Consider the following 144179-nt stretch of genomic DNA (forward strand, 5'->3'; position numbering starts at 1 on the left):
AGACTAGTCTCTGCCGCTTCTATGCTGGCTTTTAACACGGATGTGAACAGACGCGCGGTTTGTGTTTATAGTCAGTCTTGTGTGATTTTTGTGCATATGTTCGTTGTGTCGCCTACGTGAGTGAGCCACAAACTGAACACCTTATAGAATTTTTATTAAAAACACCTTTTTCTACATTAACGTACGAAGAAAAGTACGAATTGAAGGACAAACGACCTACTCCTAGAGTCAGTGTAGTTTTAAGTGAAGCCAAACAAAAAAGCACTTTTCAGACAGCCTGGTGCGAAAAGTATGCATGGCTGACTGCGAATGCAGTTAATAACAGATTATATTGTTAAATATGTTTTCTGTTCGGTGGTGAAAAGGAATGATGCAATGAGGGCACTTGTACAATAAAGAACTTTGAGAGGAAAGCACAAAAGCATCGGATATCAAAACGTCATCTGCAGAAGAAAGAATCATTTCAGTTATTGGGCAAAAGTAGAATTGAGCACGCCCTTTCTGAAGCCGCTCGTCTGACAGCAATAAAATAGAACAAACAAGTTGCATCCACCAGGAGAGTATTGGCTCGTCTTATTCAGCAAATTGTATTTCTTTGTAAACAAGAACTAGCCTTTCGCGGCCATCGAGAAGACGAATCCTCCAGCAACAAAGGTAACTATCTGGAATTGTTGGATTTACTAGCTCAAGGGGAGCAATTAATCCGAGACCATATGTCATCATCTTCAATCTTTAAAGGAACTTCTCCAGATATACAGAATGATGTAATAGAAATGATAACTCTGGTAGTTAATGAGAAAATAAAATCTGAAATTCAGAACTGCAATTTCATTTCGATTCAGGCTGATGAAACATTAGACGTGTCATGCAAGAGTCAAATGAGTATAATATTCAGGTACTGTATTGTAGACAAAATTAAGGAAAGATTCGTTGGATTTTATGATGTTTCTGGAGATAAAACTGCTGAAGGTTTGTCAAACATTATTCATGCAGTATTGAAAGAATGGAGTGTGGAAGGAAAAGTGGTTAATCAGACATATGATGGTGCTTCAGTAATGGCGGGCAGAGAAAGAGGACTACAACAATTGGTGAAGCAGTTCTGTCCCTATCCGCTGTTTATTCATTGTTACGCACACCAACTGAATTTGGTACTGTTAGACGCCTCCAAAATCATACGACAAGTACGCATGTTTGTAAGTGATCTTACTGCATTCCATTCGTTTTTCATCAAATCATCAAAACGAACTGTATTGCTAACTGGGAAAGTATTTAAACTGCCACATGCAAGCAACACTAGCTGGAACTTTCCTTCCAGCGCAGTTTCAAGAACATCTGGTCATTTCTAAGGGCTATAGAGTGTTTTTATTTATATATTTGATGATACAGACACTTAGTGGGATACAGAATCTTTGAGCTGTGCTGTGGGAATGAAACGACGGGTGGATGATCCTACGTTGTCTACTTGCTATGCTTCTTCCGAGGGTGCTTTGATCATCTCTTTAATGTTCTTCAGTCAAAATCTGTCAGTATAACTGCTTGCCACGACGAAATAAGAACTTTTTTGAGAAACTTACGACAATTAAGAACGGAAACATTCGTTGATGAATGCATTAAATGCAGCTTGTGTTTCAATGTCAACTTATCATTCTGTGACAGTCAGAAGATACTGGATTTGCAAATTGTTCACATGGAAAGAAGGTTTCAAGACTTTCCCCAAATTCAGTTTGTTGAACTTTTGAACGAAAACCGTTTCCCGAACTATCAAAAAGAATTCCCAAAGCTGAAACTGCTTCAATTATTAGAACAGTACCCTTTCTTCAAACAAGAACAACCTGAAAATGAACTGTGTAACATAAACACTGATGAGAAAATACACTTATCTCCAAGAATGCTCTTAAAGTACATTGACAACAATGATTTGGACTCCGTTTATGAAGAAACAACGAAGTTCCTGCGTTTGGTTTTGACCCTAACCGCAACTACAGCAAGCAGTGAACGAAGCATGAGTGCTCTTAAACGAGTGAAGAGTTATTTAAGGAATTCAATGTCCAACATCTGGCTGTCGTGTTTGAGCACGTTGGCAATAGAAAAGACACTACTTTGAGAGCTATCCAGTGATCAGATCTTTGTAGACCTAGTTACAGACTTATTCGTGCAAAGAAAAGACAGGTGCATTGCACTTGTGTACAAGAAAATATAAGTACTTCTTCTCTTGCTGCTGGAATTCTACAGATTTGTCAACGTTTCTTGAACAAGTTTATTATTATTATTATTATCATCAGTGGCGGTGGTATTGGTAATAGTAGCTGTTGTTGTTGTTGTTGTTGTTTTATTTGATGAATTTTGTTTCATTTGTTTAAATTATTGTTTATTGTACTATTTTATCTCCCTATAATAACTGCAGAGTCTCCCCAACCTTTACAACCACGCTACGCCACTGGTTCACAGTCCCTGACAGCAGCGTGGTGAAATTGTGCTGCAGCGTCACAGACTCACCCATCGGCCGCCAGAGTTTACGATTTTGCGTTGTCCATCGATACCTAAATAAATATCAGTTTGTGACCAATTTCCGTAATTCCGTATTCTACTTGTCTTGGAGTGCATTATTTACTGTGCGTATACAGGATAGTTGGAAACATACATTATTAAATTTGTAGGTGATTTGGAATTGTACAGGTACGACATTTAGTACACACAGCTGCCACTTCTGGTAGAAACAACGGCTTTAACACAGCTGAACACGGAATCGAACTGAGTTGCGATCGCGTATAAGGGTATTTCATTCCATACAGCTCCAATTCCATTTCAGAATCAGTTGTAGTGGCTGGCACGTCGTTGGGAGCCAATATCTCTGCCCGAGGCAGGAGGTGAGAGATGTAGAGAATGTGCCGCCCAGAGCAAGGTCTCCATACACTCTGTATTTAGGTAGGTCAGGAAAGAATGACCCACATGTAGTCTTGTGCTGTCTTCTCGAAAGACAACGTCACAGAGACCTCAAATATATGGCACAGCAACTGAATGTAGCATTTGCTGTCTTGATTACCTGTCACGCTAACCAGAGGCCATGGTGTTGTGCACCCAATGGAACACCAGGCCATCACACGAGCTGACGCCGGCGAATGCAATCCGGCAACGTTCGTTCACTTGGCGGCCTCCACACAACGTGGCGCTGTACACAGGAGAGGAACTTGCCTGAGATGGCGGCATGGCGACGCACCTGCGTCCAGTGTTGTCGTTGCGCGCACCATAGACGGCGGGTCCCTCCGTGTTGCCGAGTCAAGGGAAACCTCAACAATACTAGCCTTGCTAGCAGCCTGTGTTCCTCCAGAGGCCAGCGCGCTGTCCGTGTGTTACTTGTCTTACTGCAAACAACCAAATTGACTGATCTGAAGTACACGGCTATTCAAAAAGAAGGAACAGATTTCAAACATTTGTTGCTTCCAAACCATAAAAGATAGAAACACAATTCCAACGTTCCTGGGAAGAGAAAAGTTAAAATTTTTATGCATCCTGTATGTGATCACCATGTGTGTTACACGGCAAATGCCAAAGCGGTGGCTCATTTCCTGCGAAACAGCTGGTCTCTCGTTATCCAGTTCTTAGCTTTAACAGCAGAGTTTCAAGAGTGTCAGCATAGAGGTTGAAAGGTCTCTGTTGGATTCCTTTCATGTTAATTTCTTAAATATGTTGTCATTTACGGCATAAATTCCTCTTCTAATTTTACTGTGGTGTTTTTGACTATCTGGGAGGAGACTGAGCAGTGAAACGTGTTACTTCTACACATAAACAAGAACGATCTGTCACACCACTACACTTTAAAGCACAGTTTATATGTAATTCATGTCACACAGTCTCATACGGAACCTACATCCGCTTTCTTTTATATACTGTATACGATAAGATACTGCCATCCCCCTTCCCTTCTGTGTGAGAGGATGAATGAGGAAATGTATTTCTAGTTGCATGCCTGAGGGTAGCAGACAAGGCTGTCTGCTAGAGAACAGTAGGACCAACGTCGGAACAGGTAGCCACGCTTTCTAAAAGCAGAGAGGTTTCCATTCTTAGTATGGTCCTGTCCGTCCCTTGTCATGTTGGTATAGGAAGCTGCCCCTCTGGACACTTCCGTTTGTATTTGTGAACCACCCTCAGGAAGGGACCACGGCAGTCTGTCCGCGGCGAGCGTCTGAAGTGGTAAGATCTCCGGCTAAGCGCGTCTCTGCTAAGTCCGTAGGACAATGGATTTCTTAAGTTCAGCCTAACTGAAAATTTAATCACCTTTATTTCAGGTTTAGCTATAAAATATCTAATGTTATCTTAAATTGCAACGCAGTGTGATTCGAGTGTACAGTTCAGAATATTCCAGTAGTTGCTTTGTCACTACTTTGTGAGTAAAGTGGAACCACGTGTTGATCAGTAACTCTGACTAAGATCATCAATCTTAAATCCGAATGTGCGTGAGATTATAACGTCTCGTCTTGACAATATTTTTCAATATAGCAACTTTTCTTTATGTTCAACCCACGTGGGGTGTACTTTGTGAGACCAGTACCACGTGCTTATACAATTGTTTGACCCATCAGGGTAATAGTAAGACGATAGTAACCAGTTCGAGGTTTTTCTTTTGTAAATTGCTTTTCGATCTAATTTATTTTAATTATTGTGGAGTTACACTCTTTGTGTAAACCAAGTTGACCACGTGAAGCATGTGGTGTAATCATCAAAGTAGCCGTCAGCTATTCTTTTCGGGAAGATTTCACAGAGAGTTAGTATGAATTTAGTATACCAGTGTGTGGTAATTACATGACGGACAGGATTGTGGTTCAAATGGTTTAAATGGCTCTGAGCACTATGCGACTTAACTTCGAAGGCCATCAGTTGCCTAGAACTTAGAACTAATTAAACCTAACTAACCTAAGGACATCACACACATCCATGCCCGAGGCAGGATTCGAACCTGCGACCGTAGCGGTCGCTCGGTTCCAGACTGTAGCGCCTAGAGCCGCACGGCCACTCCGGCCGGCGGACAGGATTGTGCTACGAACTTAACTTCTTTGGGTGAAATTTGAATCGGTTGGTTGTGGTTAATTTCCTCTTGCATATGTTTCAACGTTCTTCGTGTGTTATTTTATGAATGCAGTGTTATATGCAGTCTCCCAATCTTGGCTCCACACTTGATGTGTTCCGTAAGATTACAATCTCCCATTTTCACAATCCTAAATAAGGCACCAGTTTAGTTATGAATCAAGTGTAATATGCTGAAATTTCAATGATCAATGTTAAAATAAATCTGCAAATATAAACTGACTTATTTCTTTTTACTTAAATTCTCTTTTATATATATCGCAGGTTATCGTATGAGTATTAAAAGATTATAATTAATGTTAGTCTGGTTGGGAATTTGGTAAGCTAGACTGGATACCTGGTGAAACAGTTGCGCAGTAATGCAAGGTTAACGTCCTTAGACAGCTCACAGCTTTTAACCCGCTTTTATTGTCTATCAGCACCGCTTACACCACAAATTAAACCAACAACGTTACAAGGTATAAAACCACGGTCGTTTACGTAATCCCACAGATAGAGGTTAGAAGGTGTCGGGTCTGCAGACCTGGGAGGCCACCGGCCATGAAATTCATCTTGTGCTCCTCTTCCAATCGAACTTCCTGGAATGGTAATGGTGTCATTCCCGTAACGCCGGACGTGCTCAGAAAAAGTCCACGTAGCGGAAAACTTTAGAGATCACTTCGAGTTGCCTTAAGGCACTTTCAACATTAAATAAACATAGCAAATCCTGCCGTGACAAATGATTAAACCATCAACTCTACTGCTGGAGGGCACGTACACACCGCAGCCAGTCCCAAAGCTGGCAATATGAGCTAGAACAAGTTAAAATTTGCATGAAAACGACTTAAGGCACACGCTCCACGGATAAACAGCAACGGAATGTGGAACATAAGTCTCCTTAAAAATAGCCACTGTGGAACCAAGTTAAGAACCATCTCCGACAGCTACACATGCCACAATAAGTTTCAACAATCTTCTTAGCTGAACACAGAATATAAGTCATACGTAACTTGGAGCGTGCAAATTACGTTCTAGGAAGCTGCTCAGCGTGAGACGACGAACCCCCACCACAAGTTTTGCACGTCAAGGCGGCCAATGACCGGCACCGTACATCCGGCGCGCTCCGAAAGACGAGGGGCGGCGGAGCACTGCGAGAGGCCCACCGTGCGCCACGGTCAGGGGCGCGGGCTTGTCTTCAACACGAGTTGGCTCGTTGCACGCCGACCGGAGGCTCACTCGTCGGCCGGCCGTTGTGGCCGAGCGGTTCTAGGCGCTTCAGTCCGGAACCGCGCTGCTGCTACGGTCGAAGGCTCGAATCCTGCCTCGGGCATGGGTGTGTGTGATGTCCTTAGGTTAGTTAGGTTTACGTAGTTTCTAAGTTCTAGGGGACTGATGACCTCAGATGTTAAGTCCCATTTGAACTCACTCGTCACACGTTCACCCGGAAAACCGCCGGGGGGGGGGGGGGGGGGGGGAGGGGGTCAGTCGATGCAAGTGGGGCACCCTAGCGCGAGCCGCTACGGCTCAGGTATCTTAGATAACGAATGCCTGCATCGTAATAAACTCTCTGCACCTGAGCAGTTAAAAAATGACATCAGTTCAAAACAGTCTCAAGTCACTTACGACTTTACGTCGAAACTTTGCAGTGGCTATCCCGTTTGATCGTTCGGACTTTGAAAGCCCAGTGGATGATAATTTGGCCCAAACCGGTTTCTGATGCGTCAGAGAGTTAAGCGTTAAACGGAAAAGCTGTTAATCAAGGAAACGAACTTGATTACGTTTGTTAAGTACGCATTCTTTTGGCGGAATCTGAAGTGATTAATTTTGGTATGGCCGACTGACACTGATAAACACTGAAGAACCAAAGAAACTAATTGTTGTTGTTGTGGTCTTCAGTCCTGAGACTGGTTTGACGCAGCTCTCCATGCTACTCTATCCTGCGCAAGCTTCTTCATCTCCCAGTACCTACTGCAACCTACATCCTTCTGAATCTGCTTAGTGTATTCATCTCTTGGTCTCCCTCTACGATTTTTACCCTCCACGCTGCCCTCCAATGCTAAATTTGTGATCCCTTGATGCCTCAAAACATGTCCTACCAACCGATCCCTTCTTCTAGTCAAGTTGTGCCAGAAACTTCTCTTCTCCCCAATCCTATTCAATACCTACTCATTAGTTACGTGATCTACCCACCTTATCTTCAGCACGCCTGCCTAATATCGTGTAGGACCCTAGCGAGCATGCAGAAGTGCCGCAACACGACGTGGCATGGACTCGACTAATGTCTGATGAAGTGCTGGAGGGAACTGACACCATGAATCCAGCAGGGATGTCCACAAATACGTAAGAGTACGACGGGTGGAGATCTCTTGTGAACAGTACGTTGCAAGGCATCCCAGATATGCTCAGTAATGTTCATATCTCGGCAGTTTAGTGGCCAGCGGAACTTTCAAACGCGGAAGAGTGTTTCTGGAGCCACTCTGTAGCAATTTTGGACGTGTGTGGTGTCCCATTGTCCTGCTGGAATTGCCCAAGTCCGTCGGAATGCACAGTGGACATGACTGGATGCAAGTGGTCAGACAGGATGCTTACGTATGTGCCACCTGTCAGAGTGGTATCTAGACGTACCAGTGGTCCCATATCACTGCACACGCCCCACACCATTACAGAGCCTCCGCCAGCTTGAACAGTGCAGACTCCATGGATTCGTGAGGTTGTCCAATGTCGGTGTTGACGGGCCCAGGCGAGGCGTAAAGTTTTGTGTCGTGCAGTCATCAAGGGTACACGTGTAGCCTTGGGCTCCGAAAGTCCATATCGATGATGTTTCGTTGAATGGTTCCCACGCTGACACTTGTTGATAGCTCAGCAATGAAATCTGCAGCAATTTGCGGAAGGTTGCACTTGTGTCACGTTGATTGTTCCTCTTCAGTCGTCGTTGGTCCCGTTCTTGTAGGATCTTCTGGCGGCCGCACCGATGTCGGAGATTTTACGTGTTACCGGATTATTGGTATTCAGTGTACACTCGTGAAACTGTCGTACGGGAAAATCCCCACCTCATCGCTGCCTCGCAGATGCTGAGTGCCATTGCTCGTGCGCCGACTATAAGACTACGTTCAACTCTTAAATCTAACAACTGCTCCAGAAACTTATTGTCCTTTATAGGCATTCTGCAGTATTCTGCCTGTTTATACGTATATCTCTGTATTTTAATACGCAAGCCTATACGATTTCCTTTGGCGCTTCAGTGTATTTCACTGCCTCCCCGTCGATTTTCACTGAGAATTCTGAGTAAATCGCAACGGACCAGTTTGAGGTTAAACGGAGACAGTGCTGTACCTTTCTTGTACTGGCCTCAGATCTAGGAATTCCTCTGATGTAGTCGTATATGTAAGAAATAGTGACAAATGTTGTCAGAGTTTCCATTTTTGAACCTTGTGTCGAGGCTCGAAGCTATGCTAGTAACCGATATCATAAAACTTTTCATCAACATAGTAGCCCAAAAGCCGATCTGTATCCGCCGATTATGATCGAACTTGTGATCTCTGTATTGAATTTCGTTAACTATAGTGTCATAACACAACAGAAAGCCAAGTTACAGACCAATCGCAAAGCGAGAGCACTTTCTCTGGTCAATAAAAAAATATATATTCATACAAGAAGAGCGGGTGCAATGCTCGTGTGATTCTCCATATTTTTGCCTTATGTTTGTCAAGGTGCATAGCGAAAGCGAAGTTATTACGAGATCAAGAGCTCAGCAATAAAGTAGGTTATATTTTGTATCACCCCGGTTTCCAGAACTCCTGAAGATAGACATTGACTGTGGATATTGTATCACAGACACAGCCCATCTGACTGTTCAGAGATGTCACTAAACCCGCACAAAGAGTAAACAACCACGCAGGAGCAGCGCCTATTAGACGGAGGGGATCCGACAACCCATCAGTTCCAGTCATTCCACCAGGAAGGAGGTACATGGCTCGTGTTGTGTGTAGTGCCTAGGCGGTCAATACCGTGGTTCGATCGTGGCGGCATTGTTACTTTGTAACAGGAAGGGTTCTGAACAGGGGAGAAGTGTCCAGGCGTCTCGGAGTGAACCAAAGCGATGTTTTTCGGACATGGGGAAGATACAGATAGACAGGAACTGTCGATGACGTGACTCTCTCAGGCCGCCCAAGGGCTACTACTGCAGTGGATGACCGCTGCCTACGGATTATGGCTCGGACGAACCCTCACAGCAAAGTGACCATGTTGAATTATGTTTTAGGTGCAGGAACAGGACGTTGTGTTACGACTCAAACTGTGCGCAATAGGCTGCGTGATGCGCAACTTCACTCCCGGCGTCCATTGCGAGGTCCTCCTTTGCAATCCCGACACCATGCAGCGCGGTACAGATGGGCCCAACAACATGCCGATTGGACCGCTTAGGATTGGCATCACGTTTTCTTCACCGATGAGTCGCATATGCCTTCAACCAGACAATCGTGTTTGGAGGCAATCCGGTCAGGCCGAACGCGTTAGACACACTGTCCAGCGAGTGCAGCAAGGTGGAGGTTCCCTGCTGTTTTGGGGTAGCATTAGGTGGTTCCGATGTACGCCGCTGGTAGTCATGGAAGGCGCCGTAACGGCTGTACGATACGTGAATGCCATCCTCCGACCGATAGTGCAACTATATCGGCAGCATATTGGTGAGCATTCGTGTCCATGTACTACAATCCGCGACACCATCCTGCACATATTGTGAATGACTCCCTTCAGGATAACGACATTGCTCGACTAGAGTGGCCAGCATGATCTCCAGACATGAACCCCATCGAACATGCCTGGGCTAGACCGAAAAGGGCTGTTTATGGACGACGTGACCCACCAAACACTGTGAGCGATCTACGCCGAATCGCCGTTGAGGAGTGGGACAATCTGGACCAACAGTGCCTTGATGAACTTGTGGATAGTATGCCACGACGAATACAGGCATGTATCAATGCAAGAGGACGTGCTACTTGGTATTAAAGGTACTGGTGTGTACAGCAGTCTGGACCACCACCTCTGAAGTTCTCGCAGTATGGTGGTAAAACATGAAATGTGTGGTTTCCAAGAGCAATAAAAAGGGCGGAAATTATGTTTATGTTGATCTCTATTCCAATTTTCTGTACAGTTCCCGGAACCCTCGGAACCGAGGTTGTGCAAAATATTTTTTTGATGTGTGTATTATCTTTGGGTCGCCTAACCGTGTAAAAGTTTGTAGGACGGTAGGGGATATTTAATTAACGCAAAAAATGTTCTCTGAAGGCTCAATCGGAAGTACAATACGAGGCCATCACTGCTGGGAGGAACCAAATTACGAAGACGTGCTGAAAGCAATGCCTCCGTAATTTTTATGTGAAACCTCTTAAACCTTGAAAGTTGGAAGTTCATGTACTTGTTTTGGAAACTTGACTCCTGATTCTTCTGTTGCGTGCATACACAAACTCTGAGTCTGTGATATTAATGTCGCGAGTGGTAGCGAGAGAACCGTTGTTGAGAGTGGCCGGACGCAACGTGCCGTGGAGAGGAATCGCGCTTCAGGAGGGGTCGCAGCCTGCGCTGGCCGTGCTAGTGGCGCCGGAGGAGAGTTTTGGATTAATCGAGGATTTCTGGGTAATTTACCTTTTTGCTGCACTAGTTGTTGGTTGCTTTTGCAATGGAGGGATTTGTCCGATTTGTGTATGCATACATTGAGAGAAATATTCGTATTTTTGTTGTGACCAGATACGTGATTTTTGGTTATAGACATTGTGGAATGACAAAAGTTTTTGGTAATCAAACCGTCCAAGGAAATGTCTGAGTAAAGTTTCTCAGTGCATGAATCGTTGCTTTCGGAACATAGTAAATTAAAAATTTTCATTAATTCCTTTCATTTTTTTTAACAGTGCTTACGGCTCTTTGACTAAGCCCTCCCTAATCGTTTCATTTCTATAAAAATAAAAAAAAAGGAATGGCTGCATCAGTAGCTGTGACCATGCATTGCACTCTGCATAAATCGCAGTATTTCCTTTGAATTATTTTAGCACGTTGCTGGATGTAATATATTTATGCAGTTGCAGCGGCAAGACGAGGAAAGTTACCTTTTGCGTGTAGGAGGATTGTCGTATAATTTTTAGGAGACGTTCGAGAACATTTTTAAACCTGCAGTCAGATACTAGAGAACGGATTTTTTTGCGATTTATAGGAAGATTGATGAATTTCTGTTTTTGTTGTCTTGACATGTCCGATAGTAGGAGGTTCTAAAAATGTTTTAACACTGACATGTCGAATTAAGAGTTCTCATGATACAAGTTGTACGGCTACATATAAGATTTCATGATAACGATACTAAAGTTTCACCAGACTGCCTTGCTACATTTTGAGAGAAGTGTAGGTGACGATAATATTGTCAGAGATAGAGCATTACGCATTTCCGTACATCTTTGACCAGGCTGATAATAATAGTAGCGAATTTGATGGTAAAGGATTTCAAGCTTTTTTTAAAAAAAAAAGCATTATGAATGCTCTACTTCTTTATTCTTCATGTCTTACATATTTATTGCTCAATATAGTCACCCTGGATCGAATACATTTCTCCCAACGACAGACCAGCTTTATTTTAATAAAGTCACTGTAGAATTTTTGACCATTTGGCGAACCACAACTTCACTTCGTCTTGCGCCGCTTCGTCATTACCAAAGTGAAGTCCTGGAAGGTCTTCTATAAGTTTTGGAAACACATGAAAATCAGATGGGGCAAAGTCGAAACCGTGTGGAGGCTGGTCGATGGCCACGGTTGGTGCAGGCGTCGCAGCTTTCGTGTATGGCCTGACATAGTCATGCTGAAGGAGATGGTGCTCCACGTGTGGGCGAGCTCTTTTAAATGGTGCTTTCAGTTTTCCGATGGTCTCACATACACCGACGTTATACACCACCATATTAAACGCTGCAGTACAAAACCCTCTTGCGGCAGAAGATTACCAGTTGCGTCATTGAAGTGGTAAAGTCTGTCGAGTAATATTAGTGACATGTAATACATCAATTGATGCTGAGAACAGAATAAAAAACGGAGGCATTTCGTTTCAGTACGACCTCTTATAGGAAGACTGTACAGAGAAAACACAAGATCTCATCATTTTTGCGAATTCATAGTTAACGAGGCAAAAGGAGGCCACAGATTACAACAAACTGAACAACAGAAGTTGCACTACCGTTTAGGATAGGGACAGCTAGTTTTGTGCGTTATTTGCAGCACGAGTTACAGCAAGATGCGGGCCGGAATGCAGTCAGCAGTTGCGAAGGCAAATGCCACAGGGGCGTAGAACTGCCGGAGAGGGCACACACAGCAGTTTCCATGGCGCAAGTCACAGGCAGAAGAGGGCCACTGGTCAGTGGGTGTTATGCATACGTGACACAAAGCTGTGTGCTTGGCAAAACAGTGGTGCACAGCCGAGTATAAACAGGTACCATTTTCTAACGAGATTAATACAAGTGTGGCAGCTCTCCTGGACGGCGGGGCGTGTCACACTGCCGGGCTACACACAGCAACAGATGGGGCGACAGCATCCCAGTCCACGGCGGGTCGTTGGTTCGACCCTCTGAGGCCGAAGGGCCAGCAGTGGGCCACTCTTCGGCTTGCTACTGCGGGCAGTCGTCTCGGCTCCTGACACACGCCGGAGACTTTCGAGGTGAGAGCCGCATATTCGCACGCCAGATAGTGGGTGGTCGTTGCGACAGCACTGCATTGCACAGGCCGCTGGGGTGCCTCCTCAGCATTGCGGGGCCCTGGGACATAGACCGAGGTGAATGGAGCACTGTAGTGGAAACAAATAAACCATTTAGAAAGTTCTCGCCGAGTTTTAATACGGTATCTGTTGGCAGTCACCCACTACATTTGGCGTCTTCCCGCTACATTTGTGGTCATCCTGATACATTCGGTGGTAGAAGCCGCCACAACAGTAAGTAGCGAGCTGCTGAGAATATATGTCACACAAGCACAATTACGACACCCACATTCCACCAAAAATCATCTAGCGTGCACTGGTCAGCACCAGATAGAAACTGGGAGACAATTCGCTAGGAATCTTAGTCAAAACGAAACTCAAATGCTCGCTTAAAAAAAGAAAAAAATCCTCTCAGAGAAGGGGACGACTCAATGCTGTTACCAATTTAATGAACGATATTATCGCTTATTTTACTAAGAAACAAGGGAAATCAACAGAAACTTCTCATTCTTCGTGTACAAATGCACATTAAGAAACACAAGGTTGGTACTTCCCCGGTGCATTGTCCATTCTATTGTTCAGCCTTTACATGCCAACCACAATGGCGGGGCCATCTCGTTTGACTGGATATACCAAACTTTTGGAGGAGAACCAGCTGGCATTGTCACACTGGTCGAGCGGCACCACGGCGTTGATGTACGCACAGAAAAGACAAAAATGTCATGCTGAATTATTCTCTGGGGACGTCAACGGTAGCATGGCTCCTGTTCCGAGAGCAAGGGCAGGTGCCGGCTCTTCCGACAAAAGCATGGAGCAGGCTGCAGCTCGATTTCCGCGAAAAGTGCCCAACTGCTTGGGGATGCTCGCCCCTCCTAAGGAGAATCACTGACCGTCTGCTGCCAACAAACAGGAACTGGGACCACACTGCGAGCGCACCATCCTTGCGAGGAAAACGCAAAGCTTTCTTCCCACACACCCACGTCCAGTACACTCAATAAAATAATAGTGAAATACTGGCAGGAAATGAAACAATACTGCATAGTAGTGTGAGTCAGTCACGTCACAACCTTCTCTGAAGGTTACCGAGACTGTGTGAGTAGTCTGGGCATAAGGATGGGTTAACCACTGTGCCGCAAACAACTCGACACTGTCTTGTTGAACAGTACATGGGCTGTTGCTTTCAGGTGGAATTGCGAATGTGGCTCCAGAGATGGATCAAGGTGGCCTGAAATCTTTGACGTGACTGTACCTTCCAGTGACCTTCGTCTGGTCAGCTCCTTTTCACCAGGACATCAATGTGTGGCTCACATGCCATCAAAGATCACTGGGCGAAAGACAAATTTATGTACCGACCGACAGCTGTCCCTACATGCATTACAACAGGTGTGAAGTATTGACTATTGGTCATGACTTAAGTCTGGAACTCCCTGCAAGGTACGGACTTAACACTAACAAGGGAACCTCCCCATCGCACCCCCCTCAGATTTAGTTATAAGTTGGCACAGTGGATAGGCCTTGAAAAACTGAACACAGAGCAATCGAGAAAACAAGAAGAAGTTGTATGGAACTATGAAAAAAGTAAGCAAAATATAGAAACTGAGTAGTCCATGTCAACGATAGGCAACATCAAAGACAGCTTCAGTTTAGGAGCGCCGTGGTCCCGTGGTTAGCGTGAGTTGCTGTGGAACTAGAGGTCCTTGGTTCAAGTCTTCGCTCGAGTGAAAATTTTACTTTCTTTATTTTCGCAAAGTTATGATTTGTCCGTTCGTTCACTGACGTCTCTGTTCACTGTAATAAGTTTAGTGCCTGTGTTTTGCGACCGCACCGCAAAACCGTGCGATTGTTATTGAAGTCGCGAGCTATATTTGCTGGATTCATATTGCCCACGGAATACATCTCACGTATTTAATGCACTCTCGTCCAAAATAGTGAACAGTAAACTGCCAGCCAGGGAGCCTAGTTTGCAGAAATACTCTCTCTTCCGTGCGCTGTAGTCGACTGACGTAGTGTGTTTCGATGTTTGTTTAGGTGTGGCGTCCCCATACTACGGCGCAGTTACCTCGCATCGGACTGACGGACGGACGGACAGATAATAATTGTCTGAAAACAAAAAATTAAAATTTCAGTCGATCGACGACTTGAACCAAGAACCTCTCGTTCCACAGCCGCTCACGCTAACCACGGGACCACAGCGCTCTTTTTTTTTTTTTTTTTTTTTTTTTTTTTTTTTTTTTTTTTTTTTTTTTTTTTTTTTGACCGTAGCGGTCTTGCGGTTCCAGACTGCAGCGCCTTTTTTTTTTTTTTCATCAAAATTTAGGCAGTGGCGGGGATCGAACCCGGGACCGAAGACATTTTGATTTTTTTTTTTTTTAAATACTGGTTTCTCCTTCCAGTAAACAAAAATGAGTCTCCTTCGTCTGGTTGGCGAAGAAGCAATCTTTTGGAACAAAAAAAAGTTTCTCAAAGCCAAAATCAAATTTCTTTTTCCTTTAAGAACAAACTATGAGGAAGAAATAAGGAAAGCTTTTTAAGTCGTCATGCGACTTGTAGTTAAAGTCTAGTTCTTACAGGAGCTCCTGAAGTGTATCCGCCTGCAGCATGCCAGCTCGTCCAAACGTGTCTTCTCATGGCGTAGGCGTGAGTTCTGGGTAGCAGATCTATTTAGTTCGGTTCGTTTTATACAGTTTTCAGCTTCTCAGGGCTTGGACGTTCCAGCTACTAGGTGGGTCATCGAAAGCGCTCCGTAAGAAATTAGAAAAATATTGTTTATAGCGTGGGTTGCGTATCAGGACGCAGTGTCGTTCGTTGAGATAAGTCCAATATCCTAGCGTAGACTTGTCGCCTGAAGTAAAAAGATAGCGGATCGTGTGGCCACAGATCCAATTCACAGAGTTAGTTTTGGCGGAGGGGTAGAAAGTCTTATCGGGGTACAAAAGCATGTGGACGTCGATCTGAGCCGGTGTCTGGCGAGTAAGAAACGCCAAAATTCGCCGCGCAAGTGTCCAGACGTCTAGCGCTGTGCCACAGTGGAACCGGTGGACATCCGTGTCATCCACGCCACAGTGGGTGCAGAGGGATGAATCGGCGAGATGGATGCGGTGCAGACGATCTCGGTTAACTTGTTTGCCATTCACGGTGATGTACCACGCTGATTGAACGTCTGATTCGAGAAAACGCGCATGGATCGCCTTCCATATGTGTCGCGACACGTACTGTGGATACTTACGTTCGATGGGGTTGGACGGGCGGCACTGTTGTAACAATTCGGAGACTGTTTTCGTGAGGTACAAACGTGGAAGTGGTAAGGACCGGTAGATATAACTGAACTCCAGGAAAAATCGTTGGATGTAATAAAAGGGGGTTGGAATGGTCGATATCAGTACTAGGGCGGACAAGGAGGCCGGTGCAAAGTTGTGAAGCAGGAGGCTAGTAAGGCTCTGCGGGCAACGATGCCAAAGTTTGAGTTGGGAGCTGACGTATAGTGCCTTGACACGAGTCGGCACGTGGATGAATTCCACCCCGCCACGATCTCGTGGCAGTGCAAGGGATTCATACTGCACTTTGAATAACATCCCCGAGCTGACGAAGGAGCCGAAAGCCATCAACAGTCGTCGCGCCAGGAGATTTGGGACTGGTAGTACTTGAGCCACGTGTGGTATACGGGAAGCATGATACATGTTCACGTATTGCGTGCGTTGGATAACGTCGAGAGCTCGTAGCCGGTGATCTGCGAGATTTGCTCTGATTGTCTGTAGCAAGCGTCTACCATTGATAGCCGCTGAGCGGCGCAGGTCTGCTGTGAAATCAAGTCCAAGACACCATATGGTGGCGGCGACACTAAGGGGGGCAGCGCATCTCTCCGGCAAGCCCTCACCAATGAGCAGGACCTTGGATTTTGACACGTTGAGGCAGCTCCCCGACGCTTCGCCGTAAGTCGCCACCCATGTCAGTGCTGCTCGTACTTCATCTTCACTGCGCAGATATAGTACTATGTCGTCTGCGTAGGCTGTACAACAAAAACGGTGGCCTTGCACAGCCATGCCTTCCAAACGTTGGCGCATGTCCTGGAGCAGGGGTTCCAAGGCGAAAGCATACAAAATCGTGGAAAGAGGGCATCCTTGCCGTACAGATCGTGCGATGACCAGGGACGGTGTAAGACGACCATTGTACATGATTTTAGAGGTTGCACTACTCAACAGGCGCATAACCACTGTTACAATACCGCCAGGAAAACCCATATGCTGAAGAACTGTCCGTAAATAGAAGTGGTCAACACGGTCGAAAGCCTGGCTAAAGTCCAGTGAAGCCAAGGCGCCAGGGAGACGCTGATGATGCGCTAATGCTATCATGTCTCTGTAACGGCAAAGGGCCGTACGGATGTTGTTGTCGCCTCCTAGGGAAGTCTGGTCGCAGGATGTGACGTAACGTGCGACCTTCTTGAGTCGCGATGCCAGTAGCCGTGTGAATATTTTCATGTCGCTGTTGAACAAAGTAATTGGTCGATAGTCTTGGACCCTCGATAACCCGCGCGGTTTATGTACGGGGATAATAATTCCTTCTAGAAAGGCGCTCGGGACCACTGTCCTCGGTGACATCAGCTCTTGTGCGATTGCCGTCCACGTGGAAGCCAACAAATACTGAAAACTTTTATAAAATTCGATGGGTATACCGTCAGGTCCAGGAGACCTGTTATCGGAACCCGCCTTGATAGCATCTACCACTTCATCTGTGGTTACGTCGTCTTGGAGGTCATGCACTGCATCCTCCGGAAGAGTGTTCGTAGTGAGCTGAGCGACTTCTGTGATCAGTGCTGCAGAATGCGGTACGGCTGCGTATAGCCCGGCAAAATGAGCATGGAGAGCACGACCGATGCTTTGTTGGGTGTCGTGCCGGCGCCCTTCCAGATCAGTGAGGACTTGGATCAGAGCTCGTCGTCGTCGTTGTCTTTCCTGAAGGAGGTGGTACATCGACGGACGTTCTTGAGGGATTCGATTAGAAGCTCGAGAACGGACTACAGTGCCTTCCAAGTTACGCCGCATGATCAAGGAGATCTGCGCCTTCGTGCGATGGACCATCGACTGCCGGGCTGGCGAGAAAGGCATCGTCGCACATTCACGTAGAATGGTGTAGTAGAAGTGCAGGGTATTAGTTTGCCACGCCTTTAAATCCTTCCCAAAACTCATCAGAGTCTTCCTGAGGGTCGGCTTTGCACAGGAGAGCCACCATGATAAGGTGGAGTCATAGGCTTTTCGACGATGGTGGCAGCGTGCCCACGCTTCTTCGACCATACGGCGACAGTCTGAGGAGGTCAGGTGAGCGACATTGAGTTTCCACAGACCACGACTGTGCCACACTTGCTGTCGGGCGAGAGTGAGGTCACAGAGGTATGCATCATGGTCTGAAAAGGCCAAGGGCCAGACTTCCGCATGACGTGTGCCATCAGCAAGGGAGCGGGTAACGTAGATGCGATCTATGCGGCTTGACGAGTGAGAGGTGTAGAATGTATAGCCCGGTTGAATTCCGTGGAGCGTCTTCCATGTGTCAACAAGTCGGAGACGGTCGATGACCACTGAGAGAGATGCACAAGGGGAATGTCGCGGGAGTTGGTCCGCGGGCTCTTGTGTCGAGTTAAAATCCCCAGCGAGTACCAAATCGTCCTGCGGACCGGTGAAGAGGGGTGTGACGCTTTCGGCAAAAAAAGTTTGTCGGTCATGACGGCGGCCAGTGCCGGACGGAGCGTAGATATTAATAATACGCACGCCGAACAGTGTGAGGGCCATACCTCGCGCAGTGGGGAGGTAGATGACGTCCTCTGCAGGGAGTCCGTCGCGTAGCAGGATGGCGACGCCGCTACCGGTATCGGATGCGGGGGAAACATGGGCGTTGTATCCGGTGGGAACTAGGAAGTCAGCCACAAACACCTCTTGTAAGAGTGCTATATCCACATCCGCAGAGTAAATAGTGTCTCTGAACATGGCCAGTTTATGGGGGGCACGAATGGTGGCAAGATTCATCGTGGCGATACGATATTGCTGTGTGCGGCCATCCTCAGTATTTGCAGAACGTGCGGTAGAAGTAGCCGGCAGGTGGAGACCCGCCGGTGGTCCCGCAGTGGTGATAATTACTGGCGGGGCGCCAGCCCCAGTGTCGCCGAGGTGGACTCCTGTGCAGACACGCTGGCAGTCTGTTCCGCTTCTTCTTCAACGTCATCGGCCCAGGAAGCTGACGACGTGGACATGTGACAGTCACGTCACGGAACGGGTGTTGTGGATTCCGCAACATGAGTGACAGGGGGACCGCCGTCATCATTCGTTGACAACGGCGAGGACACGTCCCTGGCTGGGAGAGTAGGCGTCACAGGAGGGGCTCCTGTTGCTGCCACATCGCGTGACTGGACGCAATGTGGGAGATCACCGTCAGACATCAGGTCGACATCTTCTGGGGCCGTCTGAGAAAGGGCGTCATCGGAAGGCGTTCGTCGTCGTTTCCTGTGTTTGCGAGGCGACCGCTGTTTTCTGATGTGGCCTTCTGAATCAGAATGTGGTCGCCCGTCGTCTGACGCCGAACCCGTCTGGACAAAGGCAGACGTCGGCACGACACCGAGGTCGACGTCCATGGTTCCAACAGGAACATCGGTTTCGGTCTGCAAACCGGACGGTCCTGAAGCGAGCACTGGAGGCGACGCCGTGCTTGTGTCCTCGGCGCGTTGTGCTGCGGCGGGTGGCGTTGACGATGCTGCTGGCGCAATCGAGATTGGTACGACGGGGTCCTGTGCAACCTTGGCGTAGGTGATGGGTAAGGACGTGACCGTCGAAGCCTGGGTCTCTTCACGTAACGGCGTCTGTATTAAACGGCGGTGTAAGCATTCGGAACGTACATGTCCCTCCTGGCCACATCCTGCGCACGTTCGTGGCTGTCCATCATACATGACGATGGCCCTCACACCGCCAATCAGCAGGTACGATGGGACATGTTTCGTCAGCTCAATTTTTATTTGCCTGACGCCATTTAATACGGGGTAGGTCGTAAATGTTTGCCACTTCTCCGCGACGTGACCCAAGACGGTGCCATATGGTTGGCAAGCGGCAATGACCACATCCTGAGGCACCTCGAACGGGAGTTCAAACACCCGCAATGTCCGGAGACCGAATCCAGCATGGGCGACTGTCACAGCACCCATATGTCCATCAGAGTGTTTAAATTTCAGTCCGGTGGCATGACGGTGAATTACGTCATTGCAAATTTCCTCCGTCGACATCTTGATGTAGACAACACTTCCAGTGATGGAAAAATGTATGCCGATTACGTCCTGGGGGTTCAAACGTAGATCCTCACGTATGAACTGTTCGACTTCGAAAGCTCTGGGTCGTGGATGTTCGGCCTGAAACGTTACTTTGATCGTTGCTCGGCGGTACGAGTGCGCCATGGTGTACGTTAGTACTGGACTCGATAGACACAAACACCGCGAAGCGGAAGTAAACACCGCCAAGAGCGGAGCGTCACACGGCGCGCGGAGCAGCTCCGCACGCTAGCACGGCTGCGAGCCGACTGCGCTCTAGAGCTCATAACGTCCTTGATGTTGCCTATGTTCCGCATTGACTACTCAGTTTGTATATTTTGCTTATTTTTTCATAGTTCCATACAACTTCTTCCTGTTTTCTCGATTGATCTGGATTCAGTTTTTCAAGGCCTATCCACTGTGCCAACTTATAATTAAATCTGAGGGGGGTGCGATGGGGAGGTGCCCTTGTAAGAAGCTATTGATCGTTACTGGCAGCTCCACTGTCGGTGTCTGGCAGTGGATCCCCTATCAGTCAAGTCACAAAGGGAAGCCGGAGTCGACTCGGACTGTTGTTCGAGATGTGGGGGTACGCCGCCGTTAAGTGGTCTGTGCATTTGTGACTGCAAGTGCTGGTTCATGTTGACTCCTAAGAAGCTTGCGTCTTGGATTAACGTCGTCCTTGGTTGCATTCGGTGGCTGGTTGAAACGATGAAGATGGCTAACTTCACGTGCAATGTGCAAGTACAGTTCGTGATTTCTAGCGTCGTCCCCAAGAGAGTTACGCAAATATCAACGTGAGGGCGATAAGTAGCTAGGTGTAGTATATAACAGATCCAAGAAAGGTCACTTTAAATAGTCATAAACGTGAATATCCATCCCTGCAACCAATAAGTGTAAACATAATGTTAAACAATTGTAGACGAGCTCAGGCTAAGGAAGTAATTTTACTCTCCCTGTTCTCTAATTAAAATTAGTTGGTATATGATTTTTCATGCCAGGCGTTTAGAAGGTGTTCCTGTAAGTACTGATTTCAGGCAGCTGTCATACCTCTCCTATCCCCAAAATATTTCTCACAAAACTGATGTAGAAAATCTTACATTCGTGTACAGTGTGTACCGGTGAACCAAAGCGTATTGACCACTGTCCACCGCGATACTAAAGGCCCCCAGTGGCACTGCGACCACGTCACGCAATAGCGGAAGTACGTAAGTGGGGCAGAGACGAACGAGGAATCGTCCTTGCGACGAAAGGAGCCGCATACGGGGAAATCCACAGACACAAGTGACTTTGACGAAGGGCAGATTCTTATGGCATGGTACCTGGCAACGAACATTTCGGAAATGGGAAACTAGTTAGCTTTTCACGTGCTACTGTTGTAAGTAGGCTGTTTAGGTTTTTATACTGGTAACGCCACGTAGCGCTCTGTATGAAAATCACTGGCTGTGCTGTGTGCAGCCTGTGGCTAGTTTGCATTGTTGTCTGCCATTGTAGTGTTAGGTAGCTGGATGCGAAAAGCGCGTAGCGTTGCGCAGTTGGAGGTGAGCCGCCAGCAGTGGTGGATGTGGGGAGAGAGATGGCGGAGTTTTGAAATTTGTCATGAACTGCTATATATATTATGACTATTAAGGTAAATACATTGTTTGTTCTCTATTAATATCTTTCATTTGCTAACTATCCCTATCAGTAGTTAGTGCCTTCCGTAGTCTGAATCTTTTATTTAGCTGGCAGTAGTGGTGCTCGCTGTATTGCAGTAGTTCGAGTAACCAAGACTTTTGGGAGGTAAGTGATTTGTGAAACGTATAGGTTAATGTTAGTCAGGGCCATTATTTTGTAGGGATTTCTGAAAGTCAGATTGCGTTGCGCTAAAAATATTGTGTGTCAGGTTAAGCACAGTCCTGTACAATTTTTCAAAGGGGACGTTTCACTGTCGTGACCATCTATGGACAGTGAACGGCAGTGAAATCATGAGAAGACAACAACGTGTTGTACGGTCACAGAAAGTGGAGGTTTGGGGCTTGCACACTCTGTAACAAACGACAGACGTCGATCAGTGGCAGCTCTGACGGCAGAATACAATGCCGGCGCGGGCACAAGTACTTTGAAGCACACGAATCAGCACATTTTGTTCAACATGGGTCTCCACAGCACATGAACACTACGTGTACATACAGGAGATAGGCAAAATAATGTGAACGCTTGTAGTTACGATTGTACTGTCCTAGTTTCGATTGTACGATTGTTCTACTGACTGTACTATCCTGGCTGTGTAAATGGGTGCATTACCGTGCTGAAATATGGCATCATTGTTGGGGAATAACATGTGAATCATGCGGTGCACCAGACCACCTAAAATGTTCGGTAGTAACACAGTTTTGAGAGTAATGATGGGACCAGCAGAATACCATGATATGGCTGACCACACCATCACGCTCCCACCTCCATGCTTAAAAGTTGGAATCAAGCAGTCAGGACTGTAGGCTTCTTTTGGTATTCTCCAGACGTACACCCGGCGCTATGTTGGAAATAACGAAAACATTGACTCGCTGGACCATATGACGTGTTTCCACTGATCAGCCGTTCAGGATTTATGCTGCTGACACCATGTTTTACGCATCTTTGCATTGGTTGTCGTCACTAATGGTTTCGGTATAGCAACTCGTCCATGGATATTCGCCTTATTTTCTCGGCGGACAGGGTTGATAGACAGGGGGTCTCGAAGATGGCTATTGATCTCTGCAGTCGCCGGTCGGTGTGGCTGAGTGGTTCTAGGCGCTTCAGTCTGGAACCGCGTGACCGCTACGGTGGCAGGTTCGAATCCTGCCTCGGGCATGGATGTGTGTGATGTCCTTAGGTTTAAGTAGTTCTAATTTCTAGGGGACTGATGACCTCAGATGTTAAGTCCCATAGTGCTCAGAGCCATTTGAACCATTTTTTTTTATCTCTGCAGTCCTTTAGCCTCTGTAGTTTTGTGCTCTTTTTACACAATTCGTGTTAGCGGAGGACGATCTCTGTCATTTAGTTTTGATTTGCGCCCGCTGTTACCTTTACACGACGATGTCCTTCCATGTCATGTGTAAATTGTCATGACTGTTGAAACAGTCGCTCTTGTAACAGTCAATAAGTTGGCTGCCTTGGTTACTAATGCTCCAGCTAAACGGGCCCCCACAGTCTGCCCTCTTTGGAACTTTGTTCTTTAATTGCACGTCGACCTCGGCCTCTGAATGCAAGTACGAAGTGTGCACTGCTCGTAAACAACCTGCACTGATTCCTAGTCCGTACTGAACACGCACGGTCCAGCGCGACAGGTGCCTTACCTGCGTTGTTGACCGTCAAACACAACCATCCCATTACTACCACTGCTCACACCATTTTGCCTATCCCATGTATACTGACCAAATGGCATAGTCTGTTAGAGCTGCAATGTGCACGCAATTATCGAGAGTGGGCAATATATCAATGTAAACGAGATGTCCGGTCGGATGATTACGGTTTTAGTTAGACTAGGTCAGTTGTCGACTCCGGATACCCCAGCATCCAAGCCAACGGCTGCCGGAAACATGCACCTCATTATGGATGCAGGCCAGTGGGGGGAGGGGAGGTGGTAGTATTACGCTATTTGTCGCATTCATCTGGACTTCTATAGGACCAGCAGTAATCGAAGGCACCGTGATGGCGGTGGACCGGGTACTGACCACTTGCATCCCTTCAAGCAGTGGAATCGTCCAGCAGGATAACTTTCCGTGTCACAGCACCAGAGTCTTGCTACAGTGGGTTGAAGAGCATGACAACGAAGTAACGCTGGAGATTTGGCCACAAAATTCACCTGATCAGAACCCGATGAAACACTTCTGGGACTTTGTAGGGCGCCAGCTCCGTCCTCACCAGCTGCCGACCCGCAATTTACGGTAACTGCATGACCTGGTAAATCCACCAGGTCAGGCAGATTCCAACTGTTGTTTTGGCTCATGAGAGTAGATCTCTGTAGTGTTTCTACAAGCGTCAAAAATCTATTCTTAATTTTAGTTAGCGACAGAGTTCACGTTAATTGTTTTCAAAAGGTTGTAATATTCTCGTGTGCGGAAAAAGTTCTAATCTATCTCTCCTTATCCCAAAGACAACTGAACTCATTAAAAAAATTAATTTTTCGTTGATTACCAATTTACAGGTCACAACACTGTTGCAGAAACAATGAAAAAAAGCATGCCAAATTTAAAAGAACACAAAATCTTCAAGATGTTCTACTGGGGCTCGATATTTAGAGCTTGCGATATGCTTTTAATAGTTTCCACAACGAAACTTAAATTAAATAACCACTATTTCGACAGATGTCCTTATACCTGTTGGTACACTGTTCAGCTTTCTGCATGAAACTGTTAGCCTTCTATCTACGCTGCCATAACAGCTTTATAATACTGTTACTGACACACTGTGACTCTTCCCAGTCCCTAACTATCTTCGCCGGCCGGAGTGGCCTTGCGGTTCTAGGCGCTACAGTATGGAACCGAGCGACCGCTACGGTCGCAGGTTCGAATCCTGCCTCGGGCATGGATGTGTGCGATGTCCTTAGATTAGTTAGGTTTAATTAGTTCTAAGTTCTAGGCGACTGATGACCTCAGAAGTTAAGTCGAATAGTGCTCAGAGCCACTTGAACCTAACTATCTTCAACAACACAGACTCTTCTGGGACGTGGGCGACAGTACATCTAAATCCGTGCCTTACATCGCTCCCATTCTCCTTCTCAAAGCTTAGTGTTTGATGTTGACCAGCAGGGTAGTTTCTAATAATTCTCTTGTCCATTGTTCGAGACAATGTCCCCAGGAGGACTTCAAGACAAAAACAGAAGACAAAGCCGTACTTCCAGCAATGGTGGAAATCATGTGGACAACTAACGAAGCTTACTGCAAGCGTTTATCACTAACAACCATCACATGGTCCAGAACAGACGCACGAAATCAATATGAAGACGTTACCACGGCCAGGAATGATGTGGCCACTCACAAACGCGTTGACGTCGAGATCACTGACGTTCTGCACAAACTGTGCAAAAATATTTAATTTTCTCAATCTGACAAGGGGAGGCCGCCAATTGTGAAATTCAGATTCGATTCATACGGCGCATAATAAAAGCTCATGGCCAGAGGTGTAATGTGGCAAAGCACCAAGATGCACTTCTCAGCCATTGTCGAGAAAATCGACAGTTAAAAGAAACCGTTGCGGTGAAATATCGCTACGATTAATAATTTTCAACAGTGTCGTGGCGCAGCGGTAAGCGCTCGGGTTCGTAATCCGAAGGTCGCCGGATCGAATCTCGCGCCATGCAATCATTTATTTTTTTTTTTGTAATTCAAATGTGTGTATACACACACACACACACACACACACACACACACACACACACACACATATATATATATATATATATATATATATATATATATATATATATATATATATATAAAATTCCCGGCAATCAGTTGAAACAATTATGCATATAATAAGTTGTTGAAAGTCGTTTGTCGTGGAAAAACTGGCGACTTCGAACATCATTATGTTTTCCGCAAACAAAGTTGTATTTCACAAATGTTATTAATTGTCTTCATAATGTTAACCACGTATAGTTAACGGAAGACGTGGAAACGATATTCCGAAACGAATACGTATAGCGTAAGTCAAACGTTCGAATTAGAATAGAAACCCCACGAACACAAATTTGTTGTGGCAGGTATGAAACTCCGTTACTCGCTCGTTACACTTGAAGGACAGATGTTGAATGGGCCGAAACGAGGCGCCGCATAACAGCGAAGTTGCCTGCTAACTTCGAAAGAAGGTAGATGCGGTCCCTAGCGCAACTTATAACATTGTCGAAAATCAGTGCGGACGGGAGAGCTTCGGTAGACCCTGTTAAACAAACGGAAAAATGGAGGCGGTACAATTGGACAGCGATCCGCCTTCACCAACATGCATAAGCAATTCATTCATAGTTTATATATATATATATATATATATATATATATATATATATATATATATATATATATATATATATATATAAATTACAAAAAACTAATAATAAAAAAAAATGTTCCATGGCGCGAGATTCGATCCGGCAACCTTTGTATTACAAACCAGAGCGCTGTAGAACATTATCAATCGTAGAGAGTATTTCACGGCAACGGTTCCTTTTAACTGTCGATTTTCTCGGCAACGGCTGAGAAGTGCATCTTGGTGCTTTGCCAAATTGCACCTCTGGCCATGAGCTTTTATTATGCGCAGTATGAATCGGGTCTGAATTTCACAATTGGCGGCCTCCCCTTGTGAGTGTTCATTGCCTTCCAAGTACAATGACGTCTTTCGAGCTGCTTCGTGGGAAATGCGCCGAAGTAACCTTTTTGCAGTACAACCAAAACTTCCGGCTGTAGGGAGAGCACGATCAAAACCCGCCCATCGTCGTTCTCTGTGTGCAACAGCAGAACACACGATCGAGCGGACAGCGCATGGCAATGCGAAAAGTAGCGACGGGCCACTGGACGGTAAATTTCTTCAAAGCTGCGTGGCCACCCAAGGCGCGCACGTACTGCAAAACAACCTGGAGAGCTGCTTCAAAAGAAGCTACTGCGGCAACGTACCAAAGGCCGAGATGGTGTTTTTGAAGACATTCAAAATTCTGACAAGGGAACCTCCCCATCGCACCCCCCTCAGATTTAGTTATAAGTTGGTACAGTGGATAGGCCTTGAAAAACTTAACACAGATCAATTGAGAAAACAGGAAGAAGTTGTGTGGAACTGAGAAAAAATAAGAAAAATATACAAACTGAGTAGTTCATGGGATGATAAGTCCCATCAAGAGGCTGGGAAAGCGGAAGCTCCGTGGTCTCATGGTAACGTGAGCAGCTGTGGAACGAAAGGTCCTTGGTTCAAATCTTCAATCGAGTCAAAATTTTAATTTTTTATTTCCAGTTTATGTGACAAACTCTTATGTTTTCATCACTTTTTTGGGAGTAATTATCACATCCACAAGAAAACCTAAATCGGGCAAGGTAGAAGAGTCTTTTTACCCATTCGCCAAGTGTACAAGTTAGGTCGGTCGACAACATATTCCTGTCATGTGACGCACATGCCGTCACCAGTGTCGTATAGAATATATCAGATGTGTTTTCCTGTGGAGGAATCGGTTGACCTATGACCTTGCGATCAAATGTTTTCCGTTCCCATTGGAGAGCCACGTCCTTTCGTCTACTAATCGCACGGTTTTGCGATGCGGTCGCAAAACACAGACACTAAACTTATTACAGTGAACAGAGACGCCAATGAACGAACAGACAGATAATAACTATGCAAAAATAAAGAAAGTAAAATTTTCAGTTGTGGGAAGACTTGAACCAAGGACCGCTGACCACTTCATATGCAGCTGCTCACGCTACCACGAGACCACGGCGCTCCTAAATCCACCAACTCCGTGATGTTGCATATCTGACCCATGGACTACTCAGTTTGTATATTTTGCTTATTTTTTCACAGTTCCACACAACTTCTTCCTGTTTTCTCAATTGATCAGTGTTCGGTTTATCAAGGCCTATCCACTGCGCCAAGTTATAACTAAATCTGAGGGGGGTGCGATGGGGAGGTTCCCTTGTGAGAACTGAGCTGAAAACAGAATTATTCATGTGATTCAAATGCTGTGTCGATACCGATCGGTAACGGAGACAACACGTCAGCGTTCGAATGTTGGACGCTGCGCCTGTACAACATCTCATACTGATAATTAGGCAATATCAGAGCGGATAGATTTTTGGGCTGTCCAAGACGGGACAGGCTTGGAAGTGTTGAAGAAGATGGCTATAGGCCGATGATCTGTAGTCAAATAGAAATTCCGACCGAAAAGTGTTGGTGCGGCTTCATAGTGCCACTGATAATGGCGAATGCCTCTTTTGCAAGCTGACTGCAATTACACTGCGCTTTGTTGAGAGTTTTCGACCCAAAAGCAATAGGTCTACCAGAAGAACCAGTTCTACAGGAGAACAGAGCTCCAGACCAGTAAGAAGATCCATCCTCAGCTAACACAACAGGCTTAGGTGGATCAAAATGAATCAAGCAGCAACTTAATAACACGTCCTTTAATTGTTGCAATGTGTCCTTAAATTCTTAGGACCACACAGAAGAAACATTTTACCTGCACAGCTGGTTGAGCGGTGTAGTAATTCGCTCAGCGTTACACACGAATTTGGTATGACTAACTGGAGGTCCTTAATGTTGCGGGGTGCCAGCTCTGAGTGAAGTGCGATGTAGTGGGATGTGTACACTTTGCATTAAGTGACCTAAGTAGTCCAGTTCTTTTTGGAAGAAGGAGCAGTTTTCTCTGTAGTACTTTAGGTCGGCTGCAGAAAGAACTTAAATGAAGCTAAATCTTCAGCAGGCATACGACCCATTACTACAGTATCGTCTAAATAGTTTGTCAAGAAGGTCCTTTTTCTATCAACTATTCCAGTAACTATAGCGAAATTTAGGAGCTGAAACAGTTCCAAACAATATTCTTTGAAACTGAGGCAAACCGAGGTGAGCGTTTATCAAACAGTGTAGCTTGGACTGTTCGTCCAGCGAAAATTGTTTGTCTGACTCACGCAAATCTATCTTTGAAAAATATTTCCCCTGTCCCAGTCTGTCCATCAACTCTTCTGGATGTGGAAAAGAATCCACTACAGTCTGTGAGTTTACTGTTGCTTTAAAATCAGCACACAGACGTAAACTAGCTGAAGGTTTCCTGAAAATGACCAAGGGTGATGCCCATTGGCTTCCATTAATTGGTTGGATAACCCCACTGCCTTTCCATCATTGCAGTTCCTGTACAACTTGTATTTTATTTCTTAATGGACTTTATTTCTGCTAGTATACATGACTTTTAAAAAAGCACTGAATAATCGGTAAGTACTGGTTGAGAACACTACTGAATGTCCTCGCTTTGCTGAAGGCAATACTACTGAAATGATACAACATGGCACACAAAAATGTTGCTCCCTTTTCTAATTAAGCTGAATTCTGCCTTCCAGCATCGTCATTACGTCAGACCGGCGAGAGCGTTGCTAGACCACATTGTTTGCGGGCCAATGACAGATCTGATTATTACGCGGTTCGCGTAATAACATTGCCCGGATTCTGAAGAAAACACATAAGTAAAATTGATCTCGGAGTCGTACGAATTATAATCCGATGGATTAAACTGCGAAGGAACACTAGCAGTGTTCTGCCGTGACCATTAAACAATGCGCCAGCAGCTTCTCTTCGATGCAGCTTGAAACTGGACTAAAAAACTGCATAATAAAATGACATATAACATGAATAGCAAGGAAATCGATCTTCAAATGAAACACAGCTAATTATCATCAAACTAACACAATTATTCAATAAAAGCGTACAACTGACACTTACATAGCTCATCTCGATAGCGAAGGACAAAAGAGAGAGAGAGAGAGAGAGAGAGAGAGAGAGAGAGAGAGAGAGAGAGAGAACAAGTCGAGTTCCGCTTTCTTATATTGCTAGACTAACGAAGTTATTTACTACGTTTTGTTTCACGCAGTATTCTTTACACATTTTAACTCATAGATTATGTAGTGGGACGCGAAATTGAAGCGTCACCCATCCACCAGTGTCAGCCCACTTTGCAGGTGAATATAAACTTAATTTAGTGTTTTGTTTATGTATTTTTGTAATCTTTGCAATTGTTGTGAATTATCTAAAGTTTTGTATTTATTTTTTTATGTTTCATGTACGGAGAGGGCGGCGCAACGAACGGAGACAGCATCTTCACTGCCGGGATCAGAGAGAAAATTGCTGGCCACTATACGTCGCGGGTCGACAGCCAAAGAGCAACGGAAGATCCTGAAACCGAGTTGTTGCGCCATGCTTCTAAAAACTGGCAAAATAAGAATTTGTAATGTTTCTACAACAATGATGTCATAGAAAGTTTAATCATGTTGTGAATGGTCTGTCCTATCTTGTCAAGGCTCAGGTTCACGTCTATGTGTAGGAAGATAATAAACTAGTGGATACTGCTAAAGTTCAAATACGTGTTCTGAGAATTTATTTATGAAGAATTATGTGAATGAATTGATTATTAATTTTGACAACGTTCATCACGAGTTTGAATCTGGAAAGTTTATTCAATGTGGTTCTAATATTTGTTGAATCAGATAACTTGCATTAATATAATTTCTGAGAAGAACCAAAACGACATCTAAATTGAAAAGGTTTGCACAAACAAATTGGACTGAGTGACGAAATTCTGCGCATAAGACTCAAATGATGATTTTTACAGTTTCGTTCAAGAACCATTCAGAGACAATTTAAAAAGAATTTAAATAATTTTGAAGTGTGTTGTAACTGACGTAGGTGACTCAGTCTGCACATGGTCATAGGTCAAAAGAAAATCATTTATACAAACTTACGTCGTTACACTACAATACTTCTTTTACAAAATAATTCATGAATAATTAAAAATACATCATCTTATTAGTACATCATTTCTTTCAGTCAATACAAATTTTTTATATATACATGTAAAAGTATTTATAATATTTTCAGGCGTTAATTAAAATTGCGGCTACTTTTTATTCATTTATAAAATAACATTTCAGTCTGTCATACTTCTCTTTATTACTCAGGGAAACAGACGCGCCAGTGCCCAGCTGAAACTTAATTATCTTTTGTTCCAGTCGTAAGTGAACAAAAAGTTTGTTCACCTGCCTACTTCGCCATAACGACGCATTTGCAGTGTGGCAACTGTTTGCCGTGCCAGAGATGCCACATAAACACAGTATTTCAATGTGACCTTGTCGTCTGCAGTGGTAGCATGTTGCATCACGACAAGGATACGGTTTTCGGTTATGGGTCAAAAAGCACCGCAGACAAAACCTACTCATAGAATTTTGTAGTACACGTCGTGTACCACGAGACTGAAAGTTTTTACTCGCATGCTTACCGTTTGTATGAGCTCTATTTTTAATCACAGTATCATGTACTTCAGGCTTAGCGTCTTCTGCACTACGAACGACAGAAATACAGCGAGCCTCAAAATCAACCTCTGTTGAGTCCACAGTACGTTGAGGTTCCACAATAGGCGGAACAGTTTTTAAATCATTATCTGGCAGTTTTAGAACTGCAGCGCTAATGCGTGCATCTAATACATTCTTTGTGACTGAATCACGTGACCTCACCACAACTGATAGCACAAGAACACTTAAACTTGCAGTGGTTTTTAAGACCTTAAAGTTTAGCTATCCACTGTTTTAGTGTTTGGACAGGCTGCTGCGTGAGAACAAAAAATTTAAACCTCCTGCTGTGACATGGAACAGACAATTACAACGTGCCTCGAGCAGTTTAACAGTTTTGTCGTGCTTGACTGATTTGGGACGCAACTTTAACCGGAACTGGTAAACGTCGGGTGCCACCGTCGACAAAGAATAAGCAATGCGCACCATATCCGTTATGTTGTAAGTCGCAAACTGGGCCTCCAGTTGCCCCTGATATTCCGACTATTCTTCTTATTGACTATGGAATGAGCTCAATTTATGTGCAGCAACCCATGGCGGTGCTGCTTGGCGATTGAGTAGTGGCGTCAGTTGCTGCACACTGAGCAGCGTGAGTCCAATCTGCTGCTGCGCTGGGTAGCCGCGCGGTCTGAGGTGCCTTGTCACGGTCTATGCGGCTCCCCTCTCGGAGGTCCTAGTCCTCCCTCGGGCGTGTGTGTGTGTGTTGTCTGTCCATAGCGTAAGTTAGCTTAAGTAGTGTGTAGGCTTAGGGACCGATGGCCTCAGCAGTTTGGTCCCATAAGACCTTACCACAAATTTTCAAATTTTTCGAATCTGCAGCGCCTGAAATTGAACAGTTTCGGTTAGAGACATTTCTTGTAGTGGCTCAGATATGGTGAAAGGCTAAATACGTCACAAAATTTAAATATAGCAAAAACCTAACAACATCAGGCAGTGAAAGGATGTGTACACCCGCACACGGAAACCTTGCTCCAGGCGAACAAGGCATTAATACTCCTGGGCAATTTGTTGTACCAGAGGAAAACATAATCGTCAGTAAATCCGTGGGTTCTTTTCTTGCTACAAGAGGAAAACGAGTGGAAACTAGAACACGTAACGTGTTAGTTCACTTTATTACAAGAATGATAATTGATTAACTGTATACAGTCCATCGCCACAGCGATGTGCCGAATATTTACAGTTGCCTTGGAATACTATGGCTCTGAGCACTATGGGACTTAACTTCTAAAGTCATCAGTCCCGTAGAATTCAGAACTACTTAAACATAACTAACCAAAGGACGTCACACACATCCATGCCCGAGGCAGGCTTGGAACCTGCGACCGTAGCGGTCGCACGGTTCCAGACTGTAGCGCCTAGAACCGCTCGTCCATCCTGGCCAGCTTGGAATACTAAAGCATGACTTTGATGCACACGTTTAGGAACTCTTCTGTTGAAGTGCAAGTTCAGAATGACATTTCAGTCTAAGACATGGATAGCTAGTTGGTGTCCGCTTGATCTGAGGTCACGAGCCGGGCTGAGTTTTGCTCTGTTCGGCTGTATCTCGGGTTCTCGCTGGGGTGGTGCTGCGAAGCTGAGAGAGAGAGTGTATGGCTGTCTGTGCCAGTGCCTCAAATTAGTTGGTGCAGCACGCAGCGAGACATCGATATCTTCTGCGGTATCGATGCGAGGTGTCGACTTTGTTACAACACAGCGAAATTTAGACGATACCGCTTTCTACATGTGGAGAATGCACGATGGAGAATACATAGTTGACATTACGCCTTCCATTTTCGAAACTCCGTGTAGCCTACAATAGATCAGAGGAGTAACCCTGTGGTTTCATACGTAACACCCGTCTAGCTACAGAAGCAGGTAGTCCATCAAGTGACATCATCTTGATTTGCGTCTAATGGTGAGCGTCTTTCATCTTCTGCATGCGTTTCTAACAATCTGTTCTTGTACAGTGTGAACATCAACGGTGAAGAGCTAATTAAGTAACGATTTGGTTACTTGGCAAGGAAAACCATCCAGCAACTTGTTCATCTGAGCTCGCTCAGAAGGGTTGGCATATTCAGGTTGTTCTGCCACCGGTGTTTGGAGCTGTACCGTTCGCGTATTTCAAATTTCAATATAGCTAACTAATATATTGGTCTTGTCTGTTGATATTTAAGATAATTCTCATTTATTTTTCCGTCTCAGTTGTACATTTTTATTTACGAGGGCGGTTCAGAAATTAACCTCCGATTGGGCACAGTGCGGGTTGTGGGGGGAGTAGCGACGCCATCTGTGCGTTCACGCACTCAACAGGTCAGTCGGCATCAAGCCGAGGTCGAGTGAACGTCGTACCTGCGCTAGTTTAGTTTTTGTGGCAGTTTGAAATGTGTGCTGCAATAGAAAACCCCGCCAAATGTGAAGTACGTGCTGTCATAAGGTTTTTTACAGCCAAAGGATATTCTGCAGCAGCTATTCATCGTGACCGTTGTGCCGTGTACGGACCAAGAGTTATGAGTGAAGGAGTTGTCCGTGAATGGGTACGTTTATTTAAAAGTGGACGAGAAAACGTTCATGATGAAGAGAGGAGTGGTAGACCATCAATGGTGACTGACGAACTCGTTCAGACAGTTGATGCAAAAGTTCGTGAAAATCGACGTTTCTCAATGTCGGAGTTGTCTACTGGTTTTCCACAGATTTCTAAGACTCTCTTGTACGAGATAGTGACAGCAAGATTGGGTTACCGTAAGTTCTGTGCACGATGGGTGCCCAAAATTCTTACCGACCACCACAAAACTCAAAGAATGGCCTCTGCATTAGACTTTCTGTCACGTTATGAGGACGAAGGAGAACCAGTGTTAAACAGAATCGTGACCGGTGACGAAACCTGGATTAAGTACGTGAACCCTGAGACAAAAGAACAATCAAAGATATGGGCACATTCAAATTCGCCTACCAAACCAAGAAAAGCCTCGCAAGATTTTTCTGCCAGAAAACTGATGGCAACGGTGTTTTGGGATGCCAAAGGGGTGTTGTTGGTTGAATTCATGGAACGTGGTACGACCATTAATCAAGACGTGTACTGTGAAACAATAAAAAAGTTACGACGGGCTATACAGAACGAACGCCGTGGTATGCTGACTTCCGGTATCGTTTTTCGCACGATAACGCCCGTCCTCACTCTGCTCGCGGAACAACGGCCCTTCTTGAGTCCTTCAAGTGGGACGTTATCAACCATCCACCTTACAGCCCAGACCTGGCGCCAAGTGATTATCACCTCTTCAAGCATTTGAAGAAATGGCTCGGGTCACAGCGGTTTGATGACGACGAAGAGCTCAAAGATGCGGTCACAGGCTGGCTCCAGGCACAAGCGGGTGATTTTTATGCAGAAGGAATTTCAAAGCTTGTGAAGAGATACGATAAGTGCCTCAATCGCTATGGAGACTATGTAGAAAAATAGTGCAAAGATGTAGTTGTAAGATGTATATATTAAAATATTTTTATTTAACTTGGTGTATTTTTTTAAATCAACCGGAGGTTACTTTCTGAACCTCGTAGATTACATGTTTCGATCATTCAGGATCATCTTCAGATCTAAGAAGCTGCATCAACTACCCGTCTTGTCTACTCAAAACCATTTCTGAGTGGACAAGACGGGTAGATGACTCAGCTGTGAAGATGACCTTGAGTGACCGAAACATCTATACAAATTAAAACAGTGCATCTGAGATTGAACAATGAATGAGAATTATGTTACGTATTTCACATTTGTCCTAATCCGCCAAAGCGTCCTGGGCCGTCAGACTTCGCCTGGCTAGTAGGCTGCCTGCAGAGCCTGCCCAGGCGACTGGCGTGCGAGCCGAAAAGCGTGGGGCCCCGACGGTGGGACTCGTGCTGTCCAGCCGGACAATGGATGGGCGGGCAGCGGCTGCGTTCCGCCAGCGGCATCCCAATGCGGCGGCCGCGACGTGGCAGCATGCTCCAGGCACAGCTCCAGGCGACGTGTCGAAAAAGAGGCGGAGAGAGCCGAACTGCAGTCATTCCCCTCTCTGTCTTACAAGTGTTGGCCACCAAAGCTGTCCGGCGCAGATACTTCCTGAATCGTTTCTGATGCGGTAATTCTGCTTTAGCTCAAATAAATTGTTAAAAACTCTTCACCATACTATGTTTACTGTGCAGCACTGTATTAATTACAGAGATACCAGTATTATATTCGCTATCTCAATTTGAACTGTAGTTCCTGTTGCTAGCGTCTTAGCTCTAAAACAGAAAAATTCAATGGCCTTTTATTCTTCGGAATCCGATTACTAGTTCCGGAGAATTCGAAATATTTAGAAGTCAGGATTTATGTGTTTTGGATATGGAACCGATTCCTGGCATATGCGGAACTCCGTGTTGTTATACGGAACTGCGCGTCACGCTGATGGGGCGCTCCAGCTTCGACATGGAGGACAGTGCAGGAAAGTTGTAAACTGAGCTGATACTCATCACACTAGGCTATATGTGCTTGCCATGACACATCAACTGGAAGAGCAATGGATGTGGTATCTAAGGATAGTTCATCAGGCAACTACACCACCAGTTCTGCTCTTGTTTTTTGCCAAAGCATTGAAAGAAAAGGTTCACTTCAAAAAGTATTGGGTTTGTAAAACAAGGAGCTGAGGTATACAGATTTTTAAATAATAATAACTTTGTGTCAAAACTTTAATAATACACATTCACATTGCAAAATTACACCAGAAACAACAAAAAAGATGGAGAAATAGAAAAGAAGGTGGCCATAAAAACTCCCTTAAAATTCCATTTATATCATCAAGTGTTCAAAAGAGCGCAGCGTCTAGTGCAATACCATCATGCAGTGGCTGGTGTACGGAGTCCTAATGACGACCGTCTCACAATTCATCTGGGTGTTCACAGCATTACGGCGTTTCCAACGGCTCCGGAAATATTTGAAGGGATCATCTTGTAGGTGAAACTACCACATAAATATATCTGTGAGGACTGCTACTGCCCCTCTAAGATATCTCTAAACAGTCCTGAAGAACTGTAAAGAAAGTGTACTCTGCCACTGAGATGTGAAATCTTTTGATCACACGACCTGCAGTTTGTCACAGTACTCAGTCACAACTGCTATATAAGACGTAAATATTCTCAGTGACTGTATGTGACACTACCACTTAAAGACTGCTGTGTTTTAAAGGTTGCTTCACAATTCCCATAACAGTCTCCCACGAGCTGTAGACGGGACCCAGTACATAAAGTTTTGTGAGAAAACCATGTCCATAAATGTACCCATTGGATATAACAAACCTGTCAAGATCTGATCACTTTGAAATCACCCGTTTCGCAGAACAGTAAATAATGCTACAACAGCACAATGCATGTATTGAGTACGTTTCCCAGACCGACTCAGTCCGTCACATGTAAGTCCAGCACATAGAAGTACACCTGTGGCAAGACCCATTGAATACCTTCCTTGAGTGATGTCAATGGTAATTTTACTGACGGCAGTGCCACTAAAGCAGAGTTACCAAACACGATTTCCCGAAAGTCCTTCGCCGGCCGCGGTGGCCGAGCGGTTCTAGGCGCTTCAGTCCGGAACCGCGCGACTGCTACGGTCGCAGGTTCGAAGAATGGTTCAAATGGTTCTGAGTGCTATGGGACTTAACATCTGAGGTCATCAGTCCCCTAGAACTTAGAGCTACTTAAACCTAAGGATATCACCACACACATCCAGGCCCGAGGCAGGATTCGAACCTGCGACCGTACCGGACACGCGGTTCCAGACTGAAACGCCTAGAACCGCACGGCCACACCGGCCGGCCGCAGGTTCGAATCCTGCCTCGGGCATGGATGTGTGTGATGTCCTTAGGTTGCTTAGGTTTAAGTAGTTATAAGATCTAGAGAACTGATGACCTCAGATGTTAAGTCCCATAGTGCTCACAGCCATTTTTTTCCGATAGTCCTTCACCAAAAGAGACGAAGTAAACATTCAAGAAGTCAAATCAAGAACAACTGCCAACATGAGTAACAGAGCCATAGATATCCTCGGTGTAGCCAAGCAGCTTACACCAATAAAGGTAAAGCCTCTGGTCCAGATTACATTACACTTAGGTTCCTTTCAGAGTAGGCTGATACAATAGCTCCGTAGTTAGCAATCACGTACAACCCAGCGCTGGTCGAACGATCCGTACCTAAGGACTGAGAAGTTGCACAAGTCAAAGCAATACACAAAAAGGAAATAGGAGTAATCCGTTGAAACGCAGACCCATATCACTAGCCTCGTTTTGCAGCAGGATTTTGGAGCATAAACTGTGTTCCAACGTTGTGAACAACCTGGAAGAAAACAGGTTATTGTCAAATAGCTAACACAGATTCAGAAAATATCGTTCTTGTGAAACCCAAATAGCTCTTCATTAGCTTGAAGTAATGAGTGTTATCGACAGGGGATCTCAAATTGAGTCCATATTTCTAAAATCCTAGAAGGCTTTTGACACCATTCCTCACAAGTGACCTGGGATCAAATTGTGTGCATATGGAGTATCGTGTAAGTTGCGCTATTGGATTCGTGATTTCCTACCAGAAACGTCGTAATTCGCCGCAATCGACAGAAAATAGTCGGGTAAAATGAAAGTAGTAAATAACATTAGCTCCCTTCACAAAAACACACACGTGCACACACACAGACACAAAGACATTTACACCACGCAAAAAGAGAATTTGTACTCACACACACACACACACACACACACACACACACAACGTGACCGAAAAAAAATGGATATTTCAACACACACACACACACTTTCTAGCTGGGAAATATACTCACAGAGCGATAGCAGACTCTGCCACCACCACCACCAAAACAAACAAAAGACGAACACATCACGCAATAGGAAGGCAAAACAGACAAAATATCGAGATGACAATAGTTCTTTTAAACACAGAAATGTGAATATTGAGCGCAGTCAAAGTCCTGTATGCTGTATACCCAAAACACACACGTGGAAGAACAATAAGCATGAAGGAAATAACAAAAAAAGTGAGTAACCATTAGAATTAAAACTGATTACAGTAGTAGATAAAGCAAGAGGACTGTTCATGATCCTATCAAATAAAATTGTAAGAGAAAAAGCCATATTGTTAAAGTGATCACTGAAGATGCGTTAGAATAAAGCAAGGTCTGATCTTAAGGAGAATTTCATTGCAGTTGCAGAAGACGGTATTTGACCTACAAAATTGGTACATCTACAAATGTGGAAAAAAGAGGCCGAAAAACAAAGAAAACAACATGGAAACTACACTCACGTTCAGAGAAACAGTAAATCTTCAGCGACTATAGACAGGACGTTCATATTCACGGGACATGAACATTAGTATGTTCTGCAGAAATGATTAGCATTTGAACCACGTCAGCCAGAAGGTTCAAGATCAACATCGATATCGCCGTGCAACACCACCTATCTGTAAAATGTGCCTAGGCTCTCAATATCGCTATAAACTGAAGGTAATAGATCGGTGTGAATTGAGCAGATGTTCAATGTGCCTCGCAGAGGTATGCGCGAATCTTACAGTCAAATCAGTGAGTTTGAAAGAAGGCGCATTATTGGCATGAGAGGGTCTGATACATCCACCCGGGAAATTACTGTTTGTCTGGGGCGAAGTGTTTTGGCAGTGCAACGTGTGTGTGTAAAGTGGTTCATGGAAGGTCCTTGAACACGAAGATATGGGTTAGGTCGCACAATACCCCGAAAATTTCGACACCTCACCCACATGGCATTGCAGTACAGACATGTGTCCTCCGCGGCTCTGGCGCAGCAGTCGGATAGTGTAACACATCGTACGCTATCAGGGATGATGGTCCGTCTCTTTTTATTGCGGCATGGGTTACGTGCGTGTCGTCCATTTCTCCACCTACCTTTGACGAATATGCAGAGACATGTTATACGGCAATGATGTATGGACCGACGTCACTGTGTACAAGAGAGGCAGCAGGTAGTGCTTTCAGATGCATCCAGGTTCTGTTTGTTCGAAAATGGTGGACGGATTTCGTTGCGCAGCAAAGAGGGGCAGCGGCATCACAGTGACTGCATTCGCACAAGACATGCAGTGCCAACTCTAGGCCTTATGGTGTGTGTCCAGGGGACTATGACCAGTGTGACTTGCCTGAATGACATCCTGAAACCCATAGCCATACCCTCTGCACAACAACAAAGACACCATTTTTCAGCAAGGCAGTGCACGACCATATGTTGCTACACGAACACGTGCCTTCCTGGTGTCACAGGATGTCAGCCCTTTGCCATGGCCAGCCTTTTCATTTGGCTTGCCACCAACTGAAAATGCGTGGGATATGGTGAAATGATGGGTGGAGTGCTGTGGCCCAATGCCTACCACCACAGATGAACTTTGGGGCCAGGTGAATGCAGCGTGTATGGCTATACCACAGGACGACATTCGCGCTTCATACGAGTCGATACCATCGCGCATGGAACAAGATATCAGGGCAAATGGCAGGCCCTGTGCTTACTAGGCAGTAGGGCACACTTCTGAACCGAGGTGACCGAAATGCTACTCCAGAACATACCATTGTACATGTCCTGTAAACATGAACGTCCTATCTGGATACGTTCTAGGTGCTCTGTTTTTTTCTGAACGTCAGTGTTCAAAAATGGTTCAAATGGCTCTGAGCATTATTGGACTCAACGTCTGTGGTCATCAGTCCCCTAGAACTTAGAACTACTTAAACCTAACTAACCTAAGGACATTACGCACATCCATGCCCGAGGCAGGATTCGAACCTGCGACCGTAGCGGTCACGCGGTTACAAACTGACGTGCCTAGAACCGCACGGCCTCACCGGCCGGCGAACATCAGTGTAATTACGTTGACAATTCAGTTCAAAATTAATACTTACAAGCACAGTATTCGTAGTCAGCAGACCTGACGAATACAACGATATGACTGTATATTTTATGCTGTTCAAGTTCACAAAATTATTACGCGAAATTTACAGGAACGTCTGTGCTACAATTTATAACTTGTTGCCTAAGCCGGTAGTGTAATAAGGCCAGTCAATAATGAAGACAAAAGGTTGAATCTGGGAAACAGTTCGCACAGTCACATATATTAATTAGCAGGCTTGCGGTGGTAGCCTGGAGTGCCATGAACAACGTACAAGAAATCCCGATCAATGGAGGATGAGTGTGAGTGTGGGGGACCGTCTGAAGGTCACTTTTCTTGGATACCTCGGAAACAGTGGCGTCCAGCGAAAAATGTGTCCCAGTACAAAATTTAACTACATTAAATTTCCTACAAAAAGGTAATGCTCATTTTTTAAATGTAGGACTAATAGTTTACACTTAGCGAGCGAGATAATATAAACATCTCGTGGGTGGTTTATGAAGGCCAGCTATAACATTGCACTGCGGGCTGCATAAGGTGTCAGCGGTAGGGGTGGGTCAATCACCCTGCACAATAATTCTCTTTGAAGTGTATTTCGTAATTGTCCCCAAACATCGATAGCCTAAAGAGTGTAATTAATTTAGGAAACTAGCTCTTAATACACAGTCAAATTATGTACACACTTTTTAACGTTAGGTCGAAAGAAAACAGTTCGATGCTATCTCGAGTTTTTCTGTTCCGATCATTGATGGAGGCGGGCAACCATCTTATCTATGCTTTTTTGTTCTTTCTTTTAAAGTACTAACATTATTACTTAACACCTTTCATTTCATTTAACTAAATTGCAGTTTATTTTACAATTTTTTTTTTTTTTTTTGTTGTTATTATTACATTGAGTTTTAGGGTTCCGTACCTGAATCAGGAAAAATGGAACTTTCAAAATGGCTCTGAGCACCATGGGACTCAACTGCTGAGGTCATTAGTCCCCTAGAACTTAGAACTAGTTAAACCTAACTAACCTAAGGACATCACAAACATCCGTGCCCGAGGCAGGATTCGAACCTGCGACCGTAGCGGTCTTGCGGTTCCAGACTGCGGCGCCTTTAACCGCACGACCACTTCGGCCGGCATGGAACTTTCATTGGATCGCTTGGTTGTTCGTGTATCTGACCATTTGTTATGACCCCTTTTGCTTAGGAACCGGCAGAGGTACCAAGTTTAAATTTATCTTAAACACTAACATCTACAGTTCTTTCATGGTGTGAAAATTTCAGCTCCTAAGGCCAAGTGATGAAAAGATACTGCCATTTATGTCACATACATTATTATTATAGTGAAACTTACACTGCTTGAAGGGCCTCCATGAAAAGCGAATGATCGTAGGACAATGAAATTTTGTGGGAACATTTGTAATTGCATGAGAAAGAAGAATAATGAATAAACCACTGAATGAAACGCATTTTAATTCCTACACGGAAGGGTACCTGTTGAGAACATTTTGTCGTGGATTGCCGCAATACCAGCACGCCACCACTCGCCAGCCACGACGTTTAATGAGCCGGGTATGAAGCTGAAGCATCTCTGTTCGATATTACAAAGGGTACTCTACGGCGATGGTCCCTTACCTAGCTCGCATTTATCGTGAATCTCTCGCCGAGGATTAACTACCAGGCGACTGGAAAAAAGCAGAAGTGACTCCAGTATATAAGAAGGGTAAACGAACGGACCCGCAAAATTACAGATCAAAATCTTTGGCTTCTGTTTGTTGGAGAAACCTTGAACATCGTCTCAGTTCGAAAAAAAACTTTCTTGAGATTGAGAGGCTTATGTCCACGAATCAGTATGGTTGCGCTCCCTCGTGCGAAATTCAGCTTGCCATCTTCCCACACAATACACTGCGAACCATGGATGAAGGGCAACAGGCAGATTCCGTGTTTCTAGATTTCCGGAAAGCTTTTGACACGGTGTCCCATTGTAAGCTGTTAACAGAGGTACGAGCATATGGAATAAGTTCAGAAACATGTGAGTGGCTCGAAGACTTCTTAAATAATATAACGCAGTATGTTGTCCTCGACAGCGAGTGTTCATCACGGACCAACGTATCGTCAGGAATGTCCTAAGAAAGTGTGATAGGACTGCTGTTGTTCACTATATACATAAATGATTTGGCGGACAGGGTGGTCAGAAATCTGCGGTTGTTTGCTGATGATGCTGTGGTGCACGGTAAGGTCTCGCGGTTGAGTGAGTGTGGGAAGATATAAGACGACTTAGACAAAATTTTCAGTTCGTATGATGAATGGCAGTGAGCCCTAAATGTGCAAAATGTAAGTCAATGCTGATGAATCGGAAGATGTAACCTGTAATGCTCGGATACAGTATGGCCATTGTTCTGCTTCACACACTCAAGTCGTTTAACTATCGAGGTGTAAAATTGCAAAGCGATGTGAGATGGAACGCGCACGTTAGAACTCCGGTAGGGAAGGCGAATGGTCGACTTCGGAATATTGAATTTTAGGAAAGAGTGGTTCACCAGTAAAGGTGACCACATATAGGACTCTGGTGCGACCTGTTCTTGAGTAGTGTTCGAGTGTTTGGGATCCGTACCACGACGAATTGAAGAAAGACATCGGAGCAATTCAGAGAAGGACTGCTAGATTTGTTACCGGTAGTTTCGAGCAATAAGTAAGCGTTACGGGGCTGGTCGGGAATTCAAATGGGAATCCCTAGAAGGAAGGCGACGCTCTTTTCAAGAAGCACTGTCGAGAAAATTTAGAGAACCGGCATTTGAAGCTGACTGCCGAACGATTCTACTGCCACCAACATACATTGCGCGTAAGGGTCACGAAGACAAGATATAGTCGTTTTTCCGTTGCTCTATTTGCGTGTGGTCTAGGGGTAGCGTCCTGATTCATAATCAAAACGTCCTTGGTCCCGGGTTCGAATCCTGCCACTGCTTAAATTTTGATTAATAATCAGCATTGGCGGCCGAAGACTTCCGGCATAAGAAGTCACCCTCACTCTGCCAACGGCCTTGTCAAAGAGGGCGGAGGAACGGACAGAGGTTCAGGGCCCTCTCTTGTCCTAGGGGTGGGAAATTGCCCCTAAAGGCGGAAGAATCAGCAATGATCAACGACATGAGGATGCAGAAGGCAATGGAAACCACTGCATTAAAGACACGTAACGTGTATCCACAGGACATGTGGCCTGTATTTGAAGAAGTGTCATGATGATCTCTCCATTGGCAAAAGATTCCGTAACAGTCCCCCATTCGGATCTCCGGGAGCGGACTGCCAAGGGGCAGGTTACCACGAGAAAAAGATTGGATAATTAACGAAAGGACAACATTCTACGAGAAGCTTGAAAGTGGCAGGGAAACCAGAAAATATGAAAAGGGAAGTGCAAAGGCTCAATCGATATGTAGGGGTCAGTGAAGTGAAGTGGAAAGAAGACAAGGATTTCTGGTCAGATGAGTATAGGGTAATATCAATACAAATGAGAGAGCGGATAGGTGAAATGAATACATTGAAAGCCTCTATGAGGGGGAAGGTTTGGCTGATGTGATAGAAGGAGAAACAAGAGTGGATTTAGAAGAGATAGGGGATTCACTATTAGAATCAGAATTTTAAATAGCTTTGGAGGGCTTAAGATAAGGCAGAAGGGATGGATAACATTCCATCAGAATTTCTAAAAACATTGGGGGAAGTAGCAAAATGGTATAACGGGAGTAGGACTCGTTATGAATAGGAAGGTAGGGCACAGATTGTGTTACTTTGAACAATTCAGTGATAGGGTTGTTCTTATCAGAACTGACAGCAAACCAACACCGACGGCGATAGTTCGGGTATACATGCTGATGTCACAAGCAGAAGATGAGACAGAGAAAGTGTATGAGGATATTGAAAGGGTAATACAGTATGTAAAGGGATATGAAAATCTAATAGTCATGGGAGACTGGAATGCAGTTGTGTGGGAACGAGCAGAAGAAAAGGTTACAGGGGAAGGACTGAGGGACAAGGAATGAGATAGGAGAAAGACTAATTGAGTTCTGTAATAAATTTCACATAGTAATAGCGAATACTCTGTTCAAGAAACACAAGAGGACGAGCTGTACTTTGAAAATGACGTGATACAGGAAGATATCAGTTAGATTTTATCATGGTCAGACAGCGATTCCGAAATCAGATACTGGATTGTAAGGCGTACCCAAGAGCAGATATAGACTCAGATCACAATACAGTAGTGATTAAGAGTAGGCAGAAGTTTAAGACATTAGTCAGGACGAATCAATACGCAAAGACATGGGATACGGAAGTACTAAGGAATGAAGTTCTCTAAGGCTATAGACACAGCAATAACGAATAGCTCAGTAGGCAGTTAAGTTGATGAGGAATGGACGTCTCTAAATAGGGCCATCACAAGTTGGGAAGGAAAACACAGGTACAAAGAAGGTAACTGCGAAGAAACCATGGGTAAGAGAAGAAATATTTCAGTCGATCGATGAAAGGATGTAGTAAAATAATGTTCCGGGAAACTCAGGAATGCAAAAATACAAGTCGGTGAGAAATGAATAAATAGTAAGTGCAGGGAAGCTAAGAAGAAATGGCTGCAGGAAAAATGTGAAGACATCGAAAAGAAATGATTGTCGGAAGAACAGACTCAGCATACAGGAAAGTCAAAACAACCTTCGGTGACATTAAAAGAAAGGGTGGTAACATTAAGAGTGCAACGGAGATACCACTGTTAAATGCAGAGGAGAGAGCGGATACGTGGAAAGAATACATTGAAAGCCTCTATGAGGGGGAAAATTTGTCTGATATGATAGAAGAAGAAAAAGGAGTCGATTTAGAAGAGATAGGGGATCCAGTATTAGAATCAGAATTTAAAAGAGCTTTGGAGGACTTACGGTCAAATAAGGCAGAAGGAATATCAGAATTTCTAAAAACTTTGGGGGAAGTGGCAACAAAACGACTATTCACGTTGGTGTGTAGAATGTATGTCTGGCGACATATTCTCTGTCGTTTGGAAAAGCATCATCCACACAAATCCGAAGACGGCAAGACCTGACAAGTGCGAGAATTATCGCACAATCAGCTTAATAGCTCATGCAACAAAGTTGTTTACAAGAATAATATACAGAAGAATGGAAAAGAAAATTGAGGATGCGCTAGGTGAAGATCAGTTTGGCTTTAGGAAAAGTAAAGGGACGAGAAAGGCAATTCTGACGTTACGGCCAATAATGGAAGCAAGACTAAAGAAACATCAAGACAAGTTCATAGGATTTTTCGACGTGGAAAAAGAGTTCGACAATGTAAAATGGTGCAAGATGTTCGAAATACTGAAAAAAGTAAGGGTAAGTTATAGGGAGAAACGAATCATATACAATATGTACAACGGCCTAGAGAGAATAATAAGACTTTACGACCACGAACGAAGTGCTCGTATTAAAAAGGGTGTAAGGCAAGGACGTAGCCTTTCACCCCTACCGTTCAATCCGTACATCGTGGAAGCAATGATGGAAATAAAGGAAAGGTTCAGGAGTGGAATTAAAGTTCAAAGTGAAAGGATATCAATGATATGATTGTCTGATGACATTGCTGTCATGAATGAATGTGAAGAAGAATTATATGATCTGCTGAACGGAATGAACAGTAATGAGTACACAGTATGGTTTGAGAGTAAATCGGAGAAAGACGAAGGTAATGAGAAGTAGTAGAAATGAGAACAGCGAGAAACTTAACATTAGGATTGATGGCCACGAAGTAGTGAAGTTAAGGAATTCTGCCACTATATATGAGGCAGTAAAATAACCAATGACTGACGGAGCAAGGAGGACATCAAAAGCAGACTGGCAATGGCAAAAAGGGCATTCCTGGCGAAGAGAAGTCTTCTAGTATTAAATATCGGCCTTAATTTGAGGAAGAAATTTCTGAGAATGTACGTATGGAAATTTTTGGATATTTGTGGTACAACCTTATGGGACCAAACTGCTGAGGTCATCGGTCCCTAAACTTACACACTACTTAATCTAACTTAAACTAACTTACACTAAGGACAACAGACACACCCATGCCCGAGGGAGAACTCGAAACTCTCACGGGTGGAGCCGAGCGAACCATGACAGTACACCCCTTAGACCGCGCGGCTACCCCGCGCGGCTACGTACTTCCGGAGTACAGCATTGTTTGCTACTGCAGCATTTCAGGTGTGGTGCTACAGACGAATGTTGAAAATTAGGGGCCGGCCGAAGTGGCCGAGCGGTTCGCAGGTTCGAATCCTGCCTCGGGCATGGATGTGTGTGATGTCCTTAGGTTAGTTAGGTTTAAATAGTTCTAAGTTCTAGGGTACTGATAACCACAGCAGTTAAGTCCCATAGTGCTCAGAGCCATTTGAACCATTTTTTTTTTAAATTAGGTGGACTGATAAGGTAAGGAATGAGGAGGTTCTGCACAGAATCGGAGAGGAAAGGAATATGTGGAAAACGCTGATAAGGAGAAGGGACAGGATGATAGGACATCTGTTGAGACAGGAGTGAATGACTTTCGTGGTTCTAGGGGGAGCTGTAGAGCGGAAGACAGAGATTGGAATACACCCAGCAAATAATTGAGGACGTAGGTTGGAAGTGCTACTCTGAGATGAAGAGGTTAGCGTAGGAGAGGAATTAATGGCGGACCGCATCAAACCAGTTAGAAGACTGATGACAAAAAAAGAAAAAAATTGTGAGTGGAACAAGAGAGAAAATGACAATAGTGCTATCGTGTACCCGCTGCCACGCACAATGGGTAATTTGCGGAGTATCCTTGTAGATGTAGTAGTAGGTGTGGATGAAGCAGCATGATGTGCCCGTATCTGCGATCCAGGCTCACTTCAATGAGGTGGCCAACTGGGATACACCCACTGATGTTGCCAGAGGTGGCAGTTCTCTGTACTAAAGTTTCACACCCTGTGTAGCCCAAAACCAAACTCAAATTTAATTATGTGTTCTTCATGCTATACTGTACACACATACGCAGTAAGTATAATTTGGTACTCTTCCTAGTGTTGCAATTTTAATGGCCAGCACTGTAGGTTAAGAAATGGTTCAAATGGCTCTGAGCACTATGGGACTTAACTTCTGTGGTGATCAGCCCCCTAGAACTTAGAACTACTTAAACCTAACCAACCTAAGGACATGACACACACCCGGGCTGTAGCGCCTAGAACCGGTCGGCCACTTCGGCCGGCATAGGTTAAGAACTGGATGTGACCCAGTTTCGATCCTTGCGGGAGTCTCTACATAATGTTCCTCCATTCTGAGGCTAGCCTCATGCTTGTGACACAATGTTGCTATTTCGTCTTAGTTCTCTACGTAAAATTTTTGTTCCAAACAGTCAACGGCTTTGGCATCATAGAAATACGAACAGAATACTTGATTTTACTTGTTTATTTTCTTAGCTCAGCCGGAACCTCTTTTGTAAACTGCATGGTTCTCTAGTGGCTGTGATGCCCTCATCAGCGCCAGTAAAATCACCAATGACGGACGGAGCAAGGAGGACATCAAAAGCAGACTATCAATGGCAATAAGGGCATTCCTGGCCAAGAGAAGTCTACTAGTCTCAGACTAGGAAGCGCCGATCAGATGGTGCGAGCGCGGCCCCGCGTGCCGTTGCCTCTTCCGAATCACGTGGAAAGCGTGTTCCCAGGCGTGAGTAACGGTCCCCCCCTATCAGAGGACACGGGGCGTCCATATCTGTTGACGTTCCCCGCGGCTTTCCAAAGCCCCGCCCGAGGCGCCGCCCGAATTATGGTCGCCAGGCTGCGTAACTCGCGCCGCTGACGAAGACGTCACTGGAGGCAGCCGGGGTCACAATGGCCCAATTACCGGCGCGGAGCGATAAGGCGGCCGGCCGGCCGGCCACCCACGCGGCTCGCAGAGCAGGTGGCGCGCGCACCTGCAGAGGACCGCACGGTGACGGACGCGCCGGCAGGGCGTTGTCTCTCTGAAGCATCTGCGGCCACCGGCACAGACGCCGGACCTCTCTGTGGCATGAGCCGCCTCTGATTATCCACCCGTTTTATCTTTATAAATGTTCGCTGTCGCAGCACAAATCTCTTCATGGCTGTACCTGTCATTCACTACTGTTAATCACTGCTTCATTCTCCAGCTGCAGAACAACACCAGCCTATATTACACATTACGTTACGTTAATCACTGGTTTGTTCTAGAGCTGTTGTTTAACAAGAACACCAGCAGAAAGTATACTAAACTTTGTGAAAAAATTGACAGTTTTTGGAGCCAATAAATGGAAAAATGAAACACACACACACACACAAAGATGGCATAGCCCCTATGTCCACCAATAAAGCGGAATGGAAACAACATAAACAGGAACGAGGAATTAAATCTTGGGGCCGGGATGGCCGAGCGGTTCTAGGCGTTTCAGTCTGGAACCGCGCGACCACTACGGTCGCAGGTTCGAATCCTGCCTCGGGCATGGATGTGTGTGATGTCCTTAGGTTAGTTAGGTTTAAGTAGTTCTAAGTTCTAGGGGACTGATGACCTTAGACGTTGAGTCCCATAGTGCTCAGAGCCATTTGAACCAAACCTTCGGGAAAACAAGAGCAATATTCCATGCTCTTTTCTTTAAATGTTCAGATATGCAAACCTCTGTGATTCACGAATCTCTTAAACTAACTAACCTGTGACTATAATATCTACGATACGCAGATTTAATCGGTCAATTTATATTAAAAACCTCTTGCAACACTTTGTTGGAACACTAATGGAATGGCCATATAGACTGAGTGATAGGTATGAAACTACCCCTTTGAACAATTATACATGACTGTGCTTAAACTGACACACAATATTTTGTTAGCGCAACGCAATCTGACTTTCAAAATTCCCTACAAAAGAATGGCCCTGACTAACATTAAACTATACCTTTCACGAATCACTTACCTCACAAAAATCTTCGCTGCTCAAGCTACTGCAATACAGCACGCGCCACTACTGCCAGCTAAATAAAAGATTCAAACTATGGAAGGCTCTAACTACTGATAGGGATAGTTAGCAAATGAAAGATATTAATAGAGAACAAACAATGTATTTACCTTGATATCATCATATATAAATATAGCAGTTCATGACAAATTTCAAAACTCCGCCATCTCTCTCCCTACATCCACCACTGCTGGCGGCTCACCTCCAACTGCGCAACGCTACGCGCTGTTCACAACCAGCTGCCTAACACTACAATGGCGAGTATTACAACAATGCAAAGCAGCCACAGACTGCACGATTTTCATATTGAGCGCTACGTAACGTTGCCAATAAGAAAACATAAACAGCCTACTTACATAGAGAAAACATAAACAGCCTACTTACATGAAAAACATAAACAGCCTACTTACATAGAGAAAACATAAACAGCCTACTTACATAGCCCCCATGCTCCCCACAAAAAATTTTACAAATTTTTTTTTGGGCAGTGGCCAATAATGATTTGATAAAATTTTTCATAATTACAATAACAAAGAAATCAAATGCACACACTTATTGATACAATGTTGGTCAAAAGCTAAAATTTTCTCACAGTCCATAAAGACAGTCCTGATTCATCACAGTAAAATTACAGTGTTTTTCTTTTTCTTTTTTTTTTTTTTTTTTTAAGTCTGAACAGTAAAAGAGAATGCACACAGAAGTAGTGGATTTCCATGCAGTCATGAAGAAGTAGTGGTGTCCTTCCAACGGAAAGACAGTGCTGACTCTTTACATGCTGACAGGTAATGGGCCACAACAAAGTAAACCCACAGCAGAGTCAGTCGACGTTTTGAAGAATATTGGTGGTTAGGTCATCACAGAGCAGACCCACTGTAGTCCTGGTAGAGATTACGGTACTGGTGGGCCACCAGAGGTGCAGACCCACTGCAGTCCTTGTAGAAATAATGGCATGGTGGGTCATCATAGATGCAGACCCACTGTAGTCCTTGTAGAGATAATGGTACTGGTGGGTCATCAAAGATGCAGACCCACTGTAGTCCTTGGAGAGATAGCCAGCAGCCATCTGTTGTGACTGTGCAGGTGCACAATCACCGTTGAAGAGTCTTGCGGATAATATAGCAAGTCCATAAACCACCACTTGTGCACTCACAAAGTTTTTGAAATTGTCCTTAGAACCAGCAATGCTGTTATCCAGTCCCTTGCTGAATCATTAACACACGTGCAAACACTATCAGTCCCTACTTCTCACATATTGTCCATATACTATGACCAACAGAAACGTGTGCAGTGAAATGTAACTAACAAGTTAATAATATCATGAACTGGTGACAATTACAATTTTATAACATAAGAATACAATAACAAAGGTACAAAATACATAATTAAAGAACATAACAATACAGATAACATTTGTAAAAAACAGGCGTTACAAAAGAATAGAAATAGACACATACGTCAGTGTTACAGGAATTATGACATGAGTACATACATAGAAGATCAGAATAACTTGCGAAACATCAACTTCACACATGAGCATTTAAACAGAATGAATAATGTCTAACATCTTTACAAAGTAAATAACATAGTATCAGAAAAATTCTACAATGTAACTCATATCCGCTAAACACATAAAGACAGGAAGAACATATATACACAAGGGTACCCAAACACATAGTGGGATAACACAAAAGGAAAGGACAGGGTTTGTTTCATTGCAGTATTTTGCAAACAAAACTTTCTTTGCTTCTTGGAGATCTCCCTTCATTCATCATTATTCCCAAAAGTCCTATCTAAGCCTGCATTCTGTATTTCGTTCACATCCTCTGTCAAAAATAGTTTTTCTCTCTGCTTTCTGTATTCTGTTCTCATCCTCTGTCAATAATAGTTTTTCTCCACTGTACAGTATCCTTTTTATTTTGCCAGACCATTTTCTGATAGCTTCTCAATGCATTTCTTATAAATTTATAATAGTTAGTTTCTTATATAGTCTCCTCTTAAGCTAACTTAAATCTACTGAGCTCAGATACTAAACTAAGGGACGAGGCAATGCAGCATCAGATAACAAATTATCACAAACAGCAATGACAAAAAAATGCCAATTTGCAAAGCAAGCAGCAGCAAATCTAAATTAACAGATAAAATGCAAAATTACAACTAATATGAGCCAATGTGCAGCAACAATAAAAATAAATCAATAGTAAAACTAGCTTAACAGAGTAATACAAAGTGAAATTTAGTAGCACTATGCCTGGCAAACAGCAGTAACTTATACCTAAACATGACATAGCTCAAGCAGAAAAAATATTACAGTAAAAACAACAATGCAGATAAGGGAAATGTATATTCACATCTTAATATCTATGTAATTAAAGTGGTGCACCACAACAACTGATTGTAAAAAGAAATATTACCATGTACTTGAAAAGAAAATTATGTGTTACTGTTACTAGTTCCTTCTTATTGTTCTTTCCTTTCCAAGTGCTCCTTTTTTAGAGAATGTGGATCATAAAATAATTATTTAATAGATCTGTTGACAGAAAGTGTTCACATTAGCAAATGCATTTCATTTTATAAAAGCAATGCTGCAACACAGCTGGAAACCAGACATCAAATGAAATAAGCAACTATGAAAAGCAAAGCATAAAAATATCATTCAGTAGTCATGCGACATTTCATAAGTTAGTAGAAATTCTCTCAACTCTCATAGAAAGACGCTTGTCGTAATCAGGTGTGCAGATGTAAAAATATTTCTCGTCATTTCATTAGGCATTTCAGTAAATATCATAAATTACGAGCTCCACAGTATGCTTTCAACAAGGAAATGTCAATAGCGAGTATAATGGAAGTAATGAGGGTGTCGCATTTGCAATATTTTCTCTAAAGGAATGTCAATGGCGAGGATAAAGGCCTGCCTTTTTTTTTCTACCTGTGCTTCCGGAAAGGCAAACCCTAATGGCTTGTTCTCCAGGTGTTTGACACAGCTGTGTGCCCACGACGCATTACATGCAGGTGGTCACTTAACTTTCTTACGGAAATATTTACGACAGCAGTTTCCGCTACAGTGACAGTCTCACATAAAAATATTTCACAGGTCAAGAATTAGCGTTGCAAATCTGTAGAAACAAAATCCTATAAATATAAGTGTCCAAAAAAATTTTCGCCGGCATTGTGATACAGTCACGCATTTACACACACATTTCATAACTCTTAAAGTACGATTCTCGGTTTCCAACATCCTTTTTCACAAGTCAGCGTCCCTAACCACTATTCATTACTCCTTACCTTATTCGTCGACACTTCTTCAATATTGCATCATAACAGATAAGTATCATAATCAAATAACTCATATAGCATCAGCCTATTAATCATAAACATACCTCAGCAGCATAATACACATCGTCGTCGTAAAAATAACATCATAACACCTCAGTCAAATCTCAAAATCGTCGTAGCTTCCTCCAATAATTAAAAAAAATTCTCTGCTCATGTCAAAAGTGTCATCTGCCTCAAACGTACTTTAAAAATCATGAATCCATACCAAATACATCATTCAAAGCTCTCATAGTATCACAATGATTCCGAAAAAATATGAACAGATCACACAGTACAGACAAAATACAGTTTCATAAGTGTGAAGTTATCCAACTGTGTAATTACGTAAACATCTCTCACTGATATAGTAAAATAAATGTTTGTCTCTCTCAGTTAAATGATCAGATAGCTGTGTAATTTGTGTGTTAGAGAAATATGGTACCGATGTGTAAAGTTGTATAAGCAAATACCATATTAGCTAGGGTTCCTTGTGGTTTCCACACACATGGTACACAAAGTAAGCGTGTACCCCCCTGAGGATTAATGTAATTATACCCTCAGGTGTTACAGATTACAGCAATGGAATGAAATGTATCACGGAAAACTTTCTTTGTAATTCAAAAATCTTTAAAAATAAATGTTTTAAGTACAAAATTAATCACTCAAATACGTGTACTGTAGCGCTAAATGTGCGTCTTGTTGCAACATAATCTGTGTGGAAGTGTCGTAGTTATCGTCCTCCGAAAGCTAAGTTCTGCATAAGTCAATGTACTTACCTCATAATACACAAAAGTGAAATGCTTTGCGTATAGATATCGTAGTTATTACGCTTATTGTTGTGATGAAGAAAGTACTGTACAGTAAAGTATTGTTATGCCACGAAAAAGGCTGTCTCATTGTTGCTATACTACAAAAGTTACTATTAAAACATGTTTTACTTTCCAGAAGAATTCAGAAAAACTGTGCAGATATAAAACAGATACACTGCAAAAGCAACAAGGTAAATTGTGTCACACATTAGTAGCGTCGTGATATAGTCGTGTAGCTGTCAAATAAACTAACCACTGTGTCACCTGGTATCTCTCAGAAAGCACCTTGAATCCATAACGTATCTGCAAGTACCCCAAAATGTTGCATTAAAATCTCATTAGCAGTGCAGGTATATGTTCTAAGTATGTGAGCCTTATAGTCGTTACGTAATCGTGCAACTAACAAGCAAGAATGTACACACACAATAACACTGTGACGTCTGTTCACTATAACAATGCATTCGTAATTTCTGTTTAAAAATGTTCCCTAGGTTCTAGACTGGATATTTAACTTCAAACATTGTTGCATGTTAACAGATTCTAAAGCATACTAGTAACGTGAAGTGAAACGTTTTATGGCAAAGACAAAGTTAAAAAGCAGATTATCTTTCAATAATCGGTTTTACATGTGAAATGTGGTACAATCTTTTACTCTTCAAAGTACTCAGAATTTCAGCTTGAACGCAATTATCATGCAGTATACGTCGGTAAAGAATACTGGAATTTTTCACAGGGTTAGCGTCAATGTTATTTTTCTCTGAGCCAGCCGGCGCACGTGGGTGCCTGCGGCGCGAGTCATTGTCTGTCTCTTTGTTGGCGCGCGTTGTTATTGGGATTAGGAGACCTAACTTCTACAAATTCGCCTTGCCGAGAGGGCCCAGCTCTGTTAGAGTCCCGCCAGTTCTGATGAAATTCACGTCTGTCGTTTTGTCGGTAGTTTACATAGTTTCTTGTTTGTCGGTCATGTGGTGGAGAATTTCTCCCTGAATCGTAACTCTGCGCCGAACTGTTGCGTCTGAAGTTATCCTGCCTCCCTTGATAATACTTGTTTTGGTTCCCATATTGTCTGTTTCTCTGATTGTCTCTGTGATAGTCATTACTACGGAAATGCGATCTTTCTCTGCAACTACACTCCTGGAAATTGAAATAAGAACACCGTGAATTCATTGTCCCAGGAAGGGGAAACTTTATTGACACATTCCTGGGGTCAGATACATCACATGATCACACTGACAGAACCACAGGCACATAGACACAGGCAACAGAGCATGCACAATGTCGGCACTAGTACAGTGTATATCCACCTTTCGCAGCAATGCAGGCTGCTATTCTCCCATGGAGACGATCGTAGAAATGCTGGATGTAGTCCTGTGGAACGGCTTGCCATGCCATTTCCACCTGGCGCCTCAGTTGGACCAGCGTTCGTGCTGGACGTGCAGACCGCGTGAGACGACGCTTCATCCAGTCCCAAACATGCTCAATGGGGGACAGATCCGGAGATCTTGCTGGCCAGGGTAGTTGACTTACACCTTCTAGAGCACGTTGGGTGGCACGGCATACATGCGGACGTGCATTGTCCTGTTGGAACAGCAAGTTCCCTTGCCGGTCTAGGAATGGTAGAACGATGGGTTCGATGACGGTTTGGATGTACCGTGCATTATTCAGTGTCCCCTCGACGATCACCAGTGGTGTACGGCCAGTGTAGGAGATCGCTCCCCACACCATGATGCCGGGTGTTGGCCCTGTGTGCCTCGGTCGTATGCAGTCCTGATTGTGGCGCTCACCTGCACGGCGCCAAACACGCATACGACCATCATTGGCACCAAGGCAGAAGCGACTCTCATCGCTGAAGACGACACGTCTCCATTCGTCCCTCCATTCACGCCTGTCACGTCACCACTGGAGGCGGGCTGCACGATGTTGGGGCGTGAGTGGAAGACGGCCTAACGGTGTGCGGGACCGTAGCCCAGCTTCATGGAGACGGTTGCGAATGGTCCTCGCCGATACCCCAGGAGCAACAGTGTCCCTAATTTGCTGGGAAGTGGCGGTGCGGTCCCCTACGGCACTGTGTAGGATCCTACGGTCTTGGCGTGCATCCGTGCGTCGCTGCGGTCCGGTCCCAGGTCGACGGGCACGTGCACCTTCCGCCGACCACTGGCGACAACATCGATGTACTGTGGAGACCTCACGCCCCACGTGTTGAGCAATTCGGCGGTACGTCCACCCGGCCTCCCGCATGCCCACTATACGCCCTCGCTCAAAGTCCGTCAACTGCACATACGGTTCACGTCCACGCTGTCGCGGCATGCTACCAGTGTTAAAGACTGCGATGGAGCTCCGTATGCCACGGCAAACTGGCTGACACTGACGGCGGCGGTGCACAAATGCTGCGCAGCTAGCGTCATTCGACGGCCAACACCGCGGTTCCTGGTGTGTCCGCTGTGCCGTGCGTGTGATCATTGCTTGTACAGCCCTCTCGTAGTGTCCGGAGCGAGTATGGTGGGTCTGACACACCGGTGTCAATGTGTTCTTTTTTCCATTTCCAGGAGTGTATTATTACTCTGCCAACGGTTGTCGTACGGGTGGTGTCTGTTTTGGTCACGATATGTGTTGTGAGAATAGCTTTGTCGTGTCCAGTTATTATTTCTTTCATCGCGGAATTGCGACGGATGTGATCTGTAATTGTTGTGCTCCTGCGTTCCGCGATTGTCAGTGTCAATTTCCAGTTCTTGTAACAGTCCCTGAAATGCTTCAATGTCGTCTTTGCAACGTCCTGCCAAAATAATGTGTCGTAAATGTTCAGGCAATTTGATTAAGCAAATGCGGATAAGTTCTGAGGGGCTGTATGGGTTTGACAGGTACTGATTCTTGTGCAACATGTCTTCAAAATATTTCATAAGACTGGAAAATTCAGATTGTTCGAAATGTGTCATCATTATGATGCCATGTTTTACGCGGTCTTGTGTGGCTTGAGACCAATATGCTGAGAGGAAGGCATGGTAAAACTCTCCTTCACTGTGGCAATCGTGAATGACCGATCGCATTCTTACAGCTGGTTCATTCTCCAAGTAGCCACACATAAATTCTAACCTGTGCTCCAATGACCAGTTGGGAGGAAAACAATGAGAGAATTGATGGAGCCACGCTTGTGGATGAATGTCGTTGGCAGAATTCCTAAACGTTTTGAATTTACGTGTAGTAATGAACAGCTTATAGTCAAAATCGTCATGTCGGCGAGTCGCATGTCGGTCATTGTTACTTCGTTTCGGCGGTTCCATCTCAAAATTCAATGCGCCTTGCCAATTTCTTTCATAATTTCCGAAGTGTCCTGTGTTATTATTTTGTGGTTGTTCCGTATTTCTATGTCCCTCTTCCCGTATTGGAGGGCGAGTGTCCTCTGAAATACGTAATTCTTGTATTACCTGTGTTAGCTGATCTTCTACTTCCCGGATTTCTCTTTGGTGTTGCGTATCGATTTGATTCAGATTTTGTTTCAGTTTCCTAATTTGTTCGCTCTCTTCTGTGTTATTAAAGACTACCGGTTTTGTGTCATTCAGATTATCATCTACCTTCGTAGATAAATTATTTAGCTGATCCGAAAGTTCAACTACTTTCTCTGATAATGAACTAATTTCCTCCATGTGTCTTTCTACTGTGTCCTTTAAGTTTTCCTGAGTTTTTGTAAGTTGCGTAACCGAATCGGTAGATGCAACTGAGTCAATTTTAGCTTGCAAGGTCTGATGATTTTCATGAACAATAATTTGCAGTTCTTTTATGGCTGCCGCGAAAAAATAGGTTGAAAATGCTCACAAATTTGTGTTTTTACGTCGTTACAGACTTTTTGACATTTCGATTCGATTTTATGTAACTCAGTAGTTAAATCTTCACGTGTTTGTTCAAGTGTGGTGTCTAACTTTTGAAGATTTTGTTCCATTGTGTCTAACTTTTGAAGCTTTTGTCCCATTTGTTTCTGATTTTGTTCAAGTGTTGTGTCTAACTTTTGTAGCTTTTGTCCCATTTGTTGCATTAACTGTAATAACAATGCACTGGTGTCTGAAACATGTTCCTCAGTGCTTTTCGGCAGTGAATTTGCACCGGCAACATTCACATTTTGACAAGCGGAAAACGTGTCTTGACTCATTTGGGAAAACGGTGAGGACGCAAAACCTGAATCTACAGTATTTGCAAAATTGTGTCCTGTCATTTCGGATTCCTGAGGCGAGCTGTTGCCGACCGATCGATCGATAATGCTTCCCTGTTCACTAATTGTTTCACTGTCCATGCCATTGTTTGCAGCCCGCTCCATTTCCCTATGCACAATTACCAAATTACTACTTTGAACATCAGTTAATTCATTACTCGGTGGCGCTAACACACTGCTTTCATTTTCACTGTCATTTCTCAGTTTACTTTGGAGCCTAGTATTACGTTTTTCACACGCCATTATTGTCACAATATTTCACACGATAACACAGAAAAGCACAATTTGAAGAGCAAAATAAAATAACATAGCAATGGAAATAATGTCTACTTAATTGCCAGGGCAGCTGCGAAATACTTAGTGCAAATCTACATGCATGCCACAACTGTTTTACTGTACAACAATGAAAGACTGCAACTACAAAGGAGATTTTCTCTACAATTACGCGCTAGCAATAAACAAAATCTACACTAATTACACAAACTACAACAAAAAATCAGAAGATTCCAGTGAGGTATCCTGGCAGGGTCGACATATGAAACGTCCCCTTTGAACAATTATACATGACTGTGCTTAAACTGACACACAATATTTTGTTAGCGCAACGCAATCTGACTTTCAAAATTCCCTACAAAAGAATGGCCCTGACTAACATTAAACTATACCTTTCACGAATCACTTACCTCACAAAAATCTTCGCTGCTCAAGCTACTGCAATACAGCACGCGCCACTACTGCCAGCTAAATAAAAGATTCAAACTATGGAAGGCTCTAACTACTGATAGGGATAGTTAGCAAATGAAAGATATTAATAGAGAACAAACAATGTATTTACCTTGATATCATCATATATAAATATAGCAGTTCATGACAAATTTCAAAACTCCGCCATCTCTCTCCCTACATCCACCACTGCTGGCGGCTCACCTCCAACTGCGCAACGCTACGCGCTGTTCACAACCAGCTGCCTAACACTACAATGGCGAGTATTACAACAATGCAAAGCAGCCACAGACTGCACGATTTTCATATTGAGCGCTACGTAACGTTGCCAATAAGAAAACATAAACAGCCTACTTACATAGAGAAAACATAAACAGCCTACTTACATGAAAAACATAAACAGCCTACTTACATAGAGAAAACATAAACAGCCTACTTAAAGGTAAAGCAGGTGATGGGCTTCCGTTCATAATAGTAAAATGCAGTCAGTCTACAAACGAGACACTCGTGGCACCCATTTCTGAATATTGTTCGAGGCACGTATACCAAATTGGACTAACAGGCGATATTGGAAGTATGCAGAAAATAGGGCAGCACGAGTAGTCACAGGGTAAACTATCCACTGAACGCCTATTTACTGAACTTCAAGAAACTGACTTTAAGTATTGAAACTAGGAATGTACTACAATCCCCTACCCGGCCGGTGTGGTCGTGCGGTTTTAGACGCTTCAGTCTGGAACTGCGTGACCGCTACGGTCGCAGGTTCGAATCCTGCCTCTGACATGGATGTGTGTGATGTCCTTAGGTTAGTTAGGTTTAAGTAGTTCTAAGTTGTAGCGGACTGATGACCACAGATGTTAAGTTCCATAGTGCTCAGAGCCAGCCACAATCTCCTACATATAGTTCTAGTAGGGACTGCGAAGACGAGGTTAGACTAGAATGAGATTTTCACTCTGCAGCGGAGTGTGCGCTGATATGAAACTTCCTGGCAGATTAAAACTGTGAGGACGGGGCGCAAGTCGTGCTTGGGTAGCTCAGTTGGTAGAACACTTGCCTGCAAGGCAAAGGTCCCGAGTTCGAGTCTAGGTCCGGCACACAGTTTTAATCTGCCAGGAAGTTTCAAGGTTAGACTAGTTACAGCGCGCATGGAGTCGTTTATCTCATCATTGTTCCCGCGCAATGTATGAGTGGAATGAGAGCAAACCCAAATCATAGCTGCACTGGGAAGTACCGTCTACCGTGCACTTTACAGTGGTTTACAGAGTATGGGGCTATAGATGTACATTTATACACTCCGTCACGAAAAAATGACGCTCTACGAAGGAATTATACGAATGGAACGGAAATCGATAGAAGTGATGTATGTTAACAAAAAAACATGTGATTACAGTTTTAGAAAAACAGGAAGATTTATTCAAGAGAAAGAACTTCACAAACTGAGAACGTGAATAATACGTTGGTCCACCTCTGGCCCTTATGAAAGCAGGCATTGATTGATGGAGTTGTTCGATATCCTCCAGAAAGATGTCTCACCAAATTCTGTCCAATTGGCGCTTCAGATCGTCCAAATACCGAGCTGGTTGGACGCCCCTGCCCATAATGCTCCAAACGTTCTCAGTTGGGTAGAGAAGCGGCGATGTTTCTGGCTAAGATAGGTTTTGACAGGCAAGGAGACAAGCAGTGGAAACTCTAGCCGTGCTCGGGCGAGCATTATCTTGCTGAAATGTAAGCCCAGGATGCCTTGTCGTGAAGGGCAACAAAATGGCGTGTATCATACCGTCGACATATCGCTATACTGGTAGGATACCGCGGATGACATCCAAATGGGTCCTGCTATGGAAAGAGATGTCCACGCGGACCATCGGTCGTGGGCGACGGGCCGTATGACGCGCGACAGACAGGCTGGTATCCGACCACTATCCAGGACGTCTCCAGACACATCTTCCCTGGTCATCGGGGGGGCAGTTCGAAGCGGGACTCATTACAGAAGACAATTCCACTCCTGTCAGTGAGATGGCCAGACAAGGACGTGTCTGGAGATCTCCCTGACAGCGGTGTGATACCAACTAGACTGTCACCCGTGGTACGCCACGAAAACCAGAAACGATGGTCTGCAGGACGACTTTGGTTGTCATCCGCGGTACCCTTACAGCACAGCGGTGTGTTGAGGATACTCTACGCCTCGTTTTGTTGCCCTTCGTGGCAAGCCATCATGGGCTTACATTTTTGTATGACAATGCATGCTCGTATTCGAAGACAACTTCTACTGTTTCCCTTCTTGTTTGCCAAACCCCACCTCGGTCACCATGGTCGCCGGGTCTCTGCCAAATTGACAACATTTGTAGCGTTATGGGCAGGGTTCTCCAACAGTCTCGAGATTGAGACGATATAACGCGCCAATCAGACAGAATGTGATACTATATCCCTTAGGAGGCCAACCAACTCTTCTGACAGTGGATGCCAAGCGGAAAAAAATTTTGCATAAGGGGCCGAGCTGGACCAACGGATTATTGATAGCTTAGTTTGTGAAGCTCTTTCTCTTGAATAAATCATCAAATTTTTCTAACATTTTAACCGTTTGTTTTTGTTGACTGGCGACTCCATGGAGTGCTGTGTGCGCAACGACCATGTAAGTTAAATTAAAAGGAAGGTCAGCGATGGTCGTAATAGTGATGTTTTATTAATAGCAGAATCGATTTTCGATCACATAGTGATCATCTTCGGTGCTGTACACATTAAACTCAGTCACTTTTTGTGTACATCTATATCAGATTCACCGATATCTGTTCCGTTCGGATAATTCCTTCGCGGTGCATCTTTTTTTAGAAAACCGCGGTGGCCGAGCTATTCTAGGCGCTTCAGCCCGGAACCGCGCGACTGCTACGGTCGCAGGTTCGAATCCAGCCTCGGGCATGGATGTGTGTAATGTCCTTACGTTAGTTAGGTTTAATTAGTTCTAAGTTCTAGGCGACTGATGACCTCAGAAGTTAAGTCGCATAGTGCTCACAGCCACTTGAACCATTTTTTGAATCTGCTGGCGCGCCTCCGTGCCGCCTAATCAGCGGAAGCTGCAGCAATGCGCCCATTGTTCACAGCCCGGATGTTGTCCCACGGCCGGTATGGAAACTTGTCTCGCTGCAGAACGGCCCGTTATTTGACTCAAAGCGTGTGGTGTGGCTGTACGACGCTGCTCGTCCGAGCGAACAACACGCGTGTCCTCTCGGGTGCTAGTTGCGTGGTGGTGCTGACATCCTGCATGGCGTTGACTAGCGATTTACTGAACGTATCGCTTCCGTATTAGCATGCCAGTCGCGGTACCTCGAGCAACGGAAACAGCAATATCGGGTCACGATCCTGACGCCGTGAAACAGCAACACGTTCCAGCAGATGTTTCCCATTCCTACTCGAGAGGTAACGGCATTTTCTTGAAGCCCCTGCCCTACGGTCGGACAAATTAGTGGAATGATGCTGAACAGCTGTTTGCATATGTCATTCGCCATATTTCTCTACAGTATTCCATTCAACAAAACCCATGTGGCCTTTTTTTACATGGAAATATCTTTAGATTTGAAACGAGACATTGCAAACTGATGAAGGTAAAGGATAGTGGGTACTACGAGGTGCATTCAAGTTCTGAGCCCTCCGATTATTTTTCTAATTAACTACTCACCCAAAATCGATGAAACTGGCATTACTTCTCGACGTAATCGCCCTGCAGACGTACACATTTTTCACAACGCTGACGCCATGATTCCATGGCAGCGGCGAAGTCTTCTTTAGGAGTCTGTTTTGACCACTCGAAAATTGCTGAGGCAATAGCAGCACGGCTGGTGAATGTGCGGCCACGGAGAGTGTCTTTCATTGTTGGAAAAAGCCAAAAGTCACTAGGAGCCAGGTCAGGTGAGTAGGGAGCATGAGGAATCACTTCAAACTTGTTATCACGAAGAAACTGTTGCGTAACGTTAGCTCGAAATGCGGGTGCGTTGTCTTGGTCAAACAGCACACACGCAGCCCTTCCCAGACGTTTTTGTTGCAGTGCAGGAAGGAATTTGCTCTTCAAAACATTTTCGTAGGATGCACCTGTTACCGTAGCGCCCTTTGGAACGCAATGGGTAAGTATTACGCCCTCGCTGTCGCAGAACATGGACACCGTCATTTTTTCAGCACTGGTGGTTACCCGAAATTTTTTTGGTGGCGGTGAATCTGTGTGCTTCCATTGAGCTGACTGGCGCTTTGTTTCTGGATTGAAAAATGGCATCCACGTCTCAACCATTGTCACAACCGATGAAAAGAAAGTCCCATTTGTGCTGTCATTGCGCGTCAGCATTGCTTGGCAACATGCCACACGGGCAGCCATGTGGTCGTCCGTCAGCATTCGTGGCACCCACCTGGATGACACTTTTCGCATTTTCAGGTCGTCATACACGACTGTGTGCACAGAACCCACAGAAATCCCAACTCTGGAGGCAATCTGTTCAACAGTCATTGGGCGATCCCCCAAAACAATTCTCTCCACTTTCTCGATCATGTCGTCAGACCGGCTTGTGCGAGCCCAAGGTTGTTTCGGTTTGTCGTCACACGATGTTCTGCCTTCATTAAACTGTCGCTCCCACGAACGCACTTTCGACACATCCATAACTCCATCACCACATGTCTCCTTCAGCTGTCGATGAATTTCAATTAGTTTCACACCACGCAAATTCAGAAAACGAATGATTGTACGCTGTTCAAGTAAGGAAAACGTCGCCATTTTAAGTATTTAAAACAGTTCTCAGTCTCCCCGCTGGCGGTAAAATTCCATCTTCCGTGCGGTGCTGCCATCTCTGGGACGTATTGACAATGAACGCGGCCTCATTTTAAAACAATGCTCATGTTTCTATCTCTTTCCAGTCCGGAGAAAAAAAATCGGTGGCCTTAGAACTTGAATGCACCTCGTAGTGAAGCATGAATTGCTCCCCAAATATTTAACGTCAAAATGTTAGTTTACGAAGAAAAAGGCTGCACCGATCTGCCCTCAGACGGGGCAATCGGGACCCCGTACCGCAGAGTCACTCTCGTCCAGTGCCGCCATTACGAGGTGGTGCAGAGCGGTATGCGATCAACACACCACTCTCCCGGCCGTTGTCGGTTCTGTGGGCGCCGTTGCTTCTCATTCAGTTGGCTCCACAAATCGCATCACGACACTCCGCTCCGGTCCTCAGCAACACTGGTTGGAACCGGGTCCGCCGTCTCGCGTTCAGGTGCGCTGACCACTGAGGGAGGCGGATTGACAGATGGAGGAGGGTTCTACACTCAGCCCTTTGCAGGGATGAACATTAGTCTTATGTTGACATAAACAAGTTATGTTACGGTAACAATTTACGCTCATAGTAAACTGTTCAGGGTGATGCTGAACTAGGTAGATACTTCCTAATTAATATTTATTTATTTATTTATGCATTTATTTTACCTGGCAAGATTAGGGCCTTCAGGCCCTCTCTTACACCTAACCAGGCATACTCAGATACAACAAATTTCAGTTTCTACAGAACATTAAGGACACATAACATGTTATACAGTATTAATGTTAAAGAAAAAAATAGAGATTATAAACGTAGTACAATGATAATTATAATATTAAAAAAATAATTGTAACAATCAAGAATATTAATAATAATAATAATAATAGTAATGACTATGTATATGAAAGTAAACATCTTTTATGAATGTCAGTCCTATTGCTAGTTGGAAATTTTCTCGTTATATTCTTGCAGCTTGTGAGTTATTCTCATCAAGCAGAGACATAAGACGATAGAATGGGGTGAAAGATATATAGAAGAGGTAGATAGGTTAGAGGAAGAGAAATAGAGTGGTAAAATTCGAAGCTATGATGGAGAGGAGAAAGAAAGAGATGAGAGGGGAACAACAATGGTGGCTATACCGTCCCTAATATGTAAGTCTTGAATTAATCTTCTCCAAAACAGTTCAACATGAAGTAAATTATACATCTGATGGTTATCCATGTTCGCAGCTGCGAATACAATTCACGTATTTAATAATGACTGTAATCACCGCCGGCCGGTGTGCCCTAGCGGTTCTAGGCACTTCAGTCTGGAGCTACGGTCGCAGGTTCGAATGCTGCCTCGGGCACGGATGTGTGTGATGTCCTTAGGTTAGTTAGGTTTAAGTAGTTCTAAGTTCTAGGGGACTGATGACCTCAGATGTTAAGTCCCATAGTTCTCAGAGCCATTTGAATCATTTTGTAATCACCACATGCCTGTTCCTTCCGACATGCATGCATGTCTGAAGGAGCTTTGCATCGTATATCTGAATAACACAGACACTGCACTATCGTATTTGTCCACCAACACCGCACAAGCTACTTTCAAGTAAAATGTCTCCCGTGTACGGGAATCTACATGCTGGATGTATGAGTATAGGTTGTACACACGTGACTGATGACGTATGGAAGTTTGGATCCGGCCATGAGTCGCCCTCGGACAGCCAAATGGTAATGCGAACGCTCGGGATAAGTGGAAAATACAGTTTCGCGTCTGGCCACATATTTTAATTGTGGTCATTCCATTATACAGCTGATGGTTGTCAATATTCGCAACTGTAAATACATTTCATTTATTTCATAACGGCCGTAGTCGCCACAGTGCATGATCCATCGGCACTGTAACATCGTACTCATCTATTAAAATTCCACTGTGCCGGCAGTTCTTTGTCCAGCACACTGACCAGCTCTCTTTTGCTTCGACAGCCCAGCTTCTTGCACATTTCCACCCAAGCCTGTAAACTGACTGCACTGAGGTTGTCACCTGTTGTGAAAGATCTCTACAAACATTCTTTCGGCTTACCTGGCGTTGCATCCAGCTGTGCCAAACATTTCAGCAATGCGTAAACCTCCATCTTCGACCACCAATCACGAACTGTAAACAGAAGTAGACAATGAAAAGTTTCTGTTGTTTCTTCAAAATGCGGTTTTACGTCATTGCTCAGAAAAATGTATTTCGCGGTATTTCTTGGCCAACGTTTTTTAAAAAACAATCTGCACTCAGCTGGTGCTGTCGGCGAGTCGTCGACGTCCGCGTCCCTAGTCCGTGATCCTCGAGCGTACAATCCAATAATTGGTGCCATATTGCTGGTCTCCTTGATCGTGGGCGTCTGTTGCGAATCTAACAGAAACGCTCGATATTTGTAGAATTAATACACTTTGCGTATCTGCATGCAACGACAAACACAGGACACGCTTCTTTCCATTAACGTGTGACGTACTCCGACGTCATAATGTACATTAGTCGTTATAGCCATAGTTTCCTCACCCAGGCTTAACTATTCGACCACGGTTCGGTATAGTTCACGGCATGCGCCAACACTACGAAAGTATATTAATTTGATTGTACAGTGAATCAAGAGTCCTCGGTTCATACGAAACAATCTGTCCCATGCACAATTGAAGGGCTTATTTCAATAGTGGTACAAGTCCATTTGTCTTCATTTTGAGATACAGAGTCCTAAAGTTAAATGAACGCTGAAAAATCTACAGTTAAGATACCAGAAATATTCAAGCACATGGCTTCTTGCTAGAGATGAACCTTTCTTTCTGTTTGTTTGGGTCATTAATTTCAGAAGCATTATAGGCAGAATAGTGGAGATAGACTTGAACCACTATTGAAATAAGCTCATCAATTGTCTCTGTAGCCACTCGACGCATTATAAGAAAAGAAAATGTGTTACCGTATATTCTGCATAATTTCACAGTCTGCGGTACGCACTAAACAATCTGTGCTGTTTGCGATCGAAAACGGTGTATTTACAACTTTGACGCAGCTTACCGGTCTGCATATCAGAGATTTGCGCGTAATGAGCCAAACTGCAGCTCCATGTAATGAGTAAAGTTGGTAATTCCTTACTCGAGGCACACACCGAAGTCACAAATGTACTACTGTTCAAACACCGATATTTTTCGCCGTCCACAGACTCAATACGGAGCAGTACACGCACGGCACGACGATCAGCCCTATTCTGTTTCTCTTGCTCGAGATTCCTTGTTGGTGGTTTTCCCTGTCGACCTTTGGGTATGTTTCGCAACCCCTCAAACCATATCGTTTCACATTACACTTTCAAAAATTCCAAATACGTCGATTTATATTTTCATTCAAAATTACGTCACATTACCCTGTTCATGGAGAACAGTTTAAGAAGAGGTTTACTATTTTTTGGTTAAAAAAAATATTTTTTAAAATTGCATTTTTGGATCCATAAAAGCCTTAAGAATCCACACCTGAAACAGTTTTGCCGAATACAGAACGGAAATGTTTGTTATTCGCGGTTGAATAAACAAATGCACCTGCCTGAAATCGGCCTTTTCCACAAACCAGTTTTTTTTTCGGGAATTTCGACTTTGTAGCAGCAAAAATTATTCTATGTGCTTGCCCAAGGATCAAGTGATCAAGGAGCTTACGGCGTACTACGACTCGGTAATCCGACAGCATTCCAATTCAGTGGGACAGATCAAGAAGGCAATTTGGGCAACATATTTCCACAGGTGTTCGACGGATGACCACCCACAACACCAAAATTGTCCGGCTAGGGAAACTAGTTGGAGCAAGTGGCGCATTGCAGAGGCTACCGGACACCTGGACGAATATCAACACGACCAGCCGCTCTCCAAAGAAGTTCAAAAAGTGGTTCATCCGATCTCCGAGGCCCTTTCGGAGGACGTTACTGTACCGGTGCTTGGGAGGAAACACACAAAATTCAAATAAAAGTTGGAACGCGTGTGTTCGGAAGTTAGCCATCAAGCATTTGCATTCTGGTGCGAAGACTGTGGAGACTGCGACTCTCCTGGCAGTGAGCAGCTTCAACGGAGGGTATTCAGCAATTCTGAAGACCATGACAACGATGGACGTCACCCTGGGACTCTCTTCGACGCAGCTCGCCAAGCATTCGGACGACACCGGATTCAAGCGGCCGAAAACCGCTTGTCACCGGGCGTACGAGCGGCTCTGGAGCAGCGCAGGATGGCCCAGATCGAGCAGAACGCCCTCTATGATGAAGAGGAAGGACTAGTTTATGGACCCGAAATAGCAGATTGAACGTAAGTTGAATAATATTGCATTTATATGTAATCAAAACTTAAAAAGCGTTTTTTCTCTAAATGACTTTTGTTTTATCGCGCGGTATGGTAACTTGAAATCTACTGAACCGATTGGCGTGGTTATTTGTTTCCGACGAAGCTAACTAAACTTTCTGGAGTTGTATCAGTTTTATTCCGACCCATCAACTATAAATATTTTTACTTGGCCGAAGAAGTCGAAATATCGATGAAAAAACCCTAATTTGTTTCAAATGGCCGCCATTTTGTTTCCTATGGTCCAAATAACTTAAGCGGAGTACAACTCCTAAAGAATCTTATATACTTCTCTAACGTCAACTCAGTTTTGGTTTCAGACGAGCCGGCTGACCTGTAACATACCGCGCGTGGAGGTCTACGTGGAAATTTTGTTTCGTTCCGACGGCACTTCCGCCTTTGTTCGTCAACATTTCCGGTCGAAAAAATTCCAGTTTCTACAAACTGTAATCAATAAACATTTTAAACAAATTTGGTATTGGTATCTATAACACATCCCGAGACAAAAAATTCTCGAAGAACATGCTTTTTTCGGGCCAAATATAGTAAACAGACGGCCGCGGTGGCCGAGCGGTTCTAGGCACTTCAGTCCGGAACCACGCGACTGTTACGGTCGCAGTTTCGAATCCTGCCTCGGGCATCGATGTGTGTGATGTCTTTAGGTTGGTTAGCTTTAAGTAGTTCTAAGTTCTAGGGAACTGATGACCTCAGATGTTAAGTCCCATAGAGCTCAGAGCCATTTGATAGTAAACCTCCCCTTAAACAACATGTTACTAAAGGAGGAAATGTACAGCACCAGGCAAAAATGAAATGCCGATTACATTCGTGCCAACTACCCTGACGTAAACAGAAACGTAGTGGTGCAAAGAAACAGCTCTACAAAACATATCCAGAAATAATTCTTTCAGTATATCACGAAAATAAATGAGAATACAAGTAAAAAATGTATAGGAGAAAAGGAAAAAACTATATCGTTCTGTAGTGTAATGTTCACCAGTTGCACATAAAGGAAGAAAGATAGACTTCTGCAACGGAAACTGCTGAACTCTGATACGAAACTGAGAGTTTTGGAAGAACTGAATCTCGGTCCAAGAAAAGAGAGGCGTTGTTATTCTAAGATAACAGCCAATAGGCTGTCTCCTATAAATTATGCGGCAGTATTACATAACACCTAAAGGAAGAAAGAGGAATTTGGAAAGTCAACTGCGCATTGGTATTATCAGAGAGAGGGAAGCGCTATAGCAAATGAAGTATATGAACACTGCAGGATAAGACGACTGTGCAGAACAAATCAGTCAACATACACAAATTTAGCTTTCGCTTTCATCTTAGTTCTCAGGTAATCCCGAAAGAGTGGCATAGATTTGTATACTTTTAGTTGTCGATTCCAACGAAAAATTTGTATGATCACACCACGTACAATTCTTTTGTTTCAACTAAACAAACATCTTTTTTAAAATACATTAACACTGCCATTGAAGCAACACTAATTCCGAGGCAAGCGTGCTTAAGATCCGGAATGTCATTCGCAGGGAAGATCTGGAGTCTTAAACAGCATATGGAGTAAGAATTTACGAGAAACTATTAACGGAAGTTATCTCTGGGAACACGAGCATAATGTCAACACATACAACGACTGCAATTTTCTGTGGAATTAACGTACTCGGGACACAAAATGGGTTCCACGCCACAAATCAGAGCGCTCGTATAACTCCTGTGACGACAAGTTGCACGCTCTCTCTGAAGATCACAGAACTCTCCAGCTGGTGACAACGTGCACGACACAGCGTCCACTCGCATATACTCGTATGTTTCATCCGCACAGACGCCATGTTCTCGTCAGTATACGACCCAACGTACATTCTGTCTGCGAGCACCGTTTGAGGCCATTTGATACGGGTCCTGCGTTGGCGAATTCTCAACTAGTGTTGCGAGTAAGTTTGCAATGTTGGTAAAGTCGTCCCACATTACCCATGAAGTCCTGAACGCGTGTGATCTAGGGATGTAACAACAGAGACAAAAAAGTTGGGCGCTTTCTTTCTGTTACTTTTTTTCACATTTTCCCGGTTTTATTATACTTCCTTACACAAAATATTTCTTATCCTCTGTAATTTGACAAATTTCTTAAAGCCAGGAAATAACTGCTGAGACAGGCATGTCTTCGGCTAAATTGATGGGAGGAAATTGAGGAGCCATTACATTTAGAGAGTATCTTTCGTTGACGCATAGCTAGATGTCCTGTCAGTTTACTGAGTATATCTTCCTTGTCTTTGCGCAACATCTGAGTTGTAAATAGTGGTATACATTTCAGTTCCTCGCCGATGGTGGACTATCGGATAATTAGAAAATGTGCTCCTCGTACTTGTTACATTATTAACCGAGGATCTGTGCAATATTCCCACGCTGATTAGAAGAACGACTGACACATCAGTTGGCATTTCTATGACTCGAGTGTCAATCAAATTTGATAGACATTTCAGGTGGACGAACAGACACTGTTTGATTGTAGTTGCAGAGCAACATCATTTACAAAGTACTTCATCTCGTCAGAATTTCACAATGAATCATAATCTTTAACTTAACAGCGCCACTGAAAGTTGAACGCTGTTGTTCCACCAAATTCATTTTCAACTAGTCACCGCCTAGAGTAGAACACACTCGTCGTTACCACAGAGGTCATTTCGATAAGATTTCGGCAACTATATCTTTCTGCTTGTGTACTGTCACTGCATTTGTTTACTGAGCAATTCGCCAAACCAGTCAAGTTTATTATTTCATATTTTTCTTTAAAAACATTATATTTGGCTGTCGCTTCATAATTCATCGCTGCCTTCGTACGAAGTAAGGTCTTACCCTCAGCAGGGTGTAGGGAAGCAGCCAACTCACGCCGTATAAAATTCACATCAGTCTTTCCATTGTGTGCCAGCCAGTCCGCTTTAACTAGCTCTGACGTCATAAATGTTGCGCAATACTTTAAAATCAAGTAAATAACCTGAAACGTTTCTAGCATGTCAGGAGTAATACTAAATCAATATGTGTTGAATATCAGTTCAATAACTTTAACCATTTTCGAAATTTGGATGTTTTTCTGTAAAAATCATTGGCGCAACAGAAAAGAGCTAGAAACTTAAAAATTTTTATTTAGATTCCTTTTTCATAATAATTTAGTAGAAACAGTATTCTGGATCTCACAAATTAAAATTTTAGTTGAAATTCATGATTTTCTGGTTTTTGTCTTAAAAATTAAGGAAGCAAGAGAGATTAAGTAGGCGAATAAATAAGGCTAGGATGTTTAAATTTAAGTAGAAGGGAGATCCGCTATAATCATAAAGATATGAGAAGTTTCAACCGAATAACTATAAAACTATAGCGATAGCGTATCACCAAGGGCAAGTTCAGAGCTCGTCTACTGCGTGTAGTGTAATTAAATTAATTCTCTCGCCTAAAATATTTGACTTAGCCACGTCAGATTTTTATTATGATTACTTACCTGTGTGCTGATTGCACATTTAAATTGAGAGCTTCATCGTCCATCAGCAAAGGAAGCAATGATTTATTCATTACTTGCCCAGCGGCTAGTCGGGAGAGCCGATTTGATCAGGCGTTCCCTTAGCCGTCCGCACCGCGGTTTTATATATAAGAACGCTGCGCAAGGAAAAAAGGCCCCAGTTCCCTCCAGACGCTGATTAGCGCACCATCTGTGCCGGGAGTCGCGTCGCATCGGTATCATTGCTATAAACAGCCTCGGATGCCGTAATAAGTTACTTGGGATACGTGTAACCATGAAATCGTTTTCGAGTGAAGTGTTAATTCTGGGATGACTTTAATGATCTATCTTCAGTTTGCGTATGTCGTATTTTCACGTGCCGCCGCGGGACAGACATTCTACCATTATTTAGCGTGGCGTTTGATGAACATTATCATCAAATTATGGCGAGCATTCACTTAAACATTTAATTTGAACAGTTATAGTTACATCAGCGCATTAGACTCTGAACTGCTCTGGTAGTTGGATTGTGTGAATTCTTTTTGGTCTGTGACTTTCAGAATATAGTGAACATTTTTATGAATCCCAGACAATCTCCAAATTCCTCAGAGCTATAAGCTGTAGCTATAAGTGTATTTCTCAGATGAAGTGGGCACTAGGAATTCTAATTAGAGGCTTCACGTTTTGGTAATCACTTTCTGGTTGCCAATATTGTAGTTAGAGAGCCAGTGTTGAGAATGGCAAACAACAGCGTTAAATAAATACAAAACATTTATTCTATTATTCCACCCGCCGCCCCACATATGTTGCTAACCGGACGGGAAAGACATCTTTTCTACATTACATTCTACATTTTATTCAACATTTATTCCACCCGCCGCCCCACAAGGGGTTGTTTGTTCCATTGAACTTGGTCGCTGTGCACAGCAAGTAGCGAGCGTCGCTGAGATATCCTCTACCGACTGATCATCACCGCCGAAGAGCTTTGCTCAAAAACCTCAACTTCTCTCTTGCACCGGCAACGAGCTAGCAAGACCGTGTTTCCATATCGGCCTTTTGTAATGTGCGGGCGTCACTCGGCACAATACAAAAGGGTGTTTTTACACAAAGGTCCAAGTTATAGTATCTCAGAAATTTTCCTAAGCTTCTCGGTAATATAATCGCAATATCTCGTCTTTTTAAAAGACAAAGTCGTTCAGTTGAGAGCTGCCGTTTTTGGCACATCGTATACTTGAAATAACAGGGTCTGGCGGAGTGGAAAGTATCATACATTCTTGCGTAGTATTCAGATGCGTGTCGGCATAGAAAGGTGTCATCGTCACCAAACGGCTCTTCGCGAGGGCTACCGTGTCCCATTACCGCATGTCTATCAGCAAATGACTATTTAACGTCGTATGTGGTAAGTATTAACACGCAGTTATCATACGCACAACTATCCTTAAGCTACCTGCATCGAAGTACCCCGATCTCAGTGGGAGGTCCTGTCAGAAGGACAAGCTATCGCAGGGGGAAGCATACTCTGAAGTAACATATTTTGGGAAGACAGGTCAGACAAATCTAAGACTCGACCGCGGCGTTGGGAATTCCATGAAGTTTCGAGACTTTTTTTAATAAAAAACGGAGAAATCTTAAGATGTTCGTTTTAATGCTTGAAGTGTTCCATGCAGTTCACCCACCACCCACCCACCGTCGAGCCTCACTTGAGTACAACGCACAGAACGTCTGTACAACAATGTGAAACAGTGAGAAGCGTCACTCTTTAGAGTGTTGTCCAACTCGAGCGTCACAATGGCTTCAATGTCGATTATGACCTTCAAGCGTCGACCATTCAAAATTAAGATTCGAAAATCTGTTTTACGCATCTTGATTGAATGGCACGAATCTCACCAGTCAAGAGGCAGACATGTTGCAGTGATACATTCGAGCTCGTGCCCGAGATGGAAAGGAAGTTGGTTGAGGCAGATAAACTTAACAAATAACATTCGCTTTAGTAATCGCTATTAGTGTGTGAGTCCAGGAAACACATGATGCCTGAAACAGTCACATTATATAAGACTTGTAAATTTTGGAAGTTGAGATTAAGCAACGGTGATCCCGAACTGAACCTTTTAGGACTGTTATTCGAAAAACATCAAAAAGCCAAGATAGATAGTAGGGAATACTTATTGCAAGGCGTTGCTACTTGAGAACCATTTAGTACTGATTTTCTCCTAGGTTGAGCAATCCTGGAAGAAAGGATGTTGCGGAGACATGGGATAGCCACAACCTGAGGGATTTTCTAGAATGGAATTTTCGCTCTGCAGCGGAGTGTCCGCTGATACGAAAGTTCCTGGCAGATTATAATTGGTTGCTGGTCCGAGACTCGAATCAAGACTTTTGCCTTTCACGGGTAACTGCTTTACCAACTAAGCTAAACAACAGCGAGTCACAAGCTACCCTCATAGCTTTCCTTCCACCAGTACCTCATCTCCAAACTTAAAAGATTCACAGTTCTCCTACGAAAGTTGCAGTACTGCCGGAAGTACAGCTTTAAGTAGGGTTTGTGAGTCGTGCTTGGGCAGGTCAGTGGGTTGTGTATTCCCGCTCCACGTGTCAAGCTAGCAGATTCTGACTGTTCTCGCCTATACTGGAGAGCTTCCTTGTTTCCCTTCAGTTTCGTGTGAGCCCTTGCGTGCGGCGCATCGTCGTCTGTCTCTCAGAGTGCCGTGTTTGTGACTCAATTTGTCGTGGTGTTGTCTCGTGCCATGATGTCGTCCATGGCTCCCAGGAACATTCCACGTACAGATACCATCACTGAAGTTAAAATAGTCGGGTTTATTAAGTCGCGTCATGTTTCTTCTAAAATGTTCGACGTTTCGACCCCTCTGCTGGGATCTTCCCCAGGATATTTTGGTGCCCACTACTGCTAGTGATCTAGCAGTAGTGGACACCAAACGATCCTGAGGAAGATCCCAGCAGAGGGGTCGAAACGTCGAACATTGGTGCCCACTACTGCTAGTGTTCTAGCAGTAGTGGACACCAAACGATCCTGAGGAAGATCCCAGCAGAGGGGCCGAAAAGTCGAACACTTTAGAAGAAACGTGACGCGACCTAATAACCCAGACGATTTTAACTTCAGTGACAACGGCCACGAGACCCTGCAGACTTACATAGGTACCATTACTTTTAGATTTGGCAAGTCCACGTGACATGTGCAGCCAGGTTCGTTAGAAATTTATGACTGGCTTGTAGACACGATCAAGGTAATTTCATAACAGGTTCACACATTTTCCCTCAATTCTAACTTGTATGTGTTTTACGTAAAATTTATAGACCTCTTCAGGTTGGTAGGCTCCTTTTGCTGCACGGACAACTTCACTCATTGTGATGACTCTAATAGTATGGCTACTTTGGTGAAGACGGAATGTACGAAGGCTGGGCTGTTTAACCTTCCGCCCGAAGTTAATGACAGTTTCCTCAAGACCGCCCTGCTTCCGTTTGGGTACATACGGAATGTACGGAGGGAATTCTGGTCCGCTCAGCATCGTTTACAATTACATACGTGTGTTCGACGATTATGGATAGTGGTAGAACGGAATATCCTCTCTAGTTTGCAAATGCTTGCAGGTGCAGGTACAAAAAATAATAATGTTGTGGTGTTGCAGTTCTTATGTCCGTGCTTGCTATGAAAATAGGACGAGGAACTCCGCCTTATGCAGGACACCCTTTCTACACTGCAACATCAAAGCCTACGTTGCACACAAAAAAACGTGATACATACTCATTTCCGTTCGTAAATGCATAATAAATAGAAAATGTTTGAAGATGATAAGTTGTAGACTGTGTAGCAGACTATCTACCAACATAAATACCGAATAGCTTGGTTGGTTCAAATGGCTCTAACCACTATGGGACTTCAGGTCATCAGTCCCCTAAACTTAGAACTGCTTAAACCTAACAGGATTCGAAACTGCAACCGTAGCACCAGCGCGGTTTCGGACTGAATCGCCTAGCACTGCTCGGCCACAGCAGCCGGCCGAATAGCTTGATGAAAGGTATGTTAACTAATGCATACATCCACTCCTTTGCCAATTAAGCTATAACTAGAACATTAGACATAATGTAATAACCAACACACAGTGCATCAGATCGTTAATACATACACTATGTGATCAAAAGTATCCAGACACCCCCAAAAACCTACGTTTTCCGTATTGGGAGCATTGTTCTGCCACCTACTGCCAGGTACTCCATACCACCGACATTAGTAGTCATTAGACATCGTGAGAGAGCAGAATGTGACTCCCCGCGGAACTCATGGACTTACAACGTGATCACGTGACTGGGTGTCACTTGTGTCATACGTCTATACGCGAGAATTCCACGCTCCTAAACATCCCTAGGTCCATTGTTTCCGATGTGACAGTTAAGTGGAAACGTGAAGGGACACATACAGCACAAAAGCGTACAGGCCGACCTCGTCTGTTGATTGACAGACACCCCCGACAGTTGAAGAGGGTCGTAAAGTCTAATAGACAGACATCTATCCAGACCATCACACAGGAATTCCAAACTACATCAGGATCCACCGCAAGTGCTATAACAGTTAGGCGGGAGGTGAGAAAACTTGGATTTCATGGTCGAGCGGTTGATCATAAGCCACACATTACGCCGGTAAATGCCAAACGACGCCTCGCTTGGTGTAAGGAGCGTAAACATTGGACGATTGAACGGTGGGAAAACGTTATGTGGAGTGAAGAATCGCGGTACACAATGTGGTGATCCGATGGCAGGGTGTGGGTACGGTGAATGTGCGGTGAACGTCATCTACCAGCGTGTGTAGTGGCAACAGTAAAATTCGGAGGCAGTAGTGTTATGATGTGGTCGTGTTTTTCATGGAGGGGGCTTGCACCCCTTGTTGTTTTGCGTGGCATTATCACAGCACAGCCTACATTGATGTTTTAAGGACCATCTTGCTTCCCACTGTTGAAGAGCAATTCGAGGATGGCGATTGGATCTTTCAACACGATCGATCACCTGTTCGTAATTCTCGGCTTGTGGTGGAGTGGTTACACGACAATAACATCACTGTAATGGACTGGCCTGCACAGAGTCTCGACCTGAATCCTATAGAACACCTTTGGGATGTTTTGGAACGCCGACTTCGTACCAGGCCTCACCGACCGTCTTCGATACCTCTCCTCAGTGCAGCACTCCTTGAAAAATGGGCTCTCATTCCCAAGAAACGTTCCAGCACCTGATTGAACGTATGCCTGCGAGAGTGGAAGTTGTCATCAAGGCTAAGGGTGGGCCAATACCATACTGAATTCCAGCAATACCGATGGAGGGCACCACTAAGTCATTTTCAGCCAGGTGTCCGGTTACTTTTGATCACATAGTGTATGATATCGACGTATTTGCAGGGCATCCTTGAGTCTGTAACGTATTTCCATCCTTCTTCTGCGCCCCCGTATAGGGAAAGCATGCCAGAGGCCTCTGCTGAACAGGCCCAGATCGACACAAGTGTACCAGCGGACCATGTGATGACGGTAGAACACGTACCACCAGTTTTCTTTTCTGTTGCTTCTCAGGAGCCTCACGGCCGATCTGTGGAAGAGTATGGGTCTGTCCTCTTCATCTGATACTTAATTTGTGCAAGCCCCCCCCCCCCCCCCCACACACACACAGATTAATTGACCTTCTTTTATCATCCTCAAACTGTGCGCAAATTCACTCCCGACGTCCACGGCGAGGTCCATCTTTGCAACCACGACACCATGCAGCGCGCTGCAGATGGGCCCAACAACATACCGAATGGATTGCTCAGGATCGGCATCACGTTCTCTTCACTGATGGGTCGGAGACGTGTATGGGGGCAACCGGGACAGGATAAGCGCCTTAGACACACTGTCCAGCAAGTGCAGCAAGGTGAAGGTTCCCTGCTGTTTTGGGGTGGCATTATGCGATGCCGTCGTACGCCGCTGGTGGTCGTGGAAGGTGCCCTAACGGCAGTACGAAACGTGAATGCCATCCTCCGAGCGGTAGTGCAGCCATATCGACAGCATATTGGCGAGGAATTCTTCTTCGTGGACGACAATTCGCGCCCCCACCGTACAAATCTTGGGAATGACTTCGTTCAGGATAACGACATCGCTCGACTATAGTGGCCAGCATGTTCTCCAGACACGAACCCTATCGACCATGCCTGGGATAGATTCAAAAGGGCTGTTTATGGACGACGTGACCCACTAACCTGTCCGAGGGATCTACGCCGAATCGCCGTTGAGGAGTGGAACAATCTGGACCAACAGTGCCTTGATGAACTTGTGGATAGTACGGCACGACGAATACAGGCATGCATCAATGCAAGAGGACGTGCTACAGGGTATTAGAGGTACCGGCGTGTGCAGCAATCTGAACCACCTTTTGTAGAGAGCACATTATGCTCATGTGGGATCGATCTAGATGCTTGTAAAACAATAAACAGGTAGCCACCATCGCAGGAATTATTTTTAATCCATGATTACCGGTTTCGGCGAAACTGAAGCCGCCATCATCGGATCTTAGGACACATACAGGTTGTTTCCCTTGATGTAACCTGTATGTGTCCTAAGATCCGATGATGGATGCTTTAGTTTCGCCTAAACCGGTAATCATGGAATAAAAAGAATTCCTGCGATCTTGGCTACCAGTTTGTTGTTTTACAATCTGAACCACCACGTCTGAAGGTCTTGCTGTATAGTGGTGCGATGTGAAATGTGTGGTTTTCTTGGGCAACGAAAAAGGCGGAAATGATGTTTGTGTTGATCTCTATTCCAATTTTCTGTACAGGTTCCGGAATTTTGGGAGCTGAGGCGACGCAAAACTTTTTTGATATGTGTATTTTGCTTCTGGACATAAAGTTGTTCGGGATTACCATGAATTATGAGAGTGTTCGCTCGCCTAGTACCAGTTCTACTGGTACACCGTCTTCAGCGCTCCGGCGCTGCTTTTTCACGGCACTGACTAATAGTTTGCCCGGTGAGCTTATAAACACGACTGAGTCGAGTCGAGCGTCAGTCCATTGTGTCGGGTCGCGTGGATTACAACTGGCTGGAGCAAGCAGGCCGGCGTGTTCCCGCGCGAGTGCTGCGCTGTGCCCCACTGCACAGGTCGGCGCTTTCCCCCGGCACCGGCCGTGAGCGCCGGCCGGGGATCCGCCCGTGACGGGGCGTCGCTTCCGCAGCTCCCACGCGCCGACGCCGTCCGGCTAGGCCCATAGCGCTCCTCGCCCTGTACTATGTTAATGCCGCACGTAAATTATGTAACTGTACCATTATGAAAACAAACGAGTATTTACGGCGGAAATAATCCTGTTAATAACACGGCCGGAGCGGGCCCGCCGTTTATTATTTTGGAAGCGCCGCAGCGCACCCACCGGGCGACATTCCTGGACGTGCACGTGTCGCCGCCGCCGCCACGTGCGGGGCCCGTCCCGTCCAGTATTTATACGCCGCCAGACTGCTCGGCTCCAGCGGCGACGCTGGACGGCGCGGCGCTGCTCGGCAGCGTCCAACAGGTGCCGCGCGAGGTCACCCCTGCCTCCGAGACGCTCTCGTGCTTGTAAACGCTGACTGAAACACAGCACGATGTCGGCACGATGATGAAACAGTTGGAGGGTTCATGTAAATGGTATCATGTTGGATCCACCGTATCCGAAGTCGAATAGGCACTGGTGAACCGTGGAATTAACTTCAAAGAATATTCTTAAAATTTTTGTTTTATTCACTAGCGATTAATCAAGAACATTAACACATTTAATCACACTATGTGAGCGTGGAAGTAGTTGCCAGGGAGTAACTGATGAAATCATAAATTGCTTTTAACAAATGGGAACTTTATTCCTAAAAGCGATTTTTTTTTTTTAAGAAACAGATTTAAAATTATAAACAGAAAGCACCCTCTAAATAATATCAAGTTACAATTCACTCAGAGGCAGAAAGAAACAAATTTTTGGCTGTATGAGCTTTCGGTCTGAGAACCTTCCCGTTCCCTTTTGACACCACCGGTCACAACAACCTCTGAAGGACTACACTGGTGCAAATCTGCAACACACCAGATTACTTTAAACTAAAAGTTTTAGCAATTTACACAAGCACACAAACTATGCACCCCCGTAGGAGGGATGGAAATGGTACAAAACACTAAAAATTAAAGTATTAACTTTGCCACCGAGGGTGGCAACTTTATATACTAAAACGACCATTTAACTAAAAGCCCATGAAATGCAATCTTATATAAAATTATACAAGGTTGGCCAAACGAGTTAACATGGAATACAGTACACATATACCGCCTCTCAAGACGATAGGCAAGATAAGAACATATTTGAGGAATTAGGCCGTTTCACTCCAAACAATAAACAATAAATTCGTTAACACACCGAACCTGACAAACATGACAGAGGCAGCTACTAACGTACGGCAAATTGATAGGGAGATTACCGAACAACCCGAACCGCAGGTTGATCTAACCCACCCCTACTCCAAAAGGGAAAAACGGACCACCCACTTCATAAATAACCACCTTCCCGCGGATGGGAAAACGGAGAAGAATGGTGGGACGATCCCAAAACAAAGCGGCTGGTGACCTCACCAAGAAAACAAGTAGAATTTAACAAGTAAGGGAAACAACACATCACCAATCACTTAACTTCTAATAAACTGCGATTTCTGGAGAGGACCAGGAGCAGCACCCCCAAATCGCTCTCCCGAACCGTCCGCTTCCAGTCGCTTCAACGGACGCAGGAAGGCGCGCCGATCTCCCGTCTCACCGCGTCGCAGCTCGCACCGGCCAGACCGATGTCGTGGGTTGACTCCTGTTGCTCTCGTGTCGACCGCGAAGCCACTACCCCTCGCTATACGCCGCGGCCCACTTGACTCACGTGGCGACCTCACATGCGTCGACGCTCAAAACGGATAAGTCATCTTGTGTCTCAGTGCGCGACCGACCAACCGATCGATCCAACCGCCAATGACCATTGCCTGAGCAACTCGAGCAGACTGGCGGCCTAACGCGCAGACTCAGATGCAGGAACTAAGCCCCGACCGGGCGACCACTCGCTGAGTTCTCTTACTGGCGGAGTGGAAAGACTGATTTATCCGGCTTTAAAGATTGATCCGAACGAAAGACATACTAACAATCCGGACGACCAGACGCACACTAACTGCCCCACAAATTCGGACGAGAGACAGACTAGCAAGCTGGGAGCGAGAGACTGACCCCAGACTGACTCCAGACTCCCCCAGACTGACCAACTGGTGACCTCGTAGCGCCCCTTAAATGCACGTGAACAGGCAACTTATCCCATTTCCCACCAGAGGGAGACACCAAAGCTGCGATTGCCACAGCGGCGTCACCGCCAGAAACAGAGGGCGACTGCTTCCCACTACGCGCTGCGGCGCGCTCTTCAAAACAGCAATTTTTACCACGGCTCAACTGGGCTTTACACATGCTACCATGAAAGTACGCACCCTGGGAAAAACAACATGATAGTAAAGTTATAGCATGGTATCGTCGAATCGAGCAAAATTTTCCAACCAACTATACGCAGGAACTTCGAGAGTCAATCAACAACGAGCGTGAGAAAAGGCGGGCGCATCACGACATACACCGGTGTGCAAACCTTAGCGACGAAACTACCTTTCAACAGATGTGTCACTGCAAAGTTATATAGCGCGATGAAAATTGGACCATAAATAGAAAGACCTGCTACAGTGTAGTACAGAGTGTCACTGAAAGAAAAAAGAAATGAAGCGAACAGAAGTGACACAATTTTCCGGGGACCATTACCTGTTCCACCTGTCGCCATATGAAGGTACTTCGAGCATTGTCGCCGCGTGCGGAAGCCTCGCGGTCTCAGGCGCCTTGACACGGTTAGCGCGGCTTCCCCCATCGGAGGTTCGAGTCCTCCCTCGGCCACGGGTATGTGTGTGTTCTCCTTAGCGTAAGCTGAAGTTGGATTAAGTAGTATGTACAAACCAGATGGCAGTTATAAAAGTCGAGGGACATGAAAGGGAAGCAGTTTTTGGGAAGGGAGTGAGACAGGGTTGTAGGCTCTCCCCGATGTCATTCAATCTGTATATTGAGCAAGCAGTAAAGGAACCAAAAGAAAAATTCGGAGTAGGTATTAAAATCCATGGAGAAGAAATAAAACTTTGAGCTTCGCCGATGACACTGTAATGCTGTTAGAGACAGCAAAGGACTTGGAAGAGCAGTTGAACGGAATGGACAGTGTCTTGAAAGGAGGATATAAGATGAACATCAACAAAAGCAAAGCGAGGATAATGGAATGTAGTCGAATTAAGTCGGGTGACGCTGAGTGAATTAGATTAGGAAATGAGACACGTAAAGTAGTAAAGGAGATTTGCTATTTGGGGAGCAAAATAACTGATGATGGTCGAAGTAGAGAGGATATAAAATGTAGACTGGCAATGGCAAGGAAAGCGTTTCTGAAGAAGAGAAATATGTTAAAATCGAGTATTGATTTAAGTGTCAGGAAGTCGTTTCTGAAAGTATTTGCATGGAGTGTAGCCATGTATGGAAGTGAAACATGGACGATAACCAGTTTGGACAAGAAGAGAATAGAAGCCTTCGAAATGTGGTGCTACAGAAGAATGCTTAAGATTAGATGGGTAGATCACATAACTAATGAGGTGGTATTGAACAGAATTGGGGAGGAGTTGGTAGCACAACTTGACTAGAAGAAGGGATCGGTTGGTAGGACATGTTCCGAGGCATCAAGGGATCACCAATTTAGTATTATAGGGCAGCGTGGAGGTTAAAAATCATAGTGGGAGGCCAAGAGATGAATAACCAAATTCAGAAGGATGTAGGCTGCAGTAGGTACTGGGAGATGAAGAAGCTTGCACTGGATAGAGTAGCATGGAGAGCTGCATCAAGACAGTCTCAGGATTGAAGGCCACAACAACAACAAGTAGTGTGTAGACCTAGGGACCAATGACCTAAGCAGTTTTGGCCCATAGGAACTTACCACCAAGTTACTACCGGCATTGTCGGGCACGATGATTTTGATGGTCCAGGTGCGTGGGGAACCTTAATGTTACATGGGCGTACTGACGTCCAATTCTTTGAACTCAGCACAGTCCTTCCCCACAAGCGTATTTTCAGGGATGCACTCGGTGTTGACTTCATTTCTGTAGATGATGATACATGATCGCATCACACTCTTGGAAGAGCGCTTGAAAGGAGCGGATATTCGGCGAATCGACCAGCCTGTCCATTTCCCCGACGTAAATCCCATAGTGCTCGTGGAGGACGCGTTCGCGAAGACGTTTCAGCACGTCCACACCCACCAATAGCCGTCCGTCACTTGTCAACCGTACTCGTGGAGGAATGGACGTCCCTACCGCAAGAAATCCTAACGAACCTTGTGGCTAGCATGGAAATACGTCGCAGAGACTGCATTGGCGTCCGCGGTGATCACACACGTTATTAACAACCACCTTCAGCCTGCTGTAATGTGCAGGGGACCATCATAAATCTCGGTGATTTCAATGTAACTATTGTCTTCGAATAAAAGTTCATTTCTGTGCGTCTCATTGCGTATTTCTCTGAGATACTTTCGGTAGTATACAGTAGCAGATCTTGCTACGTATGGTCCAAGTCTCATCGAGCTATGAGTTTTGGCAGTAACACACCGTGAGAAGCATAACTTTCGTCCTCAAGTTTTACACACCAGTGTATTATACTCGTACATTAAAGTTCCTCGCCGCTGTTTTATGTTTATCTGCTACAGCTAATCTCAGGAACTACTGTAGGGATTTTGATATAGTTTTCACTAGTATAGAGACTGACTCATAAGGTACATTCGTGTATACACTGTATTACCGTTTTGCTGGACAAGTAATTTACTTACTCACTTTCACTTTACTTATTGCCACAAAGAGAGTAAGAACATTAAAACAGTGAAATTTGACTGGAAACATTGAAAGGATACTCTGGTTGGACTGTTTAAATTTATTGAGAATGTAGGCAAAATTTAATGTACTAACGACATTTACTTTCCCAAAATAGACATAAATTATGCTAAACAAATTATTGATTGAATACCGTAAACAACTAACAGGTGATTTAAGACTGCACTGGGTGGATCCTGGGTGCAGAGACAGTTTAACTAGGTGAACACTGAGTCAAGTATTCTGGTCCTAAAAATGTGGATAACGCAAGCTGAATTGATCTGACGCTGATCAGACTTTGATTGGTCAAATCTACTGAAGTTTCTTTACATAGGTGGAGCTCAGAGCAAGTGGCGATTGAAGTCTGTACGCCCTGACAATGCCGGAGCGGCATTACGTTACCCTGTTTACTTCGTGCGGCGATGTAACTTGCAGCTGGCGAGATGCGTGCGGCGGTGGAGAGACGTGGAGGCGGCATCTGTGAATCGATCGCGAAGACGAAAGAAATGCAAAAATCTCACGGTCTAGCGATCAGGCAGATGGATCGCAATTTACTCTCTACCAGAGCCCTGAAATCATGGTAGATTTCAGTGAGTGACATACGCATTCGCCGCTCGTACCCAGGACCAATTTGGCTCACTTAAACAGCAGAGAGCACAAGGATACCAAACGTCAAGACTGGTAAACGAAAAACGAATAAGTGTGCCCTCGCCAAACGAGTAGTCCGAGACGTTTGAAGTCGCACTGTCGGTATAGTAAGAACTTCACCACAGGCTCCCCGGTAGAAACTACTCGCAAGTGAAGTCACTTAGGCCAGAAGTGCTTACCAGGCCAAAGTCCTGGGCACCTCTCGAGAAAAAAAAATACGTTTTCCCGCAAAGTGCATGAACGACCCCGCCTTCACACCATCTAGAGCCAATCACAGAACTCTAGAGGCTCTAAATCTCCCCTCCCACATGACTGCACAAACTCATGTCGAACCAGGGCAACAGTTAAGAAAGCTGCGTCTCTGAAAAAAAGAAACCGCCAATTACTGGCTTTTTTTTTTAATTTTTCCCAGAGGGGGAAGGGATGATTTTCTTTTTAGAAGTCATGTCTCTACCCATGGCAACAAGCGAACGGTCTGAAAGATCTTTATCTAAATCGCCTGTGCCTTGGAGCTTGTTAGTCTTAGCTATGAGGTGTAATAAAGATTCTACCTCTAAACGTTTCTCAGATGCCAGATTCTTATACAACCGTGGTGGCTGTGGGTAGTGGTTCACTGGCCTATTTGCACTATCGGAAAACACGAAAAGATGTGAATTTTTATTGCACGTGACTCTGCACACAATGCTCGGTTTACAACTCCACTGTGTAGTTGCGTTCCTTCAGACCGTCTCCCCAGCGCAGGCTTGTTTTGGCGCCGCGGCAGGTAGCTCGGCACTGTTTTGCTGGAGTCCTCGACGAGAGGCTGACCTGTTTGCCCTGTGTGGCTCTGGGCCTGTTCGGCAACATTTACTAAGTGATGGGCTCGCCGCCAATTACTTTCAACTCCCAACAAGCCATTTATACAAACTAAGAATCATAAAAATACCTCATTTTTTTAGCGCCCTACCAGGATCCATCAACATCTGCTCAGGCTGGTAACTTTCTAGAGTCCCGCTCCATGTGTCAGGTAGTAAAAAAATCTTTAATAATTTTCCACATGCGAAAAATAGGTGAGAGAGTAACTTGTCCTCTCTCAACATCTACTTCACAACTTCAGCAAAATTTCACTTCAGCACTTCTATTACGTAAATTATACAGTACTTTTACCTTTACTTTATAAGTTAGTTCATGACAATTATTTTCAAACATTTATTCAAAGATGAAAATTAGTGCTTGGAGATACTAAATAAAGCATTTCAAATGTTTTAATGACAGATTTATTTTTTTAATCATATGGTGAGGGTCCCCCATCAGGCAGACCGTTCACCGGGTGCCGGTCTTTCAATTTGACGCCACTTGTTCGACCTGCAGTCGATGAGGATGATAGGATGATGATGAGGACAGCACAGCACAATACCGAGTGCCTCGGCGGAAAATATTCCCGGACTGAGCTGGGAATCGAACACAGGCCCAGAAGATTGACAGTCAGTCATACTGACCATTCAGCTACCGGGGGCGGACAATAACAGATTTACTTCGAATAATCGAACACCAGGAATGAAGAGGATGAAACAAATTTTATATTTAACAAAAGAAGTTAATTTTGTATTAGTGGTTCACACTTCTACAATTCTAATGATACAGTTCGTAGCCCGTTAGCTGTTGGCGTTGGCTGTGACGGAAAGTAATTGCGGTCACACTAACGGTCGTATGGTGTTCAAGTTTCTCGAAGTATGGACTAATTAATTTTTCTTGGCGTCGTTTTACCGCCCGTAACGTAGCCCAACAGGTTGTATCAAATCCGTAATAACTCAGCAGTCGTCATCCGAGCCTATCGTGCAACAATTTCCAGGCAAGACATCGCCTGCTGCCTACAGACCGTGTCCTCTCGTTCCTGCTTGCTCTACAGGTGGCGCGCCAAAGACCCAAGCCACCTTTTACGCTTCCCACAGTAATTTCCGTACAGTGCAGAAACACTCCATCATTTACATAACACATATCCAACACACCATCCCTCAGCATGTAGCATTTTATACAAACGACAACTTGACCAAATATATAATATTACATACACGGATATTTTAATTTTATTAATCCTTGGTAAATTATTATTTACTAAATTATATGTTAAGTTATAAATATACATTAGCAAAGACTCTAAGACCACATATCTCACATTTTTTAAATAGTCTTTGCACACCAGAGGCCAATGGCCTAGCCGCAGTGCTAACACCGGTTCCCGTCAGTTCACCGAAATTGAGCGCAGTCGGGGTAGGCCAGCACTTGGATGGGTACTATCCCGTCTGCCGAGCGCTGTTTGCAAGCGGGGTGCACTCAGCCCTTGTGAGACAAATTGAGGAGGTACTTGATTGAGAAGTAGCGGCTCCGGTCTCGTAAACTGAAATACGGCCGGGAGAGCGGTGTGCTGACCACATGCCCCTCCATATCCGCATTCAGTGACGCCTGTGGTGTGAGGATGACACGGCGGCCGGTCGGTACCGTTGGGCCTCCCAAGGCCTGTTCGGACGGAGTTTAGTCTGGTCTGCATATCACAGTTACATCAGAACGAATTTTAAATACAAAAAACATAAACTAGATGACTGGTTGATTAATAGTGTTATAAGCGATGGCGTAATCCTTGTTAATCGGGTTCCAAAAGGCACTGCAAAGTACCAAGTTGCTTTGAAGAAGAGGCTCCTTGCAGCACTGCATGAAAAAACCACCGGAAAATGCAGCCCTTTGCTCTTTCACCGAGACAACGTACCACCGAATGGGGCGAACATGACGCTGCAGTGATTTCTCAAGTTCCCCAGTGACCTGACCTGGCTCCTAGCGACTTTCGTCTGTTTCCGACGATGAAAGAGACTCTCTGTGAACACACATTCACTGTCCGTGCCGTTACTGCATCGGAGATTATCCAGCGATCTAACCAGATTCCTAAAGAAGCGTTAGAAGCGACGTTGTGAAAAATGCGTATGGCTGCAGTGGGACAGTAACTGCAAATGACAGAAGTTGCATAGTTTACGTGTTATTAGCTTGTGAGGAAAGTTGTCGGAAGTGCTTTAACTCGAATGCGTCTGCGTTCCTTAACTTTCTAGTATCATCTCTCGGTCACCCTCACAACACACGTATAAAACTGTGTTGCAAATTTCCAAATGTATTTCGAAATGAAAACTGCTTAAACACATTGATTGTATGCTTACCTTTACAGACAGACACGTTGAAAATTTGCTTTTGAGAAAGCTACTTAGTTTTCCAAGTATTCTCCATGCTGCTTTTACTCCTACACTTGTTTCCTTTGCTGTACATCCAGTCAGTCTTCAGCTGCCCAAAATACAAAAATTCGTCAGTGGATTCTTCGATTTCTTTTGTAGTTATCAGTGAAAGTTTTCTACATTTTGGAGATTTATTTGGATACAAGGCGTCTTCTTTTGGTTTATGACTTTCGTTAGAGAGCTACTACACATCTTTTTTTTAATAAATAATATATTTCAAAAATCATTGTACTTTTTCGAGACTGTACCTGCCAGTCACTTAAGTGCTGTAATTGGTTGATTAATCAAGTTGCTACAACAGCGAACAGAATAAAAGCCTTGAACGGAAAACCCAACACTTCCGCACTAGTGCGACCATTGTCCTCATATGCAAGAGATTTTCCTTGCGTCGTGATGACATTTGCACCTCTCATCTGCGTATCTAAAACAATTTACTGTATTACGAGAAAAGACTCATCAGCTCTCAGTAGTTTTAGCAGATCTGATATTGTTTTCAAGAATGTACTTAGACAACTTGCCATTATAGTAAGGCCCAAGCCAACAGTAGAAGACTACGAAAAACGTGCAAGCGGCTCATAACACATCTGGAGACGTTCTATGAGCAGGAAGGAAAAAATTGTTCCTACGATACCTATAAAGGAACACACAGGGTGGCTAATTTTGTTGTTCCCAGAATGAGATTTTCACTCTGCAGCGGAGTGTGCACTAATATGAAACTTCCTGGCAGATTAAAACTGTGTGCCCGACCGAGACTCGAGCTCGGGACCTTTGCCTTTCGCGGGCAAGTGCTCTACTATCTTCTTTTTTTTATTAGAATAACAGTAAATACAACAAAATATAACACATCCTGTTCTCTGTTCCTGTTTTTTTTTAATAATTTGTATTGAACAAACTAAAAGTACATATATATTTACTATGCAAGAGTTCCTCAAGGTACCATTTAAACATATACAAATGACTGTTAGTTAAACAAAAACAATATTAAAAAGAAAAAAAAACATTAAATACAACAAAATATAACATATTCTGTCAGCTCCCTTTTTTTTCTAGATGTATGAGAACGTGGATAAGGGTGTTGCATCATGTGACAGGTAGGCATGGTACACCCCAACTTTGAGGGGGGTCAAGGAAGACGCTGCGGAGATAACCGGCAAAAGTTTGTCGGTAAGATGGTTTTCGGGTGAGGGTGCTATGCGCGGTCACAACTTTGTACCAGAAGTCAAGGACTGTATGCGGACCACTCTGAAAGAGGTATTCTAAAGCCTGTCCTCGAAACCAGATTAGGGTATGGTGCTTAGCAAGAGGGTAGTGAAATGTCTGGGGCAACAACAAGAAATCTGGGGTTACCGTCGTTGGCGGGGCACAGAGGTAAAAGCCCACGATTCGTTGGATGAGGAGCCATACGTTTCGTTTCAGGGAGCAAATAAGACGGTGCTCGTCGGTGTCTTCGAGCTGACAGTCAGGGCAGAGTGGGGAGGTGGCCAGTGCTATGCGATAAAGTCGACTATTAGTTGGGAATTTTCCATAGACTAAAACGTACCATAGTGCAGACACAGACGACGGTAAAAAGGGGGCATGCACACACCCCCAAACCGTGCGCCAGTTAATGTCAGGATGCTGTAGCATCATGGGGTCGCAAGGGTTGGACAGCATAAACAAACGATAATAATATTTTGTACGGGGAGGACGGGTGACTGGAAGATCGGCCCGAACGTAGCTGAGTTCTATGAAACAATTGGCGACGTGGTACAATAATGGGGAAATAGGTGCCACATTGATCGGTGGATCGAGAGAAGCTGGTCGGAGGATATCTAAGAGACTGCGTGTTAAGGACGGGACCGGCCCCTGCCAGTGCCGCAACAGAGTGTGGACAAAGAGTGCAGAAGATCGTGCCCGCACGTTGACGAGTCCGAGGCCACCTTTTGCAGGAGGCCGTGTTAGAGTGTCGTAGCGGACTTTGAAAAGTGCCCCTGCTGACACGAAATATCCAAAGGCTGATTGGATGCGGCGGCCAAGGGGTAACGGCATTGGGAGGATCTGGGCGACGTGTACCAGTTTAGGGGCGACATACATGTTGACATAGGACACACGTTGGAGTTGGTTTAAGTTACGGTGCACTTGACCGCGGACATGGTGCCGAATCGACTGCAAAAGCCGCCGGTAAGCGAGGGCCACTGTGGGGTGTATGGAGGTCGTAAATTATATACCCAAGAAACGAAGGGTGGTACTGACTGGAAGTGGGGTCGGCACCATAGCCGGGAGGCCGCGCCCCATGTGCATCATAGTCGATTTACGGACATTAAGAATGCTACCAGAAAGACGTCCATACTGGTGGATCCATTGGATGGCGTCATTGAGTTCCGTGGAGGAGCAGGTGAGAAAGAGGAGATCGTCCGCATAAGCCCTACAGTAAAAGGTGTAGTCACGCAAAGTGGGGCCCTGCAGTCTAGAGGTAAGTCCAGTGATGACGGGCTCAAGTGCAATGGCATATAGTAAAGTAGACATAGGGCATCCTTGACGCACAGAGCGGCGTATAGGAATCGGTCCTACAAGCCTCCCATTGATTTGTACCATCGAGACCGCGGGAAGTAGTAACCGGCGAATGGCATCGACCAAAAGTAGTGGGAACCCCACACGTGTCGCCACCATGAGGAGGAGTGGGTGTCGAATGCGATCAAAGGCACTCGTGAAATTGACGGATACTAGTGCTGCACGAAGGCGACAAACCGACGCCAGTGCAATGAGGTAACGGCATTCTCCTAGGGCTGTTTGTAAGGTGGCCCCACAACCACGTGCAGTCTGCTAAGGTGAAAGGACCGTACGTAAGACGGTGCGTATGCGCGCTGCTAAGAGGCGTGCATAGATTTTATAGTCTGCATTCAGTAGTGTAAGGGGGCGATATGCAGAGACATGAGACCCTCCCTTCGGTGTAGGCACAGGTAGAAGAATGCCAGTGACGAATTCAGGTGGAATTGAGAAGGACGGAGTAAAGAGTTCCTGAATCATTTCCGTCCAGCGAGGAAGCATTAACATGGTGAACGCCCGGTAAAACTCCACTGGGAGACCATCTGGTCCGGGCGATTTGTTCTTGGCCCCTTTGTTGATCGCATCTCCACCTCTTCTGCGGTGATTCCAGACATCGTGGACGTTGACTCCGCTACGGTGAGGGTCCGATCAGGGGAAGGACGGAGATCATCAGGAATGGGCGTCGCCATCGGTTCATCGTCATAAAATTGGCGATAATGCTCAGCAAAGGCAGACACCACTGCCGCCTGTGTTGTGTGGTGAATACCGTCGGAGGTCGTGATGTTGGGGACGAAAAGTCGACGTCGACGACTAAGGTCGGATGCGGCATGGATTGTGGATGGCGTTTCGTCGTGGAGGAGGTCCTGTCGTCGGTAACTCACCACGACACCATGCAGTCGTGCACGTTGAAGAGAGAGGAGACGAGCTTTAGTACGTTGTCGTTCCCTATGGGTGTCAGGTGATGGAGGGAGCGCATCGAGCTCACGCAGGACGGCGTAGCGAAAATTTGTGGTGTCTCGATGCCATGCTGCTGCTTCCTTGCCACATTGTATGAAGGCCTTTCTGATTGCAGGTTTGGCACATTTGAGCCACCAATGGAACGTGGATGTCTACTGCGGCAATGCATTGTCGGCAGTGTGGATCATTAAGGAGAGAGGCAGTAACCTCTGCTGCGCCACACTGACTGAGGTGGCAGAGCCAGGGAGCAAATGACGGTGCAGTGGTCCGAAAATGCAAGGGGCCATCGTTCAGCTTGGGCGACTTCATTGCCAAGGTGGGCAGAGACATAAAACGGGTCCAGTTTGCTCGGAGAATGTGCTGTACAATGGATAAAACCGGGGGTATTGCCATGAATTTTCTCCCAAACGTCCACTGGATGAAAATTGTCGATTAAGGTGAGCAGCGCCGGGCATGGCGAATAACCAGGCATTTGGTCCTGCGGATGGTGGACACAGTTGAAATCGCCTACCATGATAAGGCGATCATAGCGTCCAGAAAACAAGGGCGCCACGTCATGTCCGAAGAAAGTGGACCTCTGCCGACGGTTCGTGGAGCCAGACGGAGAGTAGATATTGATGACGCGCGTGTCGAAGATGGTAACAGCCATGCCTCTTCCACAGGGGAGGATTGTCGTGTCCTTGAGTGGGATTCCTTCGCGTATGTAGAAAGCCACTCCACGCCCTGATTGATCACGTGTGGACGTGTATGTAGCCGTAAACTGGTGGTAGTGTGGCAACGCGTACTTCCTGAAGAAGGGCGACGTCGACGTCAGAGGCCCGAAGCATGTCACATAGGAGTTGCAGCTTGGGTGCAGTGCCAATCATGTTGATGTTCAGTGTGGAAAACCGGTACGTTTGTTTCAGTGGTGGTGGACGCGCATCTACCATCACCAAAGGAAGTAAGAGGAGGGCACCGACAGGAAGTCCCGTCCCATCAGCTGCAGTGCCTCGCTTTTGATGTTAACAGGCAGCCTTGTCCGGCGGAGGCAACTCATCCGGACGAGGGGGCGTATCTTCCTCAGTGTCGTCGGCCCATGCTCCTGAGCCGTGGGTCTGTCCAATGTCCATGGGAATTGCGTCGTGGTAAGAGAGATCTGGAGTTGTCGGCGGGGAGACAGGCGTCTCAACCGGCGCACCGATCGTTACATTGTGCGTGGCGACCTCCGTAGTGGTCCCGTCCTGCGAAACGTCTTGTTCATCGTGAAAGTTGTCCGCCGACCTCTGTGTGGAAATGTCGGCTGGTTGGGTGTCGTCTTCGTCGTCGCGGGTGGCGACGCTTTGAGAGCCCGTGGGTGAACGGCGACGGCGTTTGCGCCTACGTGGCGAGCGTTGTTTGCGCACGTGTTCCTCAGTGTCGGACGACGGCAAGGAGGAGCGTCGACCTGGTTCGAAGGCGTCGGTGGGTACAATGAAATTGTCAAATAGGCGTTGTGAAGATGTACCGGTCTCCTCAGCGTCCGGTGCGGGAGCCTGTTCGGCGGCAAGGTTGTCAGGTGGGACGTCTGTACCGTCCGTTGGTGACGGGAACGGTGGGACGTGCCGATCGGAAGGACCGGCCGACGGACTGGACGAAACTGTAGACGTGGCGAGAGCCGCTGCGTAAGTGACCGGTAGGGCGGTCATCGTGGGTGTGACGGACGCTCCCGACAACGGGAGCTGCGCGACACGTCATTGAATGCATTCAGACCGTAGGTGACCTTCTTTCCCGCAACCGGAACAGGTGCGAGGTTGGCCGTCGTACATTATAATGGCACGGCAGCCTCCGATACGTAGATAGGAAGGCACGTGTTTCTGCAACTCGATGCGGACCTGTCGAACACCGTTTAAAACAGGATAGGTCTGAAATTGTACCCATCGTTCGGCAACATGTTCCAGAACGTTGCCATAGGGACGGAGCGCCTCGATGACGACGTCTGCAGGTAGTTCGAACGGCAGTTCGAAGATCCTTATCGTCCGTGTGCCGAGGCCTGCGTGATCGACGGTAACGGGTCCGACGTTGCCGTCGGAATGACAGAAGCGCAGTCCACGTTTTGCCTCTCGAAGCACCTTGTCGCACGCCGCATCGTTGATCATTTTGACGCAGACGGTACTGCTAACTATGGACAAGTGGATACCAAGTAGATCCGTTGGTGGTATTTTAACTTCATCGCCAATAAATCGTTCTACCTACAGGGCCTTGGGTCGGGCGAAGTCGGAACAAAAGTTGAAACGTAATGTCGTCTTCCGATAGTTGTGCGCCACGGTGGTCTAGAAGGGAAAACGGCACTTACAGCGGCCGAAGTAAACACAAACACACCGTGCGCGCCTCGCCCGCAGCGCTCTGGCGCGTGACCGCCTCGCAGCACTGCCTGCGGCAGACACCATCTGAGCTACCGAAGCACGACTCATGCCCGGTCCTCACAGCTTTACTTCTGCAGTATCTCGTCTCCTACCTTCCAAACTTTACAGAAGCTCTCCTGCGAACCATGCAGAACTAGCACTCCTGAAAGAAAGGATACTGCGGAGACATGGCTTAGCCACAGCTGGGGGATGTTTCCAGAACGAGATTTTCACTCTGCAGCGGAGTGTGCGCTGATATGAAACTTCCTGGCAGATTAAAACTGTGTGCCCGACCGAGACTCGAACTCGGGACCTTTGCCTTTCACGGGCAAGTACTCTACCATCTGAGCTACCGAAGCACGACTCACGCAGGAGAGCTTCTGTAATGTTTGGAAGGTAGGAGACGAGATACTGGCAGAAGTAAAGCTGTGAGGACCGGGCGTGAGTCGTGCTTCGGTAGCTCAGATGGTAGAGCACTTGCCCGCGAAAGGCAAAGGTCCCGAGTTCGAGTCCCGGTCGGGCACACAGTTTTAATCTGCCAGGAAGTTTCAATTTTGTTGTTTTTCGAGAAGAACTTTCTCGTATGCCTGAAATCGGCATTCGAAAGGTAGCGAGCGAGAAACTGCTACTCTGCCGCTCCTTGATGTTTGTGACTGGAGTCTAGAAATAGCTGGAGGGTCCTCTCCAGCGCACCTGTTCGCGCCTCCACGTGCCGTCGACGGCCGCCCCGACCGGTGACCGCCAGGTCTGTTGCCAGCAGTGGAGAGCAGAGAGACGTAGCTTTTCCGGAATTGGTATTTCCAGCACAGCTCTGGCGTCGCGCTGTCTGGCGTGTGCTGCGACAGATGGACGGGACGGAAATACTGGCCACGCCCAGGCCATCCGTAGCGACCGAGCCGTGTCCAGCGGCCGGGGGCCGGAGGCGGCGCGCTGTCTGCAGGGCACCTGCTGGCCACTGGGTGGGGGGCAGAGGGGGGGGGGGGGCGGGGGGCGGGAGAGCACTCTCATTAACGCGCTGACTGCTGACTGCCAGAGAGGGCGGCAGCCTTCTGCCTTCTGGCAGCGGCCTCAGTGGTCACGTACTGCGAGGCTATCGATCACCCTCCAAAACACACACACAGATGTCCTCGTTTGAAGGCACAGTTTTAGCATCCACTCGGTTGATGGGGTTCGAGTATTTTGGAAGTGTCAGATCATTAGTCACGGGGCCAGGTGGGAGCTAATGCGACCAGGTGTCTGCTCTGAAAATATTTGCAGTTTCTGTAAACACGTGTGTTTACAACACTTGAAAAAAAAAAAAAAAAAGAAAAGATCTCGCTCTGAGGGTCAGTGTGTGTGCCATGTCGAGGACCCTTCACCGACAGAGAATTTTTTCCCAGTGGGACGACTTGAAACGTTAACATTCATCCTGTGGAGGACAACCGAGAAGTTAAACGAAGGGTGAGCGGCGGTTACAGAGACGAATGACTCCACTTGCCATCATCGCTGCCGCCCCCGAACGTGCATTGCAGCCTGAAGGAGCCGATGGACAGCGGAATTTCTAAACGAGGATAATTCCACAGAGATAGGCAACCATCTCATCTCCTACAATAAAATGGTTCAAATGCCTCTGACCACTATGGGACTTAACATCTGAGGTCATCAGTCCCCTAGAACTTAGAACTACATAAACCTAACTAACCTAAGGACATCACACACATCCATGCCCGAGGCAGGACTCGAACCTGCGACCGCAGCGGTCGCGCAGTTCCAGGGTGAAGTGCCTAGAACCGCTCGGCCAGAGCGGCCGGCTCTCCTACAATAGTACAGGGATATAGGAAGAGCAGTAAGGGCGGAACATCAAGGATAAAAATTTAATCTTGACAGAAGACTAAGAAAGTGTTTTAGTTTATTGTATAAGGTATTAGCAGTGTTTTTGCGTTTGTGAGCATGGAGTGGTAAGCTAATGATCTTCATCTGCATTTATGGCTGAAAACAGGCATACATGTGACAGTAACACCCTTAATCATTGATCGCTATTGTTCCGTCAACACATCCACTGATGGTGTTGTGTCCCGTAAGTGCAATAGCCACACTGTGGTTAACCAAAACTAGGAGGAATTTCTGCATTGAAAAGAAATAAAATGATTTCTTTCACCAACGCAACTCAAACAAGCAACAGTATGGCCTTATAGAGACAATCACAGTGTTTAGCCGTACCTATTATATTTCTTAGTCTATTCCCTGACGCATCTGAAAATGACATGGGGCGATGGGGTGGTAAATCTTCGGATTTATTAACAGTTATTTTTACGTGAAGAAAATCTGAATTGCGTAACAAGCAATGTTCTGAAATGCTACTGTCTCCTACGAAACGAATACTTGACTATAACTTAGCAGACAAAATGATCAGCAGGGGGGGGGGGGGAGAGGGGGGGGGGTGCCTCGATGGGAAAGAAGGAAGGGTTTTATAAGCATTATCCAACACTCTGCATCAGAGATAAGCGTCGCTGAGGGTAAGCAGCTAGAGAGAAAGATGCTACTACTCATTCACAGAGATTCGCGGGGCTGATAAACTAGAAAATTTCGTTTAACGAGTGTGCACGGGACGACAGCAGAGCGAGTGAAAAATGAATGTTAGTCATAGTTATTCAAGCAAGTGAACGAACGTAACGGTCGGCCTAAAACGGGGCGACGTAAAGAACGTAGCTTACGACACACATGGTATGGGTTTCAACAAGTCGGAAAGATTTTGATGCAGAGAGTTGTGACTAGGAACAAGTTCTGCTCGTGACCTATCGGCATGCCAGCAAGCAGCTGCATTAAGTCTCGCCGACGTTGCCTCGTGGTACAGTTGCACAGCGAGTCTCCTTTGGCCAACAGGACCTCCAGCGCGTCCACTGCAACTCGCCCTGTCTTCAATTGCCTTCGCTCCTCAACTTCCCCCCCCCCTCCCCCGCCCCCCCCCCCCCCCCGAGAGGACAAAAGGACAAACTTCTTGGGGCACATTCCGGCCAATTTCGGACCTAGCTTCTGGGAGCAACCAAAGACCCAATCGAATTGCACTAAGAGCGCGCGATACTGGTCCCTTGTTCGTCCGTTTTAACTGACAGATACTCTAGAAAGAGGCTTCTACCGAAAATTTAACAGATGGAAACATTCGCCGACGAATTTTCCACCTGCGCGGTCCAAGTCAAGTGCCCCAACACAATAGCAAATCCCTTGCTATTGTCCTGTGCATTTCAACGGTTCAAAAAATGATTCAAATGGCTCTGAGCACTATGGGACTTAACTTGTAAGGTCATCAGTCGCCTAGAACTTAGGACTACTTAAACCTAACTAACCTACGGACATCACACACATCCATGGCCGAGGCAGGATTCGAACCTGCGACCGTAGCGGTCGCGCGGTTCCAGACTGTAGCGCCTAGAACCGCTCGGCCACTCCGGCCGGCCTTCAACGGTTCAATAGTCAGTTTCTAAGTTCGGAGAGAGCAGAATATTCTAGTCAACAACCAGAGTAACAGAGTGGATTTCATGCAAGACAGGGAGTGTTCGTGAAATAGATCATGAAGTCAGAATTAAATAAAAGACGCACCCCATAGATCACTCCCCTTCAGGCTTTGATCCGAGTAGGAAATAATATAGATGGCATACACTTAAGAGACAAATTACATTGGTACACCTGAATAGTATCGTGTAGGGCCCCCGGGAGCACGCAGAAGTGCCGCAACACGACATGGCATGGACTCGAATAATGTCTGAAATAGTGCTGGAGGGAACTGACACCATGAATTCTGCAAGGCTGCCAATAAATCCGTAAAATTACGAAGGGGTGAAGATGTCTTCTGAACAGCACTTTGCAAGGCATCCCAGATATGCTCAAAAATGTTCATGTCTGGGGGGGGGGGGAGTTTGGCGTCCAGCGAAAGTCTTTAAACTCAGAAGAGTGTTTTTGAAGGTACTCAGCTGTAACTGGACGTTTCAGGTGTCACATTTTCCTTCTGGAATTGCCCAAGTCCGTCGAACTGCATAATGGACATCAAGACGTGTCAGGGGTCCCATACCACTCCAACTGTACATAGAGAATCCAACAGCTTGAACAGTCCCTTGCTGACATGCAGGGCCCTTGGATTCATAGCTTGTCTTCATACCCGTACACGTACATCCGCGCTATACAATTTGAAACAGGACTTGTCTGAACAGGCAATATGTTTCCAGTCATCAACAGCCCAACGTCAGTGTTGACGGACCCAGGCAGGCGCAAAGTTTTGTGTCGTACAGTCATTAAGGGTACCCGAGTGAGCCTTCGGCTCCGAAAACACATAACTATGACGTTTTCTTGAACGTAACTGCTGTAGTGCTGAGCAAAACTTGCAAGAATTGCAGAAACTGTGTCCTATGTTTCGAAAAGTTCGATCTTTGGAACAGTTGTAGTTACTTACGGAACAGGATTGTTAATTGTAGTTCGTGATTATTCTGGATCGCTCAAGACATTGATAATCATTGTGACTTATTTGTTATTTTTAAGGTACGCACGCTCTAAGGCAACTGAGTGCTTGCGATAATTTTGTGGTTGGTGTAGGGCGCACACTCTCAGGTAACTGAGTGTTTTGCGCTTGTTTTTGTTCATGTTTTAACACGCACTTCTGCGTTAATGGCGTAACATGTATGCTATACAGCATACATGTTACGCCATTAACCCAGCAGTCCGTTGAAAAGAGTTCCAATCGGTAATTGATTATCGCCAGGAACCAGAATTTGCACAGTGTATACGTTGAGAGAATACAGCTATTGTTACCCAGTGCATGTGTGACTGTAAATTGTGTGGATAGTTTAGTACCCTAGCGAAACCGATAAACCCAAAAGCCGACGATATTCCGCCATAGCTAGTTAGGGTGACGAGTGATGGTTCAAATGGCTCTGAGCACTATGCGACTTAACTTCTGAGGTCATCAGTCGCCTAGAACTGAGAACTAATTAAACCTAACTAACCTAAGGACATCACACACATCCATGCCCGAGCCTACCACTACCATTTTAATTTAGTATGCTTTTACCTAAATCACAGAAACCCAGTCTCTATGTTGCCATATTAACCCTCTTACTAAAAATTAGTTTAGTTTCCAAATAAAGTACACCATGGGAAGGTAGTGCTGTTAATAGGAAAAGCTAATCAATAGAGTTACTCTCTCTACAGGATTTGACCGTGTGTTGTGTCTAATGTATCAGTAAATCAGACTATTCAGTTCTTTTCCTGAGGTCTTATCCTGCGGTTTGAAAGAAACGCAGTAAGAATAGTATTATATGAAGGCCTTATTTCAATAGCGGTACAAGTCCATTTTTGTTCATTCTGAGATACAGAGTCATAAAGTTAAATGAGCGCTGAAAAATCTGCAGTTCAAATATTGAAGTATATATACTTGAATATTTGTGGTATCTCAACTGCAGTTGAAATATTCAAGTATATATACTTGAATATTTCTGGTATCTCAACTGCAGATTTCTCAGCGCTCATTTAACTTTAGGACTCTGTATCTCAGAATGAGCAAAAATGGACTTGTGCCACTATTGAATAAGCCCTTCATATTGAAGCTAGGACAACGCACTTCCAAGTTCATTTAGTGGTTTAAAATTTGTACTAACCGTCGCCAGCCTATCCAGGCAATGAAACGATGAACTATTGGAAAAGCAAAAGTATGAATTTTGCCTACTTTCTTGCTACCGTTTATGTTGCTTCTTTAAATAAATATTGCTCCACGTAAACAATGTTGGACTACACCCTTATACATTACATTTTTAAATGAGAAAAAGCTCAGTAGATAACTTCAAGGAAGGTAAAATATTTGGCCAGGGGGACCTTTAGAAAAGCACTTTCCATAATCAACAAACTTAAATACTAAAATACTTAGATACTAAAGGGCACACTTTTCATACTGAACATTTCACTTCAAGAAAACCTCTTTCTTACGGGAGTTTACTTTCAAAAGCTGTTATTCTTTGAACTAACTCTGTATAGTCATTTAACAGATTCTAGTAACTTGGCTTCACTCTGATTGAATTTTACGTAAGCAAACGTTTACTATAACACTTTGCAACAGTTAAGAAATTTTTGTCATTATTTACACAGAAACAATTTAAATGGTGTCTCCTTATATTAACTTATCACCTCATAAGCCTGTAAAACAGGATACTCGCATTAATCAAACACCAGGAAGGAACCCAATATAGGTGTGTGATTAGGATGAAATTACAGGGTGAAACAGTTTCTTTAAAGTTCTTGAATGATTATTAAAACACAGTTTAAAATAACGGTTCACGCTGTACAAAAGTAGATTAAAAAAAAAGTTTATGTGGTGGCTGTAGGCTTGGGTGTGGCGAACATTTATAGCGGATACGTTACCCACAGTACGGACTGCAAGTATCTCGCTGTATGGGCTCAATTTCTCTTCTTGGCGTCTTTCAATTTTATATACAGTAGCCCAGGAACTCGCAGCTACGCCATAATCCGTTTGCAGTCTCCATCCGAAGCATTTTTGTGCAAATCTGCAGACAAAGCTTCTCCTGTTCCTCGAAAGTGTTGCCTCAATCGCTGCTCCCTACAGACTGTGTGACTTACTTCCCGCGCTTCGTGTAGGTAGCGCGCCAACTCGCCTTTGTCACCTTTTCCACTCCCCAGAGTCACTTCCGTTTCAAACAAAAGCACACTGGCTTTTGCATAACATCTATTTCTTACATTGCTCCTAAGCGCTACCATTTCTTACAATTGTCAAATTTATATCAATATGAACAGTTTACACACACAAATAATTTTAAATACAAAATGTCATAAGAAAATTATTTAATGTAATAAACAATTTACATGGTATTTTACATACATTACTCACATACAATTCAAAGAACTTCAACTTCTAGTATATACAGTTTACTTTACATATACAGAAAATATAGTACCAGTATGCGAAAATCTTAAGGGAAAAAATTATAAAAAAATATAGATGAACCATAAACAAATAATGTTATAAATGCACTCATAAATGCTACTAACAAAACTTTTACTTAGTGAAGCTTTCTCTTGAGTTGATAATATCTATCATTTTCGCGAAGGCTGTGTATTTTCTGCTTTCCTGATGCAATTTAAAGTGCCGATACTAAACATTTACAGCCTTTGAATTTGCGCAAAGAACCCTCTACATTTTGCCAAAGAGAACAGGTATGTTCTCTTTGGGAAAATACGTCATTATAATATGGTTTACAATTTATGAACCAGAAACAGTTCTGACAGGTTCATCCTTTTTATCTACTATCGGGATCGGACTACGGCGTCCGTCCCCGGTAGCTGAGTGGTCAGCGCGACAGAATATCAATCCTAATGGCGCGGGTTCGATTCCCGGCTGGGTCGGAGATTTCCTCCGCTCAGGGACTGGGTGTTGTGTTGTCTTAATCATCATCATTTCATCCCCGTCGACGCGCAAGTCGCCGAAGGGGCGTAAAATCGAAAGACTTGCACCCGGCGAACGGTCTACCCGACGAGAGGCCCTAGCCACACGACATTTTTATCGGATTACGGCAGTCACTAACAGCCCACTCTACATCGAAGTGACACAAATCGTGGCATACCTCGTGACATCGTATCGGACCTTCTCTTGCCATGCGTAATGCTGCAACACCACCTGGCATGGACTCAACAAGTCGCTGGAAGTCTCCTCCAGAAATATTGAGCCATGCTGGCTCTATAGCCGTTCACAACTGCGAAAGTGTTGTGCATGAACTGACCTTTCTATTGCGTCCCATTTGGACGATTTGGATGGTCAAACCACTCCATAAAGTTCTTCAATGCAATTGTGGTCTGGTGACAGGGAATATTATCACCCACAAAAATTCCATCGTTGTTTGGAGTAATGAAGTCCATGAACGGCTGCAGATGGTCTCCAAGTGGCCAAACGTAACCATTTCCAGTCAATGATCGGTTCAGTTGGACCAGAGGATCCAGTCCATTCCATGTAAACACAGCCCACACCATTATGGAGCCACCACCAGGTTGGACAGTGCCTTGTTTGCAACTTGGGTCCATGGCTTCGTGGGGTCTGCGCCACACTCGAACCCTACCATCAGCTCTTACCAACTGAAATCTGGACTCATCCGACCAGGCCACGTTTTTCCAGTCGTCTGGGGTCCAACCGATATGGTCATCAATCCAAGAGAGGCGCTGCAGCCGATGTCGTTCTTTTAGCAAAGACACTCGTGCCGGCTGTCTGCTGCCATAGCCCATTAACGCCAAATTTCGCGGCACTGTCCTAACGGATACCTTCGTCGTTCGTCCCCGTTTTCTGCGGTTATTTCACGCAACGTTGCTTGTCTGTTAGCACTCGGAACTCTACGCAAACGCCACAGCTCTCTTCCATTAAGTGAAAGCCGTCAGCCACTGTGTTGTCCATCGTGAGAGGTATTGCCTGAAATTTGGTACTCTCATCAAACTCTTGATTCTGTGGATCTCAGAATATTCAATTCCCCAATGCTTTCCCAAATGGAATGTCTCATACGACTAGTTCATTCAGAGTCCGTTAATCCCCGTCATGCGCTCATAATAAAGTCGCAAACCCTTTCACATGAATCACCCGAGTAAAAGAGACACCTCCGCCAATGCACTACCCTTTTACGCCTTCCGTACGCGATACTAGCGCCCTACGTATTCCTGCATATCGCTCCCCCATAACCTCATTGTAGAACGTCATTAGCTAGCATACGTCGATTTCATGAGGAACTTACGACCTCTCCCTTACTTTATGAATGCACATGATTTACCGGTGCGTTAATATAATTACTTATATGTTTGCACGTGGAGTGGACGTGAGTAAGGGCGATGCATAACAAAGAATTTTTGTTGTACTTATCTTGTAATTTTCCTGAGTCGGGTAGCTGGTGATTCCTTCTAATTAAAACTCCAGGTCATACAATCTGCGGAGGTTCATTTGTTGATGATAAAAGTTTTCCAGAGTCATTGCAGAATACATCAAACTTTACATATAGTCTCTTTGACAATCCAACAGCTGACAGACTGATTTTCTGACCGATAAGACTTGACTACCAAGTGAACCCCTGCATTGCCGCGTTTGCTTATATATATTCCAAACAATGAGTGTTCATTACTTCAATTATTACACCATCGTGAAATTAATAGTTACAATTAAAAGTTACAAATATACAAAACGTTGACAATCAGATTACTTACAGCATAAGGTATTAGTTCACTACAGATGAGTTTTAGGTTAGAAACTGTACAATTTAAGATTGAAAATTAAATACGACTTTTTTACAATACTGCGTTTCATTAATTTAATAAATACAAATCAATTATCGATCGGAAAATATTGCTAACATTTACGTAATATATACACAAGTTGTTTAACCTCTTTGATGTCTCATGACTTTGAAATATGCATCCAAAAGTAAGTAATTGAGTTAATTACATGTGCTAACAATGATCAATTAATTATTTTAGTAATGGTATTAATTCTGGTTTACAAATTTGGGTTTGAAATTACATATCACTGGAAATTACGTGAATTTAAATTTGGTTCTTGCTTTTTGATCGATTTAGAATAATGTTTTCCAAACTGAACTTTTGAGTCAAATTGCAGCTAATTAACGAAAGTAATAACGATGCTAACGTTTATAACTACTTCTAATCAAATTAATTACGTACTGATTATTATAACTCTGAGCAAATGTTGATGGTTCATAGTGATTATTATCTTACACATTTACATATTATTTAATTATTCGTAAATTTTGTTTAAATATCATTCATAGTATTATATAGTACAATTACATAACAGGAAAACGTGCCATAATGGCATGATTTTTATTCTTTGTGTAAAAGAAAGTACCGATACCCGGCTAGAAATTCCGGGTATCGAGTATTATAGTAAGGCTGTGGGGGGTGGTGTGCTACAAACTGTTTTTCCTTTAGGTGACGAAATAGGATTTCTTTCTCTGATGAAAGTTCCATACTCTTTTGAGTTTTAGATGATACACGAATCCTTACATCAGAACTCCTCTCTTAGAAAAAAAAAGTATGAACAATACTGTAATACCTCATGATGTTCCTCTAGTTTTGCAAGAAGCTATCCTACCAACTCTTTAATCCTAAAACAATTCCCATCAATAGTGTCTTTAGCGTAACATTCCTTCTAATACTCGGTTGCGTTTTCAGGATCGTCAAATTTGCTCCCTCAAAGTTCAAACTGTCATCCTTGTACTCTTTAAACCAAGTCTTATCTTTATTATTCAAGTTATATTTCACTTCTGTCAAACAGCCGGTTACTAAAATCAGTCCTACTATCAACAGATATTAGGCAACATGCTCTTCATGTACTTACGTTAGACTTTTTACGTCAGTGATATCAGTCCTCCGAATACCTTGCTTTTATTACCAACAGCGCCAACCACACGAATGCCATTCACAGGAGAAATCGGAGACTTCTCTTACTGTTGCAATTGCAAGAGTAGACGGTCTGAAACTGTGCTCGAGTTTGAGCCAGGTTCTATCAGTATTGCAACAGGTATCCTGGAATCGTTCTTTTCTATGAATGGCATCAAAATTTATTCCATAGCTGTCTTATTTTTGTGTGATGAATCCCTTTTGACGTCATATTCCACTTCATATTGGATGACATTAAGCCATAGGACATGTGACCCATTTTCTTGTTCATTAATTTTGGAGCGTGTTAATCTTTCGAAATTTCAGCGCTTTAGAATTGGTCCTTTATGTTCATTGTGCGAAACACGAATGGCTTCTGTCTGTATACAGAATTAAACATTCAAATCTCAGGGATAGACGGAAGTACTGGGCTTATAGTTCCTACCGAATATAAAGGACACTGTGAAATACGCAGTACCAATGTACTGTATCTTGTAGCTTATTAAAGTATAATAATAATGGGGCCATATGCCTGCAATGCGGATCAGAAAGATCCAGAAACTATTATTGAATTTATTGAATGTGAATATTACAAGAAGGAAAAAGCCTTCCAGTGCGGCTAACACTAATTACACCAATATGTTTATATAATATGTGTGTGTGTGTGTGTGTGTGTGTGTGTGAGCGCACGCGCGCGCGCGCGCGCGCGCGCGCGAGCGTGTGTGAGTGTAGGAGCTGTTAATGAAAACAGATTCCATCTTTTACACAACAAACTACATCGCGACTTCATCGGCTTCAGCAAATCCATATTCCGGGAATGAAACAGAAAAAGAACAGCTATTCACTCGGATAATCTGATATCCAAATCAGTCTGATGTGCAGCAAAATTTATAATCAAGCACACAACGATATATCTCCGCTGATTACCATTCTAAAAAAATGGTTCAAATGGCTCTGAGCACTATGGGACTCAACATCTTAGGTCATAAGTCCCCTAGAACTTAGAACTACATAAACCTAACCAACCTAAGGACATCACACACACCCATGCCCGAGGCAGGATTCGAACCTGCGACCGTAGCAGCCTCGCGGTACCGGACTGCAGCGCCAGAACCGCACGGCCACCGCGGCCGGCTGATTACCATTCTAAACCAAATAATTAACTACCAGTCTAGAGACATAACTTGATCAGGAATTTGGAGGTAACAAGAAACACCTGAAATAAGTAACACAACAGGAAACAGCGAAACATTGCTTGCTCACTGGCACACACAGCCGGTTGCAAGAGACGGACTAGCGAGAATAATGTGAGTTTGGGCGCCATATAGACGCAGAAAATTGGGCCAGACGTTAACTCGCAAAATCATAGCAAGGTCTTTGCAGATACAGTTGCTAAACACATAAACCAGTGCAGTTGAGAAAGAGAGACAGAGAGAGAGAGAGAGAGAGAGAGAGAGAGAGGGGGGGGGACAAATTTCCTAAAATCTGAAATTTATGTGTAGGTGATGAAAGGAAATGAAACAGAATCTTTTCAAATAGATTATATCTCATAAGTGCCATTCTCTAAAGTCTGCTAATTCACAGTCCAGAGCTGCCATAATGTCTTCGTTGAATTCTAAACGTTTTCTAATCAGAGATTTCTTTAGACGCTGAAGTGGATGGAAGGTGGCAGGTCTGGTGAACAATATGGACATAGCAACAATTCATACTTCGAATCTCTTTCCCAAAACTCTTTCTGGGCGGGTGTATTGGCCTGACATAAGGCGATTTTTTTCCCTTTGCTATCCAAACCTTTCGCTCACGCATCTTTTCAACCAGCTGATCCACAAGACTTGCGTGGTATTCTTCAGCTATTTCTTCCCCCTTTGCAAGATAATTAATAAGAAGAATACGTTGTACACTGAATAAAACACCGCCCGTAACTTATCCAGCAGATGAAGTGTACTTGACTTCCTTCACACTTATTTCATTTCCAATAACTTTCTAGGGCTACAATGACCAAGGTGTACCTTATCCACACCGTGAAATCGTCGCACAAAACCTGCAGAATTCTTTCCCAAACAACCCCACAGTCGTGAGAAACTAGTTCTTGCAATCACTTTTGTCGGCATTCACCATACTCGTACACTACATCAACGACGCACAAAGCTTTCACACAATTTAAGCTTCACGTATGACCCGCGTTCAAGTTTTAAGGGCTTGAATTTCCTATCTCAGGGCTGGGCACAGATAGAAATACTTTGTTCCGTTTAAAACAAGCCAGCCCTTTTTCTGCATTCGTGGCTAGGATGGCAGCACCATAAGGTACGCAAAGCTCTAGAGGATGCGACAAGAGTGAGGACTCACACTCTTTGAAATTAATCGCCAGTTAAATTAGACGTTTTCTGGTGGTGTCATGAATGTGACGAATGTGAGTTGGAACGTGTGACACGTCAAAGAAGGCACAACGTCCTGTGGCTACGAACAACAACAGCCTCATCCTCGCACCGGCGTACCTGATTACATTTTCATGTTAGTGGAGACGATTGTTTTCCAGGATCTCTGATTGATTGTGAAAAATTATGTGTGCACACGATGAGCTGGAAGTGTGTGGAGAGCGTCCTCCAGGTGCCAAAAGTGGTGACGGGCTTCGCACGTGGCAGTTTGCCAGGCGATGTAGCCACGTGACAAAGGCATGAATGGGACTTCCTTTTCAACAGTTTTGACAGTAAACGAGACCTATCTGCCGTCTTTCAGCTCGGAAACGAAGCGCCGCTTAACTCAATGGAAGTACGCAGACTCACGGGTACCAAAAATATACTGGAGTCCAAAATGAAAGCAACAAACGGAAATTTTGCAAGCTTGCGTTTATTTTGCCGCAGAACAGCACAAAAAGGTGGCAGTAAAGTAGAAATAATGTAAAAATACAGAACTGCAACACGCATGACGTTAGACAAAAATGTCTTGGCTTTTTCCCAATTTAACGGATTTGCACACATATTCCGACAACTGATGTGGGGAGTGACCAGCTTTGTCAGCAATAGAGGCGTGACAACGACAGGGTATGCTGTGAATGACGTCATCAATTTGAGACAATAACAACCATTGTTCTTGCAGAGCTGTTCGCAAGTCTTGGAATGTGGTTGGTGGATGCCGATGTGATGCATCCCGTCTCCCTGGTGCATGCCAGACATACTCTAAAGGGTTCAGATCGGAAGGGTGAGCAGGCCACGCAAGGCGTTGAATATCTTCCGTTTCCAAGAGAACATCAAGTACCTGTGCTCTATGAGTCCAGCGTTACCGTCCATTAATACGAAGTCTGGGCCCACAGCACCTCCTGCCAAGGTCTCACTACTAACCCTGACAACAGTTAAACCCTGACGATTCACCCTTACAATGTCATGAAGAGGCGTTCCAGTGGTCAACATAACCCCTGCTCACACCATTATGGATCCTGCTCGATATCGGTCTCTTTCCACAATGTTTTGGTCCCGAAATCATGTTCCACGTTCCCTACAGATGCAATGCGAATCACTCTCCAGACCAAATCGGGACTCATCTGTGAAAAGAATATCGGTGTACTTGAAACGTCCTCTTTGAACAATTCTACACGACTGTGCTTAAACTGACACACAATATTTTGTTAGCGCAACGCAATCTGACTTTCAAAATTCCCTACAAAAGAATAGCCCTGACTAACATTAAACTATACCTTTCACAAATCACTTACCTCACAAAAATCTTCGCTGCTCAAGCTACTGCAATACAGCGAGCGCCACTACTGCCAGCTAAATAAAAGATTCAAACTATGGAAGGCACTAACTACTGATAGGGATAGTTAGCAAATGAAAGATATTAATAGAGAACAAACAATGTATTTACCTTGATATCATCATATATAAATATAGCAGTTCATGACAAATTTCAAAACTCCGCCATCTCTCTCCCCACATCCACCACTGCTGGCGGCTCACCTCCAACTGCGCAACGCTACGCGCTGCTCACAGCCAGCTGCCTAACGCTACAATGGCGAGTATTACAACAATGCAAAGCAGACACAGACTGCCCACAGCACAGCCAGTGATTTTCATACAGAGGTCGCGTTACCAATAAAAAAACCTAAACAGCCTACTTACATAGCCCCCATGCTCCCCACAAAAAATTTTACAAATTGGATTGGGCAGTGGCCAATACAGATTTGAAAAAAAAATTTCATAATTACAATAACAAAGAAATCAAATGCACACACTTATTGATACAATGTTGGTCAAAAGCTAAAAATTTCTCACAGTCCATAAAGACAGTCCAGATTGTTCATCACAGTAAAAATGCAGAGTTTTTCTCAAAGTCTGAGCAGTAAAAGAAAATGCACACAGAAGTAGTGGATTTCCATGCAGTCTTGAAGAAGTAGTGTTGTCCTTCCAACGGAAAGACAGTGCTGACTCTTGACATGCTGACAGATAATGGGCCACAACAGAGCAAACCCACAGCAGAGTCAGTTGTAGTTTGGAAGAATATTGGTAGGTAGGTCATCACAGAGCAGACCCACTGTAGTCCTGGTAGAGAGTATGGTATTGGTGGGCCACGAGAGGTGCAGACCCACTGCAGTCCTTGTAGAAAGTGTGGACAGGCCCACTGTAGTCCTGGTAGAGATGACCAGCAGCCATCTGTTGTGATTGAGCAGGTGCACAATCACCAGTGAAGAGTCTTGTAGTTAATATAGCAAGTCCATAACCACCACTTGTGCACTCACAAAGTTTTTTGGAATTGTCCTTAGAACGAGCAATGCTGTTATCCAGTCCCTTGCTGAATTATCAACACACGTGCAAACACTAACAGTCCCTACTTCTCACATATTGTCCATATACTATGACCAACGGAAATGTGTGCAGTGAAATTAATGCTTACAAGTTACTTAGTTTGATAAACTGGTGTCAATTACAATTTAATAACATGAGAATACAATAACAAAGGTACAGAATACATCATTAAAAACATAACAATACAGATAACATTTGTAGTAAAACAGGCGTTACAAAAGAATAGAAATAGACACATATGTCAGTGTTACAGGAATTATGACATGAGTACATACATAAAAGATCAGAATAACTTTCGAAACATCAACTTCACACATGAGCATTAACACAAAACAGAATAAATAATGTCTAACATCTTTCCAAAGTAAATAACATATTATTAATGCCAATTGTATTCGAGGATAACAGTATTCCTCATCATAGTGAATGTAGCTTAATATTAAAAGAAGAAAAAATTCTATGAAACTACACAGAGACAGGAAGAAAACAAATACACAAGGGTACACAAACACATAGTGGGATAACACTAATAGGAAAGGACAGGGTTCGTTTTCAGTGTAACGTGTGGTACTGCAGTCCAACCCAAAACTTCATATATCCTTCCTCTTATTTCATCCTTTGTTTCCACCAAAAAAATTCTATCTAAGCATGCTTTCTGTATTTATATGTTCACACATTTCTTACCTCAACATTTATTTCCAAGAAAATCCTACCTAAACCTGTTTTCTGTACTTTTTTTCGTATAACTTCTCAATGCATTTCTTCCAATTCATCGCAACTCATTCTCTTAGAGGCTACCCCCTCTTAAGCTAACTTAAATCTACTGAGCTCAGATGCTAAACTAAGGGACGAGGCAATGCAGCAGCACAAAATAAGTAACACAAACAGCAATGACCAAAAAAATGGAAAATTGCAAAGCAAGCTACAGTAAATCTAAATTACCAAGCAATGCAACATTACAACTAATATGAGGCAATACGCAGCAAACAAAAAAATAAATCTGGCTTAGCAGAGTAACACAAATTAAAGTTCAGTAGCACTATGCCTGGCAAACAGCAGCTTATATCTAAACATGACATAGCTCAAGCAGAAAAAATAGTACACTAAAGATAACAATGCAGATAAGGGAAATGTATAATCACATCTTAATGTCTAAGTAATTAAAGTGGTGCACCACAACAACTTATTGTAAAAAAAATATTACCATGTACTTGAAAAGAAAATTATGTGTCCAGTTACTGTTACTAGTCCCTTCTTATTGTTCTCTCCTTCCCAAGTGCTCCTTTTTTAAAGAATGTGGATTACAAAATTATTTTTTAATAGATCTGTTGACAGAAAGTGTTCACATTAGCAAATGGATTTTATTTTATAAAAGCAATGCTGCAACACAGCTGGAAACCAGATATCAAGTGAAATAAGCAACTACGAAAAGCAAAGCATAAAAATATCATTCAATAGTCATGTGACATTTCATAAATTAGTAGAAATTCTCTCAACTCTCGTAGAAAGACGCTTGTCGTAATCAGGTGTGCAGATGAAAAAATATTTCTCGTCATTTCATTAGGCATTTCAGTAAATATCATAAATTATGAGCTCCACAGTATGCTTTCAACAAGGAAATGTCAATAGCGAGGACAATGGCCTCCCTTTTTTTTCTACCTGTGCCGCCGAAAGGCTAATGGCTTTTTTTCGGGCGGCTGTCGCCCAGGTGTGTGCACACAACACATTACGTGCAGGTGGTCACTTAACTTTCTTACGGAAATATTTACGATAGCAGTTTCCGCTACAGTGACAGTCTCACATAAGAATATTTCACAGGTCAAGAATTAGCGTTGCAAATGTGTAGAAACAAAATCCTATAAATATAAGTGTCCAAAAAAAATATTCGTCAGCATTGTGATACAGTCACGCATTTACGCACATTTCATAACTCTTAAAGTACGATTCTTGGTTTCCAACATCCTTTTTCACAAGTCAAGAGTCCCTAACTTCTATCCATTATTCATATACATATAAACACGTAATCACATTCCTCATATATGGTAGCATCATCTTATTGACATAAACATACCTCAACAGCATAATACACATCGTCGTCGTAAAAATAACATCATAACACCTCAGTCAAATCTCAAAAAAGGTCGTAGCTTTCTGCAATAATTTCAAAACCTAAAAAAAATTCTCTGCTCATTTCAATAATGTCATCTACCTCAAACGTACTTTAAAAATCATGATCCCATACAAAATACATCATTCAAAGCTCTCATAGTATCACAATGGTTCCGAAAAAATATGAACAGTTTACAAAGTACAGACAAAATACAATTTCGTAAGTGTGAAGTTATACAATGATGTAATTACGTAAACATGTGTCACTGATGTAGTAAAAAGAATGTTTGTTTCTCTGTCAAATAATCAGATAGCTGTGTAATTCTGTGTTAGAGAAATATGGTACCGATGTGTAAAGTTGTGTAAGCAAATACCATATTAGCTAGGGCTCCTTATGCTTGCCAAACACATGGTACACAAAGTAGGCGTGTACCCCCCTAAGGATTAATGTAATTATACCCTCAGGTGTTACAGATTACAGCAATGGAATGAAATGTATCACGGAAAACCCTTGCATCATTGTACTTCAAATATCTTTAAAAATAAATGTTTTAAGTAAAAAATTAATCACTGAAATGCGTGTCCTGTAGCACTAAATGTGCATCTTGTTGTAAGATAATCTCTGTGGAAGTGTCGTAGTTATTTTCCTCCGAAAGCTAAGTTCTGCAGAAGCCAATGTACTTACCTAATGATAAACAAAAGTGAAATGCTTTGCGTAGAGATATCTTAGTTATTACGCTTATTGCCATGATGAAGAAAGTACTGTGCTGTAACGTATTGTTGTGCTACGGAAAAGGCAGTCTCATTGTAGCTATACCACAAAAGTTACTACTAAAACATGTTTTACTTTGCAGAATAATGCAGAAAAACTGTGCAGATATAAAACAGAAACACTGCAAAAGCAACATTGTAAATTGTCACTCATTAGTAGCGTCGTGATAAAATCGTGTAGCTGTCACATAGACTAACCACTGTGTCATCTGGTATCTCACTGAAAGTACTTTAAATCCAGAATATATTTTCAAGTGAACCAAAATGTTGCATTTAAATCTCATTAGCAGTACCAGTATGTGTCCTAAGTATGTAAGCCTGATAGTCATTACGTAATTGTGCAACTAACAAGCAAGAATGTACAAATACAACACTGTGTCGTCTGTTCACTATAACAATGCATCGTAATTTCTGTTTAAAAATGTTCCCTAGGTTCTAGACTGGATATTTAACTTCAAACATTGTTGCATGTTAACAGTTTCTTAAGTCTGACAATGCATACTAGAAATGTGAAGTTAAGAGCTTTATGGCAAAGACAACATGTGAAGTGTGGTGCAATCCTTTACTTTTCATAGTACTCAGAGTTTGAACTTGAATGCAATTGTCAGGCGGTATACGTCGGTAAAGAATACTGGAATTTTTCTCAAGGTTAGCGTCTATGTTATTTTTCTCTGAGCCACCTGGCGCACGCGGCTGCCTGCTGTGCGAGACATTGTCTGTCTCTTTGTTGGCGCGCGTCGTTATTGGGATTAGGAGACCTAACTTCTATAAATTCGCCTTGCCGAGAGGGCCCAGCCGTGTTAGAATCCCGCCAGTTCTGATGAAATTGACGTCTGTCGTTATGATTATATCGTCTGTCGTCATGTCGGTAGATTCCGTAGTTTCTTCCTTGTCGGTCACGTGGTGGAGAATTTCTCCCTGAATCGTAACTCCGCGCTGAACTGTTGCGTCTGAAGTTATTCTGTCTCCCCTAGTAATAATTGTTTTGGTTCCCATATTGTCTGTTTCTGTGATTGTCTCTGTGATAGTCATTACTACAGAAATGCGATCTTTCTCTGTAACTATTATTACTCTGCCAGCGGTTGTCATATGGGTGGTGTCTGTTTTGGTCACGATTTGCGTTGTAAGAATAGCCTTTTCGTGTCCAGTTATTGTTTCTGTCATCACGGAATTGTGACGTATGTGACCTGTAGTGATTGTTTTCCTGTTTTCGCATCCGGCGACTGTCTGTGTCAATTTCTAATTCTTGTAGGAGTCCCTGAAATGCTTCAATGTCGTCTTTGCAACGTCCTGCCAAAATAATATGTCGTAAATGTTCAGGCAGTTTGATTAAGCAAATGCGGATGAGTTCTGAGGGGCTGTATGGGTTTGAAAGATACTGATTCTTATGCAACATGTCTTCAAAATATTTCATAAGACTGGAAAATTCAGATTGTTCGAAACGTTTCATCATTATGATGCTATGTTTTACTCGGTCTTGTGTGGCTTGAGACCAATATGCTGAGAGGAAGGCATGGTAAAACTCTCCTTCACTGTGGCAATCGTGAATTACCGATCGCATTCTTACAGCTGGTTCATTCTCCAAGTAGCCACACATAAATTCTAATCTGTGTTCTAACGACCAGTTGGGAGGAAAACAATGAGAGAATTGATGGAGCCACGCTTGTGGATGAATGTCGTTGCCAGAATTCTTAAATGTTTTGAATTTACGTGTAGTAATGAACAGCTTATAGTCAAAATCATCATGTCGCCGAGTCGCATATCGGTCATTGTTAGGTCGTGTCGGCCGTTCCATCTCAAAATTCGGTGCACATTGCCAATTTCTTTCATAACTTCCGAAATGCCCTGTGTTATTATTTTGTGGCTGTTCCGTATTTCTGTGTCCCTCTTCCCGTATTGGGGCGCGAGTATCCTCTGAAATACGTAATTCTTGTATTACCTGTGTCAGCTGATCTTGTACTTCCCAGATTTCTCTTTTGTACTGTGTATTGATTTGATTTTGATTCTGTTTGAATTTTCTAATTTGTTCATACTCTTCTGTGTCAGTGGAGGCTACAGGTCTTGTGTCATTCAGATCATCATCTACCTTTGTAGATAAGTTAGTGACCTTATCCGAAAGTTCGGCTACTTTCTCCGATAGTGAACACATTTCCTCAGTGTGTTTTTCTGAACCAAGTTTCAGAGTGTCCATTTGTGTTGAAATCGAATCTACTGTGTCCTTTAAGTTTTCCTGAGTTTTTGCAAGTTGCGTAACCGAATCGGTAGATGCAACTGAGTCAATTTTAGCCCACAAGGTCTCATGATTTTCATGAACAATGGTTTGCAGTTCTTTTATGGCTGCTTCGTGATTCTGTAATGCATTTTCATGCCGCAAAAAAATAGGTTGAAAATGCTCACAAATTTGTGTTTTGACGTCATTACAGACTTTTTGACATTTCGATTCAATGTTATGTAACTCAGTAGTTAAATCTTCACGTGTTTGTTCAAGTGTTTGTTCCAATGAGTCTAACTTTTTAAGATTTTGTTCCACTGTGTCTAACTTTTGTAGCTTTTGCTGTGATTGTCTCTGATTTTGTTCCATTGTGTCTAACTTTTGAAGCTTTTGCTGTGTTTGTCTCTGATTTTGTTCCATTGTGTCTAACTGTTGCTGTGTTTGTCTCTGATGTTGTTCCATTGTGTCTAACTTTTTAAGATTTTGTTCCACTGTGTCTAACTTTTTAAGATTTTGTCCCATTTGTCTCTGATTTTGTTCCATTTGTTGCATTAATTGCAATAATAATGTATTAGTGTCTGGAATCTGTTTCTCTACGCTTTTCGGCAGTGCATTTGCACCGGCAACATTCACATTTTGACAAGCAGAAAATGTGTCTTGACTTATTTGAGAAAGCGGTGATGACCCAAAACCTGAATCTACAGTATTTGCGAAATTGTGTCCTGTCATTTCGGATTCATGAAGCGAGCTGTTGCCGACCGATCGATCGATAATGCTTCCCTGTTCACTACCTGTTTCACTGTCTACACCATTGTTTGCAGCCCGCTCCATTTCCCTATGCACAATTACCAAATTACTACTTTGAACATCAGTTAATTCATTACTTGGTGGCGCTAACACACTGCTTTCATTTTCACTGTCATTTCTCAGTTTACTTTGGAGCCTAGTATTACGTTTTTCACACGCCATAATTGTCACAATATTTCACACGACAACACAGAAAAACACAATTTGAAGATCAAAAACAAGAGAACACATTAACATAGAACTGAAAATAATATCTAGTTAATTGCAGCTGCGAAATACTTGGTGCAAATCTACATGCATGCCACAACTGTTTTACTGTACAACAATGAAAGACTGCAACTACAAAGGAGATTTTCTCTACAATTACGCGCTAGCAATAAACAATAGCTACACTAATTACACAAACTACAAGAAAAAATCAGAAGATTCCAGTGAGGTATCCTCGGCTAAGGGTCGACATATGAAACGTCGCCTTTGAACAATTCTACACGACTGTGCTTAAACTGACACACAATATTTTGTTAGCGCAACGCAATCTGACTTTCAAAATTCCCTACAAAAGAATAGCCCTGACTAACATTAAACTATACCTTTCACAAATCACTTACCTCACAAAAATCTTCGCTGCTCAAGCTACTGCAATACAGCGAGCGCCACTACTGCCAGCTAAATAAAAGATTCAAACTATGGAAGGCACTAACTACTGATAGGGATAGTTAGCAAATGAAAGATATTAATAGAGAACAAACAATGTATTTACCTTGATATCATCATATATAAATATAGCAGTTCATGACAAATTTCAAAACTCCGCCATCTCTCTCCCCACATCCACCACTGCTGGCGGCTCACCTCCAACTGCGCAACGCTACGCGCTGTTCACAGCCAGCTGCCTAACACTACAATGGCGAGTATTACAACAATGCAAAGCAGACACAGACTGCCCATAGCACAGCCAGTGATTTTCATACAGAGGTGGCGTTACCAATAAAAAAACCTAAACAGCCTACTTAGATACTGTTCGACTGGACACGTGGCCCGTTGTTGACTCGAGACTACACGTTCCGTTCTGTGAATACGCGTCAGAGGTACAGGTACAGGACGTCTCTGACAATAAAGGCTACTCTGCCGGAGTCTTCTGTACACCGCTTACGTCTATAAAACACGTCCAGTGGATGCTGTGAGGTCAGAAGTCAGTCGCCGCGCGGCACTAAGGCGGTATCGCCGTGCCCTTGCAGCCAAATAGCGGTCCTGTCTTCCTGATGTCACACGGGTTTGCCCCTATCCAGTTCTTCGAGATATAGTTTCGGTCTCTATTAACTGTCGCGACATCTGAAAATGGCTCTGAGCACTACGGGACTTGAAACTTCCTGGCAGATTAAAACTGTGTGCCCGATCGAGACTCGAACTCGGGACCTTTGCCTTTCGCGGGCAAGTGCTCTACCATCTGAGCTACCGAAGCACGACTCACGCAGGAGAGCTTCTGTAAAGTTTGGAAGGTAGGAGACGAGATACTGGCAGAAGTAAAGCTGTGAGTCCCGGGCGTGAGTCGTGCTTCGGTAGCTCAGATGGTAGAGCGCTTGCCCGCGAAAGGCAAAGGTCCCGAGTTCGAGTCTCGATCGGGCACACAGTTTTAATCTGCCAGGAAGTTTCATATCAGCGCACACTGCGCTGCAGAGTGAAAATCTCATTCTGGACTATGGGACTTAACTGCTGAGGTCATCAGTCCCCTAGACTTAGAAACTACTTAAACCTAACTAACCTAATGACATCACACATATCCACGCCCGAGGCAGGATTCGAACCGGCGACCGTAGGGGTCGCGCGGTTCCACACTGAAGCGCCTAGAACCTCTCGGTCGCACCGGCCGGCAGCTCACCAGGTCATAAACGTGTACGTGCGTCACTCACATATATAGACAGAAACTACTCGCATCACTGGAAACAACAGAGCGCTCTTCCACAGTCCAGTCAACCCTTCCACGATTCCAGGGTAACCATTCTTGGCGCTGTCGCGCTGTCAACGGTAGCCCGGCCAGAGGTACACTTGATCTTATCTTGCTAGAAGAAGACGGTTTCCAATGGTCCCTGATGACACAGCAGGTGTAACGCCTGTCCGGATTTCGTCCATGTATGCCGTTCGGTCGGCCACCGCTGGTCCCTCGATGCAACACTCCTGTAGTGCGTTTTTACTACGCGGACGCGCAGAACCTGGCCTGTGGGCGCAGGAGCGTTTCGCACCACTGTTGAAAGCAGAGATAGCACCGATACACGGTGCCCAACATGTGCAACAATATGTCGAGGCGTCCGTCCAACTTCCTGGAGGCCCACCATTGGACCCCATTCAGACAAACGAAGCTGATCAACAGGGCCACGTACTCGTCGGTGGGACATCGCCGTACGCTTGAGTGAATGTTACAAACACTGTTCACCTGCAAACTCAGCACGGTTACTGCCCACAGAGTCAAAACAAGGGGTGTACAGAGAGGTCACCTGAGCGCCATCCGATCGCTGTTGACCGTGACAAATGACCCACCAACACTAGTGCTTGATTTCTGACAGCAAGCAACGACACACCGTACCACTAGCTCAACCGAGAAAAAAATAAAGAAAGAAACAATAAAAAAAGGACCCGCAGATTTTGAGATGTGGTACGATAGAAATTATGCCGCGGTTGAAGTGATGTAAAACGACTATTGTATTCACTCTCTTAACACTTTCAGACCTTCTGGCTACAATTGTACACATTAACTTTGACTGCGTCTTAGCTGCGGCAGAAATATTTTTTCCCAGTGGAAACCTGGGGTACACATTTGTGAACGTTTAATGTCTGTACCATGCTCAAGTGCTGCCAACAGCTGGGCATCAGTGAGTCAGTGAAGCAGTGCGCAGCAGCTCGCGACCACCAGACAAAGGTGAAGTGGTTGGTTCGCTATATTTCACTGTACAACAGATTATTGTTACTGTGCTGTAATTGTTAAACGAACATTTTACTATTTATTACAATAGAGAATATTTCGTATTTAATTATTTTATCCCAGAAAATGAAGGTAAGTGTACAAAGTATGTTTTGAAAATGGGTACGTATTTTTGTATAAATCTTTCATCTGAAATCGTTAAAAAACAACCTAAAAGTAATACCATATAAAGATAAACTTTCCTCCCACCTGTAAACATTCACATCTGAAAGGGCTAAAATTCTCGATAAAAAGTTAAAACAACGTATTAAGAACCTTCAATTTCAAAAGACTCCCTAGAAGGTCACAGATCCTCTTTTTTTTACAAATCAAACAATGTCTACCACTACAGGCACCCGCACACATATACACAGAAGCGCCAAAGAAACTGGTATAGACACGCCTATTCAAATAAACAGATATGTAAACAGACAGAATACGGCGCTGTGGTCGGCAAAGCCTACATACGAGGTGCATTCAAGTTCTTAGGCCTCCGATTTTTTTTCTCCGGACTGCAAAGAGATAGAAACATGCGCATTGTTTTAAAATGAGGCCGCGTTCATTGTCAATACGTCCCAGAGATGACAGCACCGTACGGCAGATGGAATTTTACCACCAGTGGCGAGAATGAGAACTGTTTTAAATACTTAAAATGGCGACGTTTTCCGTACTTGAACAGCGTGCAATCATTCGTTTTCTGAATTTGCATGGTGTGAAACCAATTGAAATTCATCGACAGTTGAAGGAGACATGTGGTGATGGAGTTATGGATGTGTCGATAGTGCGTTCGTGGGTGCGACAGTTTAATGAAGGCAGAACATCGTGTGACAACGAACCGAAACAACCGCGGGCTCGCACAAGCCGGTCTGACGACATGATCGACAAAGTGGAGAGAATTGTTGTGGGGGATCGCCGAATGACTGTTGAACAGATCGCCTCCAGAGTTGGCATTTCTGTGGGTTCTGTGCACACAATCCTGCATGACGACCTGAAAATGCGAAAAGTGTCATCCAGGTGGGTGCCACGAATGCTGACGGACGACCACACGGCTGCCCGTGTGGCATGTTTCCAAGCAATGTTGCCGCGCAACGACAGCACGAATGGGACTTTCTTTTCGTCGGTTGTGACAATGGATGAGACGTGGATGCCATTTTTCAATCCATAAACAAAGCGCCAGTCAGTTCAATGGAAGCACACAGATTCACCACCGCCAAAAAATTTCGGGTAACCGCCAGTGCTGAAAAAATGATGGTGTCCATGTTCTGGGACAGCGAGGGCGTAATCCTTACCCATTGCGTTCCAAAGGGCACTACGGTAACAGGTGCATCCTACGAAAATGTTTTGAAGAACAAATTCCTTCCTGCACTGCAACAAAAACGTCCGGGAAGGGCTGCGCGTGTGCTGTTTCACCAAGACAACGCACCCGCACGTCCAGCTAACGTTACGCAACAGTTTCTTCGTGATAACAACTTTGAAGTGATTCCTCATGCTCCCTACTCACCTGACCTGGCTCCTAGTGACTTTTGGCTTTTTCCAACAGTGGAAAAAGCACATTCACCAGCCGTGCTGCTATTGCCTCAGCGATTTTCCAGTGGTCAAAACAGACTCCTCAAGAAGCCTTCGCCGCTGTCATGGAATCATGGCGTCAGCGTTGTGAAAAATGTGTACGTCTGCAGGGCGATTACGTCGAGAAGTAACGCCACTTTCATCGATTTCGGGCGAGTAGTTAATTAGAAAAAAAATCGGAGGCCTTAGAACTTGAATGCACCTCGTAAGACAACAAGTGTCTGGCGCAGTTGTTAGATCGGTTACTGGTGCTGAAATGGCAGGTTATCATGATTTAAGTGAGTTTGAACGTGGTGCCATGGTCGGAGCACGAGCGATCTGGTATAGGACCTCTCTTTTTCTACGCCACTTTCTTCCCACCCGTCTGTCAATCTCCTCTTCCCTCCATCTCCTCTCTGACGTTCCTCTGACCTGGTCTCTTGTTTATTGTTACTGCAAATTCAGATTCTTAGTAGTACTCCATCCATAAACGAATAAGCCATAAACACAACTTTCCTATTTCCCAGAAAGGCAGAATACAGGCCTGCGGTCGGCAACGCCTGTATAAGTCAACAACTGTTTGGCAGAATAGTTACTGCTGCTACAATGGCAGGTTATAAAAATGTAAGTGAGTTTGAACTGGTGTTATGGTCGGCGCACGAGCGATGGGACACAGTATCTCCGACTTAGCGATGAAGTAGGGATTTTCCCGTACGACCAATTCACGAGTGTACCGTGAATATCAGGAATCCGGTAAAACATCAAATCTCAAACATCACTGCTCGCTTCCCACGCCCGGGTTCCCGGGTTCGATTCCCGGCGGGGTAAGGGATTTTCTCTGCCTCGTGACGGCTGGGTGTTGTGTGCTGTCCTTAGGTTAGTTAGGTTTAAGTAGTTCTAAGTTCTAGGGGACTGATGACCGTAGGTGTTAAGTCCCATAGTGCTCAAAGCCATTTGAACATCACTGCGGCCGGAAAAAGATCCTGCAAGAACGGGACCAACGACAGCTGAAGACAATCGTTCAATGTGACAGAAGTGCAACCCTTCCACAAATTGATGCAGATTTCAATGCTGGACCATCAACAATTGTCAGATTGCGAACCGTTCAACGAAACATCATCGATGTGGGCTTTCGGAGCCGAAGGCCCACTCGTGTACCCTTGATGACTGCCCGACACAAAGCTTTACTCCTCGCCTGGGCCCGTCAGCACCGACATTGGACGGTTGATGACTGGAAACATGTAGCCTGCTCTGACGAGTCTCGTTTGAAATTGTATTGATGGGATGGACGTGTACGGGTATGGAGACAATCTCAAGAATCCATGTACTCTGCATGCCAGCAAGGGACTATTCAAGCTGGTCCAGGCTCTCAAGCCGCGCGGGATTAGCCGAGCGGTCTTGGGCGCTGTAATCACGGACTGTGCGGCTGCTCCCGGCGGAGGTTCGAGTCCTCCCTCGAGCATGGGTGTGTGTGTGTTTGTCCTTAGGATAATTTAGGTTAAGTAGTGTGTAAGCTTAGGGACTGATGACCTTAGCAGTTAAGTCCGATAAAATTTCACACACATTTGAACATTCTTTTTGATGCTTTGTAATGGAGTGGGGCGTGTGCAGTTGCAATGATATGGGGCCCAAGATACGTCTAGTTACGACTCCGACATGTGACACGTACGTAAGCATCCTGTCTGATGACCTGCATCCATTCATGTCCATTGTGCATTCCGACGGACTTGCGCTGTTCCAGAGGGACAATGTGACACCCCACACATATGGAATTGTTGCAGAGTGGCTCCAGGAACTCTCTTCTGAGTTTAAACACTTCCGCAGGCTACCAAACTCCCGAGACATGAAAATTATTGAGCATATCTGGGATGCCTTGCAACGTGTTGTCCAGAAGAGCTCTCCACTCTCTCGTACTCTTACGGGTTTATGGACAGCCCTACAGGATTCATGGTGTCAGTTCCCTCCAGCACTACTTCTGACATTATTCGAATCCATTACAAGTCGTATTGTGGCACTTCTGAGTGATCATGGGGGCCCTGCACGATATTAGGCAGGTGTACCAGTTTCTTTGGCTCCTCCTGGTGCCGGCCGAAGTGGCCGAGCGGTTCTAGGCGGTACAGTCTCGGACCGAGCGACCGCTACGGTCGCAGGTTCGAATCCTGCCTCGGGCATGGATGTGTGTGATGTCCTTAGGTTAGTTAGGTTTGAGTAGTTCTAAGTTCTAGGGGACTGATGACCTCAGAAGTTAAGTCCCATAGTGCTTAGAGTCATTTTTCCAACTATTCCGGAGATAAACTCGACAGATGATCAATGGTTCCAATGGCTCTGAGCACTATGGGACTTAACATCTATGGTCATCAGTCCCCTAGAACTTAGAAATACTTAAACCTAACGAACCTAAGGACAGCACACAACATCCAGTCATCACGAGGCAGACAGACGATCAATTTTATCGCTCAAATTGCAGAAAAACGTATAGAGAAAAACATTTAAGGTGTCATTGATACCAACGGTAGTCTTGCGCTAGGTCGAGATCCTTCAACCTCGCCCTCGTTAACCTTTACCTCAAGGGAGAAAATTTTCCTGCAGATCCAGTTTTAAAATCCCAAATAAATGTTTCCTCGAATTACTGAATCTCTAACAGGTAATATTACGAAATAGCGTGGGAGTATCCCACGAAATTCACAGAATCTAAAATACTGCCAGGCCCGTGGCGGTAGGAAGTCCGTTAATTGGATCCGCTCCATAGTCTCTCAAACGACAGAGGTGACCTGGCGGGTCAAACAGAACATTAGAGCTCTAAAATTAATATGTAAGCTTTTTCCTACGAGCGACCAGATGCTGGCGGAAGGTGCACCTGGTCGCGAGGGACACCGGATAGCAGGCGGCAGCTATTCCTGGTGCTGGTGAGGGGACGGTTATAGCGCGGTGCCGCGCGGCCCGCGGCGGCGTTGACGGACGTCCGCGAGCGACAGGTGTCCAGCGGCGAGGTCCAGACGCGGCGGACGTCACCCAATAACTGTCACTCGGCGCTTCTGCCGGCTCGTATTTCACCCGCAGGCATCAGCGACTCGCTGGCACGGCTGGCCAGAGCCACTGAGCGCAGCTGCACGCAAGCACAGGAACTCGCGTCCGTTTTTGCCCCGAGTACCCGCGCCTACTTCAGTTTGGTATTGTTGTTTTTTGGGGAAGGAGACCAGACAGCGAGGTCATCTTGCCCCGAGTACCCTCGTCTACTTCACTTTGGTATTGTTGAATTTTGGGGAAGGAGATCAGACAGGGAGGTCATCTTGCCCCGAGTACCCTCGTCTACTTCACTTTGGTATTGTTGAATTTTGGGGAAGGAGATCAGACGGGGAGGTCATCTTGCCCCGAGAACCCGCCTCTACTTCAGTTTGGTATTGTTGGTTTTTGGGGAAGGAGACCAGACAGGGAGGTCATCTTGCCCCGAGTACCCGCGTCTACTTCAGTTTGGTAGTGTTGTTTTTTGAGGACTGAGACTAGACAGCGAGGTCATCTTGCCCCGAGTACCTGCGTCTACTTCAGTTTGGTATTGTTGAATTTTGAGGAAGGAGACCAGACAGGGAGGTCGTCTTGCCCCGAGAACCCGCGTCTACTTCAGTTTGGTATTATTGTTTTTTGGGGAAGGAGACCAGACAGCGAGATCATCTTGCCCTGAGTACCCGCATCTACTTCAGCTTGGTATTATTGTTTTATGGGGACTGAGACCAGACAACGCGATCATCTTGCCCCGAGTACCCTCGTCTACTTCAGTTTGGTGTTGTTGTTTTCTGGGGAAGGAGACCAGACAGCGAGGTCATCTTGCCCCAAATACCCGTGTCTACTTCTGTTTGGTATTGTTGTTTTTTGGGGAAGGAGACCAGACAGCGAGGTAATCTTGCCCCGAGTACCCGCGTCTACTTCAGTTTGGTATTGTTGTTTTTTGGGGAAGGAGACCAGACAGCGAGATCATCTTGCCCCGAGTACCTGCGTCTACTTCTGTTTGGTATTGTTGTTTTTTGGGAAAGGAGACCAGACAGCGAGGTCATCTTGCCCCGAGTACCCGCGTCTACTTCAGTTTGGTATTGTTGTTTTTTGGGGAAGGAGACCAGACGGTGAGGTCATCTTGCCCCGAGTACCCGCGTCTACTTCAGTTTGGTATTGTAATTTTTTGGGGAAGGAGACCAGACAGCGAGGTCATCGGTCTCATCGGATTAGGAAAGGATGGGCAAGGAAGTCGGAGGTGCGCTTTCAGAGGCACCATCCCGGCATTTGCCTGGAGTAATTTGGGAAAATCACGGAAAACCTCAATCAGGATGGCCGGACGCGGGATAGAACCGTCGTCCTCCCGATCAGTTTGGTATGTCCTTCCACTGTGCGGTATTCTGCAGTGTCTGCTCAAGGTAACTTAACTACGAGCCACGCTGAGTTCTTTGTCACAGCAGCTCGGTGTCGTCTATCAGATGAAATGAAATGAAATTTCGTGTAGTTGGGGCCTCCCGTCGGGAAGACCTTTCACCTGGTGCAAGTCGCCTCAGATGACGCCACTTCGCCGACTTGTGTGTCTATGAGGATGATATGACAATAAAGAAAACACAATATCCAGTGCCCGAGCGGAGAAAATCTCTGATCCAGCGGGGAATCGAACCCGGATCGCTTGCATAGCAGCCTGCCTCGCTGACCACTCAGCTATGGAGTCAGACGTCTGCCAAATAGAAAGCTTACAAAGTTTCAAGTACCAGCTCCAAAAACTAGTCTCACGTATGAGGGGCTCTTGAAAAGTCCGTGCAAACAATAAAACTACGTAAGTGTTTGGGGTAAACCTTTTTTTATTGTTCGACATAGTCTCCTTTTAGACTTATACATTTCGTCCAACGCTGTTCTAATTTTTGATCCCTTCCGAATAATACGAATTGTCCAAGTCTGCAGAATAGCTATACTGCAATCACCTCCTCGTTTGAATAAAATCTTTATCCCGCCAGCCATTTCTTCAAATTGGAGAAATAACAGTAGTCCGAAGGAACCAAGTCTGGAGAATAGGGGGGATGTGAAAAGACCTAGGATCCTATTTCCATTAATTTTGCGACCACAACTGCTGAGGTGTGTGCTGGTGCATTGTCGTGATGGAGTAGGACTTTTTTGCGGTCCAATTTCCGGCGTTTTTCTTGCAGCTCTGTTTTTAGAAGGTCTAGTAGCGGTGAATAATATTCACCTGTAATAGTTTTACACTTCTCCAGATAGTCGATGAGGATTATTATCCCTTTCGAATTGCAGAAGACAGTCACCATAACGTTTCCGGCCGAAGGACTGGTCTTCGCCTTCTTTGACGCAGATTCTCCCTTGGTAACCCATTGTTTAGAGTGTTGTTTGGTCTCTCGAGTATAGCAATGTATCCGTGTTTCAACCACAGTGACGAAACGACGATTTAAGTCCTGCAGATTCTTCCTGAACAGCTACAAACCACCCTTGCAACACTTCACACGATTTCGGTTTTGGTCAAGCGTGAGCAATCGCGGAACCCATCTTGCGGATAGCTTTCTCATGCCCAAATGCTTATGCAAAATATTATGTACCCGCTCATTCGAGATGCCCACAGCACTAGCAATCTCACGCACCTTAACTCTTCTGTCATCCATCACCATATCATTTCTGGAGTCGTAACCTCCACAGAGCGTCCAGAACGTTCAGCAGCAGTTGTGCTCACATGGCCACTCCGAAAATTTTGAAACCACTTGTAAACTGTTCTAATCGAAGGTACAGAGTCACCGTAATGTTTATCAAGCTTCTCTTTAGTCTCCTGAGGCGTTTTGTCTTTCATAAAGTAATGTTTAATCACCACACGAAATTCTTCTTCGTCCATTTTTTGACAATCACTCGACTTCCTTGATTCACACGAATGCCAAACCCAAAGAAATAGACCAATATGGCTGAAACTTGGTGTGCGTTCTTTCCAAAGATGCTACTAACTAATCATGACCTCGATACGCGCCGGTGGTGCCATCTCTCGGACTTTGCACGGACTTTTCAAACTCCTCTCGTACCTTATTTTTTGTTTGTATGTAGCTACAGGGTAACAATTATCTAACTACATGAAATAAAATCGTGATTAATTCTGAACGGTGTGCGTTAGGACGTTCAAACTGCACTGTTGGCAGCGGGTCATGACGGAGATTAAGTATGGCATGTGGGGTTTGGTTTAGTGGCGAAGCCCACTTTCATTTGGGTGGGTTCGTCAACAAGCAAAATTTGCGCATTTTGGGGACTGAGAATCCGCATTTCGCGATCGAGAAGTGTGGTATGCAACGTCCAGTCCCGGAATAATGGGTGCGTTATTCCTTGATGGCACGGTACGTGAAGATTTTGGGAGATGATTTCATCCCCACTATCCAAAGTGACCCTGATTTCGAAAAGATGTGGTTCACGCAAGACGCAGCTCCAGCCCATCGAAGCAGGAGAGTGTTTGATGTCCTGGAGGAGCACTCTGGGGACCGCATTCTGGCTCTGGGGTAGCCAGAGGCCACTGGCATGGGCCTTCATTGGCCGCCATACTCTCCGGATCTGAACACATGCAACTCCTTTATGTGAGGCTATATTAAATACAATATGTACAGTAATAACCCCAAATCCATTGCTGAGACGAAAACAGCCATTCAGGAAGTCATCGATAACTTTGATATTACGACACTTCAGCGGGTCATACAGAATGTTATTGTCTGCATACATCATCGCCAGAGATGGCAGGCATATCGAACACGTCATAGCGTAAATCCGAATATCTATAGTGACGTTTACATGTTAAATAAAGTGTGTGCACGCCGTAATTTGTAACTAATTTACTTTTTTAGAATGAGATTTTCACTCTGCAGCGGAGTGAGCGCTGATATGAAAGTTCCTGGTGGATTAAAATTGTGTGCCGGAACGAGACTCGAACTCGGGACGTTTGCCTTTCGCAGGCAAGTTCTCTACCTTCTGAACTACCCAAGCACGACTCACAGCCTTACTTCTACCAGTATCTCGTCTCCTACCTTCCATACTTCAGAGAAGCTCTTCTGCGAATCTTGCAGAACTAGCACTCCTGGAAGAAAGGTTATTGCGGATAAATAGCTTAGCCACAGCCTGGGGGATTCGAGAATGAGATTTTCACTCTGGAGCGGAGTGTGCGCTGATATGAAACTTCCCGGCAGATTAAAACTGTGTGTGTCGGACCGATACACGAACTCGGGACCTTTGCCTTTCGCGAGCAAGTGCTCTACCATCTTTTTTTCACGTAGTTCAATAATTTCCACTCTGTACATGCCTTCAGTCCACATATACACTGATATCTCGGCGCCACAGTTCCTTAGCAAGCCTCTAGTGAAGCGAAAGCAAAACGGCGCACTCCACTAACTGTTGTGTATGACTCGGCACACAACGGCAAGGAGAGGTGAGGTGGGTTACAGGGTGGCTCTGAGCACTATGCGACGTAACTGCTGAGGTCATCAGTCGCCTAGAACTTAGAACTACTTAAACCTAACTAACCTAAGGACATCACACACATCCATGCCCAAGGCAGGATTCGAACCTGCGAGCGGAGCGGTCGCTCGGTTCCAGACTGTATCGCCTAGAACCGCACGGCCACTCCGGCCGGCCAGGCTACAGGGTGATACCGCTATTGTCGTCATAGGAAAGCTGGACAGGAGCGCAAACGATTAGTGAACAAGTTAACACAGTAAACAGAAGCTGTACTTGTATTTCTCCAGGCGTAAGAAGACTCATTAAAAATAATGCAGCAATAAAAAGAGTCCAGTTTATACATCAGCAACTAGGACGAGGCTCATTGCACTAAGCACGAACGATGGTATCGTAACGGAGAGTGTCCAAGTGCAGGTGGATGTCAGGCTGTCGCCTGTTGTCCTGTATCACGGCAGCAGGTGGCTGGTGGCTCAGCAGGCACGCGCCATTGGCTCCACCAGATCCTGTGCGACCGCTATTGGCGCCACAAGGGAGCCTGCAATTCCGTTGCTATGATACCCGTTGGGTGGTATCAGTATGTGACACAACATTAGAATTTTCTACATTAGAGGCGGCAAAACGCTGAAATAACGGTCAGTAACCGACAGTCGTTCAATTCCCCATCCAACCGGAATATACACTCCTGGAAATTGAAATAAGAACACCTTGAATTCATTGTCCCAGGAAGGGGAAACTTTATTGACACATTCCTGGGGTCAGATACATCACATGATCACACTGACAGAACCACAGGCACATAGACACAGGCAACAGAGCATGCACAATGTCGGCACTAGTATAGTGTATATCCACCTTTCGCAGCAATGCAGGCTGCTATTCTCCCATGGAGACGATCGTAGAGATGCTGGATGTAGTCCTGTGGAACGGCTTGCCATGCCATTTCCACCTGGCGCCTCAGTTGGACCAGCGTTCGTGCTGGACGTGCAGACCGCGTGAGACGACGCTTCATCCAGTCCCAAACATGCTCAATGGGGGACAGATCCGGAGATCTTGCTGGCCAGGGTAGTTGACTTACACCTTCTAGAGCACGTTGGGTGGCACGGGATACATGCGGACGTGCATTGTCCTGTTGGAACAGCAAGTTCCCTTGCCGGTCTAGGAATGGTAGAACGATGGGTTCGATGACGGTTTGGATGTACCGTGCACTATTCAGTGTCCCCTCGACGATCACCAGTGGTGTACGGCCAGTGTAGGAGATCGCTCCCCACACCATGATGCCGGGTGTTGGCCCTGTGTGCCTCGGTCGCATGCAGTCCTGATTGTGGCGCTCACCTGCACGGCGCCAAACACGCATACGACCATCATTGGCACCAAGGCAGAAGCGACTCTCATCGCTGAAGACGACACGTCTCCATTCGTCTCTCCATTCACGCCTGTCGCGACACCACTGGAGGCGGGCTGCACGATGTTGGGGCGTGAGCGGAAGACGGCCTAACGGTGTGCGGGACCGTAGCCCAGCTTCATGGAGACGGTTGCGAATGGTCCTCGCCGATAACCCAGGAGCAACAGTGTCCCTAATTTGCTGGGATTTGCTGGGAAGTGGCGGTGCGGTCCCCTGCGGCACTGCGTGGGATCCTACGGTCTTGGCGTGCATCCGTGCGTCGCTGCGATCCGGTCCCAGGTCAACGGGCACGTGCACCTTCCGCCGACCACCGGCGACAACATCGATGTACTGTGGAGACCTCACGCCCCACGTGTTGAGCAATTCGGCGGTACGTCCACCCGGCCTCCCGCATGCCCACTATACGCCCTCGCTCAAAGTCCGTCAACTGCACATACGGTTCACGTCCACGCTGTCGCGGCATGCTACCAGTGTTAAAGACTGCGATGGAGCTCCGTATGCCACGGCAAACTGGCTGACACTGACGGCGGCGGTGCACAAATGCTGCGCAGCCAGCGCCATTCGACGGCCAACACCGCGGTTCCTGGTGTGTCCGCTGTGCCGTGCGTGTGATCATTGCTTGTACAGCCCTCTTGCAGTGTGCGGAGCAAGTATGGTGGGTCTGACACACCGGTGTCAATGTGTTCTTTTTTCCATTTCCAGGAGTGTAGATGTGGAGGAAACGTCAGAGACGTTCAGACAGCGTACCAGTGCTGCAGCTTGCTGCCACAGATGTTGCCAACACTGCCGCAGGCACGCCATGTGTGCACGTCCACTGGTGCTACAGCCTGTCTACACACTGCACACTTGTCTGGCAGTTCTCACTATTCTGTGAAGCCATCGATATGTACCGTAGATAGTACTGTGACTTACCTTGCGTGTGTTTACGTTTTTCGATTTGGATCACTCCCTGGACTATTTGCGCTTGCTTCCGACAAGTTTCGCTACACTGTGGAGTTTGCTTATGACTGACTAGCAGTTCACTTTGTGTACTACATCATCATCGAGCACAGGAACAACCTGTCTGTACCAGCAATTGCTACATCAGTGCTACTGTGAGAGATCACAGACTGTGTTGTACCTACACCGAGTACGATAGAAAAATGTGGAAAGTGGCAAGCCCTTACTCTCGTCTCCTTTCATTTATTCATCTTTCTTAATTCGAATGGGTGGGAGTTGAGATACTTCAAAGGGATTAATCAGATTACAGTGATTATATGAGCTGATCTGGTTTGCTCTTCTTGTCATTCTGTGATGTAACATGATCCTAGCTCAATCAATTTCCTCTTATGGCTGATATTTGTAAGTGAGCAGTGCTGTGGATGTAAGACAGGTAACTTGTTGCGAGGATCTGAAAGTGATTCCCTAGGGAACTGAGGGCGCACAGACCTTAACAGAACTACAGGGGAGGGGAGCAGGAGCCAAAGGCACCTCATATCGTTGAGGGAAAAGTCGATTTGCCGAGCAGTGACCGGCAAGGGGGCAATTCTTCAGTTTATAGCATGGGTCTGCTACGGACGGCTGAGATAAAAGCATTCATTCTGGAGGACCGAACTCTCTCAGCAAGCGAGAGGTACCTCGAGGACTCATCCAAAGGATCTTCAGTTGCGTTAATTAATTGAGGACTTGCTAATTACCAGAGCCACACAGGAGCAGCACATACTAAATTTGCAGATATTGTTTGAGCAGCATCGAGGTCGTGGCCTTTCTTGTTGCCTTGACAAATATATCTTCTTTGAAGCAAGTGAACCTAGAATATACGAGGGGCGTTTAATAAGCAAATGCAACACATTTTTTCTAGACCAGCTCCGATCGAAAAAGTTCGGAACTTGTTGTGGAACGTCGTGGAATACTCCAGCTCTAGCCCCTAAAGTTTCACGAAGTTCTGATAAGTGGAGCCATTATCCATAGCCTTCAAAATGGCGTCTGTGACAGAGGTGCTCTCCAACCAAAGAGCTGTCACTGAGTTTCTTTGGTGGGAAACCAGAGCATCGTAGGTAATGAGAGGCGCTTGCAGAATGTCTACGGAGACCTGGTAGTGAACAAAAGTACGGCGAATGGTAGAGCGAGGCACCTGTCATCATTGCAACAAGGTCACGCAAACTTGTCTGTCTCCAGTGTGCCAGCTAGCCACACACAGTTGTGACTCCTGTAGCTTTCGAACGTGCGGACACTCTCATTCGAGTAGATCGATGCATCACAATCGAACACCTCACTGCTCAAGTGGACGCCTCTGTTGGTAGTGCTGACACACACGTCCAGCAGTTGGGGTACTCTAAGGCGCGTGCCCGCTACGTTCCTCCTGGCCTTGCAGAAGATCATCAAGAGCAACGAAGGACCATCTGTGCGGAACTGCTTGCGCGCTGTGAAGCTGATCCCTACGACTGAAACAAAACGGCAATCCATGCAACGGCGTCGCACCACCTCTCCTCCGAATAAAATGCGCAAAGCCGAACCCTCAGACAGTAAAGTCGTGGCCACGGTCTTCCGGGACTGTGAAGAGTTGTTCTGCTTGATTTCCTCCCTCGTGGTGCAACGATCGGCTCTGAAGTGTAGTGTGCACCCTCAGTAAACTGAAGAAACGACTTCAGTATGTTAGTCACCACACAGAATGCGAACGAACGTTTCCTTGTCCACGACAACGCAAGGCCTCCCACAGATCTGCAACCCGAAATGAGCTCACGAAACTTCCTTGGGCTGTACTTCCTCATCCGTCCTGTAGCCCAGATCTGGCATCTTCCGAATTCCATCTGTTTGGCCCAACGAAGGATGCACTCCGCAGAAGCAGTACGAGGACGATAGGGAGGTTGTTTGATGCATCAAGACGTCGGCTTCGACGTCGACCAGTGAGTCGTTCCATCCGGGCATACAGACTCTTCAAGAAAGGCGGCGTAAGGCCGTCGGGGTTTATGTTGAAAAATAGGACTTTTTAGCCAAAAGAGTGGGGAATAGCTTCGTGTTACGAATGTGGAAAAACCAACATGCTTTCAGAAAAAAAATTGCACTACTGGCCATTAAAATTGCTACACCACGAAGATGACGTGCTAGAGACGCGAAATTTATCGACAGGAAGAAGATGCTGTGACATGCAAATGATTAGCTTTTCAGAGCATTTACACAAGTTTGGCGCCGGTGGCGACACCTACAACGTGCTGACATGAGGAACGTTTCCAACCGATTTCTCATGCACAAACAGCAGTTGACTGACGTTGCCTGGTGAAACGTTGCTGTGATGCATCGCGTAAGGAGCAGAAATGCGTACCATCATCTTTCCGACTTTGATAAGGGTCGGATTGTAGCCTATCGCGATTGCGATTTATCGTATCGCGTTGGCCGAGATCCAGTTACTGTTAGCAGAATATGGAATCGGTGGGTTCAGGAGGGTAATACGGAACGCCGTGCTGGATCCCAACGGCCTCGTATCACTAGCAGTCGAGATGACAGGCTACTTATCCGCATGGCTGTAACGGATCGTGCAGCCACGTCTCGATCCCTGAGTCAACAGATGGGGACGTTTGCAAGACAACAACCATCTGCACCAACAGTTCGACGACGTTTGCAGCAGCATGGACTATCAGCTCGGAGACCGTGGCGCTGTATCACAGACAGGAGCGCCTGCGATAGTGTACTCAACGACGAACTTGGGTGCACGAATGGCAAAAAGGGCTTTTCTCGGATGAATCCAGGTTCTGTTTACAGCATCATGATCGTCGCATCCGTGTTTGGCGGCATCGCGGTGAACGCACATTGGAAGCGTGTATTCGTCATCGCCATACTGGCGTATCACCCAGCGTGATGGTATGGGGTGCCATTGGTTACACGTCTCGGTCACCTATTGTTCGCATTGACGGCACTTTGAACAGTGGACGTTACATTTCAGATGTGTTACGACCCGTGGCTCTAACCTTCATTCGATCCCTGCGAAACCCTACATTTCAGCAGGATAATGCACGACCGCATGTTGCAGGTCCTGTACGGGCCTTTGTGGATACAGAAAATATTCGACTGGTGCCCTGGCCAGCACGTTCTCCAGGTCTCTCACCAACTGAAAACGTCTGGTCAATGGTGGCCGAGGAACTGGCTCGTCACAATACGCCAGTCACTACTCTTGATGAACTGTGGTATCGTGTTGAAGCTGCATGGGCAGCTGTACCTGTACACGCCATCCAAGCTCTGTTTGACTCAATGCCCAGGCGTATCAGGGCCGTTATTACGGCCAGAGGTGGTTGTTCTGGGTACAGATTTCTCAGGATCTATGCACCCAAATTGCGTTAAAATGTAATCACATGTCAGTTCTAGTATAATATATTTGTCCAATGAATACCCGTTTATCATCTGCATTTCTTCTTGGTGTAGCAATTTAAATGGCCAGTAGTGTAAGATGCTTAGAAACGGAGTTGAATTCGTGCTACAGGGGAGTACCAGAAGGATTTCTTGTGAGTTAAAAAGTGCGTTACGTCAGTCCATTGTTTAACGATGTCCACTGCATGCATACGTTTAATGTTTGCCACTGATACGTCAGATTGTGGCGTTGTTGAGCTTCTCTCCCTCATGTACGCTGACGGCACAGGACAATCCATTGTGTCTAAAATACTGAATGTCTCACAGAGAAATTACATGCAAATTGAGATACATACTTTGCTTATGTCATACGGCACTAGGAAGTTTCACTTATATCGCCATGGTAAGATTGTAAGTTTCTCATTATGATCGAATTTCGCTATTCAGCCCCCACTCGAAACTTCCTGATAAGACGACACAGCAGCTGCAGTGGTGGGTGCTGTAACTACGACTACGAGATCTGTCCATCATGCAGCTTACAGAAGCGTACGCACTTGCTGCTTACTGCGTGGGGAAAATGCAGAGTCTATTGGGCATAAATTGCTGTTTGTCGCCTTAGACGCTAATCAAATCAAATGGTTCAAATGGCTCTGAGTACTATGGGGCTTAACTTCTGAGGTAATCAGTCCCATAGAACTTAGAACTACTTAAGCCTAACTAACCTAAGGACATCACACACATCCATGCCCGAGGCAGGAGTCGAACCCGCGACCGTAGCGGTCGCGCGGTTCCAGACTGTAGCGCCTTGAACCGCTCGGCCACAACGGCCGGCCGACGCCAATCATTGACACACCCACGAATTGTCAGTTACGACCCACGAAGTACACCAGGAACAGTCTGTGATCCGTTACTCCGCAGCGTGTTGTCTACTGTGCAGCACGTTGGCTGGAGTACACGCCCATCGCAGCGGCTTAGCGCGAATAATGTTATCTTATTATCAACCACAGATGAATCTCAATGCCAGATGGTAATTCCACGCATGATCCACACCACATACTGAAGCTCCTCTTTACTCTGGGAAATTTTCAGAAGGAAGGCAATAGCGTGACAGAACGTGTACAGGAGAGGTGGTGATGATACGACAGAGCATACCAGCCCGGATCTGACAGGTATTTGGTCACAGTCAGTCACTCCCGGTTTCAGCGCTTCAGCACTTGACGATCTCGCTGACCACCACGGCAAAGAGTGGATGCTGCTTTCGCCAGACTATTTCGAGGAGTCATGAAGTCATCAGTTGTCGAATCCCTCTCTAACTGTCCGTATGTGCCATGAACGGCTTCCCTTACCACAGCAACTACTGTTTGTGCCATCATATTTGCAGTGGACCGGGCACCTTCAATCTCAGCTTCCAATAAGACTCTTCATTTCACGGCATCTGTTTTATAGGATTTTTGTAAACATAACAGTCCAATTTGGAGACGACTCATACAACAATGCCTATAAAATGCCTCCCCAATAATCTGCCCACCACCGCTGCACCTCCACCCTCATTTCAGATGCCAACAGGAGGGAGGCAGCTATCAGCGATGAGATCTGATGGATGTGGAACCACGTGCAACCTGAAAGCCACTCCAGGATCCAACCAACTCCAGAGATCCCTTTACTAAGCAATCTGCGGAGGCTGGGCATTCTTGGACACAGGAGCCAATGGATCGCAAAACGTAGTCCCCACCTCAACAGTGGCCAGGATGCAATACCTTGCCGGCAGGACTAAGCAGTGCCCCAGAAACCATCGATCAACCAGGAAGTCTACAGACAATGGCAACAGTCTGTCCCGTTTAACTCAATGAAGAAAACTGCGACAGCCTTTGCCTGGGATTCCAGCACCACTCTCGCCCCCTCCTTGACAAAGCTGGCACAAGATGAGAGTTTTCTGACCCTATGTGCTGATTAAGTGACTTGAAATATGGAATATCGATATGGAGGAAAGGTTGTAACGTCCACGCTCGGGCGTACGTTAACTCTTTAAAGCCTGTACTATGATAAGTTGACGGGCTTCACCTTATAGGAAAGGATTTTAGTACATATGTTGACCGCGTGTACCTGAATGGAAGCAAAACCGGACTTATACCCAGTCAGTAACAACAGTGATACGTCAAGCAAGTATAAGTGCAACTACACGTTAGGACGGGCAAGAAACATACACCGCAGATGCTACCAATGGTTAATAGTACGGTCGCCAGCCCAATTAGGCATTAAGTGACCTTTTCCCTTGTACAAGTGGATGTACTTCCAAGCATAATCACACGTAGTAATACTGTATTATATGGTGAATTTTAGAACCAGAAAAATCTACTGAACTAAGATTTTCCCTTTCTGTACTAATTTGAACAAGCTATAAATACACAACATTACACTACAATGATTACTACGAACTGCGTTTTGTCTATTGATCCGACTGAAATCGGACATAGGTCACCCTAGAAATAGCACTTTTGACACACACACATACAATGTCAATTCTAATAATGGTAAAACACTGATAAATTTAGGTTTTATATTGACTTTAACTTTGCTGGTCAAATCAGTTCAGTCACTTCAGAATTTATATGAATAGAAAAGAAAAGAGTGAAAGAGGTGGGGAGGGGACCCTGAAACTGTTATGGTCACGGTGTTGAAACCATTAACTATTGGAAACATTAAGTACTCAAGATTTAGAAAATATGAGTTATTACTCTTATTGTCCAATTACTTCCTCATTTAACTACCATTATTTTTGTCTCAAATTAATTAAGCTTCCTTACTAAACCAATTCCAAAATTATCTTACAACTTTGTCAGACCTTTGCTCTTTACTTACATTTTCATTAACCATAAAGCTCCTTAAAATTCATTCTAGCATAAATAGGTCTGCAGGTAATTCTTATTAACATAAACTTTAAGTCTTCATTTCGGGACACTCAGATTGCACCACGTGTGGAAAGGACCCTGTCTAGGTTAGTGATTAGGATAATTAATTGATAGGGCAATTCTGGTAAAAGTTAAGTTATTATTGAACAGTTAGGAACAAATTTAACACTGGTCCACACGAATATAATTCTAAAGATTCAACCTGTGCGAGTCGATGCGGCGGTTGGCGGGCGGCGAGATGGCGAGGCGCACAGCACACATACAATCACAGCTATGGCTTTTGCTGTATCGGCACTTTGCTTCTTCTTAGCGTCGCAATCCTGGATTTTCAGTGCCCATAGAATATAGCCATGCTGTATAGTCGTCGGAAACGGCACATCCGAGGCTCAATGAAACCACTTTTTCCAGGATAGCCTCCTCGACCCGGAACGTGTTTCTCAGACCGATGCCCAACTCCGACTATCTTGCTGAGCCCGTTATGCCGTGCCGCGCCCGTGTGCATTTTCCCGCGCTCGCCTGCCATCCACCTTTTTCCGCTCCCCTACAGATAGGGTATTCACCAAAGGTTTTACATTCCACATATACTAATACATTGCCTACGTATGGACCAGGCGCACAATTACAATTTTAAACATGTTACAATAGATTCAACATGTGTTACACTTCAATTCTGTTATAGCATTTCTTGAAATTTGACATAAATATTAATATTCACATCGAAAGTTGCTTACATTTTCTTTAACATAATGACACTAAAAGAAAAAGGAATGAAATCAAAACATTGCTTACATTAATTCATCGAAAATCAGAAGAAAAATTGTTATATGTACAGTTGTTGTTGTTACAAGGTCACGGAGATACTCGGTATTAATAGCACATCTCCAGCTTGCTCCCACAGAAAGCGCGGCTGCTACCACCATGGGCATGTCATATGGGCCCATCCTCTGACGTGACAATGCGCCTCACTTGTCCAACAATTCTCGATATTTTCTGAGGCCTTAGTTACCTTGGCTATGTTTCTGTTTTTCGATTCGCTTACGCACACTTACGATGGCTTTCACTACATTATGGACTTCAATTAGAATACTGTCGTCATCGATCACAGACCTTCGTACAATTGAAGCCTGTGTCAAGGTCACTAATGTGCGGAAAGACAGAGTCTTGCACTTCTCTGACGTTATAATGAGTTCTTACGCATGACTAGGTTGACATCATTGAGTATATGATCTCAAGGAGCAGATAAACTGAGAGTGTTCATAAAAGACCCTGCTAATCCAACTCGTATGAAGTATACCAAGAAAGTGCAGAAATACAGCGTTTTTCCTTTCTTGGATGCCATAGATACACTCCTGGAAATGGAAAAAAGAACACATTGACACCGGTGTGTCAGACCCACCATACTTGCTCCGGACACTGCGAGAGGGCTGTACAAGCAATGATCACACGCACGGCACAGCGGACACACCAGGAACCGCGGTGTTGGCCGTCGAATGGCGCTAGCTGCGCAGCATTTGTGCACCGCCGCCGTCAGTGTCAGCCAGTTTGCCGTGGCATACGGAGCTCCATCGCAGTCTTTAACACTGGTAGCATGCCGCGACAGCGTGGACGTGAACCGTATGTGCAGTTGACGGACTTTGAGCGAGGGCGTATAGTGGGCATGCGGGAGGCCGGGTGGACGTACCGCCGAATTGCTCAACACGTGGGGCGTGAGGTCTCCACAGTACATCGATGTTGTCGCCAGTGGTCGGCGGAAGGTGCACGTGCCCGTCGACCTGGGACCGGACCGCAGCGACGCACGGATGCACGCCAAGACCGTAGGATCCTACGCAGTGCCGTAGGGGACCGCACCGCCACTTCCCAGCAAATTAGGGACACTGTTGCTCCTGGGGTATCGGCGAGGACCATTCGCAACCGTCTCCATGAAGCTGGGCTACGGTCCCGCACACCGTTGGGCCGTCTTCCGCTCACGCCCCAACATCGTGCAGCCCGCCTCCAGTGGTGTCGCGACAGGCGTGAATGGAGGGACGAATGGAGACGTGTCGTCTTCAGCGATGAGAGTCGCTTCTGCCTTGGTGCCAATGATGGTCGTATGCGTGTTTGGCGCCGTGCAGGTGAGCGCCACAATCAGGATTGCATACGACCGAGGCACACAGGGCCAACACCCGGCATCGTGGTGTGGGGAGCGATCTCCTACACTGGCCGTACACCACTGGTGATCGTTGAGGGGACACTGAATAGTGCACAGTACATCCAAACCGTCATCGAACCCATCGTTCTACCATTCCTAGACCGGCAAGGGAACTTGCTGTTCCAACAGGACAATGCACGTCCGCATGTATCCCGTGCCACCCAACGTGCTCTAGAAGGTGTAAGTCAACTACCGTGGCCAGCAAGATCTCCGGATCTGTCCCCCATTGAGCATGTTTGGGACTGGATGAAGCGTCGCCTCACGCGGTCTGCACGTCCAGCACGAACGCTGGTCCAACTGAGGCGCCAGGTGGAAATGGCATGGCAAGCCGTTCCACAGGACTACATCCAGCATCTCTACGATCGTCTCCATGGGAGAATAGCAGCCTGCATTGCTGCGAAAGGTGGATATACACTGTACTAGTGCCGACATTGTGCATGCTCTGTTGCCTGTGTCTATGTGCCTGTGGATCTGTCAGTGTGATCATGTGATGTATCTGACCCCAGGAATGTGTCAATAAAGTTTCCTCTTCCTGGGACAATGAATTCACGGTGTTCTTATTTCAATTTCCAGGAGTGTATAATGACTTCTTCAGCACTATTGTACATACAGTGTCATCAAAAGTAACCGAAAGCCCCCAAAAACATACGTTTTTCATATTAGGTGCATTGTACTGCCACCTACTGTCAGGTACTCCATATCGGCGACCTCAGTAGTCATTAGACAACGTGAGAGAGCAGAATGAGGCGCTCCGCGGAACTCATGAGCCTCGAACGCGGGCAGGTGATTCGGTGTCACTTGTCTCATACGTCTGTACACAACATTCCCACCTTCCCAATCATCCCTATGTCCACTGTTCCTGATGTGGTAGTGAAGTTGAAACGTGAAGGGACACATACAGCACAAAAGCGCACAGCCCGACCACGCCGGTAAATGCCAAACGACGCCTCGCTTGGAGTAAGGAGCGTAAACATTGGACGGTTGAACAGTGGAAAAACCTTATGTGGAGCGAAGAATCACAGTACAGAATGTGGCGTTCCGATCGCAGGGTGTGGGTATGGTGAACGTCATCTGCCAGCGTGTGTAGTGCGAACAGCAAAATTCGGAGGGGGTGGTCTTACGGCGTGGTCATGTTTTTCATGGAGGGGACTTGCACCCCTTGTTTTTTTGCGTGGCACTATCACAACACAGGCCTATAATGATGTTTTAAGCACCTTCTTGCTTCCCACTGTTGAAGAGAAATTCGAGGATAGCGATTGCACCTCCAACAAGATCGAGCACCTGTTCATGGCTCTGAGCACTATGGGACTTAACATCTATGGTCATCAGTCCCCTAGAACTTAGAACTACTTAAACCTAACCAACCTAAGGACATCACACAACACCCAGTCATCACGAGACAGAGAAAATCCCTGACCCCGGCGGGAATCGAACACGGGAACCCGGGCGTGGGAAGCGAGAACGCTACCGCACGACCACGAGCTGCAGACTGCACCTGTTCATAATGCACTTCCTGTGGCGGAGTGGTTACACGACAATAACATACCTGTAATGGACTGACCGCACAGACTCCTGACCTGAATCTTATATAACACCTTTGGGATGTTTTGGAACGCCGACTTCGTGCCAGACCTCACCGACCGACATCGATACCTCTCCTCAGTGCAGCACCCCGTGAAGAATGGGTTGCCATTCCCCAAGAAACGTTCCAGCACCTGATTGAACGTATGGCTGCGATAGTGGAAGCTGTGATCAACACCACATTGAATTCCAGCATTACCGATGGAGGGCGACACGCACTTTTAAGTCATTTTCAGCCAGGTGTCCGGATACTTTTGATCACTTAGTGTATGATATTCAAGAATATCAACCTTCATTTCACTGTCTTTTCTGCAACCATTCGTCATTGAATACTGATTTTGAGAACTGTATGGTATTCACTAAATACTGCCAATCGGACGAAGGTTACGCTTTAGCTACTTGGCTGCAAAACGCTGCAACATCCTCCACTGTCTGGTTCTTACATCTTTGGCGACCTCAACAAAGACATGCGTGAACGTCGGTTTCAGTCGGATGAGAAAGTGTAGGAGTGGGTGCAGTTGTAAATCAGTCAGTGACCGACAGCGTTCTACGAAACAGGAATTGATGTTTCTAACGCGTGTGGTGATTACTTTTGAATGGAACCATTCCACTGGTTCATTAGGGCTGGTGTTCGGTTTTCATTTGACTGCCCCTTAGATATACAGCACTGTCGCGTGGACAAATAGGTTCAAGCAAACTAGGGCAAAAATGAAGTCAACACAGGTTAGCAGCAATTTACAATAGTTTACTACGAGTAAGTATGCATTACATGTCTTCATTGTGAAGATGATACGTGATAATGTATTTAAATGTTCACTTGCAGTGATGTGTCTAAAAAGCATGGTCTAGTCCTGGATCCCGTGAACGACGATTAATGTAGCTAGTGCTATGCCAATTTGGGCCCTTCTGGGCGGCGACTGTAGACACGGTGTTGATACTGTCGGAAGAACTGTTCACACACTGTATGAGTAGTTACGTCCGTCTGCTTATTTCCGCACTTGGCTGATAGACTTTCACTTGGGAACTATTTGTGTGACGTTACGCGGAAGCAAAACACTGTGTGTCCTCTTGGGCGTCTGATCGTGACTGCGTTGCGCCCCTCTGGAGGCAAACCTTGCTGTGTGGCGCCCTCTGTGTGTGTGGATGTGTCTCTTGTCTGCTGGAGGACACAGGAAACGGTAACAATGCGCTGTAACGTTATCAGATGCCGGAAACATGTGTTAAAAGCTAAGATTCCCGACGGAAGGTGCTACAAAATATGACTTTACCAATTTGTAGATAAACTATTTCAGAATGTAACAGCAAGAGCAACACACAACCAATGAGCAGAGCAATAAGATGGTGTGGCTCAGTTAGGAAGAAGATGAGCCAGTGAAAGAGTAAAAAATCCGCTAATAAAGTCTTTTGTCATTCATGAAAAATGAGGTAACACCTGAAGTTTTTGATGTCAGTGTGTCACCCGAAATATTCAGCGAGTAAGGAATGGTGAGTGAGCGTGGTCACTACTACGTCTGGCAAACAGTTCGCAAAGGGTAGTGTGCACTTAGGACAACAATAAGACGTCTCATCGGGATGTTTCTTTCACGCGCGTAAGATCTGTTACGAGTAAATTAGAATACAGCTTCTGTGGAGTCACTGTTCTTATGTTTAATGAAGTATACTTTTATCTTCCCACATTGTCTACTATTACTGCTTGTTCAGATCCGAGGGGCTGTTATTACAGAAATGGCACAATGATGCCTCGAATCTCAGTCGCCTGCATCTCGTGGTCGTGCGGTAGCGCTCTCGCTTCCCACGCCCGGGTTCCCGGGTTCGATTCCCGGCGGGGTCAGGGATTTTCTCTGCCTCGTGATGGCTGGGTGTTGTGTGCTGTCCTTAGGTTAGTTAGGTCTAAGTAGTTCTAAGTTCTAGGGGACTGATGACCATAGATGTTAAGTCCCATAGTGCTCAGAGCCATTTGAACCATTTATTTGAATCTCCGTCCCCTTCTTTCCATTCTCTTTTGAAAACACCACACTCATAGTGAGTATAATTGAATAGATTGCGACCGTGTAGTCACCATATCAAGCTAATTTGGTTCAAAATCTCAGCATTGGCTGCTGTCGAGACAGTGACCTTCTTCAACTCAAAAATATTACACATGCAGTCTGGTTTCGATACGCCAGCAGGTATTTCCGCTTTAGAGAACACACCCCATTAATTGTCCTTTCCTAAGATAAGAATCAAATTATTGGATCTTTATGTACTTTTTATCATCGTAAGTAGCGTTAATTGCGTTTTGGAACATGTTTCAAACTGTGAATTAAAAGTATGACGCAAATCTATCTTTGAAATTGTAGAGCAACAGTCGTGCAGAAACGGAGTGAATAACAATAAAATTAACAATACCGTTGTACTTGCGACGGTACAAGCCCCCGTTACTAGACGGATGTTTCTAGTATGTAAGGATTGCTTTGTGGAGAGCGAGCGCGCTACACGGCGCGCGATTCGCGGACGCGCGTGGCGCGCCCGCGCGAGATTTGCAACGGTCGGTGTGACGTCTCCGCGGCCGGGCGACCACGTGGCCCGCTGCTTGGGGCGTTGTTTGCTTTTTCGCGCATTACGCGAAAACTATGTAACTTACGGTGAAGAGCGATGCGGCAGTGGATTGTGGTGAGCAATATGCACCTCCTGAAAGATCGATCCTTATTTCAAGTCACGAGACGCAAGAGTTAGAGTAACCTCAAAATCCGTTAATATCACGAATACTGAAAGATTAATAAAAATAGTAAATAACAACTTACAGGGGTGAGCGAGCACTCATTACAAACGTTTCCTCATAGCGGATCAAGTGCCATAGTCATATGTTAAGATTCATAAATAATTAAGCCCGTAAAGAGCAATAAACAAAGTTTGAGGGAAAATTGTTTATAAAATTCAATACAAAATCCATGACGTAAAGAACGGCCCTATATAATATTTTGGGTGGCATCACACGTGTTATAAACTACCACAATTTGTAACCTTAACTGGTGAGACTGGTACTTGCATAACGAGGGGTTTGATGTCCGAGCCTATATAAGCGAGCGGCCATCTTGGCCAGGGATCAGTCGTTGGTCAGTCGTTTTGGAGGGTGGCTGGCCCATGTGGTCGTTTGAGAATTCTTTTTCTCCAAAGCATATATTTGGTGAACTGCAAGTGCTACGATTATTTGTGTGAGTACGATTTACGAGGTATACATCGCCGTAAGTGAACATGTGTCGGTCAGTGATTTCGCGCCAAAACTGTTAGAACTAAGAGAACAGTGCGACTTGTGGATCTCTTCGAATTGACTGAATAACTTCAGATTATAGCAGCCTAAAGAACTGGTATTGGGGGCTCGGAGTCAAATTATTATTAAAGTATAACTCTAAACCGTCTCACAGTGCTAATTTCATTGTGTGAAAGGAAAGGACAACACCAATAAAATAGTGATCGAACTGTATCGTGAAAAACTGATTTTGCTATAATAATCGCCTAATTTTGTTCACTAGCATAAACTGTACTTATGTCTGAGTGAATAATTAATTCAAAAACTATAACAAATGCGCGGGTGTAGAAGTGAACTAATGCACCAAGTGTGGAAATCATCCCCTGAGAGTTACGTGAGAGCCAAAAATTTGCAATAACATTTTTAACCAACATTTGTATATGCACATTCGTGAAAACACTCTGCAACCGCACTTCTTTATTATTTTACCGCCCCGTCGCATACTCAAGAGTTAATTAACAACAAAAATAAATTCCTTATATGTGGGGTTCTAATTAGGAAATAATCCGTTGTGTCATAGCGTCTGTATTGCAAAAAAAGGGTGGGGAAGTAATGATATTTTTACTTTATATTTGTGACTTGAAATGCACGTAGACGTAAAACTGTAGGTATCTCATAATAACGGGTGTACCATAGAATTTCGATGATACACCTGTAGCGTAAGTTCTTATTCGTACAGTTACACTTTACTGTGACGTCAGTGATATGTTGATGTCCCTCTGCAGCTACCGCACTGACGCCCTGTTAACACTGTCGGGTCCCTCTCACAGCGTCGCCGTCTGTATCAAAAGAGGGTTGTCCTGCATCGTGTTTGTGCCTCTCCAAAGTTTCATCCTCTCAGTGTTGTTATTCTACGACGCTGGATTCCAGCCGCGCTTTCTCCTGTCCTGAGAAACAGCTCTTTCTCTGGTTCCTCCATCACAGACATTCCTGTGTCTCGTTAATCTCTGAATCCGTTTTTATTTATTTTCTTCTCTTTTGTCCACTTCAGACGCTCTCTGGATTGCCATTGTCTCTCGCGACATACGACACCCAGCTGTTGGCTTTGAGCCATAAGTGCTCCTTCTCCGTTCCACACACCTCGCTCTAATTTGTCTTCCCGCTGACGTGTCTGTTTCATATCATCCATATCTTTCAGTGCAAATGGCCTCTGTCATCCTAAATTTCTGGCGCGGTAAACAATAGCAGTCACAGGCGTACACATAGTTCAAAGTAAACTCCCTAACCGTTTGTCTCTTACAGTAGCCTCGTCATTACGGAAACCGATAAACCAATCAAGCTGTCGTGAGGTCTGTTTTGTCAGCGATAATTTCGAACCTATGGATTACTCTGCCGAACGAGGTTAAGGAATTAGAGGAGCGCTGGTTCATATCTTCTTCCTGTCGCACAGATTCTCGAAATCGCTTCAGGTAAATGGTTGGATGGAATCTTTGAAGAGGTCGTCGACTTCCTTGTCACACCGGTGCCGAAAATTCACTGAACCCTAACTTTCCTACACGAGATAAAATGCGTGACACGAGAAATTTAGAGCTCTTGGTGAAAACAGAAGCGTTTCCTACATTATGTAACTCACTTCAGTGTCAACAAATGTATTTACACCCATGGAAGAGAAATGGCAGATTTACGACTGTATAATCAGAATTAGTGTCCCGGCTAGTTGATCTATACTAGATAACATACTTGAAGTCACTTAAGAACACCGCTCGTCATTGTAGCTTTTTTTTTTTTTCTCCAGGTACACGGCACTAGCAACGGAAAGAGCTTTCACCCGTTTGTCATCCGTTATCACGTGACACTTATTTTCGTAAAAATATAAACATGATATTTTCGCAGTGCATGTATGATACCGAGAACCTCATTTCGGCTTTTGAATAATTTGTTTGTGCTGCCATAATCGTTTTCGAGTTAGACGTTATAGTCTCAGCTGGGCTGTTACGTGTTGGGGCAGAGGCGAAGTATTTTCGTGGTGAGAAAGACAGACTAATGGCCGTTTTTAGACATACATTATAAAGGCTCCTTTGACAAAAAAATTGTTTACTACTACTAATGGGCTAATTACTGTTTAGCTCTACAGGACCTTTATACTGAAATGTTTCCCACACCACCTTCTATTGTCTTTCTATGTGTGTGAGTAACTGTATGTTCACTGTTCTTGATAAATACATACAGAGTACACAGGACGATGAGTGAAACTGATAGCATTGCACGCTTCCGCTGTTGTAGAAATCTGCTCCAGCTGCTGCAGATACCGTGTTGAGCTGAAAGTGGGAACCAAAGTTCGGAGAAATATTCTTCGGGGCTGTTGCATAGCAATCAGATTGCTTTCAGTTCTGAGAAATGTAGAATTGAATGATCCATGAAGTGACTTCTTTTCCGAAGAAAGCATCGAGCTATTTCACTAGAACTGAACGCTCCCGTCGCAACTGTTCTCAAGCTGGTATTTATTATTAAATCACAATAGAAGTATACACTGGTCGTAGAATAACACGTATCTTCTTGAAATGAACAATATTTTATTGTTCTATTAACTGATTTCCTTCCATATACACATATATTTTACAACGTGAATCAAAATCTCGCAATGGCGTCGATTTTTACATCACAAGAATGGCTCTCTTCTTGTAAAATTACTCTTAACAAGAACAAAAACTCTATATCCTAAGAATAATTATGTGAGCGCTGACCGCCACAGAGTAATAAACAATATCTTTGTCTCTCTCTCTCTCTCTCTCTCTCTCTCTCTCTCTCCCTCGCACTGTCACAGCAAGATACACTGCATGATATATCATATCATCAAGAATACTTCGTAACACTCTCTCGCCCAGTCATATTTAACAAATTTTGTACTTAATTTACGTAAGGGTTACGTATTGCCGAGTAATTTTTTGAATTCATTTTCCGTTATTTCCAACACTCCCTTGGAAATCTTACGGTCTGCTAAAATCAGCTAGAGCTGGTAATTTTTCTGTAGCATCAGTTTAGTTTTGTAAGCTATAGACGTTTACTCCTGAAGATGTCACCTAAACTTCAATCACAATACTGCAAAAAGTAGGATTCTCATTTTGTTGGAAAGAGAGAAAGAAAGTGTTTAAAGTTTTCGAATGTTAGTATCACTTACTGACTGCCTCAATGATACCAGTTAGAA

This window comes from Schistocerca piceifrons, chromosome 4 (genome assembly GCF_021461385.2).
Source record: "Schistocerca piceifrons isolate TAMUIC-IGC-003096 chromosome 4, iqSchPice1.1, whole genome shotgun sequence".
In the NCBI taxonomy this organism is placed as follows: Eukaryota; Metazoa; Arthropoda; class Insecta; order Orthoptera; family Acrididae; genus Schistocerca; species Schistocerca piceifrons.